Source organism: Panthera pardus, unplaced genomic scaffold (assembly GCF_024362965.1).
Source record: "Panthera pardus isolate Hobbes unplaced genomic scaffold, ASM2436296v1 HiC_scaffold_11, whole genome shotgun sequence".
Lineage (NCBI taxonomy): Eukaryota > Metazoa > Chordata > Mammalia > Carnivora > Felidae > Panthera > Panthera pardus.
Genome location: NW_026526666.1, coordinates 64300435 through 64435497, shown reverse-complemented (window position 1 = coordinate 64435497; position 135063 = coordinate 64300435). Strand labels below are relative to the sequence as shown.

Below are 135063 nucleotides of genomic sequence, written 5' to 3'. Positions count from 1 at the left end.
CAGGTCATGATCTCGCGGTCCGTGGGTTCGAGCCCCGCGTCGGGCTCTGTGCTGACAGCTCAGAGCCTGGAGCCTGTTTCAGATTCTGTGTCTCCCTCTTTCTCTGACCCTCCCCTGTTCATGCTCTCTGTCTCAAAAGTAAATAAATGTTAAAAAAAATTTTTTTTTTTAAATAAAGAGTCACACTCTCCACTAACCCAGCCAGCCAGGTGCCTTGAATTGTGTATTTCTTTGAATTTTTTTTAATGTTTATTCATTTTTTGAGAGAGGGAGAGAGAGAGAGAGAGAGAATGAGTGGGGGCAGGACAGAGAGAGAGGGAGACACAGAATATGAAGCAGGCTCCAGCCTCCGAGCTATCAGCACAGTTCGATGCGGGGCTCGAACCCACGAACCATGAGATTATGACCTGAGCTGAAGTTGAATGCTTAGCCAGCTGAGCCTTGAATTGTGTATTTCTAATAATCCATGTCATTCTTATCACTGGTTTTTTTAGTTATACTTCCTTCTTCAGTGACTTATCTAGTGAACATATAACATTAATTTATCACAATCTACCACAAATATTATACCACTTCACATATAATGTAAGAATCTTAAAATACATTTTTATTCATTTACCACAGTTCCATCCTTTGTATTATTGCTATTATGTCTTACTTCTACGTATACTTTTTAATTTTACTTCTATATATAAACCTCACAATACACTGCAATTATTTTTGCTTTAAACAGTCTTTTAGAGACATTAAGAATGAGGAAAAAAGTCTCATATCTGCATACATATTCTAATGTGCTTTATTCTTATGTATGGATCTTAGTTTCCATCTGTTATCATTTGCTTTCAATCCAAACAACTTTAACATTTTTTGTGGTGCAGGTCTGCTAATGATTCATTCCATGAGCTTTTGTCTATCTGAAAATGAATTTATTTCATCTTCATTTTTATTTTTTTTAATGTTTATTTATTTTGAGAAAGAGTACATGTGCAAGAGTGGGGGAGGGGCAGAGACAGAGAGAGGGAGAGAGAGAATCCCAAGCAGGCTCCATGATGTCAGTGCAGAGCCGGACATGGGCTCGATCTCATGAACCATGAGATTATGACCTGAGCTGAAATCAAGAGTTGGACGCTTAACCGACTGAGCCACCAGGTGCCCCCATCTTCATTTTTAAAGACATTTTTGCTAAAGTAGAATTCATTTGGATAGTTTTTTCTTTCAGCCCTTAAAGATGTTGTTTTGTCTTCTGGCTTATGTTGCTTCTGATGAAAAGTCAGGAGTTGTTCTCACCACTATTCCCTTCAAAGTCTTTCTCTGATTGTCTTTTTTTTTTTAATTTTTAAAAATTAAAAAAAAAATTTTTTTTTGATAGAGTCCACATGAGGAGACAAGCAGGGGAGAGGCAGAGAGAGAGAGGGGGGCAGAGAGAGAGAGAGAGAGAGTTCCCAACACGTGGCTTGATCCCATGACCCATCATGGCCTGAGCTGAAATCAAGAGTTGGACACCCAACTGACTGAGCCACCCGGGTGCCCTTCTCTGATGGCTTTTAAGATTTTCTCTTTATCTTCGTTTTTCACCAAATTGGTAATAATGTGTCTAGGTATAATTTCATTGGTTATCCTGCTTGGGTTCAGTGAGTGCCATGGATCAGCAGACTGATACTTTTCATCAAATTTGGAAATTTTTCTGCTGTTATTTCTTCAAATATATACATATTTTGCCCCAATCTCTTTTCTTTCTGGGACTCTGATATACATGTGTTAGGTTGAAGAATACTGACTCCTACAGGTTGAGGCTCTTTTTTTTTTTCTCATCACTTCATTTTGGGTAATATCTATAATCTTATATTCAAGTTCACCAATCTTTCAAATTGTCTATTTTGCTATTAAGCCTGTCAAGTAACTTCTCATTTTAAATATTATGTTTTTCTACTGTAGGATTTCATTTGGTTCAAGTGTTAATTTCTCTAATGTGATTTCCTATCTATTCACTCATTATGCCATATTTTATTTTAACTTTTAAAAATATTTGTTACACCTGTTTTAAATTTTTTTTTAAATGTTTATTTATTTTTGAGACAGAGACAGAGCATGAACGGGGGAGGGTCAGAGAGAGAGGGAGACACAGAATCCGAAGCAGGCTCCAGGCTCTGAGCTGTCAGCACAGAGCCCGATGTGGGGCTCGAACTCATGGACCGTGAGATCATGACCTGAGCCGAAGTTGGATGCTTAACCGACTGAGCCACCCAGGTGCCCCTATTACACCTGTTTTAAAATATTTAACTGTTAATTCCAACATCTCTGTCATATCTAGGTGTTTCTGTTGACTGCTTTTTTTTCTGTTTAGCAATTTCTTATTTTATGCTAAACACTGTACATGATACTTTGTTCAATCTGGATTTTGCTATATTCCTTTGAAGGTTGTTGAACTTTTGTTCTGGTAGCCAAAATCCCTATGGCACTTGTTTTTAAGTTTTGTTAGAGCAGATTATAGAACAGTCTTGCTACTAGGGCAATCTCAGTTGAATGTAGTGTTCAATGTCTCTCCACTCGGGCTGGTTGGAATTCAAACCACTCCCATTACTGTGAAACCTCTGGAACCTCTTCTCAGTTCACAGCTCCCCAGTAGCTTTTCAATGAAGGTCTCTCAGTCTCCCTCTATGCATGTGCTGCTTAACATTAGGCCAAAGACTTAAAAGTACTCCTATATGGATTTCTGGAGTACCTTCTCAATATAGCTTCTTTCTTCTCTAGCATTCTGTCCCTCAAATTCCAACTGCTTTATTCACCAGAAATTCTGACTTCTGCCTCATCAGTTCAGCAAAATTGTCATGCTCTCTTTGGCTTCCATCTCTGTGATAGTCTGGAAAGAACTTCCAGGCAGAAAAAGTAACCATGGACGAGGCTCACATTTTATGTTTCCCTTTTCTTGAGGATCACAGCACTACACTGCCTGTTTTTCATATATTTTATCCAATGTATGGTTTATATTCTTTTTTTTTCTTTTTAACTAAAGAAAAAGGTGGAATTTAATCTTCATTTACAGGATACTGCAAGATACGAAATTCCACACAGAAATAAGAAACCTATTGAGAAGAGAAGCTTCAGACAGTATACATAACTTGGAACTGTTCAAGTATAACTGTAGTGTAAAAAATGCTATAATAGCAAACCACACTTAAAAAGAATTCTTCGGGGGGGCACTTGGGTGGCTCAGTCGGTTAAGCGTCCGACTTCGGCTCAGGTCTTGATCTCACAGTTCGTGGGTTCGAGCCCCGCATCAGGCTCTGTGCTGACAGCTCAGAGCCTGGAGCCTGTTTCAGATTCTGTGTCTCCCTCTCTTTGCCCCTCCCCCACTTGCGCTCTGTCTCCCTCGGTCTAAAAAATAAATAAACATTTAAAAAATTAAAAAAAAAAAAGAACTCTTGGGGGGCACCTGGGTGGCTCAGTTGGTTAAACATGTGACTGTTGATTTCAGCTCAGGTCATGTTCTCACGATTGTAAGATCTTGCTCCATGTTGCAATCCACACTGAGCAAGGAGTCTGCTTAAGATTCTCTCTCTCTCTCTACTTCTTTTAAAATTTTTTTTTAAATGTTTATTTATTTTTGAGAGAGAGAGACAGAGTGTGAGCAGGGGAAGGGCAGAGAGAGAGGGAGACACAGAATCTGAAGCAGGCTCCAGGCTCCGAGCTTCCAGCACAGAGCCCGATGTGGGGCTCGAACCTACAAACTGAGAGATCATGACTTGAGCCGAAGTTGGATGCGTAACTGACTGAGCCACCTAGGCACTCGCTCTCTATTTCTGCTCCTCTCCCAAGCTTGTATTCTCTCTTTCTCTAACATAAAAATAAAGTAAAATTAAAAAATTAAAAAGAGTTTTTGGGGCACCTAGGTGGCTCAGTCAGTTCAGCAGCCAACTCTGAAATTTGGCTCAGGTCGTGATCCCAGGGTCATGGGATTGAGCCCTGCATCAGGCTCTGCACTGAGCATGGAGCCTGCTTGGGATTCTCTTTCCCTCTCTCTCTCTCTCTTCCTCTTCCCCACTTATGTGAGAGCACTCTTTCTCTTTAAAATAAAATAAAAAGTAAAAATAAATAAAAAATAAAAAGACTTCTTAGTAGAGAAACAGTAAGACAAATGTATAGCAAACATAGTACACAACAAACAACTTTCTGCCTCAGCTGTACAATCTAAAAGTTAAAGGTTCCAGATCTGCAATCCTGAAGTGAGAATGTATAGCATTTGGAGGTAATTTCTGGCATATTTGTTTCCCCTCTTCTTCTACAGAGAAATACTTCTCAGTTGAGTGCAATGAAGCTTTGTATAAAACTCATGGTTTTGTGGAGCTTCAATTTTGTTCAAACCTCCACTTTGGTCAATCATTATGCTAAGTTTCTCAGTTTCACCTAGTTTCTTAGCAGCCTGAAAGATATTTGAAATAGTGTTCAGAATAACCCCAGCATCTTCCACAGTTAAGAGGTTCATCAGTGTTTCTATTATACCACAATGAATAAGATTTATAATCTATTCAACTGGCCCACCAGTTGAATAGTTGGTCACAGCCCATACAGCTTCCTTTTGTGTTTTAAAGTTTTCCTTAGAACGCCAGTGAGAAATGGGATTAACCCACGATTCGCAACTTGCTGTGTCTGGTGCCGGCAACCAGCTGTGATGTTTCACACTGTCCACACTGCTTCCTTCTGAGTATTAGTTTTGGGGCTCATTACCAGGCTGGGGAAGATGGCAAGTGCTCCCACTTCTATTACAACATGAGTCGGTTCATCTGTCCCAGTGACAATACTTCCTATGGCTCTTAGCACAGAAGTCACAATTGACAATTTAGGAGCTCTTAGAAGCATTACAAGTTGGGGCACAACTCCCCTTTCAACAACCACTTTTATCTGCTCATTTGGACCACCAGTCTGGTAAGAAATGGTCCAGCAGGTATCTGCCAATACTTCTGGATCACCATAATGCAGGAGAAGAACTAAAATAGAAAGAAGTTGCTTAACAGCATCTACAGGAGTACAGGATCCTTTTTGTAACAAAAATTTGGAAGCATCCAGATAAGATTACCTAAGTAACCACATGCTACAGACGACATATCAGAAACTGCAAGAAGGGCCAACAGTGGGTCAAATGTACCATACTTGAAAACCAAATCTCAGAAAACTGAACTATCGCGTACAATGTTTCCTAGAGCTCATACAGCTTGTTCACTGATGCGAGCATGGGAAGATGTCAATGGAGAAATGAATGCTGGGACAGCACCTCTATCTACCACAGCCTTGGTCTGTTCTGATATTCTAGAAGCAATGTTAGTGAGAGCTCAAGCAGATTCAACTGAATGGGACTACAAACAATTCTGTCCAAAAAGGACACAAATTTTGGAATGAAACCAAGCCAGATGATGTTCTCTATGGGGGCTGCTTTTCCCCAGAAAGCAGTTTCTTAGCAGCTTGAGTAGCCTGGAGGTGGCTTTCCAAATTGTTGCTATTTATGCTTTTGACAATGCTATTAACAGATCAACTTACACTGCCCTGGTTGTTGTGGAGAAGTAGATTTATTAGGAAATTAGCTTACGTTTCTCCTTTTCAGCATCTAGTCTTCCTTCTTAGCTTTCCTCAGGTCTTAACTTCTTAACTTCATTAACTTCTACTTGACACCACCTCATTTTTATACTGTCTTTCCCCTTGTTCTTGAATCTGTTAAGGTGGGCAGCTGGTGAACTGCAGTGTCATCGGAAGACTGGGTTGTGACACAGAGGGAGAAAGCCACAAAGGCCGACTCAGGCTTCCACAGAAAGCACAGGCTATGGGTTGGCTGCCCTCAAAAACATCCACCACAGCCCAGCCCAAGACAGTGTCCATGGTTTATATTTTTACAAGTTCATTTTAGGGGTGCCTGGGTGGCTCAGTTGGTTAAATGTCATACGCTTGATTTCGGCTCAGGTCATGATCTCACAGTCGTGAGATGAAGCCCCACTTCGGGCTCCATGCTGAGTGTGGAGCCTGCTTGTTTGGGATTCTCTCTCTCCCTCTCTTTCTCTGCTCCTCCCCTGCTCATGCTATCATAAAATAAACTTTTTTTTTAAAGTTCATTTTAGTTCCTTATGGAAAGAGGATTAGAGACCTGCATTAATCTCCTAACTGTAATTCAAGCAGGAGAGGAAGGTAGCTTGGATAAGAATGATGCAGGAGAGGGAGAGAGGGCAGATTTGAGACATATTTTGGAGATAAACTGGCTATTAGCTACTACTAGAGAGAGATCCACTTGCTAAGGTGGAAGATAACGGGCATAATAAATTGGGGTGAGAAAAAACAATTAAGAATTCCGTATCTGATTTAAGTTTAAAAAAATTTTTTTTCAATGTTTATTTTTGAGAGAAAAAGAGAGACAGAGTGCAAGCGGGGGAGAGGCAGAGAGAGAGCGAGACACAGAATCCGAAGCAGGCTCCAGGCTCTGAGCTGTCCACACAGAGCCTGACACAGGGCTTGAACTCACAAGCTGTGAGATCATGACCTGAGCCAAAGTCAGACCCTTAACCAACTGAGCCACCCAGGTGCCCCTGATTTGTTAAGTTTGACATGCCTATGATAATTCTAAGGAGAAAGGTCTAATAAAAAATCAGGTACGTGTGGTCTGAAGCTCACAAAAACAATCTAGATTAGAGATAAAAGATCTGTTTGCGGGGTGCCTGGGTGCTCAGTCAGTTGAGCATCAGACTCAATTTCAGCTCAGATCATGATCCCAAGGTCATGGGATTGAGCCCCACATCAGGCTCTGCACTGACTGTGGAGCCTGCTTAAGATTTGCTCTCTCTCTTCCTCTGCCCCTCTCCCCAACTCATGCTCTCTCATAAATAAATACATAAATAAATAAATTTTTTAGATAAAAAAGATTCATTTGCAATTGTCATCAACTTATCTGAGCTTTCATGTCCTCCTCTAAAGCAATCCCACTTTTTAGAAGAGGAAATTGAAGACTCTTAAACAGAAGGGAAACAAAAGTCATCTATTGTTACCACCACCTAGAGACCATCATTACTTAATTTTTGGTGTATTTCCTCCTAGCACTATGTAGTTTTTTATGTAGTTTGCCCTTTTTTTTTTTTTTTTTTTTCTTTTTAAGTAATCTCTATGCCCAACATGGGGCTCAAACTCACAACCCTAAGATCAAGAGTCCCACGCTCTACTGACTGAGCCAGCCAGGCGCCCCAATTTGGTTTTTTTACATTTGTAATCATGAACCTTCTTCGCGCCCCATTAGAAACCCTTCTTAATATCTGTTTTATTGGCTGCATAATATTTCCTCAAAGACATATGTGTCAGAGTTAACTTCTACTTCTTTTCATAGGACACATGGATTGTTTCACAAGAATAGTTCAAAGTTGATTTCCTATATGAAAACATTTGGCCAACGTATTTCTTGGATGTGCACACTCTAAGTGTGCAATCCAGAGTAACTTCTGCAGCACAACCAGACCTGTTCACGTTGATAAAACGTTTTACAATTTAACAAAGCAGTCACATCTATTCTCATTTGATGCTCAGAAAAATCCTATGAAGAAGGTATGAGTGGACCTTCTTACTCTAATTTTGTCAACGAAGAAATTGCTACTCAGAGAAAGAAAATGCCTTGCCAGATGCTACACTGTCTAAAAGTGGGTTCTTTGGCCTCCCACTCTTTCCCTTGCCCCAAGCTATCCTTGGTAAAAGAGTTATTAACCTGTCTGTGTCAAGAAAGGACACGGGGTGATTTTTTAGCAAAAAGCAAAAGCAAAGCAAAAAGCAAAAAGCAAAAAGCAAAAGCAAAAGCAAAAAGACTGGAAAATTCTTTGGCTCAGAACTAGGCAGGGGGAGTCAACAGTTTTGGCTTTTAAACATGGCAGGGCCCAAGGTCTGCTAAACAGCAATCCAAAATGGCTTGAGTAGCAAAGATCAGCTAACAGGATCTTCCATGACCACTTTGGTTTGAACATCCAGAGAAATTTAACAGGATTAAGTACTGATCTCTAAACACTCTGTGTTCTTTCACACCCACATACCTTCTCTTTGCCTGAGATAACTCTTATTACCACCTCCACCAAACAAACCACACTCTGTCCTTCAAGGACCAGTTTGAATGCTGCCTCTTCTGCGACAGCACCCCCTGTGTCAACACTGAACACACACTCCCAGCACTGACCCTCTATGGTATTTTACATATCTCTCTGAAGATGCTTCTCAAGCTCTCCCAGGTGTAACAGGTATTAGAGTCCTTCTTCCCTCCCTCTACTGGTCCATACTTAATTCATTCTCTCACTAAAGACAGTAAAAGTGTGCTCAATAAAGTAACATCTAAAAGAAAAAAAATGTCAATATACAATCATTAATCACATCAATTTGTCTAATAAGAAAACAATTTCAGGGCCTCTTTTGTTTTCTCTAATTCAATAAGAAATTCAAAGTCCTTGTGAAAAATATAGTAAAAAACGGTAAAAAGATTACTTAACATTAAAGGGGGTGGGAGAAAATGCCTGCCTGGCTCAGTTGGTAGAGCATGTAACCCTTAATCTCAGGGTTTTGAGTTTGAGCCTCATGTTGGGTGCGGAGATTACTTAAAAATCGGGTGAACGTCCAACCTCAGCTCAGGTCATGATCTTGCAGTTCGTGAGTTTGAGCCCCACATCAAGCTTGCTGCTGTCAGCCTGTCAGCACAGAACCCCCTTCGGATCCTCTGTCTCCCTCTCTCTGTTCCTCCCCCATTTGCACTCTCTCAAAAATAAATAAACATTAAAAAAAGAAACATTATTTTTTAATGGGCTAATTAACATTCCATCCAATGGAGGTAACATTATTTATTTAACTAAGCTGCTACTGTTGGCACACAGGTTTTAGGGGTTTTTTTAAATCATTATTTTAATGAAATTGTGTATTACCTGTAAACTGTAAGTTAATGAAAATAAAATTTTGCCAGATAAATAATACTAGGGTATCTTTTCACATAACTTTTACTTGCATTTCCAGTTATTTCCTTAGGAAGGACACTAGGAGAATTATTAGGTCAAAAAAATGCCTCTCTGCTCCATCAAGGGAAGCTGATATTCCTGCTGATGCTAAACTGTCTTCAAAATAGTGACTACCACAGGCCCCAAATCCCATGTGAAAGCAGAAATAGTTCACACAACTCCAGAGAATTAAAAAGACACCCTCTTCATCAAACTTTCACTGAATATCTTTCTAACCAGGCTTGGCTGGGCCCTGGGAGCAAGAGATCAATGAATCATACAATCCTCAAAAAAACAGTTGCCTGTCAAAGGTCATATTCTCTATTTGTGGTGTTTTTAAAATATGCCCATAAATTCTTTGCTATTCTTTCCTTCAAAAGCCTGGATGTTAGTTCTCTCCTATTAGTGTGGACTGTACTGATTCACTTCTAACAGAATGTGATAGAAATGAAAAACATGTGACCTCCAAGGGTAGGTCATAAAAGACACCGTGGATTCCATCCCACTCTCTTTTGGATCACTCACTATGGAGGAAAGCAAGATGCCATGTCAAAATGACACCTAAGCAGCCCACAGACAGATCCCTGTCACAAAGAATGGAGGTCTCCTGATAAGAGCTAGAAAGGAACAGAAGGCTTTCCTAACAGCCATGTGAGTGAGCCATCTTAGAACTGAAAACTCTAGCTCCAGTCAAGCCTTCAAATGACTCTACCCCCAGCTCCCTGGCTAATGTCTTAACTGCAACCTCATTAGAGATCCTGAGGCATATAGCTAAGCAGATCCCAAATTCCTGACCTATAGAAACCATGTGAAATAATAACTTTGTTGGAATAATTTCTTATTTAGCAATAGATAATTTAAACACTACTCACTACTATAGTGATAACTGCAATTAGGGAATTAGGAGAAAAGACAGATGGCAGAGAATTAATAATTGGTCCCTTCCTCTGTGGCAGGCACATGCTGATGTCTTTACCTGCATTATCTTATTATACTTAATATTACTTAATAGCAAGTACTATTTTTTCTCCATTTTACAGGTGATATAACTGAGGCAGAGTTAGAGTGAATGGGTCAAGGTCCCACTTCTTGCTAATAATATTCCCTAAGGTCTGCCTAACTTGAAAGGCTATGTTCTTCCCCCTTGAACTCTCTCCAAATCTTCCCACAATGTGCTTGCCCACAGCCTGGCCAGTGAGGACCCTGAGGTCCTGAGCATGAGGCTCAGGATGTCATGCCAGTACTACCATCAATGACAATGACCAAAGAAAGCAGGCACCACCTTACCTTTTCCGGTCACATAATAAGCCCCCAGTTTATAGCAGCTATCACTGTGTTTGTTCTCTTCACAGTTGAACTTCAATACCTTGGCAGCCTCCTCAAAATTCTTCTGGATCCCTTCCAAATAGTCCACCAACCGATAGCACCCTGTGAGGAGAAGGCAAGAGCTGTTCTTCATGTCAGGGGTTGCTGCTCAGCAGTGGGGAGGGCTGAGGTGTGGCAGGCCAGAATGTGTCTTTTATTGAGGACCAGCTTCTTTCTGTCCTCCTGAGGTGTAGCAAGGTGACCTCACCACAAAGAATGCAGGTGGTGCTCAGCCATCCTACAATTGGCATTGTCTGTCCTTAGCCAGGGCTGAGCAATGTACAGTCTGGGGAGACAGTGGCCACTATTCTGGCTCCACCAGACACCAGCCATTCTGGTGGAGCCCTCCTGCTCCCCGTTAGCCAGGGCCAAAGATCCACTGCCTTTCATGACTGAAACTTTGCTACCTTTGGAACTTCCCGGGAAGTTCAGCAATAAAACACCGAAAACCAAAAGGGTCCGTGGGCTAGTCTTTGTAGTAGCAAGAAAGTGGTGTTTCCCTGACTATATTCCTCAGCCAGGCTGAGAATGAGAAGCCCAAAGACTGAGTAGAAATGGTAGCTACTAAAGAAGTTGGAAACAGACTCTCCCTTTTTAGCAGTCTCTAATCCCAGTGAGTATCTTCTTAACATCTCTCCCCCCGTCCCTTCTTCATTCCAAATGACACTCATGTCATTAATTTTCCTTCAAATATTTGAGCTTCTATGTGCGACCATGTACCACACACTGTTATAGATGGTGGGAATACAGTCACTTCCCCTCCTAAAAATTACATTCTAGAGGAGGGAAAAAAATAAGTAGATAGGTGAGCAAGATGCATTTATATTTTTTAAGACACATTTAAACAGTAACAAATGTTATGTGATTGAAATAAAACAGGGTAAGATAGTTTGTTGTGCAAACTGCCGGAATAGTTACAAGACTGGGCAATCAGGGAGGACCTAGTAAGGACTTTAATGTCTGAGCTGAAATGTGAATAACAAGAATGAACTAATGATTTAAAGACAATAAAACAGGAAGGGGGCAGAAAGTCCCAGGCACAAGAAACAATAAATTAAAAGACCCCAAAGAGGGAATAAGCTTGGTACAAATAAGGTATTATGTGGCTGGATCGAGGAGAAAAGGGGTAGGAAATGAAGAGAGAAAGACAGGGACGAGATAACAGGGCATTGTGGAACACAGGAAGGAGTTACGATTTTATTCCAGGTCAATGGCAAATCACTGGAGGGTTTTAAGAAGGGTAGTGATAGAGGCCCCTGGGTGGCTCAAGTCGGTTGAATGTCCAACTTCGGCTCAGGTCACGATCTCACAGTTCATGGGTTCGAGCCCCACGTCAGGCTCTGTACTGACAGCTCACAGCCTGGAGCCTGCTATGGATTCTGTCTCCCTCACTCTCTGCCCCTCCCCTACTTGCGCACGTGCGCGCTCTCTCTCTCAAAAATAAATGGATATTAAAAAAAAATTAAGAAGAGTAGTGATATGATTCAATTTGCATTTTTAAAAGGTTATTCCAGGGGGCACCTGGGTGGCTCGGTCAGTTAAGCATCCGACTTCAGCTTGGGTCATGACCTCATGGTTCGTGAGTTCAAGCCCAGCATCAGACGTGGCGCTGACAGCTGGGAGCCTTGGGCCCTGTTTCGATTCTGTGTCTCCCTCTCTCTCTGCCCCTTTCCCTGCTCATGCTCTGTCTCTCTCTCAAAAATAAGTAAACATAAATAAATAAATAAATGTATGTCATCCCAGTATATGTTTGTACATGCCCAGATGAATATAGAAGAACAAGATGCATGAGGGGGTATACTCCAGTAATGGTGACAACCAACATGTTGTTTTGTTATTTAAAAATCTAATAAGACAGCATTTACTAGAACAAAATGAAATTTTAACTATCAGTTTGAAGGTAGATAACAGATTTTAAGGGAATGAGCATGCAAACAGAGAGGTTAGAAGGCTATTTTAGTTACCCTGGTAAGAGATCATGATGACTTCAAAAGACAGTAGGTATAGTCACTATTGCCTCCTCTCAGGCTCTACTTCTAAAGTGCTGCAGCCAGTCCTTGTATGCCCACCCTTCCCCATTCCAATGCTTAGTATACTCTCCAGAGTACATTACCATGAACTCTCTCCTCAAAAACATGTACGGCTCTTCATTGCCTAAAAGAATAGTCTAAATGCCTTACCCTGGCATTCAAGGCCTGACACACCTCACTCTTCAATCTTATTTAACTACACTACAGTCTCACTTCAACCTTCCAGAAGACAGCATTCTCTTCTCCCACCCTCTCCTCCATTATCAACAGTTGCCTGCTCCTCCTGGCCTCCCCCCAGAAGTCTTTCCCACCAATCCTGCTCCTCAGTGACTCCAACTCCTCTTAGGACACAGGTGAGCCCTCCAAGAACCACCCTGGGTTCTTATTAAGCCATCATACTGCAGAACAACTCTGGTTAGTTGGTTAGCTTCAAGAAATGGCGATATCATATTCTGGAAACCAGACTGCAAGCTATTAGAAGGTAAGACTAGTGGGGTGCCTGGATGGCTCAGTCGGTTAAGCATCCAACTTCAGCTCAGGTCATGATCTTGCGGTTTATCAGTTTGAGCTCCACGTTGGGCTCTGTGCTGACAGCTCAGAGCCTGGAGCCTGCTTCAGATTCTGTGTCTCCCTCTCTCTCTGCCCCTTCCCTGCTTGTACTCTGTCTCTCTCTCTCTCAAAAATAAACATGAAAAAATATTAAAAAAAAAAAAAAAAAAAGAAGGTAAGACTAGTGTCATTTTTTCCCCCTTTATAAACCACTCACCTGGTGGGTGAGCCCACACCAGTCTGCTCTCTGGGTGACCTCTTTTGGACACCAATATCCACCCACACACTCAAGTCAACTCAATGTTCCCAGAACACAAGGGGCACATTCATGCCTCAGGGCCTTTTCTTCACTAGGTGTTACCTCTCCCTAGCATTGATCTCACAGACCTTCAAGGCTTAGTTCAAATATAACTTTCTCAATGACTACCTTTGACCCTTAATTCAAAATTGCCCTCCTCAACTCCCTATACTTCAGCCCTTTTTCCCATTGCACTAATGACTAGATTCTACCACACGATTTCATGTATTTCCTTACGTTTATTGTCCAATTCCCTCCACTAGAATGTAAGCTCCAGAAGGACAGGGAATTTTATCTGTTCATTGATGTATCCCCATCGCTCTACCCCCAGCACCCAAGCACTTCTCTTCGTACCCTCCCCGGCCTCCAGGCTCTGTCCCTCCTAGTATGCCGCCGCTGCGATCCCCGCAGGTCCTCGAGAAACCCAACCCGTTCCTCCCCAACACACACAACGTCGTTATCGTCCCATCGCGTCCCAACGAGTCCCCGGCCGGAGACCCCTTCGAGACCTCTTCCAGAGGTTGCTAGTGACCCGTCTAGCCCCCTCCCCTCCCCCATGCGTCCCCACGTGTCCCCAGGCTGCGCCGGAGGCGCTCACCGTTCGGGTCCTTCTCGCGGTAGCACTGGTAGTTGCACTCCACCTCCATGTTTTCCAGAAAGGACTTCACCTGCTCCTCGTCCTGGAAGTCCACCACGCCCGCCATGGCCCCTGCTCACTCAGCCGACTTTAGCCGGCCGCTCCTCCCCTGGTGGTTCTGCACACCGGCCCCGCGGTCACGTGAGCCAGCGGAGGGGCGGGGCCTGGGGGCGGGCAGCGGAGGTCTGCGCTCACACGTATCCCGGAAGGGGGGGCGCAGTGAACCTAAATCCTTGAGCTATTGAGGCCTCGAGCTGTTTGGCTGACACGTCTCTTGCTATGTTCACTCCTTTCCTAAAACTGGTGACGATCTTTGTGCAACACTTTTTTCTGAGCCGGCTTTGTGCCCTAATGATTTTCTGCCTGCAGTTATTTATTTCTTCATTCGTTCATTCGTTTGTTCGAGGATCTCCAAGTGCCTACTGTGTGCCTCACCCAGGGCTTGGTTCCAGTAATACAACAGCTAGGAAGTATCGTCCCTGCCTTTAAAGAGCTTCCAGTTTAGTGGGAAGACATTTGTTGATTCTGTTCAGCAAGCATTTTGAGCATCTACTATGTGTTAGGTATAGCTGCACAAACCAATATTCATAAGTCTGTGCCATGACGTCTGGTTCATCTGTATGTTCCTCCCAGACCTATCCCCCACCTTCCACCCTCAACCTGAATGACCTAAGAAATGAATGGCAATGGGAGATGATTACTGGAACACAGTGGCTACAGAGGTTGTAGTAATAATTCTGTTATAATAGCTACTGTTTAAACAGTGTTGAACTTTGTTCCAGATTCTATTTCTAAGAGATTTTATACATGTTTTCATTTAGTTCTCACTATGACCCTCATTGTGACACTATGGGGTAGGTATTATTATCCCCATTCTGCATATGAGGAAACTGAGCTCCAGAGAAATAACTTGTCCAAGATCATACAAGAAGTGAGAGAATAGTGGCATGATAAATACTTTTTTAAATAAAAGTGCATGTGATACAAGAGGAACATATGAAGGAGATGGGGCAGAGGAGAGAAACTTCACCTGGCTTTTGCTTTTTCTCTTGCACAGAATCATCAGTTCCATAAAGCCTAGACTGCAAGCTCTCCAAAGACAGTCAGATCCAGTTGATCTTTAAGTCCCAGACAGCCCTATTCTAGAGTCCTCAGTGGTACTCAATCCTTGGTTTCTCATCACCTACAGGAATGCTTCCCCAATGACTCCTCTATTAACCTATCCCGAAAGACATCAGAGAGTGGACTACTTCCAACCACTCCCTTATCGGGGAGCAGCTTCCTATAACTGGGAAATGTTTCTGAAGTCCCAATTTTATTTTAGTTTAGTTCTTTAAAAAATTTTAAATGTTTATTTTTGAGAGAGAGAGAGCACAAGTGGGGGGGCAGGGAGAGGGCAGAGAGAGAGGGAGATACAGAATCCAAAGCAGGTTCCAGGCTCTGAGCTGTCAGCACACAGCCCGACAGGGAATCATGACCTGAGCCAGAAGTCAGACGCTTAACTGACTGAGCTACTCAGGCACCCCCAACCCCAACTTATTTTTAAAATTCTTATGATTTCACATTAAGTTCCATAATAATATATCTTTTATAGGAAAATACAAGATTGTCTTTTCCCAAGCCCTTCAGTAAAATTGACATTCCAAGTGATATGCCACATTTTTGTGTGGTTTCTCATATGCCTGATCACCTTGGGAGACCCCTCAGTACACATACACCTAGAAGGGAAACCCTAACCTTTGATTTTGAGCCCACCTTCCTTAGCCTGGCCTTTAAGGCCCTGGTACAATCTGATTCTAGCTTCATATCATGCCTCTCTTTCCTCATACCCCACTCAACCTTCTGATCTCTGAATAGGTCCCAGGTTTGTGTCCCTGTTTACTGCTGCTCTTAAGGCCTTAACCCCCCTTCTCTGCCCAAATCAGAGAAGTCTTCCCTGTAGTCTTCCCAGGTGCAACAGCCACTTGTCCCCCAAGGTAAATTTAAATGCGCCCATTCCAGTGTTCCACACCACTTTTTATTCTCGTATAATATAGTAGGAAAAGACTAACTTTGGAGGACAGATTTTTTTTTTTTTTTGAGGACAGATCTTAATCAGAATCTATGTCCCATATTTACTAAGTAGTTACCTTCAACCCATCACATTTATAAGTTTGATTCCTCTTCTGTAAATTAAAATCCTTTGTGGCTGTCGGTAGGACTAAAAGTTCACGTATGCAGAATGCTTAGCAGAGTGCCTGGCTCAGTCATTCCTGTTCCAGAAACATTTCTTGTTATGCCCATAATGGCATGAAAGTCCGTGTCCCCCATGACACTGTGAGCTTTTTGTCCCTTGTGCCAGTCATAGGGTCAAGAACAAAGAAAGGCTTGGTGAAGATGATGTAGATAGCTAAGGTCAGGAACAGGCCACAAATGATACTTTTCCCTTAATCATTTGCTGAACTACATTAAAAAGAGCCCACCTGGGCAGTAGAGGGTGATAGAGAGTTGGGGAAAAGATGGAAGACAGGCTGGGCCAAGTATGAAGTTACACCTTTAAAAGGAAATTTAGTGTCATCAAAAAGGTAGCCAGTTTCCTTTTTAGTCTTTTCCTTATCTCTGTAGATTTATTCCTCCTTATTCTTATAAATGTTCACATTTACTTTTTAAACTTATGTAATTATTCAAGTAATACATGAATATATGCTTCTTGTAAATTAATCTCATGTTTTTTACCTAACATCCCTTTTTGTTAAGCAGGATACAGCTTGTAGACACCGTTTAGAGTGTTGCTGAAGCTGAAGGTCAGAGAAGTTAAGCGATTTACTCTAAAACACATAGTGAGACGATGAAGGAGAAACCAGCCTTCTTAGAATCCTAGAGTTCACAATAACCATCCCAAATCCTGGAGGGAAGAATTGAAGAATATTATAGCACTCAACTCCTGACTCTAGACTTAGATTCAACTAATATTAATTGATCACTAATTATGAGTTTAGTACTTTAGATCCATTATCTCATTTATTCTTCATTCACTCAACAAACATTCCCTGGATGCTTGCAAATGGCTAGGGCTTAAGGGATGCAAAATTGAAAAATGCAAGCTTTCAACAAGAGCATGCAACTCTTGAAAGAGGAAAAGCACTGGTCAATAAACATATGATGAGATGCTCCTCCAAATGATCAAAGGAAGGCAAACTAAGAACATTATGATACCATTTTCATCTCTCAGATCAACAAAGGTTGGCATCTTGTGTTTGTTAGAATGCTGAGAAATGGGCATTCCCATACACTATTGGTGGGAATGTAAATTGATGTCTTCTCTTTGGAGAGCAATTCAGTAACATTTATTAACATTTAAATGTGCTTATATATGTTTTAGGGGTGGGAGAAAAAATTGCAAACCACCTATCCCACAATGGACTCGGATCCTAAACATGCAGAGAATTCATACAACTCAACAATAAGAAAACATTTTATTTTATTTTATTTTATTTAAAAATTTTTAAGTTTATTTATTTTGAGAGAGACAGAGTGAGTGGGGGAGGAGTAGAGAGGGAGACAGAGAAGCTCAAGCAGACTCTGTGCTGCCAGTGCAGAGGCCGATGCAGGGCTTGAACCCACAAAACCATGAGATCATGACCTGAGCTGAAACCAAGACCACCCATGTGCCCCAGAAAACATTTATAGACAAAATATTTGAGTAGATGTTTCACCAAAGACATATGGAGAGGCAACAAACACACGAAAAGACATCCAACAAAGGGGCGTCTGGGTAGCTCAGTTACTTGGGTGTCTGACTCTTGATTTCAGCTCAGTTCATGATCCTGGGGTTGTGGGATTGAGCCCTGCATCATGTTCCATGCTGGGCATGGAGACTGCTTGAGATTCTCTCTCTCTCTCCCTCTGCCCCTCTCCCCAGCTCATGCACATGCTGTGTCTGTCTTAAAAGAAAAAGAAGGAAAAAAAAAAAGAAAGAAAGACACCCAGCATGGAGAAGTGCAAAAAAAAAAAAAAAAAAAAAATCTGCACTGAGATATCACTACACAACTACTAGAATGGCTATAATCAACAAGACAAACAATACCAAGTATTGATGAGAATATAAAAAAACTAGAACTCTTAATGTACATTTCTGATTGGAATGCAATATGCGGTAGCCAGTTTATATTTAAAATTTTTTTTTTACATTTTCTAAAGTTTATTTATTTTGAGAGAAAGAGAGCATGCATGTGTGAGCAGGGAGAGGCAGAGAGAGAAGGAGAGAGAAAATCCCAAGCAGGCTCCACGCTGACATGGAGCTCGATCCCATGAACCATGAGATCATGACCTGAGCTGATATCAAGAGTCAGATGCTAAACTGACTGAAGCACCCAGGTGCTCCACCACTTCACATTTTTCATGTTTTTGTTTGCTTGCTTAAATTTTATTTTATTGTGGTAAGAACACTTAATATGAGATCTACGCTCTTAATAAATTTTTAAATGCACAATATATTATTGTTGGCTGTAGGTTCAGTGTATAGTATTGTACAACAGATTTCTAGAGCTTATTCATCTTTCTTAACTGAAACTGTATGCCCTTGATTAGTAATTCCCCATTTCCCCAGCTGCTGGCAACCACCATTCCACAATCTGAGTCTAAGAATTTGACTGCTTTAGATCCCTCATATAAGTGAATTATGCAGTATTTGTCTTTCTGTGACTGGCTCATTTCACTTAGCATAATGTCCTCAAGTTTTATCCATGTTGTAGTATATTGCAGAATTTCCTTCTTTTTAATTTTTTTTTAATGTTTGTTTATTTTTGAGAGAGAGACAGAAAATGAGCTGGGGAAAAGGCAGAGAGAGAGCGAGAATCCCAAGCAGGCTCCAGGCTCTGAGTGGTCAGCACAGAGCCTGATGCAGAATTTGAACCCACCAACCGTGGGATAATGACCTGAGCTGAAGTCAGACTCGTAACCAACTGAGCCACCCAGGCACCCCTCCTTCTTTTTAAAGGCTGAATAGTATTTCATTGTATGTATCGTCTACATTTTGTTTATCTGTCTGCCTGTCAAGGACATTTAGGTTGTTTCCACATCTTGGTTACTGTGAATAGTGCTGCAATGAACATGGGTATGCTAATATCTCTTCAAGATGTTGATTTCAATTCTTTTGGATAAATAGCCAGAAGTGAGATTGCTGGGTCATAGTATAATTTCATTTTTAATTTTTTGAAGAACCTCCATATTCTTTTCCATAGTGGCTGCCCCGTTTTGCTTTCCTACCAACAGAGTGCAAGTGTTCCAATTTCTTTTTTTTTTTTAAGTTTTTATTTAAATTCCAGTTAGTTAACTCACAGTGTAATAATAGTTTCAGTTGTACAATTTAGTGATTCAACACTTCCTTACAACACCAGGTGCTCATCACAACAAGCATCCTCCTTAATCCCCATCATCTATTTAGCCCATCCTCCCTCCCCCCTCCCATTTGGTAACGATCATTTTCTTCTCTATGGTTAAGAGTCTGTTTCTTGGTTTGCCTATCTCTCTCTCTCTCTTTGGCTTCCATTTTCTCCCTATCCTTGACAATACTTCTTCCTCTTCTTCTTCTTCTTCTTCTTCTTCTTCTTCTTCTTCTTCTTCTTCTTCTTCTTCTTCTTCTTCTTCTTCTTCTTCTTTTTCTTTTATTTTTTTGCATGTAAGCTTCATACCCAGTGTGGAGCCCAATGTGGGGCTTGAACTCACGCCCCTGAGATCAAGACCTGAGCTGAGATCAAGAGTTGGATGCTTAACTGACTGAAACACCCAGGCACCCCTCAACAAAACTTCCTGTCTTGTTTTGTTTAAAAAAATTTTTTTTAATGTTTATTTTTTATTTTTGAGAGAGAGAGAGAGAGAGAGAGAGAGAGACAGCGTGTGAACAGGGGAGGGGCAGAGAGAGAGAAGGGGACACAGAATCCAAGAGCCTGTTCTGAGCGGTCAGCACAGAGCCCAACGCAGGGCTCAAACTCACAAACCATAAGATCATGACCTAAGCCGAAGTTAGACACTCAACCACCTGAGCCACCCAGGTACCCGTTAAGCATTTTTTTTTTTTTTTGAGAGAGAGAGGAAGAGGGCACAAGTGACTGAGAGGCAGAAAGAGAGAGAGGGATAGAGAGAGAGAGAGAGAAAAGTGGAGATCACCTGGGGCTCGTGTTTTTACCTGAAGTGGGCCTGAGCTCACCCAATGTGGAACTCGAACTCAAGAACCATGAGATTATGACCTGTGCTGAAGTCAGATGCTTAACAACCAAGCCACCCAAGCACCCCTCTTGTTGTCGTGGTTTTTTTACATTTTTTTAATGTTTATTTATTTTTGAGAGAGAGAGAGAGAGAGAGAGAGAGAGAGAGAGAGAGAGAAAGCACACATGCACAAGTGTGTGTGCGCACAAGTGTGTGCGCGCACATGCACACAAATGGGGGAGGGGCAGAGAGAGAGAGGGAGACCCAGAATCCGAAGCAGGTTCTAGGTTCCTCCGAGCTGTCAGCACAGAGCCCAACGTGGGGCTCAAGTTCACTAACAGTGAGATCATAACCTGAGCCAAAGTCAGACGCTCAACCAACTGAGCCACACAGGCTCCCCCCTCCCTTATTTTTTTGATAATAGCCATCCTGGCCAGAATAAGGCAATATTCATTATGGTTCTGATTTACATTTTCCTGATGTTTAGTGTCTTTGAGCATCTTTTCATATACCTATCAGCCACTTGTACAGCTTTGGAGAAATGTCCTCTTGAATCCCTACCTCATTTTTAAATCAGGCTATCAGTTTTCTGCTGTTGAGTTGTAGGAGTTTCCCATATATCCTGGTGATTAACCCCTTATCGAATATCTGGTTTGCAAACATTCCCTCCCACAAACTTTTCATTCTGCTGATTATTTTCTTTGCAGTGCACTTTTTACAAATATTATTTATTTTTAGTAATCTCTATGCCCAGCATGGGGGTGGAACTCATGACTCCAAAACCAAGAGTTGCATGCTCTATTGACTGAGTCAGCCAAGCACCCCAGTGCAGACAGCTTTTAGTTTGATATAATCCCACATGTTTATTTTTGTTTTTGTTGCCTGTGCTTCTGGTGTCATTAAAATTTATATTTTGACCTAGAAATTCAACTTCCAAGAATGTATCCTGCAGAAACTCTTACATAAAAATAAATATTTGCTGCACTTTTTGTTGTCGTTGCTGGAGCTGTTGTTACAATAGAAATAAATATCGAAGAATAGGGGATTTGAATTCAATGTAGACATTAACAATAAGTAAGTCTATTCATACCAACATTGAAAGATGTTCAAATGCATTAAGTGAACAACAGGGGCACCTGGGTGGCTCTGTTGGTTGAGTGTCTGACTTCAGCTCAGGTCATGATCTCACAGTTCATGGGTTCAAGCCCTGCATCAGGCTTTGTGCTGACAGCTCAGAGCCCTGCTTTGGATTCTGTGTCTCCCTCTCTCTCTGCCCTTCCTATGCTCATGTTCTCTCTCTCTCTCTCTCTCTCAAAAATAGATAAAACATTTTAAAAAAGTGAAAAACAAAAAATTCTATGGTACAACAATTTTTTTTTAAATGTTTATTATTTTTGAGAGACAGAGACAGAGAGCAAGCAGAGGAAGGGCAGAGAGAGACACACACACAGAATCTGAAGCAGGCTCCAGGCTCTGAGCTTCCAGCACAGAGCCTGATGTGGGGCTCAAACTCACAGATGGCAAGATCATGACCCAAGCTGAAGCCGGCCGCCCAACCGACTGAGCCGCCCAGGCGCCCCTATAGCATAACAATTTTTTATTTAAAAAATAACCTTTTGGGGGGTGCCTGGGTTGTTCAGTTGGTTAAGAAACCAACTTGATTTTGGCTCAGGTCATGATCCCAGGATTCTGCACTGAGTGTGAAGCCTGAGATTGAGATTCCCTGTCTCTCTTTCTCTCAAAAAAAAAAAAAAAAAAAAAAAAAAAAAAAAAAAAAAAAAAAAAAAAAAATCTAAGGGCACCTGGGTGGCTCAGTCTGTTAAGCGCTGACTTAGGCTCAGGTCATGATCTCACAGCTCATGAGTTCGAGCCCCACGTTGGGCTCTGGGCTGACAGCTAGGAGCCTGGAGCCTGCTTCAGATTCTGTGTCTCCCTCTCTCTCTGTCCCTCCCCCGCTTGCACTCTCTCTCTCAAAAATAAATTTTAAAAATTTAAAAATTAAAAAAAATCTAATAAAAAATAGCCTTTTTATGTTTATAGGGAAAAAGAAAAAAAGAAAAAAAACGAGGAAAAATACCCTAAACTGTTAATAGTTAACTATGAGCTGGAAAGGAGGAAGGGAATAGCGTACAGAGGACTTTCAGTGTTTGTATTCAATCTTTATTTTTATGATAATCATATATTATTTTTGTAAGCAGGCTAAATAATAAAAACATTTTTAAAGACATGATGTCTTCCCTAGACATGTTCAAAGTCTTATGGGTCATTTCAGGATAGATATTAATATATCCATTTCATAAATGAGATTCAGAGAAGTAAAGCGATTTCTTCAAGGTCACACAGCCCGCAACCCTTCCTCAAAGATTACGTATCTGAGAGCTGACAGGATTCGCCCAGGGCAGAAATGACCGGACCAATCACATTTGCTGTGAGGTCACTTTGAAGGGTTGGGATTGGTGCTTGTGACCAGCCGTCTGTCCGCCGCTGCAGGTACAGCTTCGGATGTCAGCAGGCTCCTGATGATTAGGCTTTCGGGGGTTAATCTAGGGCACCAGTTCTCTGTTCTCTGCAGGTCCCCTGTGGACCCTTAGCACTGGGTGGGTTAGCCGTGGAGGCGCCCTGCCCTTCCTGCTGTGGCCGGTCAATCCCCCAAGCCCGTCCCTGCACAGCCTACAGCACTCCCTCCCTGAATCCTTCCCACCGAAATCAGGGAAACGCCATGACAGGTGCCAGCGCTGCTCAGACTCGCGTTTCAATAGTGGTGATTGCACATCACCTAGTCCCCGCCTGACCTGCCTGGCCTCGAGCCAGCGCGATGCAAGCAAGAACAGGATTCAATGCCACCTCTACTTCTCTCCTGTCTCTGAGGCGCCCTGGCTGTGCTTCAAGCTGGAAAGGCTCCTGCTTTATACAGAAGGGGACTGGGAGCCAGAGAGAGGAAGGGGCTTGGCCCAGGGCACAGAGCAAGTTAATGTTCCTTCAGGGAAGCAAATTGGATGGTAACCTTTCCAACTTTATCTTCTCCTCCTCCTGACAAATATCCTATCTCCTCTCTGCCTCTGGTTTCTTCTGTGTTTCTTGCCTATATATCATCATCTGAGGCAACAAGGTTTATTAAGAATGATAAGGACTTTGGGAGGCGCCTGGGTCGTTCAGTCAGTTAAGTGCCCGACTTCAGCTCAGGTCATGATCTCGAGGTCCGTGAGTTTGAGTCTTGTGTCAGGGTCTGTGCTGACAACTCAGAGCCTGGATTCTCTGTCTCCCTCTCTCTCTCTCTGCCCCTCCCCTGCTCATGCTCTGTCTCTGTCTCTCAAAAATAAATAAACATTAAAAAAAAAAAAAGAGTGATAAGGACTTTAGAATCACACTATCTTTGAATCCCACACTTGCTATGGGAACTTGGACAAATTGTGTTACTTTTCTGGCCTTATTTTCCTCATCTACTATTGGATATTAACCTCTACTCTATTTACCTGATATGAATAAATGAGAAATTGGTATAGAGCAGTGGTTTTCAAATATGGTCCCTGAGCCAACAGCACCAGAATCACCTGAGAATTTGTTAGAAATGAATATTCTCTGGCCTTACCCCAAATCTACTGAATCAGAAACTTTGGGGCCCAGCAATCTGTGTTTTAACAAACTCTTCAAGTGATTGCATGCTAAAGTTTGAGAACCACTGGCATACAATGAGTAAAACCACTGGGTTCAGGTCAGACAATTCTGAGTTCTTCTAAAAGTGTCTTAGTTCTGCCTTTTACTATCTGGGAGGCCTTAAGTAAAGCATTTTACTTACCTGTTCCTTAGTTTACTGATCTGTGAAATGGGACTAATGGTTGTAGTCACATAACAGGGTTGTTTATTCATTCAACACAATTCTGAGTGCCATTATGTGACAATCACTTTTCTAGGTTCTAAGGATACATCAGTAAACAAACAGACAAAAATCCCTGCCCTTATGGGGTATACATTCTAATGAGATTTTTGAGGATTAAGGTAATTATGATACTGGTGTATAAAGCTTAGTACAACACTGCACATATTAAGCACTCAGTGAATGGCAGCTATTTTTAATGATGGGGAAAGGGCTTGTAACAATGAAATGCTATATTAGATGAAGCTGTGGGTTTCCTGAGACATGTCTGACTCATGCCTGTGTCATTAGAATCCAACATAAGGCTTGGTGCAGATGAGGGCTTGATAAATATGGGATAAATGTATGTACAAAAGTCAGGGATTAATGTTGAGATCTCTCGTGCCTGAATGAATGGCTTTCCTATATAATCCATGTTTAAGAGTGGACAGCTCAACAACGAGCCACCCTCTCCAATAAGCCTTCTTCTCCCCCTACATTTATATATTTCACTCTTTCTAGCGATTGAAAGGTAACTTTCTCCACATTCACATGTTGTGACAGGTCTGAAATATAGTTGGTGTATGATAAATTTGTGTTGAGTGAATGAATGGATGCACTGAAATAGGGGTCCGGAGGCTTCAATTCTAATGCCTGTTCTGCCACTTCTACAGTATTGGCCTTGACTAAGTCCATTTTTTTTTTCAGATCCTCAGTCTCCTCATTGGTAAATGGGAATCATAATCCCTACACCAGCATGATACTGGTAGGAAACAGACCGGTTGTAATACCTAAGTTTTAAGGATATTTTGCACAACCACAAATGTGTTGTCTCCTTATCTGACCCTTCAGGAAGAATTGCAGAAAGCAGTAAAAGGAGGTAATGTAAGTATATCTCTTTGCAAACCTTAAAACAATGTTAAAATTAAGTAAGATACTATTTCTAATCATGTAATCTAGAATTTACAGGTTGGAAATGATTCTAAGTCCTTCCTACTGAAAGTGTGATCTGCAGCATCGGCAGCATTTGAGATTTGGTAGAAATGCAGACTCTTGGGTCCCACTCAGACCTACTAAATCAGAATCTACATTTTAACAAGATCTTCAAGTCATTCACATGCACAGTAAAGTCTGAGAAGCACTGCTTTAAATCAGACTCGTAGGACACACCCTGAAAAGGTTTTGAAGATCAGCTTTAACTCCTACATTTTACAGGTGAGTACGCTGGAGCCCAGCAGAGAAACTTCTTTTTCTAAAAGGCAGATCTAGGGGCGCCTGGGTGGCTCAGACAGTTAAGCGTCTGACTCTTGATTTCAGCTCAGATTATGATCTCAGGGTTTTGGGGATCGAGCCCCATGTCGGGCTCCTAGCTGACAGCATGGAGCCTGCTTGGGATTCTTTCTCTCCCTCTCTTTCTACCCCTCTTTCACTTGCATGAGAGCTCTCTCTCTCTCTCTCTCTCTCTGTCTCAAAATAAATAAATAAACTTAAAATAAAAGACGAATCTAACTATGTCATCCTCATGTTAGAAACCAATGACTCCACCACCTTGCCTAGCTTAGCATTCAAGGCTCTGTCATCTGGCCCCTTCTTAGCCTCCACTTGATACCTCCCCACCTATATTAGACAAACCAATTACTCTCACCTACTCCTCTTCTCTGTCCTCAGGCTGTTTTCTCTGTGAGGGCTGCCCTTCCCACTTCTCTTCAACCTCAGCTCAGACTATAACAGAGCTCAGACATGAGCTCCCCCAGCCCCTCTTTAGGACACCTTCTTACCTTTACTGGTTGACGGTGGGCGGTGATTAGCCAGCTATCTTCTCCACATCCTGAAGCACTGTGGTCATAACCTGTTTTTATGTTACCTGTTTTACCAGATTGTGAGCTCCTTAAGGATAGGAACCGGGTCTCGGGCCACAAAGGAGTCAGGCACTTTGTAAGAGCTCAGTTTATCCCATGGGACTAATGATTTGTAACATGTCTTCCAGGTCTGACTTTCTGAGTTTTTAAACTGTGAATTCCCAGAGAGCAAGGACTTGATACGCTTTTTCCATCTCACTCATGAGGATCCATGTGCCTGAGCACAGTAGGCACTTATTCACCATCCAGACTGACTGGTTCAGCTGTTGCCGTTGTAGCCATTCCCATAATGTGTCCCGGACCTGGTTCACTGCAGCTTGTTCAGGGAAGTCCAATAATAGGGTTTCAGGGTAAATCATCTCAAGCCTGGGCTGAGATTTAGTGCCTTCTATAAAAGCTCACAGGATTTTTTTTTTTAAGTTTATTTATCTATTTTGAGAGAGAGTGTGTGTGAGCAGGGTAGGGGCAGAGAGAAAAAAAGAGAGAGAATCCCAAGCAGGCTCCATACTGTCAGTGCAAAGCCCTATGCAGGGCTTGAACTCACAAACTGTGAGATCATGACCTGAGCCGAAACCAAGAGTCGGACACTTAACCAACTGAGCCACCCGGATGCCTCCAAAGCTTGCAGGATTTCAATCTGTGATTCCAAAAGTCGATTCCTGAGGCCTCTTTTCCCTACATAAGAACTGATAGGTCCTCAGTACGTGTTGATAATTGAATAAATGAATGGGTAAATTAATCTGGATTTCTAAGTGTAACTGAATGCTGACTGCCAGAAAAACAGAAGCTGTGCAGGAAGAGGGTTGTAACCAAATGTCACATAATGTTAAAGCTGAATTACAAACTCCTTACCTTTGCACACAAGTCCTGCTGTGATCTGCCCCAGCCTGCCTCTCCAGCTTTCTCTCTTCCCTTGCCATGCATATACTCTTTGTGCCTTGTCCAAAACTATTTGTAGAGCCTAAACACATCATTGTGGTTTCATCCTCCAGTGCCTTCACGCACGTGGTTCCCTTTCCTCTCAATTTAGGAAATTCATATTTGCCTTTCAAAACCCAGGTCAACTGGGCTGGATGCCTCCTCTGTGCTCTGGTAGACACATGTGAGACACATATGAGTCCTGATCATATTCTTCTGCTGTTGTCTTTTTCCCCACAAGACTTGAGCACCTTGATGTCAGGGACTGAGTCTTATTTATGTTTGTGTCCTCAGTGTCCAGCATATGGTGTGACACAAAGGAGAGGTATTTACTGGGCATGTGAACCAGTGGAAAGAATGTAGAGTAAACGAGTTATTGTTAGTCAGGGAATTTGCCACCCATAGAATTCTTTCAGGTTTAAGAAGGGCTTTGCAAAGCCTCATTTAATATTTATTGAAGAATAAATTATTTGTAAATAATTTACATGCATATGACCTCCTAGGAAAGAGCTAGGACACTGAAGAGTAGATGACAGGCAAGGGTGCCTAGGGAAGTGGAATTTCATATGCACACGGCCCCCTGCCTCCTGTCCATGGTATATCATGATTTGGAGAACATGGGTAGATGACCGTCTGCAGAAAGGTACCTGGAGACAAGGCCGCAATAGTCCAATTGGGGTGAATGTTCCAAACTAGCTGCCACTTCTTCCTTTCTCCCACCTCATCCTGACAGAGAGTGGCAGAAGGGTTAAAGACAAGAAATGTGTACACAAAGTATGAGATCTTGATCAGTTACCAGGCCTGGGAGTCAAGTTAATTCTATAACCTCTCTGTAAACTTCAGTTTCCTCATCTGTAAAATAGGGATAATAATACCTAGCTAGCTTGCAGGATTGTCAGGAGGATTTTATAACAATTGTTAATACTTACATAACGCTTATATCCTGCCAAGTCCTGTTCTAAGATTATATATATATATATATATATAAAACATTATTATATATAATAATTATATAATATATAATAATTAATCCTCTTAACCCTCACCAAAATTCTATCAGGTAAGTACAATAAAATTTTATAGATAAAGAAACAGAGACACAGAAATGTCACATAACTTTTCCAGGATCATGCATCTAGTAATTATGGAGCTAGGAGTGAAACCCAGGCAGATTGGCTTGCTCCAGAACCTATAGTTCTAATAGGTTCTGTACTCTATATTGCCTCTTTAAAAAGATAATTTTGTGAGAGTGAAGGTGTCCGGCTCCTAGTAGTGTATGACAAATACCGACAATAAAAAAATAATCCAGTGTCTGTAGTTGAGAGATGGCTCCAAATAGATTAATATTAATCCGTTATTAATATTACTCCTTTTACACGTCTTGTTTTTCAACTAGTACACACTCCTGCAACTGGAAGAAGGTTTTGTGTCTGAATAGTCTGGGCTATTTTAAGATGCCCTAAAGGTAAGCTGACTTTGCCTTCTCCTGAGGAACTGGAACAAGTTCCTAGCACTTCAGCCAGAGGGCATTTGAGGGACATGAGGATCCCATGAAATTAATTCCTCCAGTCATGCCATGTTCTGGGCCCTGAAAACAGAAGTAAATTGAATCCAGTCAATACTCTCAAGCTCACAGCCCAGTTGAGGATACAAGCAAAGAGACGACCCTGATATAGTTTTGCTATAGAGGGAAGCTCATAAGGGATATCTAATTTAGTTATGGAGGGTTTGATCAGGAAAGGCATTCTAGGGGAAGAGATACATAAGTCTAGTATCAAAGACCAAGTGGAAGACATATTTGAAGGAACCAAGAAAGGGTTTCTTGACAGAGAGAATGCTATAAATAAATGCACAGGGGCTTGAAATAGCACTATATATATATATTCCAAGAACTATGTGTAGTTTAATATGGCTAAAACAGAGAGCTCAGGGACACAGAATGGACATGTTGTTGCTGGAGGCATGGACAGAGGCCATGTAGGAAAGTGCCTCAGTTGTCAAATTAAGGGGGTTGGCCCTTACCCTGGAGGAGATGTAGAGCCATTAAAAACCTCCAAACAGGAATGTAATGTGGTTTAGAAAAATAATTTGGTAGCAAAAGGGGGTTGAATTAGAGATTTAAGACTAGAGACAGGGGTGCCTGGGTGGCTCAATCAATTGAGCATCTGACTCTTAATTTTGGCTCAGGTCATGATCCCAGGGTTGTGGGATCAAGCCCTGCGTCGCTTAAGACGCTCTCTCTCTCTTTTTTTCTCTCTCTCCCTCTGCTCCTCTTTCCCACTCACACTCTCTCTCTAAAAACAAGCACCAAAGCGTGCGCGTGCACACACACACACACACACACACACACACACACACATTTTTATATATTAAAAAAAGACTGGAAACAAGTTTTAAGTTCATGAAAAGATGCTCAACCTCATTAGTCATTAGGGGAATGCAAATTCAAATCATAACAAGATACTATTTCACACCTACTAGGATGCCTATAATAAAAAATATGGGGGCACCTGGGTGGCACAGTCAGTTAAGCGTCCAACTCTTGATCTAGGCTCAGGTCATGATCTCAAAGTTCATGAGTTCAAGCCCCACATTGGGCTCTGCACTGATGTTGCAGAGCCTGCTTGGGATTCTGTCTCTCCTTCTCTCTCAGACTTTTGAGTCTGTCAAGGTCCAGGATGCAGCCACGGGAATGGGTGACTGCAGTGAAAGGGAGAGTCATTAGAATTGAGGATGTCAGGGAGCAAGAGGCTAGAGAGCTGAATGGTCATTGAGCTGAATATTGAAGTCACTCAACTTACAGGATTGCAATAGCCCAGTAGCTCTCAAACTTTAGTGTGGATCAGAATCCATTAGAAAGCTTTTTAAAACACATATTTCTGGGCCCTACACCCAGAGATTCTGATTTAGTTGTCTTGGTGGCCTGATAATTTGCATTTCTAACAAGCGGTCTGGTAATTACCCTTTGACAATTACTGCAATAGAGTGAAGACTGGGTCAGATGCCAAGCTCTTCTATGAGTGTGTTTAGTTGATAAGAGCAATGAAGGAGAGACACCAACTTGAAACAATTGATTTAAGTGTGGCCTTGGCACTTGGATGCTTCACCGGATGGTCATTTCTATATCAACCTTGGGCACATACTTCTCCCTACCCTCCACAGCAGAAGTTTGGGAAGTTCTTCTCTCCCCTCCTTAAGCTTTGCATCTTAGGGCTCTGATTCCTTGTTCTATGGAATATGTTTCACCTTGATGTTTGAATTAGAAACAGCTAAAGACACCTTAATTCCAAAACCAACAACTTCAGGGGAGTAAAAGAAGCCTGAACTGCCTAACTGCTTTCTACTCCCAGAGGTTTCACTATGTATTGGGGAATAAAGAAAGAAAAAGGAAAACACTAGAGAGGTCATTTATAAATTAAGTGAATAAGGGGTGCCTGGGTGGCTCAGTCGGTTGAGCGTCTGACTTCAGCTCAGGTCACGATCTCACGGTCTGCGAGTTCGAGCCCCGCGTCGGGCTCTGGGCTGATGGCTCGGAGCCTGGAGCCTGCTTCCGATTCTGTGTCTCCCTCTCTCTCTGCCCCTCCCCCGTTCATGCTGTCTCTCTCTGTCTCAAAAATAAATAAACATTAAAAAAAAATTTAATAAATTAAGTGAATAATAGCAGGCATATTTTTCAAAGTACCAGTAACACCTTGGTTTGCAAGCATAATTTGTTCCAGAAACATGCCTGTAATCCAAGGCACTTGTATATCAAAGTGAGTTTTAAGAACTTTTGGTTCAGTTGTGATCATGTGAATTTGGCGTCACATACTACTCATATTGTAAGACATTGCTCGTTTATCAAGTTAAAATGTATTAGAAATGTTTGCTCATCTTGTGGAACACTCGCAGAACAAGTTACTCGCAATCCAAGGTTTTACATAATGCTCTTTCTCACAGTAAACATGTTTCGTGCCTTTATGCAACTCTCTGAAATGTATTTTACAAGCTTTAGGAGTTACCCCTATCTATTTACATTAAAAGTTGGGAAAATACAGAAAAGACTTGCAACTTACATTAAAAGACAGAACATGGTAAAAATGTACTCTTACTGGAGACCTCTGCCTTAGCCTGATTAGTTACATAAAAAGGCTTGTTTTCCTGTTTCCGATTCTGTGTCTCCCTCTCTCTCTGCCCCTCCCCCGTTCATGCTCTGTCTCTCTCTGTCCCAAAAATAAAAAAAAAAAAAAAAAAACGTTGAAAAAAAAAAAAAAAAAAAAGGGGCGCCTGGATGGCGCAGTCGGTTAAGCGTCCGACTTCAGCCAGGTCACGATCTCGCGGTCCGTGAGTTCGAGCCCCGCGTCAGGCTCTGGGCTGATGGCTCGGAGCCTGGAGCCTGTTTCCGATTCTGTGTCTCCCTCTCCCTCTGCCCCTCCCCCGTTCATGCTCTGTCTCTCTCTGTCCCAAAAATAAATAAAAAAAAAAAAAACGTTGAAAAAAAAAAAGGCTTGTTTTCTATCACTAATAGGTCTGAAGAGTTTGTTTCCTTTCTGTACAAAACCCTCTGTTGGTTGTTTCTTTTTAATTAAGACAGAACAAGAAGATATTTAATTGATTTTTAACCCACATTTCTCTTCTCTGGAGACATAATTTCTAATTTCACAATCCGGAGTTCTCATCAGCTCCCCCATGAGGTCTCAGAGCCATCACGTGAAGAGGATTTCTCATGCACTTTCTGATTTCTCAGTGCTCCTGTGGCTTGTTAAATATCAGCTACTCTGTCCACCTTGGAGGCGTGGGCACCTAGAGAAATCAAGATTCGAGCTGAATAAGTATAGAGTCAGAATGTTACAACTGGCAGAGACCTTGGAGGTCACCCCACCTGACCACACAACCCCTCAGGACATTTTACAATCCTGATCAAAGGGCTCCAGAGAGAGAGAAGAAAGATTTGCCTAAGGCCTCAGCATCTCAGGGATCTAAGTGATCTTAAAGGCATTACATCTCACCTCCCTAGTGTCACAGCTAGGGCCTTGAATTCCATCCTTTGACTACTGGCATAGTGCTCTTCAGTCTCATCCTGAGACAGCACACTTATCTCAGCAGCAGGCAAGAAGGTGTAAAATCCTTCTGTTTTTCTGCTCAAATCATCCTCATTTGCCTTTGGGAATCTGAAAGAAGACAGTGGAAAGGAAGGATAGAGTAAGAGTGGCTCTCCCAGTGTCTTCCTGGACTAGCATCATCAGCATCTCCTAGGAATATGCTAGTCATATAAAATCTTGAACCCCAACCCAGACATAATGGATCAAAAACTCTGGGGGAGGGACCTAGCAATCTGCTTTAACCAGTGCTCCAGATGATTCTAATAGACCTTAAAGTTTAAGATACCTTATAGTAACTAATTCCTCATTAGACAGACCTTCTGTTCACATGGTCTTTCCTATCCTACAGAGAAATTCCAATCCTCTCCAAAGCTGTGAGGTAGTGGAATGAGCTCTGGGCTCAGATTTAGCTCTTTCATGGCTGACTTGGGAGGTTTCCTGTCTCTGAGCCTGTGTTTTCCCACCTATCATATAGATAACAGCCCCTTCTATCAGCTCCAGGGGATTGTTACAAGGATTGCATGTGAGGGTAGCAGGGTGCCTGGTGGCTGGCTCAGTTGTTTAAGCATCTAACTTTGGCTCAGGTCATGATCTTGTGGTTTGTGAGTTCGAGCGCCACATGGGGCTCTCTGCTGTCAGCATGGAGCCCGCTTCAGATCTGCCCCCCTCTCTCTCTGCCCCTCCCCAACTTGTGCACATGCTCTCTCTCTCTCTCAAAAAAAAAAAAAAAAAAAAATGAGGGTTGCTGATAAACTGCTTTTTAAAAAACTGCTGTGACTTAGCGAGGGATTGTGAGAGTTAGTATATGGATTGCTACTTTCAACCCTGAAAAAATCCCTTTGATACTGCTTAGCTCTACACAGAGAGTAGCTGGCCACCAACCAGGGTGGACTTTCCTAACAGGTAATGCTTATTGGGAACTTCTGCCCTGAGTCTTAGGTTCTGAGTGGTTGGAATGCAGCTCGGCACCTCACACTCAGGAGAAGCCAATTTAAATGCCATCATCCTCAATCAGTTGGTTTCCCCTTTACCAGATTGTTAAAGAGAAGCTTGTTTATTTTTAACTGGGAGCCTTTTTCATTATCCAACGTAATACAAAAGACAGAAGACCTTTAGAATGGTCCCCTCCCTTAGAGATTCAGGGCACTGAATATTAAAAATAACAGGAAATCCTGCCCTGAAATCAGTGAGTTGAACTGAAATTCCTAATCCTTTGTTTTTCCCTTTTCCCCTTCAGCTTTCTTGAATCACTTTTAGAATTAGAAGGAACCTGGGACGTCTGGGTGGCTCAGTTGGCTAAGCGTCCATCTTCAGCTCAGGTCATGATCTTGCAGTCGGTGGGTTTGAGCCCTACGTCGGGACCTGTGCCGACAGCCTGGAGCCTGCTTTGGATTCTATGTCTCCCTCTTCCTGCCCCTCTCCCACTCATGCCCTGCCTCTCTCACTCTCAAAAATGAACAAATGTTAAAAAAAAAAAAAAAAGAATTGGAAGGAATCTGAGCAATCCAGTCCATTTCTAAACGAATCATAGAACTCCTGTCTATCCACCTCCAATGTTCTGTCGATCAGCTACTTTTTGCACATCTCTGGTGACCAGGAGTTTACTACCTCACAAGTAGCCCATTCCATGTGGGATAGTTCTTGCTTTTCGAATGTTCTTCCTATTGTTGAACTGAAATCTTTCCTGTAGTTTGTCATCCCATTTACCTCTAGCTCTAACTTCTCTCTTTTTTTAAAAAAAATGTTTAATGTTTATTTATTTTTGAGAGAGAGAGAGAGAGAGAGAGAGAGAGCATGAGTGGCAGAGGGGCAGAGAGAGCAAAGGAGAAACATAATCTGAAACAGGCTCCAGGCTCTGAGCTGTCAGTACAGAGCCTGACATGCGGCTCAAACTTGGGAATGGCGAGATTGAGATTGTGACCTGAGCCAAAATTGGATGCTTAATCGACTGAGCCACCCAGGTGCTCCTCTAGCTCTAACTTCTAAAGCAAAATGGAACAAATTGATATTCTCTTTACAATAATGACAGCTATCATTCAAGAATATGAAGGAATTCCACATTCTGTAAACAACTGACTTTCTGGATAAAAAAATTTTCACAAGCCCTGAATACCTTAGATTCAGGCTTGATTATAGTTAGATTGAGACCAAAGGCCACAAGCTCAAAGTAAAAATTTTGTAAGGGTACAAGTGTTTCTGAGAGGACAAAACACTGATTTAACCATTAACTTCTGTTCACATAGGTAAGAAGAAAGAATAGTGTACAATTATGTACCATTTTTCTTTGAATTTAAGCTAAAGCTACACTTAATCTTGCCTCATAAAGTTGAGTTTCTATATTTATCAAAAGGAGCAGGGTTTCCCAATAATATCAAAGGTTATTTTAATCACTTCAAAGAATCTCAATTTGTAACCTTGGGATTATGAATTGTCATAGGAAACTACATTTGTCAGAATGTTTCAGAAAATGATATTTGTTCATTTAAAGTTATAAACTGTTTGCCAAAAGAGGTTGATAAACCAAACAATGATATTCACCACTTACAATGAGTAATGACTGATCTAATTCTTTTTAAAAAATTTTTTTCGGGGCGCCTGGGTGGCGCAGTCGGTTAAGCGTCCGACTTCAGCCAGGTCACGATCTCGCGGTCCGTGAGTTCGAGCCCCGCGTCAGGCTCTGGGCTGATGGCTCGGAGCCTGGAGCCTGTTTCCGATTCTGTGTCTCCCTCTCTCTCTGCCCCTCCCCCGTTCATGCTCTGTCTCTCTCTGTCCCAAAAATAAATAAAGAACGTTGGAAAAAAAAAATTAAAAAAAAATTTTTTTTTTCAATGTTTGTTTATTTTTGAGAGACAGAAACAGAGCACAAGCAGGAGAGGGGCAGAGAGAGAGGAGACACAGAATCTGAAGCAGGCTCTAGGCTCTGAGTTGTCAGCACAGAGCCCAACATGGGGCTCGAACCCACCAACCATGATATCATGATCTGAGCTGAAGTTGGATCCTTAACTGACTCAGCCACCCAGGTGCCCCACTACTGATCTAGTTCTAATTTACTCAACAGGAATAAAAGCCTGTCAGAATCTCTTAAAATTAGCAACATCAATAAAGTCATTCCTCATCGTAGAAAATTATTTTACTTGTAAAATAAATAAGTGCCTCCCAATGATTATCTTTTGAATATATTTTTAAAAATTATCTTTAAAATCTTATTTACTTTTAGAACAGATAATACATCCTCATGACTAAAAAATCAAAAGGCACAGGGGTGCCTGGGTAGCTCAGTCGGTTAAGCATACGACTCTTGATTTCAGCTCAGTTCATGATCTCATGGTTTGTGAGATCCAGCCTCAAATCAGGCTCTCTGCTGACAGTGTGGGGCCTACTTGGGATTCTCTCTCTCTCCTACTCTCTGTCTCTCTCTGCCCCTCTCCCCCTCACACATGCTCTTTCTCTTTCTCTCAAAATAAATAAACTTTTTTTTAAATCAAAAGGTACAAAAGACTATATTATGAAAAGTCTCCCTCCTGCTATCCAGTTGTCCTTCCTAGCAGCAATCAATTGATGATATTAGTTTCTTTTAAATTCTTCCAGGGATAATTTTTGCATATGTAAGCAATGTATATATATTTATATATATATATATATATTATATATAATATATATAATATATATATATTTATATATAATATATATATATATGTTACTACCATCACTTCTTACAGGAATGTTTGTATGCAATACACATTGTTTAGGACTTTGCTTTTTCACTTAAGAATAGATCTTTTTTGAAAAAATTTTCACGTTTATTTATTTATTTTGAGAGAGAGAGAGAGCATGAGAAGGGGAGGGGCAGAGACAGAGGGAGAGAGAATCCTAAGCAGGCTCTGCACTTTTAGTACAGAGCCCAACAAGGGGCTTGATCTCACAAACTGTGAGATCATGACCTGACCTGTAATCAAGAGCTGGTTGCTCAACTGACTAAACCACCCAGGAGCCCCCCTCTTTTTAATTTTTTTTTTTAAAATGTTTACTCATTTTTGAGAGACAGAGCATAAGTTGGGGAGGAGCAGAGAGAGAGGGAGACACAAAATCTGAAGCAGGCTCCAGCTCTGAGCTGTCAGCACAGAGCCTGATGCAGGATTCAAACTCACGAACCCTGAAATCATGACCTGAGCTGAAGTTGAATGCTTAACCAACTGAGCCACCCAGGCACCCCCCCAACTTTTTTTTTTAATTTTGGAGAGAGAGAGAGAGTGGGGGAGAGGGGCAGAAGGAGAGAGAGAGAGAGAGAGAGAGAGAGAGAGAGAGAGAGAGAATCTCAAACAGGCACCCCATGCTCAGCATGGAGCCAGAGTTGGGCTCGATCCCACAACCCCAGGAACATGACCTAAGCTGAAATCAAGAACTGGACACTCAACCAACTGAGCCATCAGATGCTCCTCATTTAACAATAGATCTTGAAGATCATTCCATACCACTAAAGAACTTGCTTATTCTTTTTTGTGGCAGCAGAATATGTATTGTAGGAATACACTGTTTTTTGCCAGTTTATTGATAAGCTGTTTATTAATAAACATTTAGGTTTTTTGCCATCTTTTGTTATTATAAAGAAAGCTTATTAGAAATGGAATTTCTGAGTAAAAGGGAATGTGCATTTAAAAAATTTGATAGGGGTGCCTGGGTGGCTCAGCTGGTTAAGCGTCTGACTCTTGGTTTCAGCTCAGGTCACAATCTCATGGTTTGTGGGTTCGAGGCCTGCATCAGGTTCTGCGCTGGCAGTGTGGAGCCTGCTTGGGATTCTTTTTCTCTCTCTCCTCTCTCTGCGCCTCTCCCACTCGCGCTCTGTCACTCTCAAAAATAAATAAATTAAATAAATAAATAAATAACTTTTTAAAAATTATTTTAAAAATTTGATAAATATAACCCTCAAGGGGCACTTGGCTGAGCTCAGTCGGTTAAGGGTCAGACTTCGGCTCAGGTCATGATCTCATGGTTTGTGGGTTCGAGTCCCGCGTCGGGCTCCGTGCTGACAGCTCAGAGCCTGGAGCCTCCTTTGGATTCTGTGTCTCCCTCTCTCTCTCTCTGCCCCTCTCCCCCACCTCACTTTGTGTCTCTCTCAAAAATAAATAAACATTAAAAAAAAAAACAACACCTCAACTTGTCTTCCATAGAAATTGTTCCAACTTACACTCCCAGCAACAAAATAGAAGAGTACATGTCAAATTGCCCCTGCCATTCTGTGTCTTACCAGTCTTGTGTCTTACCAGTGTCTTATACTGTCTTATAGTGTCTTATAGTGTCTATAGTGTCTTATAGGGTCTTATAGTGTCTTACCAGTCTTGTAGATCTTAATCAATCTGATAGATGAAAAATAGCATTTCAAGCAAATTTCAATTCACATTTCTCTTATTGAAAGTAAGAATGATCATTAAAGAGCCATTTCTATGTTCTTCATATATATACGTATTTATATAAAGTTTTATTTAAGTTTATTTATTTTTGAGAGAGAGAGAGAGAGAGACAGAGCACAAGTGAGGAAAGGACATAGAGAGAGGGAGACACAGAATTGGAAGCAGGCTCCAGGCTCTGAGCTGTCAGCACAGTGCTCAAACTCATGAGCCATGAGATCATGACCTGAGCCAAGTCAGACACTTAACTAACCGGCTGAGCCACCCAGGTGTCCCTATATTTCTTTTTCTATTAACTATCAGTTTATGTTTTTTGCACATTTTTTCCCTTTGGATTTTTGTTCTTAATGATTTCCACTGTGTATATAAATATGAAAATTATCAATTTCCTATGATATGAAATGCAAACATGCTTACAGTCATTTGTTATCTCACTCTTCTTAAGGTAGTTTTTGCCCTACAAACATTTTTTTTTATTTCTACATAGTTAAATTTATCAATCTTTTATAGCATCCAAGTTTGTTTTGTAATTTTTTTAATGTTTATTCAGTTTTGAGAGAGACAGCGCGAGTAGGGGAGAGGTGGGGGATGGGGGTGGACAGAGGATCTGAAGTGGGCTCTGTGCTGATAGCAGTGAGCCTGATGTGGGGCTCCAACTCACGAATCATGAGATCATGACCTGAGCTGAACTGACTGAGCCACCCAGGCACCCCTATATATATTTTTTCCCCTGTATTTCTTTTTAAGTAGGCTCCACACCCAACATGGAGCCCAACACAGGGCTTGAACTCACGATCCTGAGATCAAGACCTGAGCTGAGATCAAAGGTCAGATGCTTAACCAAAAGGTCAGATGCTTAACCATCTGAGTCATGCAGGCCTCTCTTGTTCTGTATTTCAAAAGCCCTTACTCACTTTGAGATTATAAAAATTTCTCCCATGGTTCCATCAAGTACTTTTTAGTTTCATTTTTTTTTTACATTTAAATCTTTGATGTATGAAATTTATCTTGATAAATAGTGTGAGATGTAGATCCAAGTTAAATTTTTCTAGATGGCTATGCAGTTATTCTAACACCGAAAACAATACTACCTTTTTTTAGTGACCTAAAAATTAACTTTATCATATAAATTCCAATGCATGTTTGGATACATTTTGGATTTTCTATTCTGTGTCATTGATTACAGATCAACTGTGGCTCCATTCTTTCTTGATGGCAGAACCCTAATTTTTTTTAATGGTGATTTTCCTCCTCTACCACCAGGTCCTCAGGTAAGGTGACTAAGGTAAGTCACTAAGGTGACTCCCAGATCAGACATAGAGACTAATTCATGATTGGCCAAAGCTAATATTGGTAGTCTTATTCTCTTTGTTATTTGTTGGTTTATTCATGGCCAGTAGGACTCTAGGGAAAGTCTATTGGGTGGCTACTACAAATAATAGGAATCAGTTAGACTTACAAGGAGAGGTGTATGGTTGGTAGTTGAACATATAAATCTGAAATTCAGAACAGAGGTCCGGAATGGAGGTGTAATTTGGGGGATTAACTCTGCATAGATCATATTTAAAGTAATGTGATGGGATAAGATCCAAGGAGCAAGTATAAATGGAAAGGATAAAAAGTCAAAGTGTTGACTGGGGCAGTGTTTAGAGGTCAGAGAAATATGGAGAAACCAGGAGCACCAGTGAGATAGAAGAAGAACCAGGGGAGTGGAATGCCATGGTAGCCAAGGAGAAAGAAATGTTTAGTGCACATGGCAGGTCAAGTAACTGTAAGAATTGACTGTTAATAAATGATCTCACTGGTGGCCTTGATACAAGCATTTCAGTGGAGTGGTAGAGGACAGGGTCCCACAGAAAATGGGAAAAATGAAGTCAAGACATCAAGGAGTACAGTACAGGCCACCTTTATGAGACATTTTGCTGTAAATAAGGGTAGAGAAATGGGGCAGGCTGGAGAATCAGGCTGAGAGCTGCACGGTCAAGCTGGGTCAAGCTGTTTTTGTTTTTACTTTTGTTTTTTGAGATGGAAGAGATAAATCCATGTGGGTATGTCAATGGAAAAGACAAATAACAATGATATAGAAGAGAGGAAGAATTTCTGGACAGATGTCTTTGAGGAAATGAAAACATGTGGGACTTGGCATTATGCTGCTCAAAGTGTGATCTGTGGATTAGAGATGGACTGTGAACAGCTTGTTACCAGTTTATGGTAGAAACTGAGAGTAAATATTTAGAAACCTTTATTGCAAGTTGATAGAAAAAATTTAGACTGTAGGATCTAATAATGAAAAGTCTGACCTAGCATTGTCAAATTCATAGAGACAGAAAGTAGAATGGTGGTTGTCAGTTGGGTAGAGGAGGAGAGAATAAGGGGTTATTGTTTAATGGGTACAGAATTTCAGTTTTGCAAGATGAAAATAGTTCTGGAGCTGGTGGTTGGTGGTAGCACAACGATGTGAACGTACTTAGTGCCATTGAACTGTACACTTAATAATGGTGAAGATGGTAAAAAAAAATTATCTGGGCTTATTTTGTATGTCTGCTTTTAAATTTAATTTGTTCTAGTAATTAGTCTTTATTGCATTTTGCTAAAATTAGGTTTGAGATTGGAAAAAAAAAGTCCTTTATTTTATTTTTTAAATATTTAAAAATCTTTATTTATTTTTGAGAGAGAGAGAGAAAGAGACAGTGTGAGTGGAGGAGGAACAGAGATAGAGGGAGACACAGAATCCAATGCAGGCTCCAGGCTCTGAGTTGTCTGCACAGAGCCCTACACAGGGCTTGAACTCACTAGCCCTGAGTTGATGACTGGAGCGGAAGTCAGATGATTAACTGACTGAGCTGCCCAGGCGCTGTCCCCCACCCCCCTCCAAAAAAAAAGTCTTCCAGCATAGGTAGTTTGAGAAGAACTAAGGAGGGTTTGACCTCAGTTAAAAGTCGAACGGTTCATGCCTACTAAGGAAAGGAAGGCAGAATGTAGAAGCAGAGTTACAGGCAGAGCAGTCAGAGGTTGACTAGAAGTCATGGTGACTGGTGGGGAACTTGTAGATGTTCTCTTTTTCTTTTCTTTTCTTTTTTCTTTTCTTTCTTCTTCTTTTTCTCAGTGAATTGGTAGCAAAATCATCAGTTAAGTGAGGAGGAGGAAGGAACATTTAAACCTTTTTTTTTTTTTTAATGTTTTTATTTATTTTTGAGACAGGGAGAGACAGCTGTCAGCACAGAGCCTGACACAGGGCTTGAACTCACGGACCGTGAGATCATGACCTGAGCCGAAGTCAGCCGCTTAACCGACTGAGCCACCCAGGCGCCCCAAGGAAGGAACGTTTAAAAAGAGATGTGAAATAGTCATCTAGTAGGCTGGGACAGTGTGTGGAATTGGAGAAATGTAGTAGTATAGCTAAACATTAAGGGCCTATTTGAGGATAATGATTATCAAATTTAAAGAGAGCCAAGTCAGTATGATTCTGGATTTTTTTCCACTCTCCCTGGTTTTGCTGCAGGTTCAGGATTAGATTTCATCAGGTGAGTACAAGGAAAGGATTGAAGAAATGAAGGCTAATACCTAGGCTTTTGTTTGTTTGTTTATTGAGAGAGAGAGAGAGAAAGACAGCACGCGTGTGCATGCAAGCATGAACAGGGGAGGAACACAGAGAGAGAGGGAGAGAGAGAGAGAATCCCAAGCCAACTAGTGCTGTCAGCTCAGAGCCCAATATAGGGCTCAATCTCAGGAACAGTGAGATCATGACCTGAGCCAAAATCAAGAGTAGGAGACTTAACTGACTGAGCCACCCAGCTGCCCTGGAATGATTTTCATGATGGACAACAAAATCTAAACTCAAGAACTTTCAAGGAGGGAAAGTGAGGACAGAAGGGCCATGTAAGGAAGGGTGAAAAGATAGTAGGATCAGTGGATTTTGAGTCTTGGAGAACGAGTTGAAGCAGTTTTGGAGTGGGGTATTAGAGGAAGAGAGCTAGAAATGAAGGGATTTGTGATGGGAGAGCCAGATAATTAAAATTGAGATTATAGAGGCGTTACAATGATTGGATATGATAAGATCTAAGGTAAGAGCATGGAAATGAGAGACTGAGGCAAGGGTGATCTCTAGTGGAGAAGAGCCTGAGAGGTGAAGGCATTGCAAGAATTACCTACGAGGGCACAGATCACCCATAATTATGACAATGGTAGTAAATGACAATGAACCAGAAACGCAGGGTCTATAGGTTACAGAAACGAGTTAGTGCTCTAATTTCCTGTTATGACGTAATATTTAAAACTCTTATTTTTTAAAAGGCTAGGATTTGAGGCTCCTTTAAGGACTTAGCACGGGGAGAACCCAGAGGTCAGGCGCGCGGTCGGGACTCCTCCGCTGAGTCTGCGCAGTGAGAGCGGAGGCGGGGCCAAGCTCAGGCTCGCCATGGGGGCGGGCCATGCGGGGGCGGAGTCTATGCTCCGGATCGGGCTGCGGCTGCGGCTGCGGCTGCTGCACTTCCAGCTTCTGAGGGAAGGAGGCCGAGGCCTGGGCCAAGCCCGGAGCCGCCGCTCCCCGGAGCCTCCTGGAGCCTCCGCGCCGGCTCAGCCTGGGGGCGGGCTCAGGCCCAGCCCGCCGCCGAACCCAGGACAGAGGCTGCACGCCCGAGGACCAGGCCGGCGCAGCCATGGTGAGGGAGCGAGGCCTGCCTAAGCTGCAGCCGCAAGCCACCCTAGCCCCCGCGGCCTGCCCCTCCCTAGCTCTGATGTCCCCTCTGCCCCCTGCCTTTACTTCGCTCCCTTGTTACTACCCCCTCGGCGCCTCGCTTCTCCTTCCCCCTGTTCCCCGGCCACCTGCTGGGGTGACATACCCCCCCATCACCCAGCGCTCTCCTTCCCGGTGACACCCTTTTTCATCACCTCCAGTGACAGCTTTCTCTGTCCCCTTTGCCGCCCCCTCCTCGTCCTTTAACCCGACCTTCCTTTTCTCTTACCATTTTGCCTTTTTCTCTGTTTTGGGATCTCTACTCTCTTTTTCCTCCCTGTTTTCGCTCCTGCTCTTGGCTCTTGCTTCTTACTCCCTTTCATCATTTTATCTCTACTGCCCCCTCCTCTTCGTATCCTTTCTCCCCTTCGTCCTCTACCAGCCACATTTCCTCTCCCCCTTAATCGGATGTCCTCTCTCCCCCGCTCTCACAGCTGTCCCCATTTCCTTCTAAGGCTTCAGGGGTCTATGCAGAAACAATTCGAGGGCGATTGCTTCCCAGGAACAGTGGGGCTGGTAGATTCATAGGCTTTCTTCTTCCTTTTCTTTTTTGTAAAGGGAAAGGAGGAGATGGGAAGCATTGGGGAGAGCCTGGACGCCTTATTGCCTAATGTTATTGCAAAACCTGGGTGATAGTGTGTTTTGGAGTGAAGCATGGGGTGAGGGCTGGCATCTGTACTATGACCTTTTGAGATATCCAGCCTTTTGACAAATAATTAAACATGTTTTGAAATGTATTTTTATCTTGTGTGTCTTTTAGTGTGGAGGTACAGTTTGGGAAGTTTAAAAATATTTATTTACAGGCTTGACTGTTGCTCAGAGCAAATGGTTTGTGTTTGTTTGGAGGCAGAGACCAGGGCATCAGAAGACTGAAAATCAGGTTGGCAGATTGTGACAATCTCTTTGATACCTTCTGATACCATCGTTTGTTTTGCTCTTTCTGTCTTTAGTTGGGAGACCCTGATATTTGCACATTTTCTCCTTCCTGTTTCAAAATAAGTTGAGGCTTCAGTTGGTTTTTCATTGAGTTGGGTTACACATGGTTTGCAGTACATTTAATGAACACATTGCCCTATCATATATAGCAATCTAAATTTTGGTCCCTGGGAGGAATAAGACATTCCTGATAGTCATGTTCTCCTAGGAGGTTAGTCAATTTTTGTTTTTCCTCCATTCGTTTTAGGAAAGTGGTTTATTATAAAGTCATTTAATCTGGTAACTTCCCCTGACTACATTTTTACGTTATTCTTTGTCTACCTCTACAACAACCCTTCACATATAAAACCCATCACACTATCTTTGTGTGTTAACCTGTTTCTCCCCCTGAAATGTGGGTTTTTCTAGGCAGCAATGTGCCTTACTTATTCCTGTTATTCCCAGCCCCCAGGCCACATACATGGTTGAATGATTCACTTTGTGGCCTCGTTTTCCTATCTGACAAGTATGATTTTAAACTGAAATTTGAGGCAACTAGGGACTACATAGAAAGAGTGAGTTTGAGAATTTTATTTTTGGTTCAAAAAATAAATTTAGTAAGATGGGATGATCACTTTAGAATAACACACCAAAGAGCTGTCCTGCCTAACACACCAAATTTCTAGGTTTTTCGAAGTGTTGGCCCTCCCACTGAAAATGAATTTATGAGAACAGAGGGAGAAGATTTAAACTCTTTTTGGGTGTTTAGGATCCAGAAGTGTCATTTGAGCTGGGCCTGAAAGATGAATGTGATTATGATAATTTGGGGAAGGCACAGAATGCTTTGTTGTGAATGTGAGTAGAAAGTAATGAGAGTATATTGTAGGTAGCAGGATCATCTTTGTTTAGCATGGAGAGATGGGGAAATGAGGATGTATAGTAGGAAATGTAACTGGAACGGTATATTAGAATGACAGTAATTTCAACTTTGCCTGTAACTAACTTGATTTTCTTTACTTGTTTAAACACATACATACAGGGGAAGGGTGTATGTCTGGAAAAAGTGAAGAGAATGCAAAATAATAGCTTATGAGCTAAGAATTGTCTTTAGAGGCTACTCTATTTTCTTGTGCAATATATGTAGTAGGCAGTGAGTAAATAGAGTTAAACATTATAAAGCTTTGTATTTTAGATTTTTCAAATTTTTCACTGTTGTGTTTTGAATAGTTGTCTAAGACAAGGGTTTTCAGATTTTACCATAAATCAAAATCAGCTGGAAGGCTGTGCCACCACTTCCTGAGTTTGATTTATCAGATTGGAATCGGGCCTGATAGTTTACATTTCTAACAAGTACTCATGTCATGCTGATGTTTCCGTTTTGTGACCAACACTTTGAGAACCTCTGGTTTAAGGTGTAGTTCTTTTTTTCCTAATTTTTTTTGAGTGCCATTGACTGTGTTGGCACTGGGGTATTACAAATAACAGAACAGATATGGACCCTACCTTTTTGTATATTGTGTGTGTGGACAATATAGACATCAAGCAAAAAGAGTAATTTTAAATGTGAAGAGTGCTAAGAAAAGTTGTGGGATCATGGTAGGGGGTAGTCAGGGCTGGCTTCTCAGAGGATTTTACTTTCAGGAAGGAAACCAAAGGATTAAGTTATAGGAGTTGTATTGTGGAAAACCACATAGAAGGAATAGCACAGTAAATGACCTGTGGTGGTACTCTCTCTTGCCTCCTTAACTCTGCATATCCTGTAGTCCTCAGCTCAAGGAACTCAGGGAAACCTCATCTGCCCCACTAACTCCTCAAAGAAAAATCCTAAGTCACAACCCCTCCATTGTGTAACCAACCCTCTTTCATAGAATACATATCAATTGTAATTATAATGAGAACTAGTCATAAATGCTAAAAAGTAATAAATCAGGGTAAAATATAAAATGACATTGTATAGTTGACCCTTGAACATTACCCTTGGGGGCATCGACCCCTGTGCAGTCAAAAATCCCAATATAATTTTTGATCCCCAGAAACTTAACTACTAATAATAGCCTATTGTTGACTGGAAGCCTTACTGATAACATAGTCAATTAATATATATTTTGTATGTTGTATGTATTTTATACTGTATTCTTATAATAAAGTAAGAGAGAGAAACAATGTTACTAAGATAATCATAAGGAAGAGAAAATACATTTTTTCTAAGTTTACTTATTTTTGAGAGAGATGAGAGTGAACAGGGGAGGGGCAGAGAGAGAGAAAGAGAGAGAGACGGTGCAGAACCTGATATGGGGCTCAGACTCATGAACCATGAGATCATGACCTGAGCCAAAACCAAGAGTCAGATGCTTAATGGACTGAACCATCCAGACACCCCAGGAAGAGAAAATACACTTATAGTATCGTACTGTAAAAAATCTGTGTATAAGCGGACCCACAGAATTCAGACCCATACTGTTTAAGGGTCAAAGGTATATGAGTGTGTGGCAACTATTTTAGATAGTCTAGTTAGGCTAATATTTATTGAAAATGTGTTAAGTACTTTATATATTTTATCCCATTTAATCATCATAGCAACCCAATGAGAAAAGTACTAGCTCTGTGAAGGTAGAGACCATGTTTTGTTTGGCTCACAGTTGTATCTTTAACACTCACATAGTGCCTGGTGCATTTTAAGAGCTCAATAAATATTTTTTAAATGAATGAATGACTTTGGGGATGATCATAAAATCAGAGAGGCATTGTTGAGAAAGGAATGTTTGAATCGGGGGTTTTAACAAGTGGGATTTTGTTGGGTAGGAGTTTGGGAAGGAAGGCCATTCTTGGCAAAGGGACCAGCTTGAGCTTAAAAACTAGGACAGAAGCAGGCATGATGTATTCTGGAAAATATATGGCTTTACTATTGAGGGTGCAGGAGATGAGACTAGGTGAGCCTAGGGTCAGATCATGGAGGACCTTGAGTCATAAGCTCAGGAGTTTTAGCCTCACTATAAAGACCCAGAGTGCCTTGAAAGGTTTTCTTGTGTGAAGGAGTATCATAATTAAGAGATTTTGAAGGTTATCACTCTAAATCAGTATGAAACATGATGGGGGGGGTGGGGAGCTATTGCAGTAGTCTAGGTGAAATGTAAGTGTATGAACTTTCACTCTAGGCTTATTGTGGTGGTGATTTAAATTGGAGGAAGGAGAATATAAGGAAGTAAAGCGTGAAGATCTGGCATACACTTTTTGGCTATGTGACTTTTCCATAGAGGCATTACTGTGGAGTTGTAGAAGCACAGACTCACTAACAGCTTTGCAATTTTGCTCACTGGGCCTCAGTTTTTATATATGTTGCCATTAAGGATTTATGAGAATATTAAAACAGAGTAAATTTACTCTACCAAAGACTTTATTTATGTAGAGTATGTCTTCCAAAGGTCATATATTAGGTCACCGAAAGAGAATCAGTACTTCCCAACCTTATTTAATTTTTTTAATGGATTTTGTGTGGTATAAGAAAGGAGAAATTTTGGGGTGCCCGGCTGTCTTAGTTGGCAGAGCATGTGGAACATGTGACTCTTGATCTCATGAGTTCGAGCCCCATGTTGGGTGTAGAGATTATTTAAATAAATAGAAGATTAAAAAAAAAGTAATTTTAAGTAAAATATACTTTATTTTTAAATTATTTATGTAGTTTAATAATACATTGAACAAAACATATTAAAACAAATTTCAGCCTTTTCCTATTTAACAAATGACACGTTAATTAAGATAAAGCACTATTTGTCATATTTTAAAATGAATATATTGCAGTGTAGATTGAAATTATGTTTGTGGCATCAAAATAGATACAAAATGACTTTTTAACCTTAAATTTGGAATCCTTGCATTTTTGTACTTAAAAAAATCAAAAGGTTTTGTGCTGTTCTGTTTTATTTCTAACAACTTAAAAGAATTTTTTTAACTTTATTTATTTATTTTGAGAGAGAGAGAGAGAGAGAGAGAGAGAGATTGCACACAAGTGGGGGAAGGGCAGAGAGAGGGACAGAATCTCAGGTGGGCTCTGTTTGCACTGATGGCGCAGAGCATGATGGCGGCCCAAACTCACAGACTGTGAGATCATGACCTGAGGCGGGATCAAGACTGGATGCTTAACCAACTGCGTCACCCAGGCGCCCCTGTTCTGTTTCATTTCTAAATGACAAAATAAAAGGAATGGTATTAAGCTGCTACTTGCAAGCCTGTTTCCACAAATAAAACATTGGAAGTATAGTTCATTTCCAATAAATGAAGAGTCAAATTGAATATAACTATTACCACATTTCTTGTTTTTAAGTTTTTATTTTAATTCCAGTTAGTTAACATACAGTGTCATATTATTTGCAGTTGTACAATTTGGTAATTCAGCAGTTCTGTAAATCACCCTGTGCTCATCACAGGCGCACTTCTTAATTTCCATCACCTATTTAACCCAAACCTTAACCCTCTCCCCTCTGGTAACCGTCAAATTGTTCCCTAAAATTAAAAGTCTGTTTCTTGCTTTGACCCTCTCTCATTTTTTTCCTTTGCTTTTTGGTTTTGTTTCTTAAATTCCACATATGAGTGAAATCATTCGGTATTTGTCTTTTTCTGACTTATTTTGCTTAGTGTTATACTCTTGAGCTCTATGGCAAAGTTTCATTCTTTTTCATTATTTTTTATGGCTGGAGATATAGATATCTCACACGGTCTTTATCTGTTCATCAATTGATGGACACTTGACACTTGGGCTACTTCCACGTGTTGGGTTGTAAATAATGCTGCTATAAACATAGGAGTGCCTGTATTCCTTTGAATTAGTGTTTTTGTATTCTTTGGGTAAGTACCCAGTGGTGGGATTGATCGTTGGGTAGTTCTGTTTTTAACTTTTAAAGTGATACTTCGCTCTTAATTTTTTTTTTTTTTTTTTAACGTTTGTTTATTTTTGAGACAGAGAGAGACAGAGCATGAACAGGGGAGGGTCAGAGAGAGGGAGACACAGAATCCGAAACAGGCTCCAGGCTCTGAGCCGTCAGCACAGAGCCCGACGCGGGGCTCGAACTCACGGACCGCGAGATCATGACCTGAGCTGAAGTCGGCCGCTTAACCAACTGAGCCACCCAGGCACCCCATCTCTTAATTTTAACAACATTGAAAATAGTAGATATTTTCAAGATTTTATTGTGTACAGAGCATACGTGGTATGCATGTGAATTTATGGACTCTACCATACTTAAGGAGTCTGCAGTTTGGGTCCCGCTAGTTTATAGTGGTCCTATAGTGTTGCTAGGGCTGCACAAATTGTACTGTAGAGCTCAGGTGGCAGCTATAATATGGACACCAATGGGTCTACGAAGATCTGTATCCTGGGTACTTGGCAGTGTCTAGCACATAGTAGGGTTCAGCAAATAGTTGTTAAATGAATGTGTTTTGCATATAATACTAGGACCCTTATTATCTTTTAATCTAATGATCTAATCATTTTATGAGAAAAGTCTGCAGGCTCAGTAATACTGAGTACACATTATGTGTTTTTTGTGCTTCTGAGTTTTGTTTACACTGTTCCTTTTGTCTAGGATGCTGTCTTCTTTCTTGACTTTTTGACTTTGAGTGTCTCCTTAAGACCTATCTCCTTTGTGAAGCCTTCAGTTACCTCCAGGCATCTTGGGTTACTCCTTTCTTTGTGTCTCTCTTGTACTTTGTACTGTTTGTTAAGGAGCGTGGCTGCCTCTCCGGATTGTGAGCTCTCTGAGGACAAGGACAGTAGTGTTTTTCAACTTCATGTTTTAAGCATTTAGCATAATGCCTGAGACATAGTAAGTAAATAAATATTTGTTCAGTAAAAGAGTATGTGTACTTTGTAGAGAATTGCCTAAGGTAATGTTAACTGAGATGTGAGTTACGAAAAGGAAAGAAAGATGAAATACTCTGCACAGGTCCCCTGAGAGGAAAAAGAGGTTTGATGGGCAAGAAATGTTGGATCAGATACTTTCTCTTACTAGCCCCCAAGAGGTGCTTTTGACCTAGAATAAATGTTTCTGTCCAGAAGAGTTCAACAGGAAGACTTGGGGAGGAAGCCAGATGATTTTGAGATGAATTGCCAAGCAATGTCTTTTTGTATAAACACTTTCCAATTATTTGTCTATAATTTGTGGCGATGCCCTTCCAGGGAATAGCATATTTAAACACAGATAGTAAAGAATCAGTTACTGGTAAATCTAGAGGGGTGGTTAATTATTTAAACATTTTGTTAGCTCTGTGTAAAGATCTTTTGTTTTTCTTTTCCTATCATTAGTTCTCCTTTGTACAAACATTTTTCTTAGCTCTCCAGCATCTTAATGCCTGTTCAATGTCATATTCTCCTTTTCTAAGGACATTTTTTAAGCTTGAATGTTCTTGGTTATATAATGTCAGGGTTTTTTTCCTTTTCATAGACCTTGTAACCTTTGGCAAATCATTTCACCTGTGTATGCCTTCATTTAAAAATTTCTCAAATGGAAAAGTTGTGTTAAATCTTCTCTGTGATCCCTTCTCCCTCTTAAAAAATGTGATAAGATTCTAGCCAGTTAAAGGTAAGTTGTGATATAGTAGATACATTCTGTTAGCTATCGTACTAAGGGGTCAGGGCACTTGAGCTCTTAATCTCCATGAATATATTACCAACTTTTCACACCACTTCATTCCATTATGTTAAAATTTGAATAGTACTGTAGTATTTTAAAGGCATTTTCATATACGTCCCATTTATTCTTCATTACCATTTTGTGAAGTAGTCAAGATAGAAGTTTAGCATCAATTTTACAGGTAATAAAACTGAGAAGTTAATTTATTTTCCTGAGATCACACAGCTAGTAAGTAGCAGAGCCAGAACTGACTGCAGGCCAATGTTCTTTCCATTATTAACCTGGCTTCTCTGTTTACCATATTATATTTCAAAACTCATGTTAGTAGTTAGGAGAAAAATAATGCTGAAGTATCTGTTTGAATTAGCGATTCCTAGGATCTATTCATATGTTCAGTGATTACTGACCTGAATTTTTGTTTTGTTTCTTAGACTGTTTTATTACAGGAGTTAAAATGGAAGAGAAGGGTATTTATTTACCGTTCTAGGCCTTGATCTTTTTAAGTAGAACTCTAGCTCCTTGCCCTTTAGCACATAGTTGTTTGCCACACTGGCCAGGCCTTGAAGTGATACGTACAAGAAGCTTGTCTTACCTGTGTTTTCATTTGGCATCCAGGGATTTAGAAAAATAAGACCCTATAGTCCATGCCAAATAGTTCTATAAATCTGTACCCTTAGGCACAATATATCTGTGCCCTTGGTATTACCTTCCTTCTTCATTTATAAAATGATTGTGTTTGGGGAAGGAGAAGGTAAAAGGTTTAGATCATATCTAAGGTTATCTTAGATGTTTATTGCTAGAAGTTTGACTTGGTTGAATCAGTAGTAGAAAATACAAACAAACAAACAAACAAACAAAAAACCCCAAAACCAATAAACTAAGAAGAGATTTCCCATGGAGTACTACTAAAATAAGGAGTCAAAGATTGTCCAGTATCTGAACTTTCTTATACCTGTGAACTCAAATGACACTTGTGTGCCTTTCATTCCCAGTCTTTAATTTCAGGCCTGGACTTAGGACTTAATATTTCTCTGTGGGCATACAGTCTTTTTATCTAGGAGTTAAAATTATCTTAAGTACATCTAACAATAAATTTGTGCTTGATTGTTCATTTGTTCACTCAATAAACATTTAGTGCCATAGGCATTACTTTAGGCTCTGGGAATGCAGCAGTGAATAAAACAGTTCTATTGAGTTTATCTTCTATAATAATAGGTAATATTTACTGAGCAGTTAATATATCAGTCACTGTTCTAAGTGTCTTCCACTTAGAATTTATTTAATTCTGACAATACTCCTATGATATAGGTACTGTTATTGTCTGCATTTTGCAGATCATTAAACTGAAGCACGGGGAGATTAGGTACTTTGCCTAAGATTATATTGTTTTGTGAGTGGTAGAACTGGCACTTTAAACTAGGCAAGCTGACTCTCAAACCACCACTTTTCAGAACAGTATTACACAATCCTTCAGGGAGATGTCAATAACAATTTTATTTTTAATCATAAAATTGTCAAGTTTGTAATCTTTGTAGTCACCTGGTTTTTGTCCCAGTCTTAAGAAAAAAAAAATCATCCAGGGATACAAAAAAAAAGGAGCACTATCAGAGCCATTTGTCTTCTCTTGGAAGATTTGTCAGGTTTAGGAACATTTCAGGTATGTTGAGCCTGACTCACATGAGTTGGAACTGAGACAGCTACAAAAAGCCAGGATCCTAAAATGTCTACACCGTTAGTGAAAAGGTAGCATAAAAAATAAATATCTGTTTGGGGTGCCTAGGTGGCTCAGTCAGTTAAGCGTCCGACTTCGGCTCAGGTCATGATCTCACGGTTCGTGGGTTTGAGCCCTGCGTTGGGCTCTGTGCTGACAGCTCAGAGCCTGGAGCCTGCTTTCGATTCTGTGTCTCCCTCTCTCTCTGCCCCTCCCCTGCTCACACTCTGTCTCTCTTTCTCTCAAAAATAAATAAACATTAAAAAAAATTTTTTTTTAAATATCTGCTTGATGGTGTAGGGAGACAAAGAGGGTTATTTGTCTTGACATGGACTCTGCATGGGAAAAATCTCTCGAGAATTTACAACCAAGAACCTGCTGTCCTACGTGTCTGAAACCTAAATTTATATTACTTGCGTGAGATCATGGCTAGTAAGAAAGGAATATTTACTGAATAATTACTCTGTCAGGCATTGTGTTATGGGCTTTGAACATACTTTCTCACTTCATCCTGACAACAGCATCATGAGGTAAGTACCAATATTACCCCATTGTACCAAGGACAGAACTGAGGGTCAGAAAAGCTAGATAGTTTACAGTTTAACACCACTAGAATTCAAATCTAGGTCAGTATTCTTCCTACTCACCATAATGCCTCTGGAAAGGGTACTTCATGTTTGTCCCTCAGCTTCCTTATCTGTAAAATAAAATTTGCAATATTTTCCCTTTCATTTCATAAGACTATTGTGTCAAATGAAATAAAGAATGTGAGCTTCCTTTGTTTACTGTAAGCCATTGTTACCAGCATCATCCATAAAGTATATTTTTCTTATAATTAATTAAAAGAGAGACCTCAATATTCAATGATCCTGAAAGCCCACAAGTTCTGTCTTAAGGAATTAAGGCAATTTTGATACTTTTTTGTATCAGATGTTTCCTGAAGTAGTATCATTAGGAGAAATAAAATAAGTTTTGAGACAAGTTACCATCCAGTAATTTACTAATTCATTCAAGAAATAACTTATTGGATGCATTTTATGGGGCTTTCAAGAATGAAAGAAAAGATGCCTGATCTCTTTCATTTTTTGTCATACCAGCAGTAGTGGAAGCCACAGTGCCCTCCAACAGTAGACTACAATTGTGATATATAGACAATTTCCAGTGTCCCTCACCTTCCCACTTGGTAGGAATGAGTGGGCCACTACTTAGAATATTGAAATGCTGCTTTGCCATGACCCTGGCAACATAGTAACAGATGAAGCTTTTAAATTTATAAAACAAACCAACCTACAAAATACATAACTAAGTCATGGGAAAGGGACTGAGAATGCCTTTCCTCTAACTGAGTGTTGTATAGATGACTAAATATTTCAAGGAAAGAGAACATAAGGAAGCAAAAAAAAAAAAAAAAAAAGAGAGATTAAAAGAAAGCCATGAGAAGGTTTAGGAAGAGCTAATGAGTGTCAACATGAGCTTCCTCAAAGACAGACCCTGTAGCTTCCAGAATCCCTTGAGTAATGAGGTCTCTTTTTTGGTTAATTACAAGGAAAAATACACTTTATGGATGTCCCTAGTAACAACGTCTAAGAATAAAATAGTATATTCATATCCTTTATTTCATTTGATTCAATAACCTTATGAAGCGAAAGGAAAAATATTATAGATGTCATTTTGTGGATAAGGAAGCTGAGGCACAAAATGAAGTGCCTTTTCCAGAGGCTAGTAGGAGGAATACTGGACCTAGGGTTTTAAAGAGCAATAGATAAGGAGGGATCCTCTTGTTGTTGGGGTGGTATGGAGCAAGGTTCTGTAGAAATGGAAAGCCATCCAAAAAGATACACTGCTATATAAGACATATGTCTTTTATGGGGGGGGAGAGAGAGAGAGATGATATCTCGGTAAGACATTTTCTTGCTATTAGAAACTAGTACTTGCCACAAAAAGTAGTCAAGTGGAAAAGCTGTCTTGAGAAACTATTCTTTTTTTCCCCTGGCTTCATTATCCCACACCCCTAACTGTGCCATGTTCTTATAAGAAGCAACGTTTCAAAAGCAGGGAATCTGCTTACAGGTAGTTCACATATTCACAGACTCAAGTAGACAGGCATTTGCTCTGTGCCAGAGTAGGGGATATAAAAATGGGTAAGGCATGGATCTTAACTCCAGTCGTTTTCAATTTGTGAGACAGAAAGCTCCTCCTGATAGATGACGAACTGTTCTAAACATCCTTTCCTAACTCCTAGGGGCTGGCAAGTGATGCAGTTCCCCAGACTTCTCATTTTTATATCTACATACGAGAGAACTATTTAGTGTGTAATTAAGAATTACTGCAACTTAGGGGCGGCTGGGTGGCTCAGTTGGTTTCACGTCCGACTTCGGCTCAGGTCGTGATCTCATGGTCTGTGAGTTCAAACCCCGTACTGGGCTCTGTGCTGACAGCTCAGAACCTGGAGCCTACTTCGGATTCTGTGTCTCCCTCTTTCTCTGCCCCTCCCCTGCTCATGCTTGCTGTCTCTCGCGCGCTCTCTCTCTCACAAAAATAAACATTAAAAAAACCCTACAAAATTAAAAAAAAAAAAAAATAGAGGGGCGCCTGGGTGGCTCAGTCGGTTAAGCGTCCGACTTCGGCTCAGGTCATGATCTCACGGTTCATGGGTTCCAGCCCCGCGTCGGGCTCTGTGCTGACAGCTCAGAGCCTGGAGCCTGTTTCAGATTCTGTGTCTCCCCCTCTCTCTGCCCCTTCCCCGTTCATGCTCTGTCTCTCTCTGTCTCAAAAATAAATAAATGTTAAAAAAAAAAAAAAATTAAAAAAAAAAAACAACCCTACAATTTAGTAATCATAAACTAAAGTTACCAGATTATGAGTTAACTGAAGACTAGTCTTTAATGAACAAGTTTGACACTTGGAAGCGTTCCAAAGCTCCTACTACATGTGTACAAATGTAGCTTGTTGGATTTCCTGTAATTTCTTGAAAGAGAGCTTTGTAATCAGTATATCAATAGTCTTGAGTTGGTACTTTTTTATTGTTGCTAGTTTTGTATCTTAATTATGAACTGTTATTAATTTAACTTTATTATTGGTATCATTTGTTGTGTTTTATTTGTTAAGCTAGTGTGTGGTAATGTATATTTGCATTAATAGTACTCTCCACATAAAAGTTTCCCAATTTAGGGGCACTTGGGTGGCTCAGTCAGTTAAGTGCCTGACTCGATTTCAACTCAGGTCATGAGGACCTGGGATCAAGTCCTGCATTTGGCTCTGCACTGACAGCGTGGATCCTGCTTGGGATTCTGTCTCTCAACCTCTCTCTGACCCTCCCTTGCTTGTGTTCGCTCTCTCTCTCAAAAAAAAAAAAAAAAAAAAAATTGAAAAAATTGAAAAAATTTCCCAATTCAGACTTTGACAATGTATTGTTAATCAAATAGGAAACATTCATTTTCTTGTTATTAAAACAGATATTTATAAAATTTCCTTGTAATGATACTTAATTGTTAATTTCCCCCTGGAGCTTGGGAACCAAGTAAGCTGTGAATTTTTTTTGCCCCACCTAAGTGAGCCACAAACAAAAAAATTTGAGAGCTACTAACTTTCTTTGGATTCATAGTCTAGAGGGGGAGACAGCCATCTAAGAAAAAGTTATACAATAGGTGACTACAATAGAACTATATACAAACTGTAGTGTGATTACATCTGTGTGTGTTTTGGTATATGAGGAATATCATGGAGGAGTGGGCATAATGTACTGGCTTTTGTAGAAGGAACAGGAATTTGATAGATGGACAGACAGGAAAGGGCATTCTAAGAAGAGGGAACAGCATATATAAAGAAAGGGAGGCATGGCTACCACTGGTAACATTCCTTCTCTGAACATCAGTTTCCTCAACAGAAATAATGTCTATTCTCCTTAACTTACAGAGTCATGATGATTATTTTGAAAAGGTTTTATAAATTGAAGTGCTAGCTATAGCACTTCCTTCCTTCCTTCCTTCCTTCCTTCAACATTTCCAACATTTGAGAGCCTTTTGTGTCTCTTGTAGGTAATGTCACGTCAAGACCTCTTTTGACATCCTTTCATTCTAGTCATTCTTTTCCTCTGTTTTGTTCCTTCAAGGCCCTGCTCTGTAATATCTAAACGCAGGTGCAAGAGAAGATTTGTGTATATACCTAGCTTTAATAGTAGGAGAAATTCTTTAACCGCCTATATATAACTGTTTAAATTGTGACCTATGTATCTAGTCTTAACAGTATCATAATCCATGGACCATAATCCCCCACAGCCAAAAAGTCATTTCAAAATAAGTGTAAGTCTTTATTTGTAAATTGTGGAACATTGTGAAATAGAAGGGAGTTCACAGATCTGCTTCTCAAAATTCTCTTTTTATTTCCTGTCTGCTTCCCTTATACATCATAGCTGCTCCTCTGCTTTTCTTCTGAAAACCCTCCTAAGTCTCCCTTTCCAACAGTCCATCACTAGCAGATGGTAAAACCTGTGGGGAATGTAAGACTACATTGGGAAAGGGTATAAGAGCAGTGGTAAGAAGTTACATTATGGCCAATTCAGGAATAATATGTGTGCCCATGCACGTGTGTACACATACATGTTATCATTCAAAATTAAAATATTGTTACTGAGTCCAATCAAATGTCTGTTTTAGTTTGAATATGAAACTATTATATTGAAAAATATCATCTTTGATAAAATGACAGTTTCTTTGTTATTTTATAATACTCGAAAAGCAGAAACAAATACAGCTTTTTTGGTTTCCATTAATTTTTATTTTTGTCTTTTTTCCATTTTTAATAATTTGATATATTCAGAAGACCATATGAAACATTTATATAAGTCATGAAACATAGTAAACAAATACCTAAAAACCTAGTATCCCAAGTTAAGAAATAGAGCATGACCACTGCCATTTTTTTCCCTGTGTGCACCATTCCTTTATGCCACTTTCCCTACCTTTGAGGTATCCTCTATCCTATTTTATTTCATGTCTTTCCCTTGCTCTTCTCTGTAGATATACGACAGCATATTATTTAATTTGGAGGCAGCTTTCTAATCTTCTGAAATGCTTTTCAGGCAATATAATTTCCTATGACTGTATAGATGTTTAATTAAAATCCTGCTGCATATATTTTTTATTTAACTTAGGTTAATACTTTATTCTTAGTGTTTTGCCATGTCTTTAAAATTTATTCAGAAACATACATATTGCTGTGTAATATTCTACAGAGTTGATACACTATGATTTGCTTACCATTTCCCCCTATGTTTTTTTTTAAAGATTTTGTTTTTAAGTAATCTCAAAACCCAACGTGGGGCTCGAACTCACAACCCTGAGATCAAGAGTCATGTACTCTACTGACTGTGCCAGCCAGGCACCCCTCCCCCTATTTTAGACATTTGTATGTGTCAATTTTTTTTTTTTTTTGTCAGAAAAACTGTGATCAGTCCCTTTGTGTAAATGCCTTTGTTAATATCTCTGATCATTTACTATTTTTTAGGTAAATTCTTGGATGAAGAGGTACTGGATCAAGAGTGTGTTTGTTTTAAAGACTATTATTAAATCTTTCATATCCAGAAAAATTGTGCCTGTTTACACTCTGACCAGCAGTATTGGACAAGACCAATCTGGGCAAACTTTATTTGAATAATTCACTGTGTCAGGATTATATCCTGTTGCAGAAAATACCATATTAACCAAAAAAATTTTTAAAAGAGCTGTGTTGTTCTTTCATACTGCAAATAGGTGTTTTTCCTATTTGCTATAGGATATTTTTTCAGCCATTGTTCAGGGACCATGTCATTCTGCCTGCTATATTTGTGATAGTTAATTATAGGGCTTAGTTAATCTCTACTGATCTATCACTCCCTCTGAGAATTTATCTATTCTTACCATTCAGTTGTCACCACTAGGGGATGCTAATTAAATCTGTATATTCAGCTCAGTTCTTTCACCAAAGCATTAGTTCCTTTTCTGTACTTGCCTAAGCAGACAGACTCCATGACTACAACAAATTCCTCTGAAGAAGTAATCCTTTGCCTAGTCTTGTCAGTTTTGTCAGTGAGGTTATGTGAGCATTAATCACTATTTCGTTTTTTATTTTTATTTTCTAACTTTTTATTTTGACAATTTAAGACTTATAAAAAGTTGCAAAAATAATACAAAGAATTCTTATGTAACAGTCACCAAAATTGCCCAAAATGTTAGCATTTTATTCCATGTGCTTTATTGTGCTCCCCTCTTGTTACACACACACACACACACACACACACACACACACACACACACACTTTTTCCTTCCTGGTTAACTCCTTTAAATCTTGGAGTTGTTTTTGGTTTTGTTTTTGTTTTTTTTCCTTTTTATCTCAGCTTCCCTTCTTCCTACTTCCCTTCTTTACCTTAGGGTGCTATATAAGATAAGAAAAAGGGCATAATATTTGAAATTATATACCTTGATTCAAAACTCAATTCTACCACATTCTAACTGGATGAATTTGGTCATATTATTTCTGAGCTCTGGTGTCATCATATACAAAATGTCTGTTATACCAGTTCTCAAGACTGTTGTAAGGGCTAAATGAGATAATGTGTGTCAAAAGTATGCTATATGATGAATGTTGGTCAGTCCTTCAGAGAACATTTGCCTGTTTAGTAGAGTGCCAGGCATTGTGGTAGGTACTGGGGTTCAGAAATACTTACTTCATGTTGTCAATTCTTCCCTCAAATTATTTTTTACTTTTGATTGTTTTTTCCATTTTCATTGCCTCTACCCTAATCCACAGCATCATCACCTCATGTCTGAGCCATCGTAACAACCACTGGGTCCCCAAACTGTTTTTTGGAATTTGCATCAGTGCCAAACTAATAATTGTTCTGAGAGATGGTATGGTATAGTGGAAGAAGTATGGACTTCATTATCAACAGATCTGGGTTTATGTCTTGGCCCTACTTCTTAGAAATATTGTGACACTGGACAAGTCCCTTTACTGGTTCTAATTTGAATCCCTTTTCTTTCTTTTTCTTTCTTCCTTCCTTCCTTTCTTTCTTTCTTTCTTTCTTTCTTTCTTTCTTTCTTTCTTTCTTTCACCAGCAAATGTCAGGGACTGTGCTGGGTGTTAGGAATATAAAGCAAACATTAAGGGGCATCTGGCTGGTACAGTCGGTAAAGTATGCAACTCTTGGTCTTGGAATTGTGACTCTGAGCCCCATGTTGGGTGTGGAGATTACTTAAAATCTTAGAAAAGCGTTAATAGGTTCCTTGAACTTAAAGAACATCATGGTCTGGTGGGGGAGACACACAGTGATTAATAACTGTGGTTAACATGGCATTGTAAAAGAAACCTAGATTTGGAGTCAGATATAAGTGGCAGCTTGTTATGTAGTGATTAAAGCACAAAATTAACTTTACAGTCAGATTGCCTGAGGTCTAGTCCTGGCTTTGCCACTTCTTAGCTGTATCATCTTAAGCAGATTACTTAACCACTCAAAACCTCAGCATCCTCATCTTTGTAGAATGGAGATACTGATAGAATTGAACTTACAGAATTCTCATGGGAAGTAAATGAAATTATATATGTAAAGTGCTGACCATAGTTTAGGCATATAGCATATATTAACAAATAGCATGAGCTCAATAATTATGATTATGATACTGTTATAGCTTAGTGGGTAAAAGCTTAAAAATGTAGGCTGTGACCTCATTCTTGTGTTAGGAGTCCCAGTTGAGTAACCTGTTGGCCATGTAAATATGGGGAAGATATTTAACCTAAGTCTCCGTTTCCTCATTTTTAAAATGCATCTTGTAATGGTGCTTGATTCATAGAAATTGAAAGAACTCATGTATCTAAAAGAGCTCTGAACCAGGACCTGAGACTTAGTGTTTCATGAAAAATAGCAGTGGTAATTTTTATTCTAGTTCTGCCATCTGCTGGCTGTTTTATCTTTGACATGTAAATTAATTTTTCTGAGCCTCGGTTTACTACTTACTTGGTTCAAAACAAAGTTGTTTTGAGATTGCAAGCATGTATAAAGTAGTTACGTTAGTGCCTGGTACCACACAGCTGTCATTCAGTACATGATAGTTGTTGTTATGGTGCAGTTTAATTTGTCAGGTGCTGAGAGTAAAATCTGCTTTGGAAATTAACAAAGACATCACAGAACTTGTGATGTTTGACTGAATTTTGAAGGACATGTGAAATTTTACCACATAGAAGTACTAATCTAAAAAAAAGACTCAGAGGTATCTAAGTGCCTGTCACAGTGCTTAAGGAACAGTGTTAAGTAGTAGGTTGCATTAAGTTACACGTAGTTTAGTGTACCTGGTAGGTAGCATATTTGGTGGGAGAAGGGAACAGTGGAAAATGAGAGTTGAAAGGAAGGTTGGAGCCTGTTAGTAAAACATTTTGAATACCTTGCTGAAGTGTTTACACTTTATTCTTAAGGTCTTTGTTTTTCCAACTTCTTTTTTTTTTTTTTAAGTTATTTATTTATTTTGAGAGAGAGAGAGAGCATGAGTTAGGAAAGGGCAAAGAGAGAGAATCCCAGGCAGGCTCCACACTGTCAGCTCAGGCCCTATGTGGAGCTCTAACTCACGAACTGTGAAATCATGACCTGAGTCAAAATCAAGAGTCAGATGCTTAACTGTCGGGGCCACCTGGGCACCCCTGTTTTTCCAACTTCTAACAGCAGAGGAAACTAAATTTGCTGTGGGATAGGAAAGGGAATTTTTAGAAACTGGTGTTTACAAACATTAATTTCTTGATAACTTCTGTTTTGTCTTAAAATTCATGCAGTGTTTGCCCTTGACATCATGTATTTGTTTCAGTACAAAAATATTTGAAGTCACATATTGGTTACATAATTCCCTCTCTGCCATCCTCCCATACTCTTCATCCCCTCAAATAATCTTTGGATATGTTTAATGTTCTGTGGTGTGCCAAGTTTATTCTCTAGCTTTAGTTCCCTGGCACACCTCTGCTGGGAACCCCTTGTATGTGTTCCCAGCATGAGAACTGTGGTTATAGATAATATGGCACCTTCGAAACTTTTTTTTAGAAGTAGAGTAATATGATAAGAGCTGTGCATTAAAGAACTGGGTAGGGCTGGATTGAATAGATTGCATTTCAATTAATTAAAAAGAACTTTCCTGGAGTACCTGGGTGGCGCAGTCGGTTAAGCAATTAAACCTCAGACTCTTGATTTCAGCTCAGGTCATGATCTCACAGTTTTTGAGATCAAGCCCCCACATTGTTGGCTCGGAGCTGGGTTAGGAGTCAGTTTAAAATTTTCTCTCTCTCAATCCCCACCTAACACCCCTACACCTCTCCCCCACTCACACTTACTCTCTCTCAAAATACACACACACACACACACACACAAAGAAGATTCTTTCTCGTCTCTCAAAAAAAAAAAAAAACAACTCTCCTTTCTAGAAATTGTTTAGTCTTTGAACTGTGTGGATTGTTTTATGATCCAGATGAAGTCAGGGGCACCTGGGTGGCTTAGTTAGGTAAGCATCTGACTCTTGGTTTCAGCTCAGATCATGAGTAGGTTTGAGCCTTGAGTCACGCTCCGTGAGGAGGCTGCTTCGGATTCTGTCTCTATTCCCATCCCCCCCCCCCCAAATAAATAAATTTAAAAAAACAACAACATTCAAATGAAGTCAGATTTGACCTCCTCTCTCCTCTGCTATTTTTGGTAGGAGTTTTGTTCTTACTCTGCCAGAGGTGTACCTAGTTGGTAAAGGGGAAAATCTCTGAGCAGGAATTTCCAAGAGATTCATTTTTTAGGCACTGAATTCCAGCTTCTCCTGTATCCTTTCTTTTTTAGTCTTCTGTGCTACTGTTATTTGTTTCAAAATAAAGTAGGGGGCGTCTGGGTGGTTCAGTTGGTTAAGTGTCCGACTCTTGATTTTGGCTCAGGCCACGATCTCATGGTTTGTGAGCTCGAGCCCCGGATCAGGCAGAGCCTGTTTGGGATTCTTTCTCTCTCTCCCTCTCTCTCTGTCCCTCCCCTGCTTTCTCTCTCTGTCTCTCTCAAAATAAATAAATAAACTTAAAAAAAATAAAGTAGAAAGCACTGGTCTCTCAATACTTCTGTATTAGCGTAAATTACTAGGATTCGGGGAATCATGGGAGTTTAGATATTGGCTTAGATAACCTAAGTATAGTTCTAGTTCTTTCACTGCTTGGTACATAACCTCTCTGTTCTTAAATGGGGGTGATTATCCTTGTTCATATCACAGGCCTACTTTTGAGTATAGGTGAGATACTGTATTCAACATTGGTATATAAAGTTGAAAAGGTAATATATTGCCATTGGATAAAGTTGTAGGCTCTGGAGCCACATTTCCTGGGTTTCAATTCTGGCTCCGTCCTTTACAAGCTCTGTGTTTCCAGACACACTGCCATTATCCTATGTTCTCTCTGGTTCCTTCTTTATCTCATTTAATCCTCACAACAACTTCATGAGATAGGCATTATGATTATCCCTATTATAAGTGAGAAAACTGAAGAACAAAAGTTTGGGTAATGTGTATGATGTCACACAGTTAGCAAGTAAGAAGTTAGGATGTGCACTCTAGCTCCAAAGCCCAGGTTATTAATATTAGGCAGATACACTTCCCAACAGGAGAGCAACTATCTAGAAAATTCTTTGGCTTACCAATTAACAAGATAAAGTGGAATTTCCGTGAAAAGGAAAAATTTATGGGGTCCAAACCTCCTTGTTGAGTATATTTTACCACTTGTTAAAGAATGATTATTTAATATTATAAACGTTCATATATTACTTCCTGAGTTTATTCTGCTAAATGTCTTGTAAAAAGCATGTACTCATAAAGTTTGATATCTTCCCTCTGACACACAACTTTCATTTTTTTTCTCTTCTGCAAAATAAATAATTTTGACGTTTACCAACTGAGGTGGAAATATAGCTTGTTTCATCTGGGGGATGAATTTTAAACATTTAGGAAAATGGTACAATGAAGAATAGAAAAAGCAGGAAGAATTCATAGTTAAAACTTGGGAAATAAGATAGGTACAGTTCTATGTGGCAGCAGTTGAATTTGATGAATTATTTCCTTTGAAATTATTCTAATGTGTCCTTACTACATCTAGCTGCAGAGGAACCTGGGATGTGTGGTCTTTGTTACAAGTGGTTGTGTGGTCAGGTAAAAATAAAAGGTTTTATTAACATAGAAACAGAGGACAGATATTAGGGTTGGCAGCCAATAGTCAGTGTCACACTGGGCCAGCCATTTATGGCTTTTATGAAGTCTGTATCCTCATATATAAAATAACATATTTGTTACTCACCTTACTCAGTACAAAATCAAATATGTGAATGTGAAAGCACTCTGTAAACTGTAACATGTAAATATTTTAATAACAATTTTTGATTATAGAAATCTGTGCTGAATAGAAGGTCTGATTTTTTTTTCGGAGAAGAAAACTGGTAACATCCCCAAAATTAACTACCATTGACATTTTGATGTATTTTTTTTCTAGTCTTGTATTTATTTACAGTTTCATAAACTTTTTTTTAAAAGTAGGCTCCATGTCCAATGTGGGGCTTGAACTCATGACCCTGAGATCAAAAGTTGCATGCTCTACCAACTGAGCCAGCCAGGTGCCCCTATAAACTATTTTTTACGACAGTTTTATTGAGATATAATTCACATATTATGCAGTTCACCCATTTAAAGTGTATCCCAATTCAGTGGTTTTTAATATATTTGTAGAGTTGTGCAGCTATAACCACAATGAATTTAGAACACTTTCATCACCGCCCCACAAAAAAAGCCCTATAGCCATGAGCATTCACTTCCCATTTTCCTTCAACTCTTCCTCCACCCATCCCTAGCATCCAGTTATCTACTTTCTGTCTGTATAGATTTGCCTATTCTGGACATTTTATATCAATAGAATCATACGGTATATGTTCTTTTGTGACTGGCTTTTTTCATTTAGCATACTATTTTTTTTAAGTTCATTTATTTGTTTGTTGTAAGTAATCTCTACACCCAATGTAGGGCTCGAACTCACAGCCCTGAGATGAAGAGTCACATGCTCCTCCAACTGATCCAGCCAGGTGCCCCACTTAGTGTACTATTTTCAAGGTCCATCCATGTTGTGTAATATATCAGGATTTTTTTTTTTTTTTTTTTTTTTTTTTTTTTTTTTTTGCTAAATAGTATTCCATTCTGTAGATATGCTATATTTTGTTTATCTGTTCATCAGTTGATGGACATTTGAGTTGTTCCTACTTTTTAGTTATTATGATAAGTTTTCTATAAATATTCACATACAAGTTTTTCATTTCCCTTAGGTAGATATGCAGGGCTGGAATTACTAAGTTATATGGTAAAATGGTAGACTTTTTTTCCCCAAAGTGTCCACATCACTTTATATTCCCACTAGCAATGTATGAGAGTTCCAGTTTTTCTATATCTTCACCAACACTCATTATTTGACTTCCTGATTATAGCCACCCTCTTGGATGTGAGGTATTTATTTCATTATGATTTTGATTTGCATTTCCCTGATCGCTAATAGTGTTGAACATTTTTCATATGATTATTGGTCATTTATACTTATTTGGAGAAACATATATTCAGACCTTTGCCTGTTTTTAATTGAGTTTTTTTTTTTATTATTGAGTTGTAAGAGTTATTTATATATTCTAGATACAAATCTCTTATTAGATATATGATTTGCAGCTCATTTCTCCCATTCTGTGGGCTTTCTTTTCATTTTCCTGATGATGACCTTTGAAGCACAAAAGTTTCTTATTTTGATGAGATTCAAAGTGTCTGTTTTTTCTTTGGTTGTTTGTTCTTTTAGTGTTGTATCTGAGAAACCATTTATTAATCCGAAATCAGGAAGATTTATACCAGTGTTTTCATCCAAGATGTTAATTAGCTATTACATTTAGGTCTTTGATCCATCTTAAGTTAATTTTTGTATATGATGTGAAGTTGGACTCCCATCTTTGTCCTTTTGTATGTAGATGTCCATTTGTCCCAGCATCATTTGTTTATAAGCCTGTTCTTTTGCCTATTTAATTGTCTAGGCATGCTTGTCAAAAATATTGACCATAAAAAAATATTTACCATTGGGGCACCTAGGCGGCTCAGTCGGTTGAGCATCCGACTTTGGCTTGGGTCAGGATCTCGCAGTTTGTGAGTTCGAGCCCTGCATCAGGCTCTGTGCTGACAGCTCAGAACGTAGACCCTGTTTCAGATTCTGTGTCTCCCTCTCTCTCTGCCCCTTCCCTGCTCATACTCTGTCTCTCTCTGTCTCTCAAAAATAAGTAAACATTAAAAAAAAAATAAAAAAAAAAACAACATTGACCATAAATATAAGAGTTTATTTCTGGATTCTCAGTTCTATTTAATTGATCTATATATCTATTCTATCTCAATTACTACACTATCTCAATTACTGTAGCTTTGTGGTAGGTTTCAAAATCGGCAAGTGGGGGTCCTCCAACTTTGTTGTTCTTTTCCAAGATTATTTCAGTTATTCTAGGTCCCTTGTATTTCTTTTCTTTTTCCTTCAAATTTTTATTTGAATGCTATTTAGTTAATGTACAGTGCAATATTGGTTTCAAGAGTAGAATTCAGTAGTTCATCACTTACATACAATACCCAGGGCTCATCATAACAAGTGTCCTCCTTAATACTCATCACTCATCTAGCCCATTCCCCCATCCACGCCCCCCCATCAACCCTCAGTTTGTTCTCTATCATTAAGAGTCCCCTCTCTTTTTTTCTCCTTCCCATATGTTCATCTGTTTTGTTTCTTAAATTCCACAGATGAGTGTAATCATATGGAATTTGTTTTTCTCCAACTGACTTATTTCATTAACATAATACACTCCACCTCAATCCACATCATTGCAAATGGTAAGATTTCATTCTTTTTGATCACTGAGTAATATTGCATTGTGTGTATATACCACATATTCTTTATCCATTCATCAGTCAATGGACATTTGGGCTCTTTCCATAGTCTGGCTAGATCCCTTGTATTTACATATGAATTTTAAGATCAGCTTGTTAATTTCTGCAAAAAGTAAGCTGGATTTTGATAGAGATTGTATTGAATCTGTAGATCAATTAATAATATTAAGTTTTCTGATCTATAAATATGGATGTCTTTCCATTTAGGTCTTTAATGTCTTATTTTAACACTTTTCTTAAATTTATTCCTATTTTATTATTTTTGATGCTATTGTAAATGGAATTTTCTTTTTATTTTTTTTATGTTTTATTTATTTTTGAGAGGGAGAATTAGCACAATTGGGGGAGAGGTGGAGAGAGAGGGAGACATAGACTCTGAAGGAGGCTCCAGGCTTGAGCTGTCAGCATAGAGCCCGATATGGGGCTTGAACCCATGAACTGTGAGATCATGATCTGAGCTGAAGTCGGATGCTTAACTGACTGAGCCACCCAGGCACGCCTGGAATTGTTTTCTTAATTTCATTTCAAATTGTTCATTATAAGCGTATAGATATAATTGATATTATGTATTGTAAATAAAACAGGTCTTATAGCCTACAATCTTGCTGAACTTGTTTTTTGTTTTTTTTTAAGTTCTGATAGTTTTTGTTGTTAATTCCTTAGGACTCTCTCTTTTTTTATTTTTATTTTTTTAACATTTATTTATTTTTTAAGAGACAAAGCAGGGGAGGGGCAGAGAGGGAGCCACAGAATCCGAAGCAGGCTCCAGGCTCTGAGCTGTCAGCACAGAGCCTGACGTGGGGCTTGAACTCACGAACCATGAGATCATGACCTGAGCCGAAGTTGGACACTTAACTGACTGAGCTGCCCAGGCGCCCCTATTTTTTTTTTTTTATGTTTATTTAATTATTTTGAGAGAGGGAGAACGTGCCAGCTGGGGAGAGCCAGAAAGAGAGGGAGAGAGAGAATCCCAAGCAGGCCTCCACTGTCAGCACGGAGACCCACCCGTGCCTTGATCCCACAAGCTGTGAGACCATGACCTGCACCGAAATCAAGAGTTGGACACTCAACGGAGTCACTCAGGTGCCCTCCTTAGGATTTTCTTTATACAGGATTATGTCACCTGCAAATAGTGATGGTTTTACTTTTTCTTTCCAATCTGTATGCTTTTTATTTCTTTCTCTTGCTTAATTCTAGGACCTTCAGTACAATATTGAATAGAAGTGGTGAAGGCAGGTATCTTTGTCTTATTCCTGACTTTAGTGGGGAAATATTCAGACTTTAAACATTAAGTATGATACTGACTGGGTTTCTCATAATCTTTATCAGGTTGAGGAGGTTCTATAAACTTTTTATACCTTCTGTATGTCATTAATATATCTTTGAACTGTACTTTTTAATGGCTGCCATTAAAATGTCACATGTATGGTATAATGCATTTAAGATTTGTGCTCCTGAGTCAGTTTTTAATTTGAATATATACCTTATCAGCATGTGCAGAATGATGAGAAAGATGTTACTTTTCTGAGCTAGTTTTCAATTAAAACTTTAAAAATGAAGATAATGCCTGACTACTTTTTAGAATGGGGTGAAAGAATAAATGAAATAATGGATAATTCATGTAAGATACTCAGCACAGTCACATAGAAAGCATGTAATGAATAATAGCTCCTATAATTATATTTTAATTATATTATTGGGGATACTTAGAGTGTTTATTTCTATAATTAAAACCCTTACACTTACATCTTTGTGCTTATTTGATTAATTCTTTATTCCTCAGACTGGAATAACTGGGTTAACCTTTTCTATTTTGAAGATGCTAACACCTAAAGCAAATTCTTTTACCCACATAAATTCATCTTGTTTAAATTATCAGATTGGGATGGGGATTTTGTGGGAGATCAAGTTGGAAAATAAATGGGGCTAGATTTTGGAAGAACTGAGTCATCAGTCTAATAATCTAAGAATTTTGTCTTCTTCAGGCACAGGGAAGGGTCATGAGTAGTAATTTAGGAAGATTAGGAAGAAGATTAGGAAGATCTGCTATACCTCTGAGGTCTTCCCTGACCATCCTTGACTGATTAGGGCACCCTGCTTGTGCTTACATACTACCCAATATGTCCTCTAATATGGTATTTAATGCACTTTATGTAAATACTTGTTTAAATGTTTCTCTTCTGCTTCTTGAAAACATGGGTCACCTGTTGTATTCCCACTGCCTAACACAATATCTAACATATGGTGGACTGAGTAAAAATACTTGTTGAACGAGTAAATGAATGTTTTGTTCTCTACTTTCCTGGAAACTAACTTGTTGGCTTTTGTATTCCTTTTATGTTTTTTCTGGACTCCAAGGAGGAGGCATCTCCGTATTCCTTACTTGATATCTGCTTAAATTTCCTGACTACTCACCTTGAGAAGTTCTGTTCAGCAAGACAAGATGGAACATTGTGTCTTCAGGAACCTGGAGTATTCCCACAGGAGGTGGCTGATCGACTGCTTCAGACCATGGCCTTTCATGGTAAAAACTAGACAGAGGAAACCAGAATTATGCGCTGTTAATTGGCATTGGATTTTGAAATGCTGCTGTGGCCATTTAATTATTTTCTTAGAAAAGGCCAGATGAGCCTGATTCCAGGAAAAGGAATTCATTTATTTTTGCCTATCTTGCCACTTACTGTGTAATTTGGAATAAGCATTTTTCTTTTCTAATCTGGGAAAATTGCTTTTTATCTTTCTTCTTCTTTTTCTTCTTCTTTGCTTTTCTCATGGCAAAAATAATTTAAACTTTCAAAATATCCATTTAGAAATTTGCTGGTATAAAATACCTTACATTTTTCCTTTTTTCTTTTGAGAGAGAGAGAAAACACACACACACACACACACACACACACACACACACACACACGATGAACAGGGGAGGAGCAGCAGGAGAAAGAATCCCAAGCAGGCTCCATGACCAGTGCAGAGCCCCACACAGGGTTCGATCCCACAACCTTGGGATCACTACCTGAGCTGAAATCTAGAGTCAGACACTCAACCGACTGAGCCACTCAGGCACCCCTACCTTACATCTTCATTTGGCAGTGGGAGAATAAATACTATTAGGGAGAAACTAACTTCTGCTGTTGACCTTTGAATTGGGAAAGCGTCACTTAATTTAGTACTTCTGTTTTCAAAAACAAGTTCTGAACATAAATTGGGAAAGTCTTCTCTCTGAAATTCTGTTTACGTATATTGAGGTTTTTGTTATTTCTGCTTAAGTTTTAAGTTGAAAGGGATAATGTCTTTATATATTTCTGGTTTATAAACTCTTACAAGTAGAAAATAAAACTTGTCCACAAGTATAAAATAGAATGAAAGTGTGGCGATAATAACAACTATCATTTATTGATTGCCTGTTACATGCCAGACATTTTATGTTTTCCTTGAATTTTCTCAAAAACCCTCTAAAATAACCATTACTATCCCATTTATATATAAGCAGATAAAGAAACCTAGTTTCAGAGAAGTAACTTGTCACAATGCATCAGTCCTGGTTTAAATGTAAGTCTGTCTGATTCCAAATCTGTGCTGTTTTCACTGCCACACAATCTTTCTACATCCCCATTAGAGATATCCCTGCTCCTAGATGCCAGATAATGCTATACATTTTTGCTGTGGCCTTAAATATGTATATATTTATATATATAGTTTATATATACATAAAGTTTGTATCTAGATAATGCATTCCAAGGAAGGGTAGGAGAAATAAGGCTGTAATTGAGGCATTTTGGAATAATTTTGGAAAGAAGACGTCTGCACTCCTTTTTGCACTGGTTGCTCAAGTCTGTAGTCTGTTTGAATTCTTCCAGCCTGCCAAAAGGAACTAGGGTAAATTTCAAAGGTACTACATATGGTAAAGTTAAAGATCCCTTACAGAGCTACACAAGAATTTAAGAGATTATGACAGTGCCAACATTTCTTTCTTAGTCTTAGTTTAATGATTATGCTTAACATACTCAATTCACATATATATACATATAACTGATCTTGTAAATCAAAAGCATAAATGTTGGGGCACCTGTGTGGCTCAGTCGGTTAAGCGTCCAAATTCAGCTTAGGTCATGATCTCACGGTTTGTGAGTTCAAGCCCAACATTGGGCTCACTGCTATCAGCGCAGAGCCCTCTTTGGATCCTCTGTCCCCCTCTCTCTCTGACCCTTCCCCACACGCAAATGCTCTCTCCCTCTTTCTCTCAAAAATAAAAAATGAACATTAAAAAAAAAAGAATGTTAACTAAAGTTTTAACTTTGCCAGATTGTTTTTGAAATATAACCACTGATAGGTAAGAATAGCAGCTAACAGTTATTGAATACTTATTATCACATACCAGGCACTGTGGCAAATGCTTTATATGGGTAAAATTATGGAAGTAATTTTTAAGTGTAACTAAATAGTTATACTCCAAAGTAGTGTCTTAGAGAGGCTATATGCTTCATCAGTGTGTTTTCTACCTCTCCTTTGCAAGCTGCTTTCAGATGAGGAAACTGAGGGTCAGAGAAATAACCTGCCCTCCCATTGTGTTACCCCAATGTGATTACCTGCCTTATTCACCAAAAAATGTTCTGAATTACTTAATCTCTTTGCAAAAATTATACCCACTTGCAGACAATCAAGGGTGGATACTATTCACCTGAAACTAATATAACATTGTATGCCAACTATACTTCAGTAGTAAAGATAAAAATTTAAAAAGTAGAAAGCTGTGGGAATGCAGGCTGGTGCAGCCACTCTGGAAAACAGTATGGAGATTCCTCAAAAAACTAAAAATAGATCTACCCTATGACCCAGCAATTGCACTACTAGATATTTATCCAAGGGATACAGGTGTGCTGTTTTGAAAGGACACATGTACCCCAGTGTTCATAGCAGCACTATCAACAATAGCCAAAGTATGGAAAGAGCCCAAATGTCCATCGATGGATGAGTGGATAAAGAAGATGTGGTATATATATACAATGGAGTATTACTTGGCAATCAAAAAGAGTGAAATCTTGCCATTTGCAACTACGTGGATGGAACTGGAGGGTATTATGCGAAGTGAAATTAGAGAAAGACAAAAATCATATGACTTCACTCATATGAGGACTTTAAGAGACAAAACAGATGAACATAAGGGAAGGGAAACAAAAATAATATAAATACAGGGAGGGGGACAAAACAGAAGAGACTCATAAATATGGAGAACAAACTGAGGGTTACTGGAGGGGTTGTGGGAGGGGGGATGGGCTAAATGGGTAAGGGGCAGTAAGGAATCTACTCCTGAAATCATTGTTGCACTATATGCTACCTAATTTGGGTGTAAATTTTTAAAAATTAAATTAAATTAAATTAAAAAATTATCCATTAAAATATTCAAGCCCTTTGGAAAAAGAAACAAAAAAATAATAAAAAGTAGAAATCTGTGGGAAAAAAACCTTACAGTACTTCTAGGCTGTATTATATGTTACATGACAAGTTTGAAATTCAACTTATGTATTTGTCAAATGTAGATTAAGAGATAATAATTAAAATATGAAAAATTGAAAAACAAGTGGATACTACTGATAATATGCAAAAGAACATACTGCCAATTCTTGTCACAATTTATAAAATTGTTTTATCAGTTTTTCTGTGTATTTGAAAATTTTCATAATAAAATGGAAGAAGTCCTATGAATACTTTTAGAATTTATAATATCATTTTTTCTAATAGCATAATGATTTTAGAAAATACTTAGCTTCTTTACATCAAAAATTCTTTCTTATTTACCCAATTCAAAGGGGTAATGATACTGGTAGCAGGTTTTATTAAAATAAGCCAGATGCTGGGGTACCTGGGTGGTTCGGTTGGTTAAGTGTATGACTTCGGCTCAGGTCATGATCTTGGTTCATGGTTCAAGCCCCGTGTTGGGCGCTGTGCTGACAGCTCAGAGCCTGGAGCCTGCTTCAGATTCTGTGTCTCCCTCTCTCTCTGCCCCTCCCCTGCTCACGCTGTATCTGACTCTATCTCTCAAAAATAAATAAATGTTAAAAAAAAATTTTTTTTAAATAAAATAAGCCAGATGCTAACGAGTTTTACTTATGGGGATCTTTGATTCTCTTGCTATAATCTTTGCTTATTCTGTGTCATGGTGCTAAAAACTTTCAAGGGAATGTGTGCATAAGAATTAGAAATCAGAATAAGAATTTTGTCATCTAATGGTAATGCCTCTGTAACTAATCTAAACTGATACACCTTGACATGTTCAGCCTTCTGTTTTGAGATTAAATTGAAAAGAATAATACCTTTTGAAACATTATGGATTTCATCCTTGAATAGTCAACTAGACTTTCTAGGTGACTGAGAGCTCATACTCCCAGAGTAGTACCCCACTTATCTGGAGCTCACATTGCTGGTCACCTTTGCTGTCTATAGTCTAAACCAGAAAGAAACAAAAAATGCTGTCGGGCGAAATCCTTACATTTAGGCTTGTGTACTTCACTTCTTGAAAGAAGCGCTTGAGGAAGCTTCATTTAGAGCATATTCTTGAATGGGAGTACTGAGAACTGTGGTAGAGTAGAAGGATCCTAAGTCACTTTGTCCCATAGATACTCCTAAATAATACCCACATCAGTGTAGATAATCTAGAGCATATTCTTAAATATACATGGTTCTAGTTACCTTGGGTCTTTTTTTTTTTTTTTTTTTTTTTTTTTGAGAAAGATCTCTCTCTCTCAATGTTAGTTCATTTGAGAGAGAATGGGGAAGCAGCAAAGATGGACAGAGAGAAATAGAGAATCCCAAGCAGGCTTTCAGTGCAGAGCCCAATGCGGGGCTTGATCCCATTGAACTGTGAGATCATGACCTGAGCTTAAATCAAGGGTCAGATGCTTAACTGAGTGAGCCGCCCAAGCGCCCCCCTTGGTTCATAGCAAACTAAGAATTGATCATCTAAAGGGGACAGGCTGCCAACTAACAACCCAAGTAGATAGTATGACAGTGAAGGAAGATTTAGCTTAAATATACTGTAGCAAGTACAATTATTGGTCATGGAAAAAAGTAGGCGATTCTTAAATATGTTCATTTTTGAAAGAAGGGGAAGATAATCCAGGAAGATTTCCTTCAGATGTAGTAATGACATTTAGGTGGTGCTTTCAGTTTGCAAAATGCTTTTTATATATATTGTCCTATTTAATCTTCATAGCAGTCCTTGTGAGGGAGACATAATTACTCCCATTTTATAGATAGGGAATCTTAGACTTTTGGAATAATTTGTCTAGTGTCAAAAAGCCAATAAATGTTGGAACCAGGACTTAAACACAGGACTGATTTCCAGATATCATGCTCTTTTAAAAATTTTTTGCTGTTAAAAAAAATAATAATAAAAAAATTTTTTTAAATTCTTTGCTGTTTTAATTCCATTACTATTAAATGTAGAACCTTAAACTTAGTTATTAGAAAACTTTACTTAGCACCTGGGTGGCTCAGTTGGTTAAGCCGCCGACTTTTGATTTTGGCTCAAGTCATGATCTCACAGATCCTGAGTTCAAGCCCCACGTTAGGCTCTGCTGTGACAGATCCTCTGTATCCATCTCTCTGTCCCTCCTACCCCCTCCTCTCTCTAAATAATAAATAAATATTTTTTTTAAAAAAAGAAAAAAATTTACTTAATATAGATTGACCCAAAGAGACCAGGAGTAACTATTTTACAAAATGTATGTATATGATACCAAATTTGACAGCACATTTTGTAATGCACGGTGATAGTCACTATAAGATTAAAATCAGTCTTAACTGAAGAGTCTAAAGTTTCATCTATAAAAGACAAAACTGACATTAAAAAATATGTGCAATTATATTTTGTGGTATAAACAGGAAAACATTGATCCTAACTCAGAATCTATTTCCATTTTTGGTTTGCACAAGGGTCCTCAACAGAAGATCCTTAACATATGTGTAGAGGGGGTTACTAGTGGGTTCAGAAGAGGCCCAGTAGAAGTAAAATGTATAAGAAGAAAGCTCCGGAGAAGAAGAAAATTATTAAACACCTGTTGTGTACCTGGTGTTATGTTAGGTATTGAGTGTACAATATTGAACACAGGAGGAATCTTGCTTTCATGGAGCTTATTGTTCAGTAGGACTTGTTAACTTACTTAACTGTAATTAAGAAGCAAACCAACATATGGAATTACAACTTGTGATCAATTCTCTGAGGGAAAAAGAACATGGTTCTCTCAGGGAGAATAAAAAAAGAAGGCATCTACTTTAGATTGGATGGTTAGAGAAAGCTTCTCCAGGGAGGCAATAACTTGGCTGAGACCTGCATGATGAGGAGGCATCAGTAATGTAAAGATGGGGTCTCTCAGCACTGCCCAGGAATTCTTGAATATTTCCCTGATCAGCTACCCCGTGCTCCTAAAATTTGTTTAAAACTGTTTTCCAGAGTAGCTCTACCATTTTATATTCCTACCAGCAATATATGACTAATTCAGTTTCTCCAAATACTTGCCAGCATTTGCTATTATTACTGTTTTTTGTTTGAGTCATTCTGATAGTATTTGAGTCATTTCTTTAAGTATTTTTGCAGTCCTGCCTGCTTTCTCTTCTTCTGGGACTGCAGCGACATAAATATCTCTATTCACTTTTTTTCCCAGTATATATATGTTTTTCTGGTTATTTAGATTTAGGTAATTTCTGTTGTTTTATCTTTTAGTTCACTGATTCTGTTGTTCCTTACATTCTGTTGTTGAGCTCAACCATTATTTTTCATTTTTAAGATTTCCATTTAGTTCTTTTTATATTTTCTGTTTGTTTGCTGAGGCAATTTTTCATTTCTTTTGAGCTTGCTTATAATTACTTATGAATTTTTATGATGGCTCCTTTAAAATCTGTCAAGGGATGTCAGGGGGCTCAGTCAGTTAAGCATCCAATTCTTGGTTTCAGCTCAGGTCATGATCTCACGGTTTGTGAGATCAAACCCCACGTTAAGATCTTCACTGACAGTGTGGAGACTGCTTGGGATTGTCTCTTTCGCTGTCTGCCTCTCCCCTGCGTGCTCTCTCTCTCTCAAATAAATAACATTTTTTTAAAAAAAGGATTTAAAATCTGTCAAATAATTTTAACATTTCTCTTATCTCTGTTGACATCTATAGCCTTTTTTCATTTTGAGATCTTATGATAAGTGATTCCTTGGTATAATAAGCGATTTTTGATTGACATCTAGACATTTGAAGTATTATGGGACTTTTCTGTTTTAGTTTGTGTCCCTGACACCATTCCATTGAGGAAGGTAGAGGCCTTGTTATTGCCTACCTTGTTATTGCCAGATTGGGGTATATATTCTGGTTCCCCTCTTGACTTCTGTTGACACCCAAGACATGGGGCTTCTCAGTACAGTTATGCAAGGGATGGAGTTCTGGTTCCCCACTAGGATTCTACTGATATCTTCCTAGCAGAGAGGGATGTGACTACCTCATTTCTCTTCCCATTTGACTTCCACTGACATTTTGGGGTGAGGTGGCCTCATTACTGTTGGGCATTGGTGAAAGACTTGACTCCTCATCAGGCTGTGTATGAGACTATCCCAGCAGGGAGGGGGAGGGCACCTCATTACTGCCAGATGGATGTGAAAGTCCAAGCTCCCTGGATGGTATCCACTGCCATCAGAGGGGAGAAACTGGTTCTTATCACCCAACAAGGATGAGAGACCTGGCTCCCTACTCAGCCTTCTCTAACACCTTCCTGTGGGGAGATTGGGGCAACTAGTTACAGTAAGGAGGGTAAAAGTCTAGGCCCCCCGCTTGGCATATGATGGTATGGGTGAGGGTGGGACCACAGTCTTTTCTGTGGTGGTTGGCTAAAGTAAAATAGTTACTGCCTATACGTTTTCTGTCCAGGGGTGCATGGCTGTCTCAGTCACTGGAACATATGACTCTTGATCTTGGGGTTGTGAGTTTGAGCCCCACACTGGGTATAGAGATTACTTAAAAAAATTAAATCTTTAAAATAAAATAAAAGTTTTCTGTCTTGTTAGGTTGCTTTCTTCCTGGTTCTTTAGCTAGAATGAACAGATTTGGGGGGGAGCTTTTTTTTTTTTGGTCCCTGTCCGCATTTCTGGGTTGCCAACTTCTTCAACTTTAAGAGGGATATATGGGGCAAGGAAAAAAACTTCAGGAACTTCATCATGTCATTCGTTGGGTCCCAAGGTCCCTAGCTGATCTGCTTTTCTTCTCTTTAAGCATGATCTAGCCCCAACTCACCTTACCATCTTGTTTCTTGTCTTTCCCCACTTGCATGCTTAAATCTCTGAGCATATCTCATTCCTCTTCCCCTCTTTATTAGGGAAACGTAGCTCTACCCTTTCTTATGTTCAAGCAGTGTAGAACTACTTGCCATTTCCTAACTATTTTTGTGCTTTCACATCTCTGAGGTCTTTGGGAGGGCATTTTTTAATTGAGATAAAAGTGACATATAACATATTAGTTGAAGTGTACAACATGATTTGATATATGTATGCTAAGACTTTGTTTATGCTGTTTATTCTTTCAATACCACTCACCTATCTGCATCCTTGAATTTTTCTTCATCTTTGAAGGACTTACTCAAAGATCATCTCTTCAATTGAATCTTTCTAGGTCTTCAGGCATAATGAGTTGCTTCCTTTTCTTTGTTTTCATGGTACTTTGTACTTAGCTCTGGTATACCATATACTTCAGTTTGTTACCATTGTTTGAGACTTCTACTCCATGGAATTTTGAATTCTTTGAGTTTAGGGACATATCCTATTTTTCTTTGTATATACATTTCATAGTGTATAATTATTTGGCATATAATAATTGTTTGGCATATAATAATTGCTTAATAATTGTTCAATGGCTGGAAACTTACCATGAATTAATTAATTAAATTAACTCCCCTGAAATAGAATTGAGGGGGTTTAAGACTGTCTCTAGAATGGCACTGCTCAAAGAAATACAACATAAGCCACAAATGTGAGTCATATATGAAATTTAAAAAAAAAATTAACATTTATTCCTTTTTGAGAACAGAGAGAGACAGAGTGAGAGTAGGGGAGGGGCAGAGAGAGAGGGAGACACAGAATCTGAAGCAAGCTCCAGGCTCTGAGATGTCAGCACAGAGCCAATGTGGGGCTCGAACTCACAAACCGTGAGATCATGACATGAGCCAAAGTCGGACACTTAACCTACTGAGCCACCCAGGCACCCCATGAAATTTTAAATTTACAAGTGACCACGTTTAAAAAGTAGAAACATGAAACTAATTCATATTTTTATTCAATCTAATATATCCAAAATAACATTTCAGCATATAGTCAGTAAGAAAATTATTAGTGAGATATTTTTCATCTTTTGTACTATATCTTCAGAATCTAGTATGTATTTTACACTTACAGCATCCCTCAGTTTGGACTATCTGCATGTCAAGTGCTCAATAACTGTGTGTGCTAAGTAGCTACTGTATTGGACAGCAAAATAATTCCACAATAATGGAATTCTTTTTTTTTTTAAGTTTATTTATTTATTTTGAGAAAGAGAGAGAGTGGGAGAAGGGCAGAGAGAGAGAAAGGGAGAGAGAGAATCCCAAGCAGGTTCCATGCTACCAGCGCAGAGCTCAGTGTAGGGCTCCATCTCACAAACTTGTGAGATCATGACCTGAGCTGAGATCAAGGTTAACTCTCAACTTACTGAGCCACCCAGGTGCCCCTGTAATTCTTAATATATAGTCATTTTTGTCCACTGTGACAGGTAAAGGTTTTCCTTGAGTTTAACTCTTTTTTTTTTTTTTTTTTTTTTAATTTTTTTTTTATTTATTTTTGGGACAGAGAGAGACAGAGCATGAACGGGGGAGGGACAGAGAAAGAGGGAGACACAGAATCGGAAACAGGCTCCAGGCTCTGAGCCATCAGCCCAGAGCCCGACGCGGGGCTCGAACTCACGGACCGTGAGATCGTGACCTGGCTGAAGTCGGACGCTCAACCGACTGCGCCACCCAGGCGCCCCGAGTTTAACTCTTTAACCATAAATAAGTCTGCAAAATCCACTAGAAGGCAGTGCTCCCTTAAAAGAAAAAAACAAAAACAAAAAAACTTTCGTTCTAATTTAAGGGTGACAGGCTGACCGCCCAAGTTCTATCTTTAGTATGAGTCTGCTGAAGTACCACTTAGAGTTTTTCCCTTGACTCCAGGCTATTTATTTACCTTGTCCCAACTATTCACTTACCCCAGACTATTCTTAGGCCACCTTATATTGGCATGGCCATTATTTCTTTCACAGTAAATGTTGTTTAATTGATTCATGATATTGTTGAGATAGATGTGGTTCCAAAGCATCATATACTTCTGGCACTATTAAGATCAGGTAGATCTCTAAGGGAGTTTAAAAAGTTGCTGTATCCACTTTGAATTCATCTGACGGAAAGGGGTTATAACCTCTAGATACTTTTAATAAAATTTCAGATCTAGCCAGTGGTTCAATGAATTATAGACATGCATGTGGTAAATATATGTGTGTATATATATGTTTGTATGTATAATAACGTGTTATAGTGAAATTGAAGAATAAACTCATAATGTAGTGGTAACAAATTAATCCCCCAGATTGAATAGCTTAACACAAAATTTATTTATACTTCACTTATGGTACATAAATGGTGCAAGTACATGGAGGGTTCCTCTCCATGGTTGCCCTTGGATCCAGGCTGATGGAGACTCCACTCTCAGAAAACTATACTGTCTAGAACTTGAAGATTCCTCATTTGTCATGCAGGAAAAGATAACATGGGAAATCATGCACTGACTCTCGGGTCTTTCAGCCTAAAGCCCATTGGCCAGAACTAGGCACATGGTCCCATCTAACGCTAAGGGTGGGCTGGAAAATGTAGTTCTCTCTGTGTCCAAGAAGGCAAGTAGAACCAGATTTTAGTGAATATCTGTAATATCTACCACAGTCCTGATTCTGCCACTTGCTAGCTCTCTGATCTTGGAAAGCCACTTTTCTGAGCCCCAGTTTACTCATCCATAAGTTGTAGATAATAATATTTTTATCTTGTGGAATTGTTAACATATATTAAATGAAATACTGTTACATGGATGTGTTTTGGAAATTTAAAGTATGCTGGAAATTTTAGCAATTCTTTAATCATTTTTTGAAATTAAGTGCTGCTTTTTTTTTTTCCAGGTCTACTGAATGATGGAACTGTAGGTATTTTCAGGGGCAACCAGATGCGCTTAAAGCGAGCTTGCATTCGCAAAGCCAAGATCTCTGCCGTTGCTTTCCGGAAAGCCTTCTGCCACCACAAGTTAGTGGAACTTGATGCCACAGGTGTGAATGCTGACATCACAATTACAGACATCATCAGTGGGCTTGGCAGTAACAAATGGATCCAGCAAAATCTCCAGTGCCTAGTGCTGAACTCATTAACTCTCTCCCTCGAAGATCCTTATGAGCGGTGCTTCAGCCGGCTTTCTGGCCTTCGAGCATTAAGCATCACTAACGTTCTCTTTTATAATGAAGACCTGGCTGAAGTTGCCTCGTTGCCAAGATTAGAGAGCCTGGATATTTCTAACACCTCGATCACAGACATCACAGCTTTGCTGGCCTGCAAAGACCGACTCAAGTCTCTAACCATGCACCACTTGAAATGTTTAAAAATGACAACTACCCAGATATTGGATGTTGTTCGGGAACTGAAACATCTGAATCATCTTGATATTTCAGATGATAAACAGTTTACATCAGACATAGCTCTTCGCTTACTAGAACAAAAGGACATCCTACCCAACCTTGTCTCACTAGATGTTTCTGGGAGAAAGCATGTGACAGATAAAGCTGTTGAAGCCTTTATACAACAACGGCCCAGCATGCAGTTTGTAGGTTTGCTGGCCACTGATGCAGGTTACTCTGAATTCCTCACCGGCGAAGGACATTTGAAGGTTAGACTTTAAAAATGTATTATTTTGTCAGGCTGACCAATGTCTTAGTTTGCATAAAACTCCACTAAGATGAATGTCTAACAATATATGGAACATGTTTGTGAAAGAGGGTGTTGTATAGTGGAAAGGCCTTGCTTTAGAGTGAGAGAGTTCCGATAAAAATCCTAGCTTACTTGCTTCATGACTCAGAGCAAGCTATGGATGTAACTTTTTGGGTTTCCATTTCTTTATTTGTAAAGCAGATATTCTTACAGAATTCTTCTGAAAATTAATAGTCATATATGTAAAGTGCAAGTCCTAGTAGGCCCTGGATAAATGATCATTTTCATGCTGGTAATGTTTAGACATTTTGAACCACTGAAACATACCATTTCTAATGGGTTGCTTTAAAAAACTCCTTGTTGAATTGGTATCCATTGGGAAGTCAAGTTCTCCAAGGAGATCTTTACTGTAGAAATGGTGGAATTTTGCTTTTCTTAAGGTTTTTCATGCCTAATAGTTTAAATTCATCTGCTTGGTACAGCTTGGGATTGAAAGATGAAAAAGATACAGGATCTGCCTCCAAGGAGCTAAGTCTGACAGGAATGGTGATGGTACAATCCTCAACAACTGTAAAGCCAAGGATCAGTGTAATTGCTGTAAGAGTAGGAGAAATTTCTTCTAGCTGGAGAATCTGGGACTTGATGGAAAAAATAGTATCTGAGTCAGACCTTGAAGGATAGAATAATGGCAAGTTTAAGAAAAACTAATATTTTTCTAATATACACTGTATCCTCTAAATGCTTTACATTGATAGGTATTAGCTCCCCCCACCCCCATTTTATAGATGAGAAACAGACTCATAGAAATTACATGATTTTATAGTTAGTTAGAACCAACAACTGGATTTATGTTTAATTCCAGAGCCCCATTTTTTTCCCCCTACTGCCAACACTACTTAAGCAGAAGCATCTTTTGATCCCACCTGGAGCAGAGTCAGGGATGGCCTAGAAGCGGATACTGTGACCCAAATGGCAAGGTATCTTTTTTGAGTAACCAGCATTGACTCAAAAAAGGAGAAGGAAAAGTTAGTTGTAAACATCTTATGAACATCTCAGTTCTTAAATTATTTGTAAATTTAGACCTTAAGAAATAGAATGTAAAAAATGATTTTGAGTCACTCTTTTTATTCTTTCAATGTTTATGTGCCTCCGTGCACTAGGCACTGTGCTGGACATGGGGATTTGATGGTGAGACCAGACTGATGTGATCTTGCCCTCATGGAGCTTGTAATTTAGTGAGGGAGTCAGACAATCAAATATCATATGCCAACAGTGTGTGTGTGCTTTAAGTATATATACACACACATACACATTTAAATACATGTTTAAATATATATCACGTACATATATATATTTTTATATATACTATATATACACACACATATATATGCTTGAAACTTTATTGTGCTAAGAATCTGGAAGATACACAGTATTATGTATGAGAATGTTCAACAAACTTGATTTAATTTAGGCTTCTGTAAAGAATTAAAAAAATTTTTTTTAATGTTTATTTTTGAGTGACAGAGAGAGTGCAAGCAGGAGAGGGACAAGAGAGAGAGGGAATCAAAGAATCTGAATCAGGCTCCAGGCTCTGAGCTGGCAGCACAGAGCCTGACATGGAGCTTGAACCCACGAACTATGAGATCAAGACCTGAGCTGAAGTCAGATGCTTAACCAACTGAGCCACCCAGGTGCCCCTTCTCTAAAGTTTGTTTATTTATTTTGAGAGAGAGAGAGGGGGAAGGAGGGAGGGAGGGTGGGAGAGAGAGAGAGAGAGAGAAAGCGGGGGAAGGGCAGCGAGAGGAGAGAATCCCAAGTAAGCTCCAAACGGTCAGCACAGAGCCCAATGTGGGGCTTAAACTCATGAACTGTGAGATCATGACCTGAACCAAAATCAAGTATTGGATGTTTAACTGACTGAGCCACCCAGGTACTCCGAGTAGGTGTAAATCTTAAAGATGAGTAGGTTGGTAGAGGACATTCTAGACAGAATAATATATGTAAATATATGTAATAGGAAGGAGCATGGTACATCCAAGGTACTAAAGAAGGCCGCTGTGGCTAGAACGCAACAGTAGAAAGTCATAAAGCAATGAGATAAGGCTGGAGAAGTAGGCATCAGGGCCAGACTTGGAAAGATCGCATAAGCCAGGTTCAGGGCAACAAGAAGTGTGAGGACCTTACTTAACAACTTGTTATGGAACAAGACAGATGTTTAGCACAGGGCTTGTTGATGAAGGAAATATAAAAATGTAAATCACTATTGTAATGTTACAAATTGCTGCCTAGCAAATTGGCCTGATAGTAAAGAATGGCAAAAATTAGAAGAGAAGAAATCCCTGTGTGCTGAGAATTGAGGGAGAATTTCCCAGAAAAGGTGAGCTTGACCTGTGTCCTGAAGGATGGAAGGAATGTGTTCCTGGTACATTAAGCTAAATAATATTCTCAAGGCAAAAATCCTACCAGAGGATCTGGTGTGATACCAGAGCAGTAAAATTTTTGCTAATTCTTTTTAAAAACCAACAGACTCTTCAGTGAATTAGCCTAAGTCACAAAATTGAGGCTAGTAGGACATCTGTATTCCATAATGCCTCTGTGAAAACAAGTTTGATTTCACAAACAGAACGGTTATTGCTTTGAAATCTTGGCCATATGAAGCACCTACTTTATTTGCTATTATTGTCTAGTTTCTACCTCTGTAAACATTGAAGCAGTGATTCTCAACCTGGACTACAATTAAAATCATCTGGAGTATAATTATGTGAGGTGATGGATATGTTAACCAACCTTATCATGGTAATCATTTCACAGTATATACATGTATTAAACGATCATGTTGTGCACCTTAAACTTATACAGTGATATATATCAATTATATCTTGATAAAGCTGGAAAAAAAATTTAAGTTTTGTTTATTTAAGTAATCTACACCCAATGTGGGGCTCAAACTCACAACCCTGAGATCAAGGGTCGCTTGCTACTCTGACTGCGACAGCCAGGCAACCCTGGAAAAAATTTTTGATTAAAAGAAATCACTTGTAGAGCTTTAACAATTAAATCAGAACCACAGGGAAGTGGGGCTCAGGCATCAGTATTTTTTTAAAGCTCCCGAGGTGATTGCAATATACAGCTAAAGTTGAGAATCGTTTTAAAATAATTTTTTTTTTTAAAAAAAAGGAGATCATGGGGTGGGGGGCGCCTGGCTGGGTTAATTGGGAGAGCATGCAACTCTTGATCTCAGGGTCATGAGGCCTAGCCCCACATTGGGTGTAGAGATTATTTTAAAAAAAGAAACATACTTAAAGAGATCATTGGAACTTTTGCCCTTTATTCAACTATATTCAAAAATTGATGTTCCTTTTAAGTTATTTGTTTACTAATTTGAGAACTGAAAAATAGTCATGTTAAGGAAGGAGAGCCGAGATTACCAAATCTCTTTTTTAAAAATAGTCCAGTGTAGGGGCGCACCTGGGTGGCTCAGTCTATTAAGCGTCCAACTCTTGGTTTCGGCTCAGGTCATGATCTCATGGGTTCTTGAGTACAAGCCCTGTGTCAGGCTCCGTGCTGACAGGGCGGAGCCTGCTTGGGATTCTCTCTCTCCCTCTTTCTCTTCCCCTCCCCTACTTGCACTGTCTCTGTCTCTCTCAAAATAAATTAAAAAGACTTAAATTTTTTTAAAAATCGCCCAGTTTAGCAAAGTTGATGAAAAACTTGTCTGAAATGATTGTCTTAGTAGTGTGATGCTTTAAATTAGTTGAGGTTGGCTTTTTGGCTTTACGTGCCTCAGTTTTTTAGGCCACACTAAAGAATGTAAGAAATAGAAACACTGTGACTCTCCAGTATTCCTTATAAGGCATTATGTGGTACTCTGAGTTGGTGGTTATAAGAACAAGTTGTTTGTTTATCACACTTTCATGTATATTACTTAGTTGGATTTCTTGACTCTCTGAGAGAGGTATTATTGCCCTCAGTGAGAGGGAATGGCTTTAAGGGTTACAACCAACTGATACTAGAGTCTGCCTTTGTGTTGGACTATTTGATGCCAAAGCATGTGTCCTTTCCACTACATCTCATTGTCTGTATTTGAGAATCTTAAGTACTTTCCTACTTACCATAGAATTTCTGTCGTCAGTATTTCCCCACCAAATTTGCTCTCCTGTCACCATCAGCTTCCTGAATCTTCCATTTTTCCACAACTACCATCTTTTCTTTTCTTTTTTTTCTCTTCTCTTCTCTTCTCTTCTCTTCTCTTCTCTTCTCTTCTCTTCTCTTCTCTTTTCTCTTCTCTTCTTAGAAAGAAAGCATGAATGGGGAAGAGGGACAAAGGGTGAAAGACAGAATCTTAAGCAGACTCCACATGCATGGAGCCTGACATGGGGCTTGATCTCACAACCGTGGGATCATGATGTGAGCTGAAATCAAGAGTTGGACACTCAACCAACTAAGCCACCCAGGTGCCCCTCCACAACTAGGATTTGTTGGCCATCTCATTCCCAGACTTTGGGGTAATCTAGCATGCTGTGGTTTCCAGTCCCTGAGAATCACTGGAAATGTGCTAAATCCAATATTAGTTCTTAGTCTTTATCTTATTTGATCTAAGGTGGTATTTGTCACAGTTGATGTTATGCTCCTTTTTTTTTTTTAATGTTTATTTTTTGAGAGAGAGAGAGACAGACAGAATGTGAATGGGGGAGGGGCAGAGAGAGAGAGAGAGAGAGAGGGAGACACAGAATCCAAAGCAAGCTCCAGACTCTGGGCTGTAAGCACAGAGCCCGACGTGGGGCTTGAACCCACGAACCGCGAGATCATGACCTGAGCCAAAGTCAGACGCTTAACTGACTGAGCCACCCAGGAGCCCCTGATGTTATCCTCCTTGAAATACTTATTTTTACTCAGCTTCCTGGGTATCACTCTTGTCTTGTTTTTATAAAAAACTCTTCTTCCTCTCCCAGGTCTCTAAATATTGGAGTGTTCCTTTTCTTGGTCCTTAAATCTATATGCTAAACTTCTCCCTTGAACTAAGACCCCTATATTGAACTGTAATAATCAACATTCAGTGAAGATCTATATAAGTTTTTAGGCAGAAGAGTTGATCCATTTCAAAAAACATTTACTAAGTACATTTATTTATTTATTTATTTATTTATTTATTTATTTATTAAAAACCCCAAACAGCTCTTTATATGTACTGGGAAGGACTGATCTCAAAAGTATATTGCTAAGTGAAAAACACACAGTTTTGAATAGAGCATACAGGAAGCAACTTATGTAATAACAAGTACAGGCACATGTATGTATATGTTTGTAATGGATTGAATGTGTCATCCCCAAAATTCATATATTGAAACCTTAATCCCATTGTGGTGGTATTTGGAGGTGGGGCCTTTGGGAGGTAATTAGGCCATGGGGGTAGAGCCCTCATAAATGGGAATAGTGCCCTTATTTAAGGCTGGAGAGCTAGCTAGCCCTCCTTCTACCATATGAAGATATCAGAAGTCTGTAATCTGTAACTCAGAAAAGGGCCTTCACGAGAATCCAACCATGCTGGCACCTCGATCTTGTACCTCCAGGCTCCAGAACTTGGTAATTTTTTTTTTAAATTAAGTTTATTTATTTTGAGAAAAAGAGTGGGGAAGGGGCAGAGAGAGAGGGAGAAAGAGAATCCCAAAATGAGATGAGGGGCTCTATCTCAAAGCCATGAAATCAATCATGACCTGAGCTGATATCAGGAGTCAGACACTTAATAGAGCCACCCAGGCACCCCTAGTTATTTATTTATTTATTTATTTATTTATTTATTTATTTATTTATTTATTTTTAATGTTTATTTATTTTTTAGACAGAGAAAACAGAGGAGGGTTAAAGAGAGAGGGAGACAGAGGATCCAAAGCAGGCTCTGTACTGACAGCAGAGAGCCTGGTGTCAACACGAGATCAAGACCTGAGCTGAAGTCAGACATTTAACCACTGAGTCAGCAAGGCTCTCTGAACTTGGTAATTTTTTATACAGGAATCACTTTAGGTCATCTGCCATAATGAACCCCTTTCTCCCACAGCATCAATCTCCCCTCCTGGCGTTCTGGGCTGCCGTTCTGGGCTGCCCGTGTTCTCTCAGTTGTAAATTCAGGAAAAGCTTCAAAGACAGTCTCCTACTGAGTACTTTTTAAAGATGTCTGAGTTAGTGCCTCTGCCCTCGAGGAATTCTATTCTAGTGGAGAGGATACAGATACATTTTAAAATAGCTTTAATTCAGTGTGGAAGATGCTATAATAGAGTTATATACAGAGTGCTATAAGAAAATTTTTCCTTAGGGGCTCCTGGTTGTCTTAGTCTGTTAAGTGTCCGGACTCTTGAAATCCACTCAAGTCATAATCTCACGGCTGTGAGATCAAGCCCCGCATCAGTCTCTGTGCTGACAACATGGAGCCTGCTTGGAATTCTTTTTCTCCCTTTCTCTCTGTCTCTCCCCTGCTTGCTTTCTCTCTCTCAAAATAAATAAACATTTAAGAACAAAAAAGGAAAGAAAAGGAAAATTTTCCTTAGAATATAAATTTTAATTTTACTCAGTATATTAAATATTAACAAGGCTTAATTTAGTGGTTGAGGACATTTTCTCTGTTTTAACCTGGGTGGCTCAGTCATTTAAATGTCTGACTCTTGATTTTGGCTCAGGTCATGGTCTCATGGTTGGTGAGATTGAGCTCCTGTCAGCCTGCTTGGGATTCTTGGTGTCCCTCTCTCTTTGCCCCCTGCCCCTCCCCCCCATCCCTGGCTTACACTCTTGACAAACATACAAACACACACCTTAAATTAATTAATTAATTTGTTTGAGAAACTAATACATACAGATACTTGTTTTTTATCATCTAGCATATGAACTTGACTTAACTGAAGATGCTTATAGTTTGAGGAGCCAGACTACTTGATTTGAAGGTTTATCACTGGCTAGAGAAGTATTGATCACTGAATAAAACATATATGCAGTGAAATTTGTTTAGAGTATTTAATTCCCAGTAACAAAAACTCTTTAATTTTACATTCAAAGATAACTTGAGGCTGTATTTCATATAGATATTAAAAAGTAGTTGAATCAACCAGATGTGAGTAAATCAAGTATTACTGAAATCATTGTTATACATTTTCTACATTTTCCTGCTTATAATCCTTTTTATTTCACATAATATTTTAATGTCTTTCTAAATGTAAGAAAATCTAAGAAAAAGTTTAGGATGATTAAAAAAGAACTGAACACTTAGAAATTTTTCATTATTCAATAACCATTTATATATGTGAGTACATAATTAAGACCAATATGTATGTGTGTATATTTTACATAGTTTAAAAAGAATTTGTAAAAAAACTTCCCTTGTTATTTCTACAGTCTTATAAATGCTTAATATGTGCTCTTATGTCAATTGGCACACATCTGTCCTGTAGTCTATCTTCCAACTTAAAGAGATTAGCTCCTTGAATGACAGATAGAGGTTGTTTTTGCTTTTTTTTTTTTTTTTTACCTTAATGTGAATAAGACAGATGTCAAGACCATAAATAACAAATGTGTAGCTTAAGAAGGTGCAAATAAGGTGAACACACTTGAGGCCATTACTCAGGTTAATAAATAGAACTTTTCAGCTACCCTGAAGTTCTGTGTGCCCCATCTAGATCACTGCTCCCTCTTTCTCCACAAAAGTAACCTCTTTCCTGACTTGAATAATATGTCCTTGCTTTGTTTTTTCAATTTTTTAAATGTTTTATTCATTTTTTTGAGAAAGAGAGAGAGTATGAATGGGGAAGGGGCAGAAAGAAAGGGAGACACAGAATCTGAAGCAGGCTCCAGACTCTGTCAGCACAGACCCCGATGCGGGGCTCGAACTCACAAACCGTGAGATCATGCTTTTTTAAATCTCTCTCAAAAATGAATAAACATTAAAAAAAAAATTAAAAGATCAGAGAAAAAAAGCCAGTGTAGCTTTAACATTGAGTTAGGGAAGTTAAGGGGTTACCTTAAGGGAGAGATAAGAATCTAATCACGTGGTAAGGCTTTATAAATAGTGTTAAATATCTTAGGATTTACTTTAGGTGCACTATAGAAAATCTTACCCAAAGGCTTATAGGGAGGGTCTAAGCCTATCTAACATCTCTTTAGCATACGTCCACCTTCACAGGATGACTATCCTGGGTAGGTTGGAAAGTAATCATTCCCATTTGTTTCAGGCCTTACATAGTTATCCTGGGTGCCATCTATGCAAATGATGTTTGGAAAGTTAGAGGGTTGAAAAAATCCTAAAATCTAATCTTCTGGCTATGTTCAAAGGTGTCTGGAGAAGCCAATGAAACTCAGATTGCAGAAGCATTGAAGCGGTACAGTGAACGGGCATTCTTTGTCCGGGAAGCCCTATTTCACCTTTTTAGCCTGACTCATGTGATGGAAAAAACAAAGCCAGAAATTTTAAAGGTAAGAATAAGGAACATGAACATTTTGAAATTATCTCCCTTGATATAGATGATGGTTTTGTGAAGAAAATGGTGAAAATTTGCATTTAATCTTTGGATTTGGGGGGTGGGGTGGGTAATGGGATTGATGATGTATGATTTTAATTTTTAGCCATAAATGAGAGAGAAAATAGTTGCATAAAGTTTTTGAAGTATTATAGTAGTCTCATTAAGCAACATCATTGCCTTCCACCTCATATTTACCTAAAACCAGTGACCAGTGTGATATTTTTTTCACCATCTATAGTAGAAAATTGAATTATAACACTAGAATTACAATACTGCATTGTATTGCTTCCATATAGACTTTTTAAAGAAATACAATATTGGAATTCCATAAGGCATCTTTCCATGACACTTACTAACCACCTGTGCTTTCATAATTAATTCATGTTATTCCTCAATTAAAACCTCTTTTATTTTTTTTTAATTTTTTTTTTTTTTAACGTTTATTTATTTTTGAGACAGAGAGAGACAGAGCATGAACGGGGGAGGGTCAGAGAGAGGGAGACACAGAATCCGAAACAGGCTCCAGGCTCCGAGCTGTCAGCACAGAGCCCGACGCGGGGCTCGAACTCACGGACTGTGAGATCATGACCTGAGCTGAAGTCGGCCGCTTAACCGACTGAGCCACCCAGGCGCCCCCTCAATTAAAATCTCTTAACAAGACAGCTTTTGAAGGCCAAGAAAGTATGTTTTTTTTTTAAGTAGGCTCCAGGCACAGTGTGTAGCCAAACTTGGGGCTTGATCCCATGACCGGGAGATCATAACCTGAGCTGAAATCAAGAGTCATATGCTTGGGGCACCTGGGTGGCTCAGTCAGTTAAGTGTCCGACTTCGGCTCAGGTCATGATCTCACAGTTCATGAGTTTGAGCCCTGCGTCGGGCTGTATGCTGACAATTCGGAGCCTGGAGCCTGCTTCACATTCTGTGTCTCCCCCTCTCTGTCCCTTCCCTGCTCATGCTCTCTCTCTCTCTCTCTCAAAGAATAAATAAACATTAAAAAAAAAAAAAAGAGTTGGATGCTTAACTGACTGAGCCATCCAGGTGCCCCAAGAAAAGAAGATTCTTAATTTTAGTTGATAGCATAGGGCAGTGTTTGTTAGAATGTGGTCGGTCCTTTGGGGGCGCCTGGGTGGCTCAGTTGGTTAAGCGACCGACTTCGGCTTAGGTCATGATCTCACAGTTTGTGAGTTTGAGCCCCATGTCAGGCTCTGTGCTGACAGCTCAGAGCCTGGAGCCTACTTCAGATTCTGTGTCTCCCCATCTCTCTACCTCTCCCCTGCTCATGCTCTGTGTCTCTCTGTCTCTCAATAATAAATAAATGTTAAAAAAATTAAAAAAAAAAAAAAAGAATGTGGTCCTTTGTCCACCAGAAGTCTGGAATATTGTTTATTTTAAAAGCACATTTGTAAAAATAAAAACAAAATTTTAAATAAAAAAATAATAAAAGTATATTTGTGAACCCCACTCCGAGAAATTTAGATTCAATAGGGCTGGATAAGGACAGGAATCTGCATTTTTATAATCCCCAAAGATAATTCTTATACACATTTGAAGCCAGGGAATATAGGACTGTATTATATATTTGATACCTCATTTAGTGGGCACAATAATCCCAAGAGAAAAGTTTTATCTCTTATTTTACAGATTGTGTAACTGAGGGTCTGTGAGATTAAATAATGTAACAGTAAGTTAGTGGCAGAGCCAAAAATGACTTAACCAGCCAGTTATCTTAAATTTTGAGAATGGGGTGCTTAACATTTCAATCACTGAGATGCTATTATCCCCAACACCTGTCATCCCCTCCATATATACCAGAGGATATTGGTACTTGGTATATGAATTATCTTTTTTTGGTTTTGGTTACTATGAACCTGAGCAACAAAGGACCTCTAGTCCTCATCTAAAATACTTATTCATTGATTCAGGGAATGGTACAGAGAAATTTAAAAGAATACAGACAATTCTTTTAAGGAATTTAGCTGCAAAAGAGCGCAAAGGAAAAAGATGATAGTTAACCGAAGAAGGAGGTTTTTTTTTCTTTTTTAAGATGGGAGAAAAATAGCTTGTTTGTCCTATGCTAATATGAATGATCCACTACAGAATGAAAAATTGATATAGGAGAGGGAAGAAGAGCTGGAGCAATGTCCTTGAGTAAACAAGAAGGGAAAGATCTAGCATATAAGTGCAGGGCCTACTTTCAGAGATGAGCCCAAAAGATCCTCTATGGTAGTAGGCAGGAAGGCAGCATTTGGGTGTTTGTATACTGGTAAAGGGGATACATGTGGTAGTGAGAATCCGAAAGTCTTCTCTGAATGTTTTCATTTTCTCAGTGTAATTGGAAGCAAGGTCTTCAGCTGATAGTGAAGATTGGGAGGATTGAGGAGAGAGGAAAAGATGAGAAGTGGTTATCTAGGCCCAGAGGGAAGTGAATGGATTTTATGGTACTGTAACTTTAGCAGTGTCCTCAAGGAACTGAATGTCGGGATTTGAAAATGAAAAGTTTGCCACTTGTTTACTCTAAAGTCAGTAAAAATTTATTTAGTGCTTAGTGTATAATAGGCACTGTACTATGTCTGAGAAATACAAAGATGAGTTATCTGAATAGAGAAAATTCATTAGCCCAACAGAAAAATACCCCAACATGAACAACTTGATACCTTCCTGAACCAGGTAGGCAGGAACTACATGTTGATGAGTGACTACTATGCCCTAGGCTCTTTGCACTTGAGGATAAAAAAGATAAGACATCATAGAAATTATCATAGATAACAAAGTAATGATGCTATGTTAAGAGGGTTTGTATTTATACTGTAAATAAAAAGAACTAATTTTTTTTCCAGCTTGTGGTTACTGGGATGAGAAACCACCCTATGAATTTGCCAGTACAACTTGCTGCAAGCGCCTGTGTATTTAACTTAACTAAGCAAGATCTTGCTGCAGGAATGCCTGTCCGACTGCTGGCCGATGTGACCCATTTGCTGCTCAAAGCCATGGAACATTTTCCCAATCACCAGCAGGTAAGCATGTGGGAATTCCTAATCAAGTAGTCCTTTTAGTATCCCCTACCCTCCTCCTTATCTCCATAAAGTTCAATTTAGTAGACCAAGACTAGAATTTCAAATGCCTTTACAGGCTGTAAAGTAATAAATTTATGGTATGACTGAGTGTAGGACAACAGAAAAGTAGAAAACTAAAGAGTGCATTCCCTGCCTAAAAGTATTTAAATCCAAATGTTGAGGGAAATAGTGCAAACCATAAAAAAACACATCTTCCACCTCAATCTTGAGTTTGTGATAATTTCAGCAAACAGCCATAGCCTATTTGTTCTGGGCCAGGCACTATCAAGTACTGGGATACAGAAACGAATAAGACGTGGATATTCTGTTTCTAGCAGTATGGTAGACTGCATAACCTGTCCTGTCCTCAGGATGAAAACTAAAAATGTTGCTTGAATTGTACTAAAAAAAATTTTTTAATTTAATTTGGGAGAGAGAGAGCATATGTGCATATATGCAGGGGGAGGGCAGGGTGAGAGGGGAGGGAATCATAAGCAGGCTTCACTCCCATTAGCACGCAGGACTCAGTGTCATGAATCGTGAGATCATGACGAGCTGAAATCAACAGTCAGATGCTCAACCTAACGAGCCACCCAGGTACCCTTATATTTTTAATTAAAATTTAGCAGGCAGTTGATAAATTAATAAAAAATACTCAGAGGTTGGGGTGCCTGAGTGGCTCAGTCAGTTGAGTGTCTGACTTTGGCTCAGGTCATGATCTCACAGTTCGTGAGTTCAAGCCCCACATCGGGCTCACTGCAGTCAGCGCAGAGCCCATTGTGGATCCTCTGTCTCCCTCTCTCTCTGCCCCTCCTCTGTTCATGCTACCTCTCTATCTCTGTCAAAAATAAGTAAAGATTAAAAAAAATTATGTTAAAAAAATACTCAGAGGTGAAAAACCAAGTAAAAATGACAACCCAGATTGGTGAGTGAATCATTAAAGATAGCTTCCCTCATTGAGGGCAGTTGCCAAATTGGATGAACTTTAGGCTTTGGCTTTTGTGGCCTCTGGAAGCCAGGTGGACAGAGGAAAAAGCAAGATCCATCCAAAGGCCACCAGAAGGGAAGGAGATTAGCTGGTATTAATTCTGTTTATTATCCTATCTTGTCTAATGGAGACAAAAAAAAAAAATGTGCAAGTAAACTTGTATGGGTCCAGTGGAAGTTAGTCTTTCAACAATAGGTGGGCAGAATAAAAGTTGTAAGAAATCATTGGTATTTCATCAGCCACCTTTTTTTATACAGGCTACCCCTGGTTAAAAAATAACAAAGCAATATTTCATTCAGGAATTTTTTTCTCCCTTTGGTTCTTTAGTTACAGAAGAATTGCCTCCTTTCACTTTGCAGTGACCGGATCCTTCAAGATGTTCCATTCAACAGGCAAGTGATAGCCCTAGAACTTAAAATGGGGCAAAGTCTGTCTTGGGCCATTTCTTACCAGTTGGGATATCCTTGCTGTACAGTTAATTATGTGGATGGGATTGTGCATTAACTTATGAAATGCTAACTCTACTTTCTCTAATTTAGTACTTTGACATTCCTGATAGCAGATTGGCCCCTGTTTTCATAGCCCTTTGCTTAAAAATGTATATTTTTATATTATGGTTTTTAAAATATCCACACAATATTGTAGGCTGAAGAAACCGAGGCACTTAGATTCCATGTCTTGATCAGAGTTTTGTGTCTAGTGACTACAAGGCTAGAAAGACTCAAGTCTTCTAGTTCTAGGTCCAGTGTTCTTTTCTCTGTATCATATCTCTTATTATTACTGTTATTTGATACTGAGTTATAGAAGAAACTTCTTAACCAGAGGTTAAGGGAGGTTAGATAGTTGGATTCAAATAAGTATAAACGATTCCCTTGTTTTCTAGGATACTGTGATTTGAGAGCTAAAAAGGTGATTTTTTTTGTCATCTTAATATTTTAAATATTTTTTAATGGTGGTATTTTGAAAAAATATATCTTATGGTTTTATGAAAAGTGTATATCTCAAGCAGCAATTTTACTGTGATTTACTTTTATTCAGGTAACAGTACACTGTTATCTGGCACAGCTGAGGAATGAGGTGTTCCATTTACTATTTCAAATAAATAGTTTGGAGAAAAATATAACAACAGCTATCTCATGTAGATTACTAATTTTATTTTATAAATATTGAGCATCTGTACTGATTACATGAAGTCATATGTAGGAAGGACATAGTCACTCTCCTAAAAGAAAAGTATCAACTAACCGAAGATTTGGCAAATTTTTTTAAAGGGGCAGCAAATAATATTTTGGGCTTATGAGCCATAGGGTCTCTGTTGGAACTACTTAACTCTGCCAGTGTACCTCCAAAGCAGTCATAGACAACATATAAAAAATGGGGATTTTACTATGTTTCAATAAAACTTTAGAAAACAGGCAGCTGGACCCACAGCTACTAAAATCACTATATGTAGGCTATAGTTTACTTACCTCTGCTCTAGCCAATGCACTCTGCTAGATTTGAGCTTCTTTGTGGTCAGAGATTGTGATTGGTTAATCTCTTTGTCTCTAGTGCTTAAGTGGATGTTTGGTGGATGAATGAATGAAAAATGAGTATAACAGAAGACAGAATTTTTCATAGAAGAAGATGACAGAATGCATTGGGCCCCCAAACGAGGAGGGAAAGATTTCATCTGATTGGTGATCATTAAAGATTTCATGTTAGTGATGGCATTTGAGATCATAAAGATAACAACTAACCTGTATAAAGCACTTACTATTGCCAGATGCTATGCTAAATGTTTTACTTATGCTTATTCAGTCCTTACAAACAGTCTTGTGAAATCGTTACTTTTGTAATCTTAATTTTATAGATGAAGAAACAGAGGCATAAAGAGGTTTAGTAGCTTTCTTAAGGTGATAAGATAGCAAGTAGCAGAATTTAGATTTAAATCCAGAATGGCTCCAGAACCTCTACTTTTTACATCCATGCTGTGTTGCTTTGAAGATGAGAGCTGGTTGAATTGATTGTTTTATGTTGTGGGAACTGCACAAATAAAGGCACAGAAGAAGTTGATAATAATACCTGTAAAAAATTAACCTTTATCAAAAGCTTGGTATGTGCCAAGTTCCATACTAAATCTTAAGCTTTATGTGTAGTATCGTTTAATCCTCACAACAGTCCTATAGAATAGATCTTATCATTTTGCAGGTGAAAAAATAGAAGTTCATAGCGATTAAGGAAATTGCCCTAGGTCCCCAAAGTTAGTAAGTGGTAGAAATGATACTTGAATCCAGACTGAATTCAGTGTGTGTGATATGCTTAATGACTTTATGGCATTGCTTCACATGGTAAAAGAGTTTATTTTAGGGGCGCCTGGGTGGCTCAGTCGGTTAAGCATCCGACTTCAGCTCAGGTCATGATCTCATGGTTCGTGAGTTCAAGCCCTGCGTCGGGCTCTGTGCTGACAGCTCAGAGCCTGGAGCCTGCTTCCGATTCTGTGTCTCCCTCTCTGTCTGCTCCTCCCCTGCTCACACGCTGTCTCTCAAAAATAAATAAAGATTAAAAAAAATTAAAAAAAAAAGTTTATTTTATTATATCAGCAACATTAGGTAAAACTAAAATTCAAACCCCAAAATGCCAAGGAAGTTCAGAATCTGTGCTGTTAACTATCAAGCTATCTTAACTCATAACTAGGGCACGTTTGGGGACTAACAAGCAGTAAGCATAGGGTAGGCAGGAAAAAAGATGTGAAAGTATGGGCCCATTGTTAGAGTCCAAAAATACTGTGAATACAGGAGTGACATCATAACTAAGTTTTCTGACAGATTTATGTATTACTGATGTGTAGACACAAATTGAAGGGAAAACAATGGAGGCAGAATGGCCCATTAGGAATCTATCATAAAACAATCAGAGATGGCCTTGGGAATAGAAAGGAGGCAACAGTAAATTTGATGGAATTTGCAGAGGAGTACTTTATATCACTATAATTCAGCCAGCATGTATTAAACACTGTTTGTGTGTAAAGCTCTATAATGAGTTCTTGGTAAAGAGGGCTAAATAGGATATGGTCCTTTACCCCAAGGGAACAGGTGAGGCTACAGATAACCACAGCTCTCTGACAGAGTTACAAGCAAATGCTAAGGAGCAGTGAGAAGGCAGTGATAAACTTGTCAAGGAAAGCTTCTCAGAGGAAGTGATATATGAGCTGAGTCTTGAAAGATGAAATTGTGGGTAAGATAATCAGATATATTCTGTGGTGGTGTCCTGATTTCTCTCCTGTCTCACACCCCACATTCAGTCCTTTGACAAAGCCAGTTATCTTCAAAATATATCTAGAATTCAACCATTTCTCTTCACTTCCATTTCCTACTTGGACTGGGCTAAAAGTGATTTCTGTCCTGAATCATGTGGTAGCCTCTGAACTGTTCTCTTTGCTTCTTTCTTTGCCCTCTTGAAGTTCATTTTAAACACAGCTAATAGAATAATCCTATTAAAAATATAAGTCAGTTCATGTCATATCTCTGCTTAGGATCTTTCTATGGCTTTCCATCTCATCTGGAATAAAAGCTAATTCTTTACAAAGACTAAGATCTGGTCCCCCTGTTACCTCTGACCTCATCTCTTTTTTAAATTTTTAAAAATTAATTAGTTAATTAATTTTTTTTTTTTTAATGACTTCATCTCTTGGTACTACACTTCTTGTTGTTCTCTCTGTTCTGGCCTCACTGGCTTCCATGCTATTTCTCAAAACCTCCAGGCATACTCCCTATTCAGGGTCCTTGTATCTACCTTCCCCTCTGCCTGGAATGCTTTTCCCCTAGATATCCACATGGCCAGCTCTCTTACTTCCTTAAAAGTTTCAGTGAGGCTTTTCCTAGTTACCGTACCTAAAATTCAACATTTCCTATCCCTTTTACCTGTTTACTCCTTTTTTCTCTATAGCATATACCATAGGTTTTACTTGTTTGGTTTATGATCTGGTGTCCATACTGCGATGTAAGCTCTATGAGAGTAGAGATATTTTCCTGTTTTGTTCACTACTCGATCTCCAGCACCAGGAACAATATCTGGAACAAAGAAGGGGCTCAATAAATGTTTGTGAATGAATGAATGAATATTTATTTCTGTTGTGCTAGGTACTGTAAGGAACCCAGAAAAAACTCAATACAGTGTAGAAATCACTACAGAATAGAAATATGTTACAATCTAGAAAATGAATGCCGGATAGTTTTGATATTTTCCAAACTCTTGTTTCTTTACAAAGTTTCAGAATTAATAATGAGGCACCGGCTCCAGAACACAAAGTATAATTGTTATTCTGTATCAGTTAAGAGGAATTTTCCCTTTCTTTCGCACCTACCTGAACTGTAGCATCAGCTCAGCTAGAGCTGTAAGACTGTGCTTGAGCCTCCAGGATTCATTCATGAAACCCTCTTGTGTGTTTTCAGGTTTGAAGCAGCCAAGCTTGTCATGCAGTGGCTCTGCAACCATGAGGATCAAAACATGCAAAGGATGGCAGTTGCTATCATTTCCATCCTGGCTGCCAAGGTACCTGAACTGCTATGATTGAATAATTTTATGTAGGCAGCTATTTCCCATTACAGTTACTACTTCCCCCAAAATCTATATGCCAGAAAAGTTAGTACACCTCTTCGCCAGTCTGTTTGTTCAGTCTACATTCAATATTGCAGAACTGCATGTTAATCAAAGATTTTAGTCTGACCTTTAGAGTTTGTTACAGTGAATGTTATTAAACTGACACTAACTAGTGAGTTCTTGGACATTTACTTTGTCATCTGCTTGCTTACAGCTTTCTACAGAACAAACTGCACAGCTTGGTGCTGAACTCTTCATTGTCAGGGTAAGTCTGTTATACCCTCTATGCAGATCATTAGAGAGTTTTCATTTTCATTGTTTTCAGGCAGTGTTGTGTTATCTTCTGGTATTTCATTACTTTTAACTGGATGTATTCACTTATTTTCATAGAGGTAGCTTTATTCCCTAACAGAGGTGGGAAGAGCCCTGAACTAGGAGTCCGATGACCTAGGATCTAACTTGTAAACTCAGTTTGTCAATTTAGACAAATTATGTGAACCATTGGAACCTAAATAAGCCTTAAGATCCTATCTATTTCTAAAATTCTGTTATTTTGTTATTTATGAAGAAAATGTAGACACTGCCATAGGCATAAGATTGTGCTACATGCTTTGGGGGGAAAAGATAATTTAGATAACTGACAAATGATTTTGCTTGCTTACACTCAGTTGAGGAGATGATATAGTGAACAATGAAAAGTTTAAAAGCTTTAAAGAAAATAAATATAAACAGTGTTCTTGGGAAGAGTGGAGGAAAGCAGTCCACTTCAGAGTTTCTTGTTACAATCCTGTCATGATGTATGTGAACAATAATGGTAGATAGAAAAGGCAAATGAAAGACTTCCCCTTTTTAAGATTTTATTTTTAAGTAATCTCTACACCTGACATGGGGCTCAACCCACAACAGTCACACGCTTTACCAGCTGAGCCAGCCGGGCACCCCGAAAGATTCCCTTTTTTTTATGATTTACGAGTTATGTATATAATGAGAAAGTCATTCCTTTGATAAATATGTATAGGATACTTAGCAAATTTCTACCACCTTACTAGATGAGGGATTCACATCGAATTATATCTATAATGTCTGTTCATAAGAGTAGTCTGTCTATAAGAAGTAGTAGAGAAAATAGTTACGTAGACATGGTTGTAATATAATCTACTAAGTATAATAATAGCAATATGAGTGAAAATAGTAATGTAAAGAGAGGAGAATGCTGTTGATGGTATGATAGAAAGAGTAGGAATTCTGGAGTCAACATATCTGGGTTTATTCCTAATTTTATCACTTACTAGCTGTAGTTTCTATAAACTACCTTATACAGTTATTATGAAGATTAAATGAAAAGGAAATTAAGATTAATTGAAGGGGTGGTGCCTGACCGGCTGTCAATAGAGCATGTGACTCTTATCTTGGGGTCATTAGCTCAAGCCCCACATCGAGCATAGGGCTTACTTTAAAAAAAAATTAAGAAGGAATATATGCTAAGTACTTAGCACAAAATACGATATATGTTAGATAAGTAGAAAAGGATGCTACTTTTACTTAGTTTTTACTATTTTCAGGAATGATATTTTTAGTTTTAAATATGGCTATTTATTGCTATGTATGTGTTTCAGTAATTTTGGCTGGAGGTATAAAGATTTTAAGGAAGTCATCCACTTACATGCTTTGGGGGAAAATTAAGCTTAGTTTAAGCGGAAATTAGTAGCAGTAGTAGTGGTAATCACTAGCTTTTTTTTCTCTTTTTTTGAAGCTCTTAATTATCATCCACAATTTGCAGATAAGGAATCAAAGAATTAAATTAGCAAACAAGGTTACACAGATGCAAATTCTAGTACCACACTCCTAGGCACTATGCTTATTAAGTTACATAATTGCACCTAGATGTTTTTGTTTCTTAAAAAATTTTTCCTGAATTGTATGTAACGTTAAGTAATAGTGTTCGTTAATGTTTTCTTGTATCTGTTTGAGCGGAGCACCCTTCCCCCCCGCCAAATTATTATCTAAAAATGGAGTTATGGGTGCCTTATCTAGGTCTCAAAACATTCACTTTTCAAAGTTAAATTTCTTAGGGTAAGGCTATAGTAGAAATGATTTACAAAGGGAATTTCAAAGCTGTGATGTTATTCAAAGCCAATGTAGATTTTAATTCTCTTACTATTATATGTAATTTGTCCTTTTTTTTTTTCTTAAGGAAAACTTAGAATTATATAGAATTAGGTCTCCCAGTTCTTATTTTCTCATACTAAGTTGACTATGATCAAATTACTTAATATTTCTCACAATTTCCTTTCCCCAAAAAATGGGTATAACAGTATTACAATATAGGATATAATTTGCTGATGTTTATAATAAATGTTAGTTTCATTTCCCCTTCTCCCCCTCCACTTTTTTTATCCCAGGATCTGAAATGAATATATGCTATGACTGATTGGGTAAGATAGTTTGTCCTAAGCTTTAATCATTTTGCGTTTTATTTTATTTACAGGGTATTAGATTTTAGGGATGATGAGAATAATAAAGGATTTCTGAAGATCCTATATTTTTTTTCTTGTTGAAGGAAAAATCTTATCCAAGAAGCTGGTTGTTGTACTTATAAAAACCTTTCTAGGAAATGTTTTAAGCCACAAGACCAATCCTCATGACTTGTAATTATTACCACCAATTGTAGTAACAGCTTAGTGATAAGAAATTCATTGTATTTTCCTTCTTTCAGCAACTTCTTCAAATAGTGAAGCAGAAAACCAATCAAAATTCAGTGGACACTACTTTGAAGTTTACTTTGAGTGCACTTTGGAACCTCACAGACGAATCTCCAACCACTTGCAGACATTTTATTGAAAACCAAGGGTTAGAACTCTTCATGCGGGTTCTAGAGGTTAGAATGGGAATTTAGCCTATAGTTTTGACATTGATTGATTAAAATATTCATTTATTATATTTGATTCTTTACGTAGTTACAGGTTTTTCTTTCTTTTTACAGTCTTTCCCAACTGAGTCATCCATTCAACAGAAAGTTCTAGGACTTTTGGTAAGATATAAATATTTCCTGCTAAATTCCAAGCTGTAATTAATTATTTTTCTTCTGAGATAATACATTGAAAGTTGTTTCTCTATTTGTAAACACTTAATGACATCAGAAAATATATACAATATAATGAAGTGGCAAAAAAAAGCAGGCCATAAAACAATGTATACATATTAGGATTTTCACCACATTAAAAGGAAAAATATAAATTACATAATTTTCTCTATATTTTTTGGAATAATACAAAGCTTTATAGTGGGCCAATTTTACTTTTATAATCGGGGGGAAAATGTCATTAAAAAATCTCACTAAATTGTAAGTGTTCTCACATGCTATGTTTGGTAATTAATAATTACTACTTAAAAGACTGCTTAACAAATTAGATATTCCAAGGGCACATGGGTGGCTCAGCCAGTTAAGTGTCCCAACTCTTGATTTCAGCTCAGGTCATGATCTCACAGTTTGTGAGTTCGAGCCAGCTTCTGGTGAGCTCAAGCCCTGTTTCCAGTGAGCTCTGAGCCCTGCAGCGGGTGAGCTCAGGCCCTGCAGCAGGTGAACTTGAGTCCTGCTTCAGGCTGCAAGCTGACAGTGTGGAGCCTGCATGGGATTCTCTCTCTCCCTCTCTCTGCCCCTCGTGGGATTCTCTTTTTACCTCTCTCTCTGCCCCTTGTTCACTCATGCTCTCTCTCTCTCTCTCAAAAATAAACAAACTAAAAAAAAAAGAGCTTAAATCACACACACAAAAAATTAAAAAAGCATAGTGAGCCCTCTAGGATTTGAGATAAAGGTGAAGGATCAAATGTTTTGTTAACTTTAATCACTGCAACATTAGAAACATGCCTGTGTGGTAAAAGCTCTTTTTAGAGCAGATCTGTGCTTTTGAGGAATTAGATCATGGGAGGCACATATTAGTGAGTAAAATATATATACATCAATGTTTGTTTTATAGATGCAAGAGTATGAGATACTGAGCAATGAGAGATGGATTTTGGGGAAAGCTAAGGGCTGGCATTTAAAGAAGACCTATCTGTTCACTGTAGCTTCAGGTTAATATAAAGTAGAAAATGTAGGGGCGCCTGGGTGGCTCAGTCGGTTAAGCGTCCGATTTCGGCTCGGGTCACGATCTCGCGGTATGTGAGTTCGAGCCCCGCGTCGGGCTCTGTGCTGACTGCTCAGAGCCTGGAGCCTGTTTCAGATTCTGTGTCTCCCTCTCTCTCTGACCCTCCCCTGTTCATGCTCTGTCTCTCTCTTTCTCAAAAATAAATAAATGTTAAAAAAAATTAAAAAAAAAAAAGTAGAAAATGTAAAAAGACCTAAATTCCCAGAAATAGGGAAGTATTAAATAAATGAAGGTATTTGATTATTTTATTCAGGGTTCATAGGGATTATTAGATACAGAAGTTGGTTCACATCACCACAAGAGGAAAGGTGGAATTTAAGTATTCCATAAGGCTTTAAGAGAGCTTCCATAGGGCTTTAAAAATGCTTTTTTTAATTTCAAAAAGAATACATGCTTATTATAACTAGTGAAACAGTGCAAAAGTGTATTTGAAAAGCTTAAGACTCTGTCCCCAGACTTCAATCATTTTCATTTCCATGAGGTAATTAATATTAATACAACCTGGTGTGCTTTCTTCCAGATCTTTCTCCATTACTTTGTGTTTGAATTTTTTTTTCAATAACCTATTTTGAAATATTGCATCTAAATTTTTTGTGGTCAGAGAACATACTTTGATGTGAGTCCTTTGGAATTTATTAAGACTTGTGTATGACCCAGAATATGATCTTTGTAAATGTTCCGTGTGTAGTATGGAGCCTGCTTTGGATTCTCTCTCTCTTTCTCTCTTTGCCCTACCCCCTGCGCATGCACACATGGGTCCATGCACTCTCTCTCTCAGTGAATAAAATGTTAAGAAAGAAGAAAAATGAATGGAAATGCCTTTTCATATTTGAATATGTGAGATTAGAGAGGAGGGATGATTAATCATTGATGCTGGTGGAAAAATAGATTATACACATTCATGTAGTGTATAGTTAAACTTGTCTCTTCTACCCTCTTTTTCATAGTTGAAGAAGAAAACTTGTTAGTCATTACAGAGAATACATTTGGACATGATGCCTTTCACTTTCATTTATTATAAAATGACTTAAGCTAAGGAACAAGTAGTCTCTTAACAATCCAAAGTTCAGTGTTTTGGTTCCTAAGAAATGGAATCAACATGTTAGGAAGAAAATTATTGTTTCATAGTAGATCAAATTAAGTTTTAAGAATGAGGATTAATCTTCAGAGCAGTATGTTAAGTTGGATCTTAGATCCTTTAGACCCATAGTCTAAATTGGAAACCCCTCAGTTGTTTCCCATGCGAACAGAGGTCTTCCTTATGTACTGTGTAAGGAAGCCATCACATCCCAAGCCCAGATAAAACGTCTACCTTATATAGGCCAGCAGTCAAACTTTGGCATTCAGTGGAGGTCTGAGGCTGTGAAATTTTTAAGACACAAATTACTATAATGAGGGGTGGCTGGCTGGCTGAGTTGGTAGAGCACGTGACTCTTGATATCAGGGTTGTAGGTTCAAGCCCCATGTTAGGTGCAGAGATTACTTAAAAATAAAAAATCTTAGGGGCACCTGGGTGGCACAGTCGGTTAAGCGTCCGACTTCAGCCAGGTCACGATCTCGCGGTCCGTGAGTTCGAGCCCCGCGTCAGGCTCTGGGCTAATGGCTCGGAGCCTGGAGCCTGTTTCCGATTCTGTGTCTCCCTCTCTCTCTCTGCCCCTCCCCCGTTCATGCTCTGTCTCTCTCTGTCCCAAAAATAAATAAAAAACATTGAAAAATAAATAAATAAATAAATAAAAAATAAAAAATCTTAAAAAACGATCACTGTATTGCTCAAAGGGATGCTTTTTTGCCTTCATTTTATTTATGCTCTCCACATTATTCAGAACTGCTAATCCCTTTGTCCTTTTGATACACTCACCCCTCTCTGCTTTCTTGATAACCAAACTTTCCTGGTTTTTCTTCAACCTCTGTTACTGTTGCTTCTCAGCTTGGAGTTTCTCCAGACCAACAGATGGTATAAATTTGAACTACAATCTTGCATGAGGACAGCCCCTTATTGAAAATGGCAAGAGAAGACTTTTCCTTTTAGGCCAGATCCCAGATTACAATAGGCCTCTTTTTCATTCACCTATGTCAGTCTACTCTTTTTCTGAGGTGTGATACTTTGAAAATCCTTGTCTTATATGTGAAGTCTTAGTTCCGGTTTTTAGCCTTACTTTCTGCCTTTGCATGGCTATTAAAACCCAGTGCTCTTGACTCTACAAGTCAGTGATGGCCTGTTACTGCTCTGGTTTGGTTCCCTATTTGCTTTTTATCCCAGCAGGTTACATATTTAAAGGTTGTTGGGTCACCTAGGTGGCTCAGTCAGTTAAGTGTCTGACGCTTGATTTTGGCTCAGCTCATGATCAAGTCTTAGTTCATGGGATCGAGCCCCACATCCAACCTCTGTGCTGGCAGCACGGAGCCTGCTTTAGATTCTCTCTTTCCCTCTCTCTCTGCCCACCGACCCCCTTGTGCTCACATGCTCTCTCAAATAAATAAACATTTTTAAAATAAATATACAAACAAATAAATAAAGGTTGTTAGCTGTTTTCCCACTATCACTTCTAGATATTTTATAGCAGGGGATTTTTTTAGGTTATCCACCTCATCATTTTGCCTGAAAAAGGAACTCACTACTGTTTCTGTATTATTTTATTGTTTTGGGAGGAGAGAAAATAAATCACCCATAAACACACTGTGCTAACATAACAAAAGTCTTCACCTTTTATGTATATGCAGATACATGTTTATTTTTTTTAATGTTTATTTATTTTTGAGACAGACAGAGAACATGCGTGGGCACAAGTCAGGGAGGGGAGAGAGAAGAAGACAGATTATCTGAAGCGGGCTCTGCACTGACAGATGAGGGGCTCATACTCACAAACTGTGAGATCATGACCTGAGCCAAAGTCAGACACTTAACCAACTGAGCAACCCAGGTGCCCCTGCAGATATGTGTTTAAATTGTTACAATCTCTGTTCCTTCTTAGAATACAAATGGTCATTTAGCCATTATGCATATTACTTCAATTTTTATATCTTCTTTTCTTCCAGAATAATATAGCTGAAGTGCAAGAATTGCATTCTGAACTAATGTGGAAAGATTTTATAGACCACATCAGTAGCCTCCTGCATAGTGTTGAAGTGGAAGTCAGTTACTTTGCAGCTGGAATTATTGCCCATTTAATATCTAGAGGTGAACAAGCTTGGACATTGAGCCGTAGCCAGAGGAATTCTCTTCTGGATGATCTGGTAAGGTCATTTGGTGTTTTCTAGAAGCATACAAACAAACATTCATTGTAGTTAAGCTATCAGAGTTTCATAATGCAATAATGCAGTGCTAAATAAATATTGTATTCTTTCTTGTGTGTCTTGTGTCTTGCAGCATTCAGCTATTTTGAAATGGCCAACTCCAGAGTGTGAGATGGTAGCATACAGGTAATTAGCAAGATAATTAATATTAAGCCCTTAACCTAGTCATTTCGCTTGCTTGGAGATTATTGCTACCAGGTGTATAATGTATTTTCCCTCAGGCATCTATCTTCTTACTGGTTTTTTTTTTTTTTTTTTTTTTTAATTTTTTTTTTTTTTCAACTTTTTTTTTTATTTATTTTTGGGACAGAGAGAGACAGAGCATGAACAGGGGAGGGGCAGAGAGAGAGGGAGACACAGAATCGGAAACAGGCTCCAGGCTCCGAGCCATCAGCCCAGAGCCTGACGCGGGGCTCGAACTCACAGACCGCGAGATCGTGACCTGGCTGAAGTCGGACCCTTAACCGACTGCGCCACCCAGGCGCCCCTTCTTACTGGTTTTAAAAGGATTGAAATATTTTCACTTTTTTCTGTTACCTGTCATTCATCATTTCTTCTTTCATTTCACATTTATTGAAGAAAGTGCCAAGGACCTGTTCTATGCTCTTGAACTTCAAAGATGAGTAAGACGTGTTGCCTACATTGAAGAGGCAGAGGAGAGAATAGGTGAACTAGAAGATAAAATTATGGAAAAAGAGGAAGCTGAGAAAAAGATAAAAAAATCCAGGAGTGTGAGGGGAAAATTAGAGAACTAAGTGATGCACTAAAGAGAAATAATCTACCCATAATTGGTATTCCAGAGGAGGAAGAGAGAGGGAAAGGTGCTGAAGGTGTACTTGAAGAAATCATAGCTGAGAACTTCCCTGATCTGGGGAAGGAAAAAGGCATTGAAATCCAAGAGGCACAGAGAACTCCCTTCAGACGTAACTTGAATCGATCTTCTGCACGACATATCATAGTGAAACTGGCAAAATAATAAGGATAAAGAGAAAATTCTGAAAGCAGCTAGGCATAAACGTACTCTAACATATAAAGGGAGACCAATAAGACTCGTAACGGATCTCTCTACTGAAACTTGGCAGGACAGAAAGGAATGGCAGGAAATCTTCAATGTGATGAACAGAAAAAATATGCAGCCGAGAATCCTTTATCCAGCAAATCTGTCATTTAGAATAGAAGGAGAGATAAAGGTCTTCCCAAACAAACAAAAGCTGAAGGAATTCATCACCACTAAACCAGCCCTACAAGAGATCCTAGGGGGGATCCTGTGAGACAAAGTACCAGAGACAACGCTACAAGCATGAAACCTACAGACATCACAATGACTCTAAACTCATATCTTTCTATAATAACACTGAATGTAAATGGACTAAATGCGCCAACCAAAAGACATAGGGTATCAGAATGGATAAAAAAATAAGACCCATCTATTTGCTGTCTACAAGAAACTCATTTTAGACCTGAGGACACCTTCAGATTGAAAGTGAGGGGATGATGAATTATTTATCATGCTACTGGAAGTCAAAAGAGAGCTGGAGTAGCCATACTTATATCAGACAAACTAGACTTTAAATTAAAGGCTGTAACAAGAGATGAAGAAGGGCATTATATAATAATCACAGGGTCTATCCATCAGGAAGAGCTAACAATTATAAATGTCTATGTGCCGAATATGGGAGCCCCCAAATATATAAAACAAATACTCACAAACATAAGTAACCTTATTGATAAGAATGTGGTAATTGCAGGGGACTTTAACACCCCACTTACAGCAATGGATAGATCATCTAGACACACGGTCAATAAAGAAACAAGGGCCCTGAATGATACATTGGATCAGATGGACTTGACAGATATATTTAGAACTCTGCATCCCAAAGCAACAGAATATACTTTCTTCTCGAGTGCACATGGAACATTCTCCAAGATACATCACATCCTGGGTCACAAAATAGCCCTTTATAAGTATAAAAGAACTGAGATCATACCATGCACACTTTCAGATCACAATGCTATGAAGCTTGAAATCAACCACAAGAAAAAGTCTGGAAAACCTCCAAAAGCATGGAGGTTAAAGAATACCCTACCAAAGAATGAATGGGTCAACCAGGCAATTAGAGAAGAAATTTAAAAATATATGGAAACAAACAAAAATGAAAATACAACAATCCAAACACTGTGGGATGCAGCAAAGGCAGTCCTGAGAGGAAAATACATTGCAATCCAGGCCTATCTCAAGAAACAAGAAAAATCCCAAATACAAAATCTAACAACACACCTAAAGGAAATAGAAGCAGAACAGCAAAGACAGCCTAAACCCAGCAGAAGAAGAGAAATAATAAAGATCAGAGCAGAAATAAACAATATAGAATCTAAAAAAACTGTAGAGCAGATCAACGAAGCCAAGAGTTGTTTTTTTGAAAAAATAAACAAAATTGATAAGCCTCTAAACAGGCTTCTCAAAAAGAAAAGGGAGATGACCCAAATAGATAAAATCATGCATGAAAATGGAATTATTACAACCAATCCCTCAGAAATACAAGCAATTATCAGCGAATACTATGAAAAACTATATGCCAACAAACTGGACAACCTGGAAGAAATGGACAAATTCCTAAACACCCACACACTTCCAAAACTCAATCAGGAGGAAATAGAAAGCTTGAACAGACCCATAACCAGTGAAGAAATTGAATCAGTTATCAAAAACTTCCCAACAAATAAGAGTCCAGGACCAGATGGCCTCTCAGGGGAGTTCTACCAGACGTTCAAGGCAGAGATAATACCTATCCTTCTCAAGCTATTCCAAGAAATAGAAAGGGAAGGAAAACTTCCAGACTCATTCTATGAAGCCAGTATTACTGTGATTCCTAAACCAGACAGAGACCCAGTAAAAAAAGAGAACTACAGGCCAATATCCCTGATGAGTATGGATGCAAAAATTCTCAATAAGACACTAGCAAATCGAATTCAACAGCATATAAAAAGAATTATTCACCATGATCAAGTGGGATTCATTCCTGGGATGCAGGGCTGGTTCAGCATTCGCAAATCAATCAACGTGATACATCACATTAATAAAAGAAAAGATAAGAACCATATGATCCTGTCAATCGATGCAGAAAAAGCATTTGACAAAATTCAGCCTCCTTTCTTAATAAAAACCCTCGAGAACGTCGGGATAGAAAGAACATACTTAAACACCATAAAAGCCATTTATGAAAAGCCCACAGCTAACATCATCCTCAATGGGGAAAAACTGAGAGCTTTTTCCCTGAGATCAGGAACACGGCAGGGATGTCCACTCTCACCGCTGTTGTTTAACATGGTGTTGGAAGTGCTAGCATCAGCAATCAGCCAACAAAAGGAAATCAAAGGCATCAAAATTGGCAGAGATGAAGTTAAGCTTTCACTTTTTGCAGATGACATGCTGTTATACATGGAAAATCCGATAGACTCCACCAAAAGTCTGCTAGAACTGATACATGAATTCAGCAGTTGCAGGATGCAAAATCAATGTACAGAAATCAGTTGCATTCTTATACACTAATAATGAAACAACAGAAAGACAAATAAAGAAACTGATCCCATTCACAATTGCACCAAAAAGCATAAAATACCTAGGAATAAACCTGACCAAAGATGTAAAAAATCTGTATGCTGAAAACTATAGAAAGCTTATGAAGGAAATTGAAGAAGATATAAAGAAATGGAAAAACATTCCGTGCTCATGGGTTGGAAGAATAAATATTGTCAAAATGTCAATACTACCCAAAGCTATCTACACATTCAATGCAATCCCAATCAAAATTGCACCAGCATTCTTCTCGAAGCTAGAACAAGCAATCCTAAAACTCCTATGGAACCACAAAAGGCCCCGAATAGCCAAAGTAATTTTGAAGAAGAAGACCAAAGCAGGAGGCATCACAATCCCAGACTTTAGCCTCTACTACAAAGCTGTCATCATCAAGACAGCATGGTATTGGCACAAAAACAGACACATAGACCAATGGAATAGAATAGAAACCCCAGAACTAGAGCCACAAACGTATGGCCAACTAATCTTTGACAAAGCAGAGAAGAATATCCAATGGAAAAAAGACAGTCTCTTTAACAAATGGTGCTGGGAGAACTGGACAGCAACATGCAGAAGGTTGAAACTAGACCACTTTCTCACACCATTCACAAAAACAAACTCAAAATGGATAAAGGACCTGAATGTGAAGCAGGAAACCATCAAAACCCTAGAGGAGAAAACAGGAAAAGACCTCTCTGACCTCAGCTGTAGCAATTTCTTACTTGACACATCCCCAAAGGCAAGGGAATTAAAAGCAAAAATGAACTATTGGGACCTCATGAAGATAAAAAGCTTCTGCACAGCAAAGGAAACAATCAACAAAACTAAAAGGCAACCAACGGAATGGGAAAAGATATTTGCAAATGACATATCGGACAAAGGGCTAGTATCTGAAATGTATAGAGCTCACCAAACTCCACACCCGAAAAACAAATAATCCAGTGAAGAAATGGGCAGAAAACATGAATAGACATTTCTCTAAAGAAGACATCCGATGGCCAACAGGCACATGAAAAGATGCTCAACGTCGCTCCTCATCAGGGAAATAATCAAAACCACACTCAGATATCATCTCACGCCAGTCAGAGTGGCCAAAATGAACAAATCAGGAGACTATAGATGCTGGAGAGGATGTGGAGAAACGGGAACCCTCTTGCACTGTTGGTGGGAATGCAAACTGGTGCAGTTGCTCTGGAAAACAGTGTGGAGGTTCCTCAAAAAATTAAAAACAGACCTACCCTATGACCTAGCAGTAGCACTGCTAGGAATTTACCCAAGGGATACAGGAGTACTGATGCATAGGGGCACTTGTACCCCAATGTTTATAGCAGCACTCTCAACAATAGCCAAATTATGGAAAGAACCTAAATGTCCTTCAAGTGATGAATGGATAAAGAAATTGTGGTTTATATACACAATGGAGTACTACGTGGCAATGAGAAAGAATGAAATATGGCCCTTTGTAGCAACGTGGATGGAACTGGAGAGTGTTATGCTGAGTGAAATAAGCCATACAGAGAAAGACAGATACCATATGTTTTCACTCTTATGTGGATCCTGAGAAACTTAACAGGAACCCGTGGGGGAGGGGAAGGAGAAAAAGAGAGAGAGAGAGAGAGAGAGAGAGAGGGGTTAGAGTGGGAGAGAGCCAAAGCATAAAAGACTCTTAAAAACTGAGAACAAACTGAGGGCTGATGGGGGGTGGGAGATGGGTATTGAAGAGGGCACCTTTTGGGATGAGCACTGGGTGTTGTATGGAAACCAATTTGACAATAAATTTCATATATTTAAAAAAAAAAGATGAATCCAATAAACTAATCTGGGGGGGAAAAAAAAGACATGTTGCTTACAGAGAAGAACCTTACAGCCTAGTGAGGGACACCAAATGTGAATCAGACATAATTCACTATTAAGCTAGTTATATACATAGGATGCTATGCAATTAAAGATGACAGTACTTAAATGCAATGGAAAATGGTAAAAAGCCTCCAGAGGAAGTAAATTATGAGCTGAATTTTGAGAGATAACTAAGTAGGGGCAGAAGATTTTAGGAAGAAGAGATAATGTCTTAATGCAAAGAGGTCCAGGACAAGATGACACACTGAAAGAACTAGAAGTAGCACCAGGTTAGTTTGGGGAAACAGTTTTTGATAATTTCTTAAAGTGCATATTGGATGCCTCACTGTTTATGACAGGTGACTTCAGAGCTAAGTTACTAATTTCCTGAAGGACTCCATATTGCCATATAAATAACATTATTGCATCTTATTTTTGTTCTCTACTTCACAAATGCTGATACTGCCAACATTTTTGATTTCCCCAACTTATGTTCTATCTATTTTGGAGCAGAAGGCAGAGGACTGGTAGAAATTGAAAGGCTGGTATTCACTTTCGTGGTGTTCTACCAGATAGTTGCCAATTAACTCCTCCTTTTCTCAGTTTCCAAAACAAGGTCTGTTATTCTTAAATGTTTATCTTCAATACCAAAAGAGTATTTCCAAAAAAATATTTCTGCCAGTACCTTGTTCTGATCACCTTCCAACTTTTGTACCAAAACCTTATATGAATATGATCCTTTCTCAAGTGTCTCAAGACAAGGAAAAAATGCTCTATAATTCATTTATATTAGTTTAAAAATAGTTGGATGAAATTTCTAGTATGAAAAGCTCAGGAATGATTGCTTTAGAAATGACACTAAGTATAGGATGTAACTTTATTTTTTTTCTTTTGAAACTTTAGGTCCTTTAATCCATTTTTCCCTTTACTTGGCTGTTTCACAACACCAGGAGTCCAGCTATGGGCAGTTTGGGCCATGCAACATGTCTGCAGCAAGAATCGTATGTACCAAAAAGAGAACTATGTTTTTCTTTTTCAAGTGATATTCTCCTTAACACAAGAAAGCCATTTCTAAATGGTATATTTAAAAAAAAATTTTTTTTTTACATTTATTTCTTTTTGAGAGACAGAGACAGAGCACAAGTAGGGGAGGGGCAGAGAGAGAGGGAGACACAGAATCTGAAGCAGGCTGTAGGCTCCGAGCTGTCAGCACAGAGTCCAACGTGGGGCTCGAACTCACAAATCGCGAGATCGTGATCTGAGCCGAAGTCGGACGCCTAGCCGACTGAGCCACCCAGGCGCCCCTTTAAATGGTATATTGAAGTGATTTTTTTTTTTTTAAGGACACAGATTTTAAAAGACACAATATAAGAACCTTTAGGGGTGCCTGGCTGGCTCAGTTGGTAGAGCATGCAACTTTTGATCTCAGGATCATGAGTTCAAGCCCCACCCACACTGGGTGCAGAGATTACTTAAGAGAGAATCTTAGGTTATAAACTAAATTTATTCTTTCAGAATTATCTCAGTAATACTAGATACTGAATGATAGTGATGAATGAGACACTGTTCTGACGTCATGGAGTATAAAAATTAGGTTCCTACATGGGGTGCCTGGGCGGCTCAGTTGGCTAAATGTCTGACACTTGACCTCAGCTCAAGTCATGATCTCAGGTTGTGAGTTCAAGCCCCGTGCTGGGCCTTAAAAAAAAAAAAAAAAAAAAAAAAAAAAAAAAAAGGAGCCTATAGTGAGTCCATTTGCTAATCAAAAGTTTTAAGGTGATCCGATTATGGTACATTTCAGTACCCAGCCCTCATCCACATAAAACTTCATTGTTTAAGACATTGCTGTCTGCATTCATGGTCTCTGGAGAAGCAAGAATTTGGATCAGATTCCATATTATTCTTTTTTGAGGGTTATGATACAACTCTTTGTTGGTTATTTATTAATAAAATTCATTCCATTAAATGATTTGAAACACTGCAGAAAAAACACTTTAATAGTAGAAACATTTTAATAGAGTATAAATTAAAATATTTGAAATTAGGGGTGCCTGGGTGACTCAGTCGATTGTGTCTGACTTTGGCTCAGGTCATGATCTTGGGGTTTGTGGATTTGAGCCCCACGTCGGGCTCTGTGCTGAGAGCTCAGAGCCTGGAGCCTGCTTCAGATCTGTGTCTCCCTCTCTTTCTGTTCCTCCCCCACTCACGCTCTGTCTCTCTCTCTCTCAAAAATAAATACACATTAAAAACATTTTTTTTTTAGTATTTAAAATTAGAGATCAGGACCAAGGAAAAATAATTGGAAAAGAAATTAAAGGTTATAGGGAAAATAGTAGAATATAAATATATAGACCATACATGGTGATTCATGTTCTTTTTGTGGCTGGGCTGCAAATAATCAGCTATATAGTTCTCTTTACATATAAGGAGGAAATACTATTCCATATCCTTACAGGGAAGTAAAGCTTTTCTGGGCAATTAACTACAAATTAAAATTTTTTTTACAGAACCTCAATAGGGATGATATTATAAATGGACTCATACAGGTAGTGTGAGAGTTGTTTTTAACAATAGTGATGTAGTAAATAGCAGTAACATCTTACAAGATACCTTCTTATTCTTTGATGAAAACTCAGTGCATAACACAAAAAGGCAATTCAGTGAAAGCTCTTTTATGTGAGATACACAGAGGACAGGGGTTTAGGGAATAGGATGTGATAGAGAAAATTGCCTTGTACCCAGCTAAACTTCTACCTGGGAGCTTTTCTTTTTTTTTTTTATTTTTTGTGTTAAAATTTTTTTTTTTTTAACATTTATTTTTGAGACAGAGAGAGACAGAGCATGAACGGGGGAGGGTCAGAGAGAGGGAGACACAGAATCTGAAACAGGCTCCGGGCTCTGAGCTGTCAGCACAGAGCCTGATGCGGGGCTTGAACTCACTGACCGCGAGATCATGACCTGAGCCGAAGTCGGCCGCTTAACCGACTGAGCCACCCAGGTGCCCCTACCTGGGAGCTTTTCTGACCCTTCCTACTATATTCCCCAGTTCATTCATAGACACTTCCTCTGGGGTGCCTGGGTGGTTCAGTCGGTTAAGCTTCTAACTCCTGGTTTTCAGTCAGGTCATGATTTCATGATTTGTGAGTTTGAGCCCCACATCAGGCTCTGTGCTGATGATGAGGAGCCTGCTTGGGATTTTCTCTCTCTCCCTCTCTCTTTGCCCCGCTCACACTGTCTCCCCCTCTCTCTCTCAAAATAAATAAGCTTAAAAAAATTGAGACTGCCTCAATAGCTATATTAAACTGCCTCTGATCCAAAAATTTCCTCCTTTCATTGTCCTTACAGGTTCTGAGAACTCCCTAGTTTCTTAACAGCCTATCACATAAGTATTTATTTTTGTTATTACTTATAAGTGTTGATGTTCTTTTAAGTTTATTCTGTGGATGATCACCCTGAAAAATTTATTCCAAAATGCACTGTAGGGGTGCCTGTCTGGCTCGGTCAGTAGACCATGTGACTCTTGATCTTGGGGTTGTGAGTTCGAGCCCCCTGTTGAATGTAGAGATTATTTTTTAAAAAAATGAAAATAAACAAAATACACTGTAATTGGGGAATGTTAGAATATTTATCTCCAACTCAAGTAGTTTAGGTTTCTATATTCCTGCTTCCCTGGCTTATTTTGTTTATATTTAAATGGAATTGACTTCTCAGTTTGCATTAAAAGTTCTAATGCTGCTTACAGCTTTTAATAATTAAGAGATAGTATAGCATAGTAGCAAAAGCACACAGGAATCTACCTGGATTCAAATCATGTTCCAGCACTTATGTATGACATCTTAAAGAAATCAGTAAGCCTGGGGCTGCAGTTTCACATTTGTTAAATGGGAATAATAATAGTACCTATATATCACACATTATAATGAGTATTTTCCCGTATTTTAGAAAGTTTTTGACAACATGATTTTTAGTAATCACATAATCTTTATTGTATGGTATATTAGTTTCCTAGTACTACCATAACAAAGTACCACATGTGGGTGACTTAAAACAACAGGAATGTTTGTCTTTCCGTTCTGGAGGCTTGAAGTCTAAAATCAAGGTGTCTTTAGGGCCATACTTTCTGAGACAGCTCTAGGGAAGAATTCTTCCTTGCTTCTTCTAGCTTCTGGTGTGTGCTACCAATCCTTAGCATTCCTTGGCTTTACACGCATCACTCCTGTCCGATGACCATCTTGCCCACATGTCTTCACATTGTTTTCTGTGTATATGTTTCTGTGTCCAAATCTCCCCTTTTCATAAAAGAACACCAGTCATAATGGATTAAGGTCCACTCTAATGACTTCATCTTAACTAATTATATTAGCAACAACTCGATTTCCAAATAAAGTCACAATCTGAAGTACTGGAGATTAGGACTTTAACCTGTCTTTTTGGGGGACATAACCCTTAATACATTCCTCTATACTTAATAAATGAACTTAGCAGTAATTCATATAGCCACTTCCCTATTGATCAACATTTAAGTAGTCTACCTTTTAATTTTAAAATTATATCCAAGCACTTGTTTGAGAGATATTCATCAGACCGTTATTTATAATAGCAATTAAGTCTAAATAACCTAGAGGTCCAGCAATAGATAAATGTGAAGTAATGTTGAAATACCCAGACAGTGGTATATTTGTATGTTATTAGTAAAGAAGACATGATAGAAAATTATATAAGCAGAAATTTATACTCTGGAGGCCATGACAGAGTAACTTGTACCAGACTAGCCCTCTAACCATTAATACTAGAAAACACAGGATGGGAAAGATTTGGAACAAGTCTTTCTAGACAGTAGGCAAAAGGCAGCAAAGATTCCCATCCCTGAAAGAGAACCAAGTACAGCACAGCAATTTCATTGACCTGAGGAGATAAGTTTGGTGAGATTGAGGTATCGGACAAAATGTATGGAATTTATAAGGCAGAGTAATGCAGAGGTGAAAGCTACATCTAGAAGAGACTCCAGAAATCTTAAAGGTTTCTTGAGTTTTTGTCTGGTTAGTGAGCTGTGAATGTCTAGGATGAGACTCCTTGAAGTCTGAGAAAGAACAAATACCAAGGAGTGGCTAACTGAACAACACTTGGAGCTCACACAGGGTTTGGAAATACTAGACTTCCTAACACTGGAAAGAACTTAACACCCAGGGCATTCAGTACAGATGCTAGAAGAGATTAAACTAGCCCTAAAATAAAGGCTTCTCTAGGGTAACACTAACACAGCTTAAAAACAAGTTTGAAATGGTTAAGTTGCTCTGAAAATAAATTAACTTTCTGCCGGAGAAAAACTAAGCACTCTTTTAAAAAAAGAACAAAATCAGGGCGCCTGGGTGGCTCAGTCGGTTGAGCATCCGACTTCGGCTCACGTCATGATCTCACAGTCCGCGAGTTCAAGCCCCGCGTCGGGCTCTGTGCTGACAGCTCAGAGCCTGGAGCCTGCTTCAGGTTCTATGTCTCCCTTTCTCTCTGACCCTCCCCCGTTCATGCTCTGTCTCTCTCTGTCTCAGAAATAAATAAAACGTTAAAAAAAAAAATTTTTTTTTTAAATTAAAAAAAAAAAAAAAAGAACAAAATCTAGCCTAACTCAACAACATGTTTAGTATCTGATAAAAATTGCTAGATGAGGGAAGAAGCAGGAAAATGTGACCCATAACCAGAAGAAAAATCAGACACTTGAAATAGACCCAGAAGTGATGGTGATAATGCAAATACCAGAAAAGTAACTTCAAAAAAATTTTTATAGATATGATCCAAGATTTTAAAGAAAACATGAATATTAATAGAAGAAAAAATATAAAAAGTAAATAAAATAGAAATACTATAGCTAAAACTTTAAATATTTGACATGAAAAATATCTGGATGGGGTCCCTGGGTGGCTCAGTCAGTTAAGCATCTGACTTCAACTCAAGTCATGATCTCACAGCTTGTGGGTTTGAGCCCAGCATTGGGCTCTGGCAGATAGCTCAGAGCCTGGAGCTGCTTCAGATTCTGTGTTTCTCTCTCTCTGCCTCTCCCCTGCTCGCGCTGTTTCTCTCTCTCTTAAAAGTAAATAAACATTAAGGGAAACAAAAATAGTGTAAAAACAGGGAGTGGGACAAAACAGAAGAGACTCATAAATGTGGGGAACAAACTGAGGGTTACTGGAGAACTTGTGGGAGGGGAGATGGGCAAAATGGGTAAGGGACACTAAGGAATCTACTCCTGAAGTCATTGTTGCACTATATGCTAACTAATTTGTATGTAAATTATTTTTTAAAAAATTAAATTAAAATTAAAGAAAAAAATAAACGTTAAAAAAGGTTCTAAAAATGAAAAAATATATATCTGAATGAACTTAATAGTAGATAACAGAAGAAAAGATCAGCAAAATTAAATGCATAGCAGTAGAAACTATCTAAACTGAAGCTTAGAGAGAAATAAAGCTTGGGGGGGGCGGTGGGTATGTGGGGTGGGAAGAAAACCAGAATTACCCTGAAATCAGTACCAGACAAAGACCTTGTAAGAAAAGAAAATTACTGAACAATATCTCTCATGAATGTAGATGAGGAAATTCTTAATTTTCTAACAAATGGAACCCAACAGTGTATAAAAAGGACCAGGAAGGTTATTCCAAGAATGCAAGGTTGGTTTACATTTGAAAATCAGTGTGTTCCTTTCTATTACCAGAAGAGGAAAGAAAAGCAATCTGGGGCACCTGAGTGGCTCAGTCAGTTGAACGTCTGACTTCAGATCAGGTCATGATCTCACGGTTCATGGGCTTGAGCCCCACGTTAGGCTTTGTGCTGACAGCACGGAGCCTGCTTCAGATTCTGTCTCTCTCTCTCTCTCTCTCTCTGCCCCTTTCCTGCTCGCTCACTCTCTCGCTCTCAAAAATAAACATTAAAAAAAAACCAAAAAATGAAAAGCAGAAAATAGATGCAGAAAAAGAATTGACAAAATCCACTACACAGTCCTGATAAAGGATGTCTAAGGAAATCCTATAGCTAACATCAAAATTAATAGTGAAAAATTAAATGTGAATGTTGCCCTACCAAGATCAGGAACAAGAGGGTGTCCAGTCTCACCATATTGAACATTGTAATGGAGGATTTGTCCAGTGTGATCAGGAAAGAAACAAAAGACATCCAGAGTGGAAAGAATGAGGTAACAGATGACCTGATTATCTCTGTAGAAAAATCCCATGAAATCTGCAAAAGGGCAGCTAGTTCTAATTGAGTTTAGCAAGGTTCCAGGATACACGATATACATAATAATCAGTTGCATTTTTGTATACCAACAACAACCAATATAAATGGAAAAATGACATTTACAATTGTGTCAAAAACTATGAAATACTTAGGGATGGGTGTATCTGACCAAAATGTATAGACCTGTACACAGAAAAACAAAGCACTGCTGAGAGACATTGAAGAAGGCCTAGCTAAATGGAGAGATCTACCATATTCATGAGTTGAAAGACTTAATAATGTTAAAATGACAATTCTCCCCAAGTCTGTTGTAGATTTATACAGCCCCAGTCAAAATCCCAGCAGGCTTTTGAAGAGAAATTGACAGACTGATTCTAAAATTCATACAGAAGTGCAAAGAATATTAAAATAACTTAGGAAAATGAAGAACAAAATTGGAGCACTTCCACTACCTGACTTCCAGCTATTCTATAAGCTACAGTAATCAAGACAGTGTTTTGTGGCTCCAGTGTGTGTTTTCTCCACAACTCACCAGGCAATTCTCCCATTCTCAGCAACACTGACTAGATGTCCTACAAATTTAGTTTAATTCTGACACTATTAAACTGGAGATGACATCAGATCCTACAGTCCCATAAGACTACTGCCCTACTTCAGATGCCAGTCCCAAGTCTAGGTTTTTACCTGTGCTTCTGACTGGTTATAAAGATTAGAGGTTCCTATAAGCCCCTCTTCTGTTTGATTAATTTGCTAGAGCAGCTCATAGAACTCAGGGAAACATTTAGTGACATTTACCAGTTTATTATAAAGGATATTATAAAGGATACTGATGAACAGCCAGATTAAGAGGTACATAGGGTGGGGCCCAGAAGTATCCTGAGTACAGGAGCTTCTGTCCCCACAAAACTTGGGGTGCACCGTCCTTCAGGGCATGTGGATGCATTCACCAACGTGGAAGCTCCTCATATCTTCTTGTTCAGGAGTTTTTATAGAGCTTAATCTGCACCTTCCTCACTTACCCTTTCTAGAAGTCCAAAGATGGGGCTGAAAGGTCCAACCCTCTAATCATTTGGTCTTTCTGTTCACCAGCTTCATCCTGAGGCTGTCTAAGGACTCTGCTCTGTCACCTTATTAGCATGTTCTCAAAAGGGACTCCTGATAAATGACAAGATACTCCTATTGGGAAATTCCAAGGATTTGAGGAGCTCTGCCAGAAACCTGGGACAGAGACCAAATAATTTCTTATTCTACCACGAGCCACCCCAATCTTTGACCGCAGATCCTTTATAACAAAAAGATCATAACAGTTAACAGATACTGGCACATCAGGAGAGTCCTATTCAGTCATTAGTAATCATATCATATGAAAATGTCTGCCAGGGGGGCGCCTGGGTGGCGCAGTCGGTTAAGCGTCCGACTTCAGCCAGGTCACGATCTCACGGTCCGTGAGTTCGAGCCCCGCGTCAGGCTCTGGGCTGATGGCTCGGAGCCTGGAGCCTGTTTCCGATTCTGTGTCTCCCTCTCTCTCTGTCCCTCCCCCGTTCATGCTCTGTCTCTCTCTGTCCCAAAAATAAATAAACGTTGAAAAAAAAAAATTTAAAAAAAAATAAAAAAAAAATAAAAAAAAAAGAAAATGTCTGCCAGGGCAAGGCCACTCAGATTTGCAGGCTTCCATTAGATCTTGTAAAGTTTCAAAAGCAGAAGTGGTCTTAAGGTGAAGCCATATATTGCTCTCAGGCAGCTGGTACAACTGAGCTAAGAGATATCTCTTGCTCTGAGCTTCTTTAGCGGTGTTAGTGTTCTCTTGGATTTCACTCATGACATGACCCATTTGTTCATTTCTGTACCCTTAGCTACTATTTTTCTTTCTCTTCATTTATACCAAACTTTTCTACCTCTGGAAGGGACATTATTAGTTTTGGCCACTGTGCTGATCTGGATTGCAGGCAGTAATACTAGATTAGCACCTGTCTCCCACTGAGTCAACTCTCATTCAGAGAGGGTAAGATTACATAGGTACAGAACTAGTGGGCTGTATTTACTTCCGGGCAGTATAATTGCATTCACTTTTAATCCCAATTCTGTCAGATGGAACATCTCCTCTCCATTAGGCTCTGGGGAATTCTGACAAAAATATTTTATTATTATTTACTCTTTTAGGGAGAGAGTGTATGAGAGGAGCAGAGAGGGGGAGAGAGGGAGAATCCCAAGCAGGCTCCATGCTCAGTACAGAGCCCAACTCGGAGCTTGATCCCACAACCCTAGGATCATGACCTGAGCCTAAATCAAGAGTAAGACACTCAACTGACTGAGCCACCCAGGCACCACAAAAACATTTTAAAGTACAGTTACAATTTCTTACTTAGGAATCATCCCTGCTTCCAACATGTGTAGTTGCAGCCCTGATCTGTGACCACTGCATCAGGTTGGGAATTTTTAATTTTTTTTTTTAGTTCATTTTATTTTGAGAGAAAGAGAGAGCAAGCGTGCATGTGCGCAGAAGTGGGGAGGGGAAAAGAGGGAGGCAGAGAGAGAGAATCTTAAGCAGGCTTTTAACTGTCAGTGCAGAGCCTGATGCAGGGCTCGAACTTAACAAACCTCAAGATTATCACCTGAGCTTAAGTTGGATGCTTAAGTGACTGAGCCACTCAGGTACCCCTTGGGAATTTTTTTTTTTAATGCTTGTTTATTTTGAGAGAGAGAGCACAAGCAGGGAAGGGACAGAGAGAGGGGAAGAGAGGATTCGAAGTGGGCTCCGTGTTGAGAGCAGAGAGCCCGATGCAGGGCTCAACTCAAGAACCATGAGATCATGACCTGAGCCAAAGTCAGATGCTTAACGAACTGAGCCACCCAGAAGCCCCTGGTTGGGAATTTTTTTTTTTTTTTTTTTTTTTTTTAAGTTTAATTGGAGCTCCTGGGTGGCTCAGTCAGTTAAGTGCCAGACTTCAGCTCGGGTCATGATCTCATGTTTCATGGGTTCGAGCCCTGAGTCTGGCTCTGTGCTGACAGCTCAGATACTGGAGCCTGCTTCAGATCCTGTGTCTCCCTTTCCCTCTGCCCCCCGCCCCAACTCTGCTCGCTCTCTCTCTCTCTTTCAAAAATAAACATTAAAAACATTTTTTTTTAAGTTTAATTGATACAGGGAAGAAGAAGAAGAAGGGGGAAAAAAAAGTATAGTCATTTTACCAGTATCCTCCCTTGGCAAGAATTACATAGCCATACCAGCATCCTTTCCCATTCCCTCTTCTCTGGATCCACCAGAAAAACAGAAGAATATCTAGTGGGGACACTCTTTTTAGCCCCACTCATATTGAGCATGAGCATACTCTCACAAAGGCATGGAATCTAGCTCTTCTGACCTGTTTCTCACCTCTACCCCACCCCGTTTTTATTTTTTATTTTTATTTTTAATTTTTATTTTTAACATTTATTTATTTTTGAGACAGAGAGAGACAGAGCATGAACAGGGGAGGGGCAGAGAGAGAGGGAGACACAGAATCTGAAACGGGCTTCAGGCTCTGAGCTGTCAGCACAGAGCCCAATGCGGGGCTCGAACTCATGGACTGTGAGATCATGACCTGAGCCGAAGTCAGACGCTTAACCGACTGAGCCACCCGGGCGCCCCCCACCCCCTTTTTAAAACAACCAATATATGAATTGCCCATTCCAATTCTTTGAAACTGTTACCCTGAGGAAGATCTCTCTCTGCCCATTGTTGGACATTGGAAGGGAGGAAAAAGTGTTACTCAGCTCTGCCAATTTGTGCCTCAGAGGTTGCAGGAAGAATGTCTAGATTCAGCCTCTGTCTGCATTGCTGCAGTACCCCAGATCCACTCATTTCATGGACCCAGGTGGCTACCTCGAGGGAGCAGATGGGCCTGAAAATTAAACTGATGAAGACAGATTTACAGAAGAAAAGCATACAAATTTTATTAAAACTTCAAAGTTTTATATGTGGGAATCTTCAAACAAGAATGAAGCCCTGAAGTGACCAGAGCAGGAAGCTTTTATACCTTTTAGATAAACAAATTTGTGAAAAATTGACAAGACAAAGATGTTTTGGCTAGGGGTAGTAAATGGTGAAGAAGTGGCTAGGAAAATAAGAGTTAGTTAAATACAGTTTGTTTGTACAGATTCCTCAGCCCCCAATTCCAGGTCTCTGGTGATAAAATATCTTCCTTCTTCCTGGTACAAGGAGGGTACCTTTCACATGGGCGTTTTATGACCTATTTCAGGGAAGAAGGGTGAGGGAGGGAAGTCAGAGTAATCTTCCTGTTTCTGCTGTTTTCTCAAACAACTTTAGCTTAGGATAGTCAATATGCCAAGAAGCCATGTTTTAGGGCAATGTGTCCTGAACTCCATCAACATTATACACTGTAAAGTATGTTCCTTGATCAGAAGAAATGACAGTCGGCTGTCCAAATTGTTTCAATGTCTTATGTTTTGGTTGCTCTATAGCATTCTAAGCATTCATATCTATCACTGTCTGAGCAAAGCCCAGTCCAGAGTCAGTATCTACTTCTGTCAAGACCCATCTGTATCTCCCCAGGACTACCAGTGCTAGTCTGACTTGCTAGCTATGATCAGGGCCTTTCCCCCCAGGGAATTTGCCACATAGCCATCTACAGTGTCTGTCTCCTTTGCTGGCAGGCTGAACCGTTCTTGCTGGCAATTTGTGCCTCAGAGATTGCCATATGTCTACATTCAGCCCATATCTGCATTGCTGTAGTATCTCCATATCCACTTATTTCATGGACCCATGTGGCCACCCCAGGCCACCCCAGGCAAGTTCTTCTGCTGGTCTATTCCAGTTATCTTCTGAACCTACAAGGAGTTCTGATGGGCGTAGAAATGTCCTACTAGAATGCACTCTTCAGATTCCCACAGTGATTTCCATAGGGCCATGTCTCATATGAGCACCCCTTCAATTCTGTTCCTATTGCCCTTGTGCCCATCCGTATGCTCAGGCCATTGACCACTGCCCTCAAGTCATTAAAAACCCAACAAGAGCCTTTTATCACTTTTCAATTCTTTAATCACTGCTGGGAAAACAGCATGCAGTTCAGCTCACAGAGCTCATTTGCTTTTACCTTTTTTAGTCAGAGTGCTGGCCTTTCAAACAGGATGTTGTCTGTTCACCTTGGAACTACTGTCCACAAACCAAGCAACTCTTTGTCGGCTAGTGGACAGCTGTTTACAAGGTACTGTCCAAGTGATGATAGAATGTAGCAGCTCCTTGTGCAGTTTCAAAGTGGGTCCTAGGGAGAAAGAGTCTTCCTGCCCATGATTATACCCTCCTTGCATTCCCCAGGTTAGCATTATCCTGTATAAACAATTTCCATTTCACTAGGGAACTCTCCTAGCACTGCCATCCCCATTAGAGTGTTTCTCTGACATCACCCAGAACACCATGCATATTTCAGGTTTTAAGATCATTTTTTAATCCTTCTGTCATAAGGTAGCTTCAATTAATGTCAGAGAGCAAGGTAGTAAATGCCTCTTGGTTGGAAATTCTCTAGTCCAATGCCCCAGTCTGTTCTTCACATAAGTAAGGCACAGAGAATTTGTCCCTACCAGCACTTCGGCCTATATTCTACACTGCACAGGCTTAAGAAACCTTCTGGCACCCATTTAGCATGTCTACTTAACATTGCTTGAAGAGTAGATTTACATGCTTTCTGTTTTACAATGTTAGGTAGGAGTAACATTTCCTAGTCAAATAAAATGTCCATCCTTATAATACAGTCAAGTAAAAGAAATACAGTCACTTTACATAAAGCCTACTCAACCATACCAGTTGTCCTACAAACTTTTAGTTTAATTCTATTACATTCCTGACTGTAGCCTTCATTAGGACTTCATCCACAGATTTTGACTTTATATTACTAGGTAGGTGAAGTGTTCCCTAGCCAGACATAATGCTCATTCCCATAAGACATTCAGGTAAAGGAAACACAGCTTCTTTACGTAAAACCTGTTTAAACATTCCACCTTTCATAATTCCATCAACCCATACATTAAAAAAATTGTTTAATATTTTTTTTTTTTTTGAGAGAGAGAGCGAGAGAGCGAAAGAGTGTGAGTGGGGGAGAGGCAGAGAGAAAGGGAGACACAGAATCTGAAGCAGGCTCCAGGCTCAGAGCCCAATGTGGGGCTCGAACCCACACACTGTGAGATTATGACTTGAACTGAAGTCAGCCGCTTAACTGAGCCACGCAGGTGCCCCTCAACCCACACATTTTTATTTTCTCTCGATCTAATTATAAGCCCACATTAGGGCTTCACCAGTGGATTTTGGTAACTTTTCCATTCCCTGACCAATTTACCCAGTCTTACCTGAAAGGCTTTGAGTCCCCAGTGAGGGGTCATGCCAAGGAATCCTGGCCCTTTTATCTTGATTAATCTGCCTAACCACTGCCACAAGCAGTTGCTGGTAAGGTTTAGATCCATCTCTAAATTCTGTTGGCAACTTTTACCTTTAGTAACTGATTGCAGCTCAGCTGCTACTCCATATCATGGTGAATACCTGGCTACTCTGGAATCAGAGGTTTTTCATCCCTCTTTCATCTTTTCTCTTCCCAAACCACATATTTTTATGAGCCACAGCCATTATAGCAAATCCCATTTCTTTTTTCCTTTTTTTTTTCTTTTTTTTTATTCTGAGGGAGAGAAAGAGCACGTGCGAGATGGGAGAGGCAGAGAAAGGGAGAGAGAAAATTCCAAGCAGGCTCTGCATAGATGGTGCCGAACCTAATGCAGGGTTCGAACTCATGAAGAGCAAGATCATGACGTGAGCCAAAAGAGTCAGATACCTTAACCAACTAGGCCACCCAGGCACCCCTCAAACCCCACTTCTGACATCAATTCTAACACGTGTTTTTTTCCACACTCCACCAAGCAGTTTTCCAGTTCTCAGCAGACAGCATCTGTGCATACTACAAATTGAATTCAATTCTGACATTTACCTGGAGACAGTGTCAGATCCCATAGGTTAAGGGTTAGTCCCACAAGACTGCCTTCACTTCAGACACCAGTTGCAAGTCCAGGCATAGAAATAGGCAAAGGTTCAGTGGACCAGAATAGAGAATACAAAAATAGGCCTAGACATATATGGTTGATTAATTTTTGACGTAAGTTTAAAGTGCATTCAATAAAGAAATGATAATCTTTTCAACAAACGGTGCTACAACAAATCCAGCTACAACCGCTGGATCTCTGGATGCAAAAAAAAGTGAGGGGTGCTTGGCTGGCTCAGTTGGAAGAGCAACTATTGATCTTGGAGTTGTGAGTTTGAGCAGCCCCACATTGGATGTAGAGATTACTACAAAAAATAAAAAATAAATTAAAAACTACTTTTAAAAAAGCCCCACTTTAGGCATGGAGCCTACTTTAGGAAAAAAAAAAAAAAGTGAGCTTATTCTACCTTGGACTCTATATAAAAATTAACTCTGATTGATTGATTGGGTGGTTGTGACCTCTACACCCAGAGTGGGGCTTGAACTCATGACCTCAAGGTCAAGAGTCTCATGATCTTCCAACTGACCCAGCCAAACACCCCCAAAAATTAACTCTTAATTGATAATAGGCCTACATATGAAACAAGAAACTATTTAAAAGTGCTAGAAGACATGCCTGGGTGGCTCAGTCAGTTAAGCATCCAACTCTTGATTTTGGGTCAAATCATGATCTCACAGTTTCATGAGTCTGAGCCCTGTGTCGGGCTCTGCGCTAAATGGAGCCTACTTGGAATTCTCCCTCTCTCTCTGCCCCTTCTCCGCTCGTACTCTGTCTCTCTCAAAATAAATAAACGTTAAAAAGAAAAAAGAAGTTCTAGAAGAGGGGCACCTGGGTGGCTCAGTGGGTTAAGTGTCTGACTCTTGGTTTCGGCTTAGGTCATGATCTCAGTGGTTTCTGAGTTCAAGCCCCGTGTTTGTCATAGTCTGCACTGACAGTGCAGAGCTTGCTTGGGATTTTCTCTCTCCCTCTTTCTCTGCTCCCCCCCCCCCCCCCCCATGTGCACGTGCTCTGTCTCTCTCTCAAAATAAATAAATAAACAAACTTAAAAAAAGGCTCTAGAAGAAAACAAAAAATCTTTGTGACTTGATGTTAGGCAAATTTCTTCTTTTTTTCTTTAAGATTATATTTTTTAAGTAATCTCTACAATCCAATGTGGGGCTCGAACTTACAACCTGGAGATCAAGAGTTGCTTGCTTTACCGACCAAACCAGCCAGCCACCCTGCAGATTTCTTAAATATGCACAAAAGCATGATCTACAAAGGAAAAAAAATAGCTAAATTGCCCTTGATCGAACTTAAGGACTTCTGTTCTTTGAAAGATACTGTTAAAAGAATCAAAAGCCAGTACACATACTGGATCAAAGTATTTGCAAATCACATGTCTGATAAAGCATAGGTATTCAAAACTTTTATAAAGAGTTCTCGGGGCACCTGGCTGGCTCAGCCAGGGGAGTGTGCGCCTCTTGATCTTGGGGTTGTGACTTTGAGCCTGTGTTGGGTGTAGAGATTTCTTAAAAATAAAATCTTCTTTAAAAAAAAAAGAAAAAGAAAGAAAGAAAGCTCTCAAAACTTAATACGAAAACAATACAAGTGAACAGAAAATGGACAAAAGAGTTGAACAGATCCTTTACCAAAGAAGATTAATGGATGGCAAATAAGCACATGAAAAGATGTTCAACATCCTTAGGACAGACATATATATCAATGCATTAGAATTGAGAGTTCAGAAATAACCCCCAAAATTGATTTTTGACATGGGTGCTAAGACAATTTAATGGGGAAGGAGTCATTTTTTCAACAAACAGTGCTGGGAAAACTGAGTAGGCACATGTAAAAGAAGAATCTGATTCCTTACTTCATACTGTATATAAAAATTAACTCAAGGGGCGCCTAGGTGGATCAGTGAGTTGAGTGCCCGACTTCGGCTCTGGTCACGATGTCCCAGATTGTGAGTTTGAGCCCCACATCGGGCTTGCTACTGTCAGTGCAGAGCCCGCTTTGGATCTTCTGTCCCCCTCTCTTTGCCCCTTCCCCACTTGTACACACTCTCTCAAAAAATAAATTAAAAAAAAAAAACAACATTAAAAACTAACTCGAAGTGGATTCTAGACCTAAATGTAAGAGCTACATCTACATCTACATAAGCATATAAAATTTTTAGGAGGAAAACATAGATATAAATCACTATAACCTTGGATTAAGCAGTAGCTTCTTAGGACACCAAAAGCTTAAGTGACAGAAAAGCTAGTTTAATTGGATTTAATTAAAAAAATGAAGACTTTTGTGCTTCAAAGGAAACCATCGAGGAAGTGAAAAGACAATTTACAGAGGACACCATCAACAAAGTGAAAAGACAATTTACAGAAAGGTTGAAAATATTTGCACGTTATATATCTGATAGAGGGACATGTTTTCAGAATATATAAAGAGCTCTTACAACTCAATGATAAAAATAACCCAGTTTAAAAATGGGCAAAGGACTAACTAGACTTTCTACAAAGAGATCATGTGAACAGCCAATAAGCACATGAAAAGAAGCTCAACATCATTGGCCATTAGAGAAATACAAATTAAAACCACAATGAGGGGTGCCTGGGTGGTTCAGTCAGTTAAGTGACTTTTTTTTTTAATCTTTCTTTTTTAATGTCTATGTATTTTTGAAAGAGAGACAGAGAGCAAGTAGAGGAAGGGCAGGGAGAGGGAGACACAGAATCCAAAGCAGGCTCCAGGCTCTGAGCTGTCAGCACAGAGCCTGACACAGAGCTCGAACCCACAGACCATGAGACAATGACCTGAGCCAAAGTCACGTTTAACCACCTGAGCCACCCAAGTGCCCCAAGTGTCAGACTCTTGATCTCAACCCAGGTCATGATCTCTGGGTTTGTGGGTTTGAGCTCTGTGCTGTCAGTGTGGAGCCTGTATGGGATTCTCTCTCTCCCTCTCTCTCTGCCGCTCCCCCACTCGCTCTTGCTCTCTCAAATTAAACAAACATTTAAAAATTAAATAACACCACAATGAGACACTAGTTTATGCCTACTAAAAAGGCTGCCTATAAACAAAAAGATGGATGATGGCAAGTGTTGGCAAGAATGTGAAACAGCTTTCTCATTCATTACTGATCAGATTGAAAAATTATACAGCCATTTTTGGGGCGCCTGGGTGGCTCATTCAGTTACGCATCAACTCTTGATTTTGGCTCAAGTCATGATCTCATGGTTTGTGAGTTTGAGCCCTGCATCAGGCTTTGAGCTAACAGTGGGGACCCTGTTTGAGATTCTCTGTCTCTCCTTCTCTCTTTGCCCCTCCCCCAGTTTCTCTCTCTTTCTCTGTCTCAGAATAAATAAACATTTAGAACAATGAAAAAATTATGTAACCATGTTAGAAAACAGTTTGATGATTTCTTATAATGTTAAGCGCACATTTAGCATTTGCCCAGCATTCTAAGTATTTCCTCAAGATCACTGAAACAGAAAGTCCACAAAAATACTTATGTTGGGCTCCTGGGTGGCTCAGTCAGTTAAGCATCCTACTTCAGCTCAGGTCATGATCTCATGGTTTGTGAGTTTGAGCCCTGCTTTGGGCTTTCCATCTCAGTGCACAGTCTGCTTCAGATCCTCTGTCTCTCTCTCTGTCCCTCTCCCTCCCTCCCCCTCCCCTGCTCATGTCCTGTCTCTCAAAAAATGAACATTAAAAAAAAAAAAAGATTAAAAAAAAATACGTAGTATAGTCAATGCAATAGAATATTTACTTAAAATACTTAATACTTTATTTTTTTATTATTTTCTTCTTTTTTTGAGAGAGAGAGAGAATGAATCTCAAGCAGGCTCCATGCCCAGCACAGAGCCCAACATGGGGCTTGAACTCACAACAGTGAGGTCATGACCTGAGCCAAAATCAAGAGTTGGACACTTAACTGGTTAAGTCACCCAGGCACCCCTGTTTATTTTGTTTTATTATTTTTTTTAATGTTTATTTGTTTTTGAGAGAGAGAAAGACAGCCGGGGAGGGGCAGAGAGAGAGAGGGAGACAGAGGATCTGAAGCAGGCTCTGCACTGACAGCAGAGAGCCTGATGTGAGGCTCGAACTCACAAAATCTGAGATCATGACCTGAGCTGAAGTCAGACACTTAACTGGGCCACCCAGGCACCTCCTAATATTCAAATTTTAAAAATACTTAAAAAAAAAAAAACACTACCACATATACATAGCAATATGGACACATCTCAAGTCAGGCTGAGGGGGTGAGTTCCAGCCCTGCATGGGGCTCTTTGCTGACAGCTCAGAGCCTGGAGCCTGCTTGGGATTCTGTGTCTCCCTCTCCTTCTCTGCCCCTCCCTGACTCGTGCTCTGTCTCAAAAATAAACATTAAAATAAAAATTTTTAAATAAGCCATGCTGAGCAAAAATAGATTCAAAAGAATACATACTGTATGGTCCTATTTACTTGAAGTTCTAGACCAAGCAAAAGTCAATATCATAGAAATTAGAGAAGTGGTTGCCTAGGTGAGGCTGCAGAGGGGATTGCAGAGGTGCACAAGGAACCTTTTTTTTTTTTTATTCTATATTCTGATTGTGGTGGTGGTTATACAAGTGTATACATTTGCCAAAACTCATCAAATTATAGATTAAATTGGGTATATTTTACTGTGTGTAAATTATACTTTAATAAATATGACTAAAACTAAAAATACTTTTAAAAGTGGTGTATATAAAAAGAAGAAATACTTAAAAACAAGGCAAAGAAAATATTTTAAAAGAAAATTACGTGTACAATATGAATGCCATTAAATTTTTTTTAAATATATAGGAAATGCATAAAAGTGTAATAGCACCTATCTTACCTATGATTTGGGATCAAACAAGTTTTCTTTTCCAGATTGTCTATGCTTTAAGGTTATGATTTTTATTTATTTATTTTTGGGAAAAAAAATGGTTTATCCATTTCATTTTTTTTTGTATAAAACACATGGGAGAAACCTATTCAACCTAGCCAATCAACATACAGCCTTCCACATGGAAAGGTACTTTAATCAAACTTTGAGTCTAAGAACATACAGATGTTTCTTTTCTTTTTTTTTTTTTTAAGGACATGCAAATGTTTCTTTTACCATGTCTAAAGTAATTGTCTATGCTTTTCCATATAACTGTTTTAAAATTTCCATATGCCTCCATTATTTCATCTGTCCCAGTTAAAGTATAAGGAAAGAAGGAAGAGGGTTGGTTTAAACGTCTAAGTTTTCTACTGCCCTTTCTTTCCACATAGAGACTTGTGGATGTGAGGAACCAATCCCCCCACCCATAGCTCTAGTAGCCTTGATAAGGGAACCATACATATATGAATATGAGAATTGTATATATATATATATGAATTAGAGAATCATTGTTATGTGTGGAGCCTTGCAGTGTAGACATAACATCATTACAGAGGTATTTATCAAGGTTTAGCATGTATTAGTAGTCAGTAGCAAAAATAGCTCAAATTTTGGGAATGCAAGCTGGTGCAGCCACTCTGGAAAACAGTATGGAGGTTCCTCAAAAAACTAAAAATAGAACTACCCTCCAACCCAGCAATTGCACTACTAGGCATTTACCACAAGGGATACAGGTGTGCTGTTTCGAAGGGACACATTCACCCCCATGTTTATAGCAGCACTATCAACAATAGCCAAAGTATGGAAAGAGCCCAAATGTCCATCGATGGATGAATGGATAAAGAAGATGTGGTATGTATGTGTATGTGTGTATATATATATATATATATATATATATACACACATACACACACACATATATACACACAATGGAGTTTTACTCGGCAATCAAAAAGAATGAAATCTTGCCATTTGCAACTATGTGGATGGAAATGAAGGGTGTTATGCTAAGTGAAATTAGTCGGAGAAAGACAAAAATCATATGACTTCACTCGTATGAGGACTTTTAGACACAGAACAGATGAACATAAGGGAAGGGAAGCAAAAATAATATAAAAACAGGGAGGGGGACAAAATAGAAGAGACTCATAAATATAGAGAACAAACTGAGGGTTACTGAAGGGGTTGTGGGAGGGGGGATGGGCTAAATGGGTAAGGGGCGCTCAGGAATCTACTCCTGAAATCATTGTTGCACTATATGCTACCTAATTTGGATGTAAATTTAAAAAAATGAAAAATAAAATTCAAAAAAAAGAATTAAAAAATAGCTCAAATTTAAGTGACAAAAAGAACTTTTTTGTGTGTAGAATAATTTTTTTTAAGCGTTTTAAGAAAAGCTCTTTCTCCTCTTTCAGCCTCAAGGTATTGCAGCATGCTGATTGAGGAAGGAGGATTGCAGCATTTATACAACATCAAAGAACATGAACAGACGGATCCCCATGTCCAACAGATTGCTGTGGCCATTCTAGACAGCTTAGAAAAACACATTGTGCGCCATGGGAGACCACCTCCCTGTAAAAAGCAGCCCCAGGCTAGGCTAAATTGATAGCCATAAGTAATTGAATAACTGAATCACAGGAATCCTTTTTGTGATAGGCTTATTTGGAATATCTTCCCCTCTGTGATGTTTTAGGGGTTTCTATGACAAGAGTCATAAGATCAGTTTGGGATTGACGGTGTAAAGTACTGCCCATGTGAACAGTCTCTAATTTGTCTTGTGATTTTTAACTTCTGAGGCAAGAAGGATCTGTTCCTTCATCATTGCCTTTTAGGAAATTTTCCACATCTTTCCGTGTTTGAACTTACCTGTGCTTGAAATTCTACAGTTTTATGATAAAGTTTGCACGAACCCTTAAGCCAGACTTTTCTGATCTTAAAGTCCCTTCCAATCAATTTGCAGTTTCAGATAAGCTGTTAACCTGATTTCTGGCACTGCTTCAGTTGTAAGTTTTATACTGCTTCTGTATAAAATGGCTTTCTTCTCTGTGTACCTTTTATAAGATGTCCTTCTTAGTGTGAAAGAGCAGAGATCCAAGTCCTGTTTGAAAGCTACTCACCAACTGGAGCCTGGGTGGATGGCAGAAAAAATATATTGGAAAGAAAACTATTAAGGGGAAAAGAAATAAGGAACTAGAGAAAGGTCTGCTCTTACAATACAGTTTTTAAACTGGGACAGGCTATCCTGGAGCCCACCTCTTCTGAGGCAGTAAGCAGTAGCTTATTCTTCATATTTATTCCTGGAAGCATGGGCTGCTGCTTCCTACACAGACTGCTGGTTACTCTCTAGAAATATTTCCCGGGACATCACAGTGTAAAATATTACAACATTCTGTGTTAAAGATTAATTGTCTGAATCTCTATAAGTCATACTATTGTGAAAATGTGAATTTTTATAAAATTGTCTCTTGTTAAAACCGACCATTATTTTCCCTCTATTTCAAAGTCATTTTATTCAGTGACATAGAGACTACACACGGTATTACCTGCTCAGTTAAATACACTTAACAACAGTAAATTTTGTCACAAGAAGTTAAATTTTCTTTCTTTCTTTTTTTTTTTTTTTTCAAAATACATGTATCTTAATGTTCTCATGTTGGAGAAAGATGTCCACACCTCACTGCCAAAAATGAATGAGAAGCATTAGACTGTTGTTAAATACAATGGTTCTAGATGTAGCGTGTAAAAGGAAATATTTTTTGATGGGTTATTTTTTAGACAATTGCCTTTCCTTTTGAGATACCTGTTACAGCAGAGTAAAGAGTCAATTATCATTATATCAATAATGGCAGCTGGGAGGCAGCAAGTCACCAAGAAATTTAATTTCCATTTAAAATTTTAGTTTGTGAATGAGGTTAATCACAATTTCAGATGACTGTATTTTTTTCCATAGATGGCTAAACTGTTTTCAATAGAGATTTAAAATGGTATGTTTAAATTATGGTGATTATTCAGAGGCATTTTTATTTGGAAAGGAGCTGGCTTATTAGTGTGCTGATAGCATTTTTGACATATATATTTCATACCACTATCACAAAAATCATACTTGAATTATTTCATACTCCTTCGCAGGGATGAAAACTTAAACTAAAAGAAAAGAGTTATTTAGAACCATTAAAAACCATATTATATTGTGGATTACTTCTGACTTAATTGGTTTAAGGAATTTTTATAGGCACAAGATAAATGTTCACGGATTGTCTATTTCAGGGGAAATGGAAGATTCTTTTAGCTTTCCCCCTTTTTCCTAGATTTTAATGTCTAAGGCAAAATGTAGAAAATAGGCCGGCCTGCACTAGCTTGGAAATCGCTAGCTATTTTGACTATCTCCAGGCCTCTTAGCTTGCATAGTTAGGGAAAAGCCTGTTTGAGAAGTTTGGCTTCAAGTGTCTCTTCTGTCCTGTTGAAGCAAAAGTATGTGTTCCTTATTAGGCTAGGCTTAGGTTTTTATCTTTACAAATTGTTTTCAGAAAGCTAACAATGTACAGAAAACAATAACTCCCTTCATTGCTCAGAATAACTTGATAGATTAAGACTTAAAAATACTGAAAATTTGTTTTAAATTTACTACTTTGAACATTGGTAATGGTGGGATATTTCTGAGTCTTAAAAGCAAAATAATTGCTCACATCCCATATATAAAAATTGTAGTGCCTTTGTGGTTGGGATGGTTCTTAAAATTGTGTATCTAACTAAGGCACAGAATTGTCTGTAAGGTCTTGAATCTGGCTAAAATATAGTAGATGTATATATTGAAATTATGAGGCATAACTGGCCTGTGTCTACAGTTAGAATCTATTAATTAGGCCTATCTTTTACATGCATATAGTAGAATGTAACAGTACTTGGTGCCTTCAAGGGTTACCTCTTCAGTGGCTTAGAGGTGCTGTTTCAAGCACAATTTAGACTAGGGCTGAACCACTCATTGCTCAAATCACTGGTGCACTCAGATATTGTAAAATATCACTACATCAGTCCACAAGCAGCAGCAAGGTTTAGATCTACCAAAGGAAATGGAATTAGACTTTTTTAGAGTATAATGATGCATGTTGGTATCATTGAGTAAAACAAGAACAGTCTAAAATTAAAGCAGAAATCAGGCATCTTGTTCTTTACATCAAATAAGTTTTGCTCGTGGTCTTTACACTCTAAAAAATCATTTTTTCCTTTTGGCAGTTGAAAAGAAACATAAATCAAGTAGTAATAAGGAGTTAGTTTACTCTCTGGCCAAGGACTCAGTGGTTACTGATCTTAATTGAGGATTTGAAAAATCGTATCAGACCCACAGTTCTAGGAATTGACCTTAAATATTGCTGCTCTTTACCCCTGGACAGAAATGCCAGTTAGTGGCACTAGTCAACTTAATTACCTAAGGTGGAGGTGAGTCGCCATAAAAGGGTGCTATAGGAATTGAATTTCATGATCTCTTTTGTTTGCAAACTTCAAAGATTCGTGTTTAAAAACATCAAATCTATCAAGCCTAAGAAGTTGTTCTTACTATTGAGACCTTTTGAGTTGGCCCTTTTCCTCCCTAGTCACTTTCATTTAGCTGTATATTTAATTATGCCATGTGTCAAGATAAGATTGGGCCTTCTTCTAGCCCTTTGGAGCACGTTTTAATGAAAATATATTCTATGTTCTCAGTTACGATACATTAATGAACAATGGTTTTGGCTTAGTGTTTTAAAATGCATGGCGCCCTCATAGAACAACCTGCAGCCAATAACTGAGATTGAAAAGAGGTCATGAGTAGCAGGGAAAACCCACCCCTTTCCTGCCCTCTCTAATGCCATGTTTACAGTATTTGTTCATTGCGCAACTTTTATTTTGGAATAAACAGTATTATTAAACTGAAGGTGTAAATTAAAGGCAGTATCATAATGTCAGCTGATATGGTCAGTTTTATCTGTATGTTACTTATTTGGGAACTTTATATGGATAGGGCCTCAGAGTAGTGTTCTAAGGCAGCCTGTAGAGAAGTTTGCAAACTTACGGTTTCCCTCTCGAATCCGGTGTAGCAGTTTCAAATGATTGTGTGGATATTGGATGTTTAATCTTTACCATTTGCTTTGTATTGACACATTTTTCATTTTAAGTGTTAACTCATGTACTGTTTACTTTAGGAATAATGCAAATCCAACCTTCATCCAGTGATGAGAATAGCAGTATGATAGGAATTTGCTCAATGTGCTTTAAATGAGTAATTGCTTTATCTTTTTTAGTATCTGATAGACTTTGCATGACACGGTACACTCCTAATTATGCATTCTTTAGTTTCCAAATCTTAACCTAAGACATTCTATATTAACTGATGGGTAGCCTGAGAAAGAGCTTTCTCTGTTTCTCCCCTCAGCCAATATTTTTGGGTAAATTATGGGAAAGTCAGTGCTATTTCTCATTTCTCTGGATGAAGCGAAGTTCATTTGGATGGCACAACCAAACTTTAGAGCTAGATAGAATGGCTATTAAGAATATTTAGAAAATCCAAATTTATCAAAATTACTCTATGGAAAATCATAAATCTAGTTCATTAATACTATTAGCGTAATTTCGAACTTACTTTTGGGGAAACTGTTCAAATGGGTTCTTTTAAGCTTATTTTAATCAGCTTAGAAGCAAGAAGCTACTTAGCTAATGAAAGCTGAGATACACTTTCATAAAAGCAAGAAATTGTTGAAAGCATTTTTTTCTTTAAAAATGGGATGATGTTAATGTCAAGATTTATACTGAGATAATCTGCAAGAATAAAATTTTAAAATCTTAAAATCCTTGACTTTTGTAGAATTCCCACTGTCAAATTCCCACGGACTTATGAGAGAAAAGCTATTTTTTGCTTAAATTTCGATGGAAGAGTTTAACTCCTTTCAAAGGATATGAAAAATTCATTGGGAAATGTAATGTGTATACATTTCCAAGGCTCTCAAATTCTCTGGACTGAAGGCACTGTTCTCACTGTGGCCAGATGAATGGGAGTGTTCTGTACATGAATCATGCTATATTTTAAATCAGGACATCACTTAGGTATTAATGTTGTGTGTACAGAGTTTTGTTTTGGGAATTTTTTTTTTGCCTAAATAAATGTTATAAATTTTATGTAAAGCGTGTCTTGTCTACTTTATTTCTAAACTATTTGCTTTAATGCAAGATATAGATTCCTTAGTTATTAACTTGTAGCAATGGCTTACCAGTGGTTTTATTGCACAAGTTTCTAGTACTGGATGGAACTCCATTCATTCATTTCATTAAATACCTGTGCTAGGTACTGTTTAAGTGTTGGAGTTTATATAATTCATAAATCCCTCAGGAAATTTACAGTTTTGTGGAGAGGAAATATTAAGCATATAAATATTATTTTAAATTGCATTACAGGCCAGTCCACAGTGCTTATTATAGAGGCACAGAGATCACAATCCAAACTGGGTACCCATTACACAACCCCAAGAAGACTTCCTAGAGAACATAATATCTGGGTTGACATTCATTCACACAACTATTGAGATAATTAACTGATATAATGTATATTAAGAGTATTTAATGAGTGAGATTACCAAAAAACAAGGTTTAAGCCAGAAAGAAGCCTTAGTTATTTATTTCAGTTTCAGAAACTCATTTTGTAGTTGAAGAAACGGTCTTAAATAAAACGAGCTTGTCTGTCACACAGGAAGCCAGTGACAGACTGTGCGCTACGATTCTTATTTCCAGACTTCCAATCCAGTAGGCCTCTCCTCCCCACCATATTGTTACATAATAGCATGAGATTTCTTAGATTTTAGGCATTATGTGATTAAGCATC

The 135063-nt window shown here is 39.0% G+C and overlaps 2 protein-coding genes and 1 pseudogene across 2 annotated transcripts in view; 1 reads left to right on the top strand and 2 right to left on the bottom strand.

Annotated features, from left to right (window-relative positions):
- Positions 1 to 14012, bottom strand: part of LOC109266870 (cytochrome c oxidase assembly factor 7) — a 17529-nt gene extending 3517 nt beyond the window's left edge. Inside the window, exons 1-2 of the mRNA XM_019449270.2 lie at positions 13828 to 14012; positions 10275 to 10415 (exon numbers count right to left, since the gene is read on the bottom strand). Coding sequence (XP_019304815.2) covers positions 10275 to 10415; positions 13828 to 13933 — 247 coding nt within the window. The 5' untranslated portion in view covers positions 13934 to 14012. The remainder of the gene's footprint in view (positions 1 to 10274; positions 10416 to 13827) is intronic.
- Positions 3799 to 9303, bottom strand: LOC109266598 (importin subunit alpha-1-like; annotated as a pseudogene).
- Positions 14013 to 41602: 27590 nt separating the features above from the next.
- Positions 41603 to 134363, top strand: ZYG11B (zyg-11 family member B, cell cycle regulator). Its single transcript, XM_019449269.2, has 14 exons — positions 41603 to 41829; positions 67482 to 67647; positions 78326 to 79080; positions 87435 to 87575; positions 90460 to 90636; positions 91991 to 92055; positions 96097 to 96196; positions 96459 to 96509; positions 98961 to 99122; positions 99228 to 99275; positions 103429 to 103626; positions 103760 to 103812; positions 110003 to 110100; positions 129629 to 134363. Exons 1-14 carry the CDS (start codon positions 41827 to 41829, stop codon positions 129817 to 129819), a joined length of 2208 nt encoding a protein of 735 aa, XP_019304814.1. The 5' UTR covers positions 41603 to 41826; the 3' UTR covers positions 129820 to 134363.
- Positions 134364 to 135063: the final 700 nt, after the last annotated feature.

What these genes read in the sequence shown, in the direction of transcription:
- ZYG11B (XM_019449269.2), top strand. An exon ending in TTTCCATCCTGGCTGCCAAG is followed by an intron (nt 96,197 to 96,458) that starts GTACCTGAACTG and finishes GCTTGCTTACAG; the next exon opens with CTTTCTACAGAACAAACTGC. An exon ending in TCTTCATGCGGGTTCTAGAG is followed by an intron (nt 99,123 to 99,227) that starts GTTAGAATGGGA and finishes TTCTTTTTACAG; the next exon opens with TCTTTCCCAACTGAGTCATC.